Source organism: Echiichthys vipera (assembly GCF_963691815.1).
Source record: "Echiichthys vipera genome assembly, chromosome: X".
In the NCBI taxonomy this organism is placed as follows: domain Eukaryota; kingdom Metazoa; phylum Chordata; class Actinopteri; order Perciformes; family Trachinidae; genus Echiichthys; species Echiichthys vipera.
Genome location: NC_139825.1, coordinates 30932826 through 31045567, shown reverse-complemented (window position 1 = coordinate 31045567; position 112742 = coordinate 30932826). Strand labels below are relative to the sequence as shown.

The window sequence follows — 112742 nt, the reverse complement described above, 5'->3', positions numbered from 1 at the left end:
AACTGTTGGCTTTGTAAAGATAAAGTGACGTATTGAAGTCCCACTCCCTCTGTGTGTGTTGTAATCTGAGTTTCTCTGTTCTTTGTTTTGGTAGCTGGGCCCATGCAAGTCCCTTTGAAACTATCACAGTTACAGCTGATAACATCGTCCTGACCCACGGTGGCCAGACGCCATTGTTACAGAAGCTAACACACACCCTCTATTCTCCCTCCCATCCCCACCCTGGTGAGTATGAGCTAATCCCCTTTAGCACGAGCTCTGTCAGCACTGCTTCCAAACTCTGTAGCCATGTCCACAGATGAAAGATGGACAGTACTGTGTGTACGATTTACAATGAGACACAAACAAGACAGAAGTGTGAATAAACAGTGTATTCCAACATCTTTAACTACTGTTGATGCTGGGCGCAGCCATTTTGGATTTTGCGGTTGGGGCTCTGACTGGGGACTTGGAAATTACAACTTCTGAGATCAACTGTGTCTGTCAGTTTGTCCAGAACAGCTCTAGATGTCATTGTTTTCTCCTTTCTTTTCTTTATCCTTTTCCATGACAATCTGCTGTTACCTTCGTGAGTCTGCATGTTTCATTATTTCAGCTCCAAGCCACATCTGATGTATGTGTAGTAACTTCTCAGTAATATTTTTTAAGGGAAATTAAAACTGTATCAAAAGTGACAACAAAAACACAATTGACAAACGATTAAAAAAAACGATTGGTTTCCCAGCCTAGTGGACGCCATTAGAAGCATGGGACATGCAGTTCTCAACTGCAACAGAGAATCATTAGTATCATTATAATGGATACTTTACAAGTTGCATTAAAATCTATATATTTATAGTTTTGCTTTGGGTCTGTGAATAATTGTGTAGTAAAAAAGTAACATGCATAATCCACTTAGGTTTTTTTTTGTCACCTTGATATCAACCAGATGAGTATATAGATAAAATCATTCCAGCTGACAGAGAACAAGACTGATGTACAGTACACTGCTACTGTATAATGCTACTGTACAATGCTACTGTACAGTGAGGCTTATAATCTTCAATATTTTCCACTTTCTCAAGTGTTGATTTGACTTTGTGGTGCCTTTGAAGCAGTTTTAGCATCTGCAGTGGTGATGTCTTTTCGTATAACTGATAATGCAGTTCTGTTTGTCACTTTGTCGTCATTATTATCGAGACGCAGTCTAATTCCACAGTGTTTGTGACTGATGCGCTTGCAATTCAACAATTCAGGCGGTGACCCATTTGACCTCTCTTTAACTCTATTGGCTGCCGTTTGTTACCTAAAAGCTCCTCTCTTCCTCTCTTCTCTCTTTTTTAGATTCATTTTTTGGCAGTTTTCCAAACCTTTATTATACAGGACAGACAGGAAATGGGGTGAGAGAGGGGGGGGGGGGGGGCATGCAGCAAAGGGCTGCAGGTTGGAGTCGAACCCACGGCCGCTGCCTTGAGGACCTTTAGCCTCTTTACACGGGGCGACTGGTCTAACCAGTTAGCCACCGGCTACCCCTCTTTCAAAGTTTTGCTAAAGGTGATGCATGCTGATAAATGGTATTTGACTTACTACGAGTCACATGTGGAGCTGCCTTTGTAGTTGTGATTTACTATAGATGCTCAAGACATGGATGACTGGTGTATCTGTTGCAAGCACTGCAAAATGATGCAATGTAGTGAGAAGAAAAGTTGGAAAATAACAACAAATGCAACAAATGCACCACAAATAAGCATTTAAAGTGAATGGTTCCTGTTTTTATGATTTTCTGTAGTATGTTGCTTTAAGGGTTTTCACTGTGTGTGAATACTATCCTGACCTTTAAGACTGATGAGAGCCCAGCTCAGTCCGAGCAAATCAGCCTTCACTGCAACATTTTGGATGAAAGGATCCACCGCACAGAAAAATCATAGACCATTACTCCCTAAATGTAACATCCTCTCATTCTGTGCAAGGGGATAGGCTGTTACTGCAGTAGGCGCCATCTTCATGCTTGACTGCCGTCTTGGAAGATGGGACTATTTTGGCAGGATAATGCGGTCACGCCACTGAGTGAATAGGGGGTCTTGAGAGAAAAGGGCAGCGATAAGAGAATGGAGAACATTCCATTAAAGATAGCGATGGTATCAAGCCGAGGCTCAAGGAAGACTATTCTGCACCGAAACCCACCGCAGCACCCATCGAGTGCAAGGTGCATCCGTTACCATGGTACCCAGCCCAGGCAGCCCCTTTCAAGTCTGTCAAGACCAGGGAGGGAGAGAGTCTAGCAATACGTTAGTCTCGCCTGCAGTTGGAGCTGAAACAGACGTGTGTGTGTTTGTGTGTGTGTGTGTGTGTTCCCAGCACACATCCTGGCGTTCGGGGTTTAAGATGCCGTACACTGACAGAGGCTCATCACACAACATGAATCATTTAGTCACCACAGCAGAGTTGGAAATGTCACATCTCATCAGCGTCCCTCACGCCTCAGTGCCCCTGCACCATTTACATCTCTGCCATGAAGTTAAAGAGAGGACTTGATTAAAGGGAGAAGCTGAGATTCTTTTTTTAAATGCAAACAGACATTTATTGCATTAGGAAGCAGTGGTGTACATTTTTCCCCACAGAATCATTTGCAATACTGTACTTTTTGAGATCGTAGTCTGTTGCGCAGTCATCCAAGCCAAGTGTCCCACCTCTCCTCTGAAGAAATCAGGAGTGTGGATTTCAAATTCTTGATGGGATTGTTACCATCTTTCCTCCCATTTTCAGTCTCCTTCCACATTCTGATCTTTCCAAAGAATAGGATGCTACTTTTTCACAGTGGAAAATGCTGACTTGACCTCCCTTGGCAGTCAGATAGGCATCCAATAACTGGGGGAAACTGTACAAGGAGCATATGCAAAAGTCAGCTGAGCTATTTGTGAGTGCTTTCATCTTTCTGATACAAAACTATATTTTTGTGGGGTGTATTTTTTGCTACAGTTTAAAAAACAAAAAGCAACATCAAGTACATAATTATTTAAACCACAATCAACACTAAACAGTAAATAGTACTTTGTTATAATCTTTATTACAAGATATTAGGTCACTGTACAAATCAGTGTGAATCGTACAGTACAACGCAGAATTAAGACTGTTTCTCGAGGTTTGTCATTCAAAGCTGTATACGAAGTGCTTCAAGAATACACAAGAGTTTCAGAACTTCTGCCGTGCATGCATGATTTTATATTTGCCATGCATGAGTTGGTATCTCGGTGTTTTAAGAAAGAGCCCTAAAAGATGGCGATCCAACAAAACAACTGAATTGTATGAGTAAATGTATAAAGCACAAATAAAAGAACAAGTTGTCTGATACAGTATTATCCCTCATGAGATTTGGCACACACAATAATGCACAATGCAATATAAATAGTTTATCAATAGGGTGTGTACAGTCAAGTTACAGTATCAACCAATCCAGGTGAAAGCCTGGGAAGCTTACAAACAGGTGGAAGGTACACGGTATATAAATGACTCTTTAGCTGCAAAGTATGATAACAAAAAACACTCAGGCAACATCGAGAATTATTAAGTGAAAATAAATGTCACTCCCATTCACTCAAAGTTTGCTCGGCATACAAAAGAACACTCCCTCTGGCCTCAGGTCACTGCAAAAGACATATTCCAAAGGATCAATAAATAAAGTCTTCAACACAGAGAACAAACCAGTTTACCGCTTCCCACCTTGTGCAAGAAAATATGGGCTACCCTTTCCATATTTACAAACTCTGTAATTAATTTGCCCTCAATCAAAATGAAGAGCAGAAAGAACGGTACCATAGGTTTGATTGATAAGATATAGGAGAAGTGTGTGCTTTAGTTTTTATATTAGATTTATGTCTGTATCCTGTCCCTGATTTCTGTTTTTCGACAGCGTCGTCACCTTCCTCCACATCACCCCCCGCCCCCTCCTGTTGTCCACTCACGCTTTTGGATTTATGGCGAAACCCTGCAATCGAGGGTGTTTGTGCGAGTGAGTGTGTGTGTGTGTGTGTGTGTATGTGTGTGTGTGTGTGTGTGTCTGTCTGTCTGTCTGTCGGGGGGAGGGGGGTCCACCCCCACCAGGGGTCTCCTTTGCTGCCATCTCCCACCCCTGCCAGTGTGTGTGTCACCCGGACGGCCATGACTGACTGGGAGAGGAGGGCGTGGAAGTGCTGCTTGCTGCCACATGAGAGAAAGTGCTTATATACAGTGTCTTTGGATTAAATCTGGTAAATATCGCCATAAAAAATTTCAAGAGTGTCTTTTTTTAGGGGGGGGGGGGGGTGTTGAGCCAAGCGCTCTAAGCCTCTGCCGGGGTCTTCTCTGTTTCATTTTTCAGTGCTTCGTTGTCGCCATTCTCATCCTCAATCACAACTGTGGATGACAAGTGAGAGAGTTAATGAGGGAGGTTCATCTTAGTGCAGCGTCTCAAAAAAAATTCACCACAGACTGACAGGAGGGTGTTAAAGCCCTGAACCCTGAGCGCTGTGCTGTATGAGAAGAAGGGCTGTGTGCATGCATGAGAGAGTAAGAGTATGCAAAAAGTGCTATTGTGTGTGTGTGTGTGTGTGTGTGTGTGTGTGTGTGTGTGTGTGTGTGTGTGTGTGTGTGTGTGTGTGTCTGTGTGTGATGCACATATGTGAATGTGCACGTCTGAATTCATGCGTTATTGCCATGCACCTACAGATGCAATTCTTACATGTCTGTCTGTTTGCCATGTCAGTCCATGTTGTGTCTGTGCACTCCTGTACATGCAACTGTCTGCCTGTGCATGCATGTGCCACCACAAGTGAGCATCAAATGTCTTTTTTCAAGGACCATCTCATGCCTCTCATAAGGAATCCAGGACACACAAAAGCCAACACACAAACAGCCTGGATGTATCATGCATGTATCAACATAAACCATATAAATCTCAATCATTCCAAACATTCATTGGGGAGGGGACATTCAGCACAACTGTGTTGAGCTGCATTCAGAAGGCATTTAACAGCGCATCCAACTTGTGTTGCAATGCGAATATAATATTTTTAAAAAAAACATACTTCTCACATGCAAACATTAGACGATGTAAGTGATATTACGCTCTACTGAAGACCATGTCAAGGCAAAAGGTGTCGCCTCTCTGGCTTCACACGGTGCCATCCTTAATTATGGTCCACTGGTAACCTATGTGCGTATTGAACACATCACCATACAAACGAAAACGCCTTAATTATATAATTACCGCGTTTGCTCCTGCCTATTTGTCCGAGTTTCGGCGGACGTTTGTTCTGTGATCCATTGAAGAAGTTGTTCGTGTCTTGAAGACGACAGGTGAAGGAAAGGTGTCCCTCGTCGCCCTCATTTCCATAATGACTCATTTTCTCTTCGCTGAAAGGCAGCACTTCCGACATCTCAAAAAAATGCGTCTTTTTCTCACCAAGGCGCACAAACTGAAATGTAAAAAGCCCGTCGCCAAGCTTGAACTCGTCCGTCTGTAACAAACAAAAGGGGGGGAAAGAAAAACACTTCTATCTGCTGACACGATCTAGCCCTTTCTGTTTATCCCGAAGACACGTGTTTGTCTCCGTTAGGTATGCACCAGAGATAACGGTAAATCAAAAAAATGTCCTCAATTTCCCCGCTCGTGGAGCTTCGGCAACATTATACAGAATTTCCAGAAGGTTGTCTTTCTCTCTCTCTCTCTCTCTCTCTCTCTCTCTCTCTCTCTCTCTCTCTCTCTCTCTCTCTCTCTCTCTCTCTCTGCGCGTATTGCTTTGGAAATGGAGGCGCGCGTACAAAGAGCCGTGGGGCGCCCGCTGGTTTCTAGCGGCTGAACCCGTCGCACGGAAAATCTGAGGAAGAAATGCAAATCGAGGAGCGATGCAAAATACGGATTCCGGGGAGATCTGGCGAGGGAGCTGCAAGGGGGGTTTTCTGGTGCAGACGTAGAGAAGCTTCCAGTTTGGTAGTCGTATGTACCACGCTCCACTCTTCGGGATCTAGATGCAATCAAACCAATGGCGAATTTATGTTCAGAGATGGTACAGAAATGTGAACCAATACAGATGTTTTGGAAAACGACGTTTGGGCGCCACCACTCGACGAGTTAGAGATAGGAAATCTTCCAACCTGCTTAGGTTTTTTTTTCTTTATGTGATTTATATGGTCACGGTGTTTTAAGGATGATGATGATGACAGAGGTCCTTGTACGTCCACCGAGTCAGACCTCACCAGTGGATGGCAGTGTTTTCATAGGCTGATGTGACTTTTGGCCCCATGGCGCACCTCCCGTTTTTAATACAGAGGACTGTTTCCACCTGGTTTCACTACAATAACTATAATATCACTGTGAAGGGGTTGGGTGGAGGTTGAAGATGCCTCAGCCAAATCCATGTTCTTGGTGATGTTCCAGGTATCCAGATAACTTAGTAGACATCATATTGAAATGTTTCTTTTGTTTTTGATTTTTTTAAGCACATAAACATTCTATTATTCTTTAAAAAAGGACACCTCCCGTATATTTTCATTGATAATATGATGATTCATAATTGTTATAATGTCCACTAAACCTGATATGATCTACTTACAAGTTACAAGATCAGAGGGAGGTTTTAAAAGTGGCTTTGTTAGATGAGGCCCCCTGTCTTTAGGTAGAAACTACATTTCTCATTGTGTAACCCACTGATGTCTGCAGTGTTTACATAAATCTGTCTTCAAGGAACAGCAGCACAAAAAGATCTTATGAAAGAGATAGACAGTAAAGGGCATGGAGCAGTGGACAGGTACTAAGACCTGACTACCCTTTCTCAAGAGGAACTTAACCAAATATCCTTGCACAGACAATGAAATGAAAGGTGATATCCAAGCCTGCAGCATAACTAACTTTGATATGCCGACGACTATTCATTGAGGAGGTGCGGTCATGAAACACCTACTCCCTGTGGACTGACAGAAGCCTGATTTTTATCAGAGGCTCACTTTTCACATCATAACATTTCAACTCTTTCAGCTTTCACAAATAATATCACAACATGTGGCTATATTGTCATCAGAGCTGGCTTCTTGATTATTTTAAGTCATTAAGTAATTAGTAAGCTTTAACAGACATGTCCATATTTAACACCATAGTCTACATGCACAAGGAAATATTCACTTCATACATATATATATATGCAAAAATAGAAAATGAGAAGTGATATGGGGGAAAAAAAATAAAATAGATACATATCCAGACCCTAAACCCAACAACCCCCACAACAATGCCTTTATATCACAACATCTTGGTATGCTACATGCTTAAACCTGTTGGAAGATTACAAGCTGAGAAGAGTCACAGTCAGTGAACTGACTGAGTAATGTCAGTTACACACGTTTCTATCTAAAGTTTGCTAACATTTGCTTATGTTAGCCACCATCAGCTGTCGGTCATACTGAACCAAGTAAGAATGTAACAGCTAAACCGAGTATATTAAATTGAGAAAATGTGTGTTTTATCGCCTATGAATTCATCTGTAAGAGCAAGAATGTTTTTTTTTCAATAGTCTTGTTTTAAATAACTTGCTGCATTACTTGATATTGGGTGCACACGTATTTCAAGTATTTCAAGTATTTCATGTATTTAATGTATTTAATGTTTTCATGTATTTCATGTAATTCATGTAAGCATTTCTTTAAAACATGACAACACATATTCATGACTAAGAGTAGGCTATAGCAGTCAGATATCTCCACCAGACCTGCATGGCTCTGGTTTGATCTGGTTTGAGTGACAGTGGCCTGGAAAAATACACGTGACTCCATAACTGTCATCAGATTCTGATTCAAGCGTCAATTTGTGCATGGAAGTTTGTGAATCAGCTTTTTCTAACTGAGCCCTGCCCACTTCAAACCAGTGGGAAGATCAGAGACAAGAGAAATCTCTTGTGTTTGTTAAATAACCAAAGTGTTCTAACCTTGGCAGAAAATTGCATGACTTTGAAGTTTTCAGGGCCTTCAAGGTGCACTGATGTACATATTAAACAAACAAATAAAAATATAAACTAAAAATGGACTCCTACACAACTTCACACATTCTCTAAATTTTAATATTTATTTTCATGACTTATATAATTTTTTAACAAGTTATGAACTTGACATCACTGGCATACATATACAGAAGGCTTATAAAGTGCCCACTGTAGTAAATCCTATAATTACTGTGGCAGGCAGAGACTGGGCTCAGCTAGATCATTTGAATGAGATGCATCACATTACATTTCTATTGAAAACATCATCAGAATAATCCAAGCTCTGCATATTTTCCACAGACCCATCTTTGACCTATTTCAGGCATAAATGGCTACGATCATAATCTTGTTTTTTATCATTATCTTTATCAGTATTTGGTGCAACGTAGGTGTGACCCGTAGATGGTTTGGTCTATCCACCGGCGGAATTTGGACACGGCTGTGTAGACTCCTGGAAACTTAGGATCACCGCAGCCATTGCCCCAGGAGACCACGCCGTAGATACCCCCCCTACACGCCAGTGGTCCGCCAGAGTCTCCCTGCAAGGACAAGACAAAACCCTCCATCTAGATGTCACAATGTACCTTATGAAAAAGCAAATGACCTGAGTTTCTTGTAGTTTATAGTTATTTAGCTATTTTAAAGTCTTGATTGGTGTTACAGTAATTATACAAAGAGTCTGAGCAGTTAGAAGCAGTTCTACATCCCATGTCTCAAATGCCCCAGCCAAGTTAGATCACTTCTTTATTGTAGATCAAGCCAAAAACAGTGTGAAGAGTATGAATCACAAGATGTGACTCTAACAGCATAGAAACAGACAACTTTATATTTCACAAATGACATGTGCCTTCATAATGGGAAGTCTAAAACTCCACATGAGCAGACATGTGAATTTTGTAACGTGATTTGCTATGCTATTTCACATAAACCACATTGGCCTATATGTGGATTTGTCACATGTCTGACCCTTACAAACAGCCTTTATGTTTTTCTTGTGTAAGAGGAAAAGACCAACAAACATTGGAAACAAATCTGTCTTTTCACAGGACGGTTTGAATTGGATTCACCAAATCTTAATCTCTAGCTGCCACTTGGAAAAAGCCGACACACAAAGTTGCCTACTGCAGGGTTAAATATAGCACATTTTAATTAGTCATTCAGCTCTTTACCTAAAGCTAAATATAGCCTTCTGGTATATCACACATTGAGTTTCATGTAATTTTTTTTATCACATCAAAGGTTGTGGCAGCAGTTCTTGTATGCTACCAGGTAACTGCATCAGAGCCTGCTGTTGTCGGTGAAATGACTGTACTTTAAATTACAGCAAGGTTTTCAGTTCTGGCGCTATTTCAGAGGTGCTTTTCTCTCGCCCTGTAACTATCATAATACAATTCCTGAAGGTGTTCCTACCATGTCTGCTTTATAAAAAGCTTGTGGCTGAACCAACCACTGACATGATGAACTGTATCCTCATTTTCTGTCATGGGGATGAGCTTTGCAAAACTGTGTGATTGTTTGGCTCAGGTGTGAACTGATGAAAAGAGGACGACCCTGCCTGATATGCACTGGGAACCAAGGCCAATACCTTGGAAAATGTATTGCATTTCATTTCATTAGATTTTTTGTTGTTCTGTTCATGTTTGTGCAAATTGCAGATGTAATTTCTGTGATAGCATTTGTCCCCTGTACCTTGCATGCATCTTTTCCTCCAGTCCTGTAGCCAGCACAGATCATGTTTGCCGTGATGTTTCCGTTAAAGGACTCGCTGCCGTTGCACCTTGACGTTGAAACAATGGGCACTGCAACTGTCCTCAGGGTGACGAGGTCCTGGCCTCCTTCCTGATTGTTGTAGCCCCACCCGGACACCCGACACACCAAGCCTTCGACCACTCCTGTCCCCTGCCTGGGGAGAGGCGCCAGCGACACAAATTTGTTCAGCACCATGGGGGCCCGCAACTGGACAGAGGAAAGTTTCAGAGTGCATGTGAAGAAAAAATACAACTTTCTGGTCAAAGATTATCAAAAAAGTGAAAATTCTGCTCTCTTTAACCGCATTTAAATATTTCAGTAAAACATCTATAACTACACTACCAACAAACGGCAGGCAGGCAAAGTTAGCGAGTAGCTGGCGAGGAAAGTGAGAATAAATGCTAATTTTGCCATCTGCTGGGCGCTTAAAACTGTGGATGTATTATAAAAACTGGCTATTGCACCCATGCACCTGGTGCATATGGAAAAAAAGGTTTCTAGTTTCCAGTTGCAAAGCTCTCAGCTTCCGCCAGAGCTCGGACTGCAGTTTGAAGGTTGCAAATGCTTTCCTGTACTGTACGCTGGGACAGCAGGCTCTAGTGTGTGACCTCCTGTTGCCAGTCAATCAGGCAGTGTGAAAACAAAATGACAAGATTGCAAGTTGTCGCGTTAATAGTACAGCAAACAGACAACTTTGAAGGTCTTGTAGGTAATTAGCTTAAAGGAAGGGGTCTTGAGGAAAATCTTATAAATACAATAATGTTGGTCTATGCAGGGGGATTTTTTCACTGCAATAATGTAAGAGGCCATTGGGGAAACTTAGATGCAAGGCTCAGAAGTGCTGTCATATCCAGGTCTTCTTTTACATCCATGGCATTTAATACATAATAATGTTTGCTATCAACTTAATAGTATTAATAATACTATTGTGTCAGTGTTGTGTTTATGATTTGTTCCGGTTATCCCAAGTGGCAAATTTCATTTCATTAAAATATAGTATATATTTAACATGCATCTTAATACATTGCTTTTCCTACTGAGTCACAAAAAAGTACAATTTTCTTTTCATGGCCACTGTAAAATAAATACTGTTGCAGTTTATTTTTTATCACTGAGATATAGAGTTACATAAATAACCACCCCTCCCTGAGTATAAGCAGTAATAAAGAAGGTAATATTTCTCTTGATAGTAATAGTAGCTACTTAAATGTCACCCACAGGATCTTGCATGAAAGTGTAGACACCATCGGTAGTTTAGTATATAATCAGCAAGTGTTGTAAAACATTTGCACCATAAATGATAAGAGCTGAGAAATAAACTTTTGATTAATAAGAAGTTAAAAAAATATGTCCAAATTTGTATTACAACATGCATAAATTATTACGTTTTAAGTATTACACTGTGGATTTGATTAGTTATTGCTGTAAGGCTAAATGTCTGCACTGTGTACCTTAATGAGCATGATGTCAGCATTGTTGGTGCTCCTGTTGTAGAGGGGATGGGTGACCATCCTGCGGGGTTTAGCATACTGCTCGGTACCCTCAAAGGTATTTATGATGTAGTCTCCCGCCACTATCATCATGTGCTCTGGCCTAAAAGACAGAGTGTTTCCATTTTACATCATATTTATCAACACATATAGTCCTAAGTGCATCGCAGCTTTGATATTTTATCATTACCGAGACATAGCACAGAACATGTGCACAGGACTATTTTCACCATCACAAATTGGAGCCATCATGACGGCGATTTATTATTCTGTCATTTTATATTTCAACATTTTTAGTCTCAATAGAAATAAAGGATAGGATATCAATATGCCAGGAAGGTGGGGGTGATCTGATATGACACACATGACGAATCATGAGCAGGATTCAAAGTCACATGAAGCCAAAAGTGTTGAAGTTTTGGTCTGCCAGGGAACAATAGCTTATGTGTGCAAGCAGGGTCGGGTCAATACAACAGAAATACGGCCAATTTCCTGGATCCAGACAAGATCAAACACAGACACACACACACACACACACACACACACACACACACACACACACACACACACACACACACACACACACACACACACACACACACACACACACACACACACACACACGCACTCATGATCTGCCAAGGTCAGCTGACTCGACCGCATCTGAGCGCTGTTTGACTTCACAGTGGCCAGTATACCGGTTTACTTTGCCTCCAGCCTCATCATCACAGTTTTGCCGTTACCTTCCCGTATCAGAATGGATGTTTGCTTTAAGGCATCTGTTGGCACCATCTGCTCACAGTATTAAATCATGCCAAGTTAGCTGCTACACAGTGATTTCTACAGAGTCCACTGAGAGAACGCCACAAGAATGTAACTACCCGCGCAATCGTTTGAGAAAGATATTTAAACTGAGCAAAGTTCAAACAAAACTGTAACATTTTAAGGTTTATGAGGGATTTATATTTGGCAGTGCAGGTTTATTTTGTCCATCAGCTTAAGATGGCAGTATTTGTCATCAGAAACAAAAAGAAGAATTTAATCTTCCCAACAGGGAAACCTTGACAACGTGGTTTTGTGACTTTTTAACCCAACAGTTACAACAGAAAGGATCAACAGCTTACTGATGACAATCATTAAACAATCTTACCCGATGTTACAGTGCGCTGCTGTCAGCACCCAGTACCTGTGAACCAGTGATCCACCACAGAAGTGCTGGCCCCTGGTACTCTGAAGGGACACAATGTATTTGATGGAGTTTGGTGCAGCAGTGTGACCACCTACTATACGGCCCTGCATGACCACACGGCCTATAGGGAAACAAAGACATTTACAGGACAAGGTGTAAAAAGGAGCTCTGGCAGAAGGATTTAGGGTTTTAATGTTGTTTATTGCTTTAAATTCTTGAAAAAAATTTCCCCTGTCATCTGAAAAGCCTCTTCAGTTCTGACTGGGCTGGTGGGGACTGACCATTGAACCACAAAGCTGATGGAGAGCGGACACTCCCCCAAAACATATTTCCCCTACTTATATAAAAACATAACCTTTGTGCTTTCATCTAAACTGCTAAATACCCAAAACATCCATTGTAAGAACTCTCCAGGTATGTGTTTCAGTCAACCTTAAAACCTCCATCTTTTAAACATGGAGAGTCATCAGTAAACAAAGGAAAAAATTAAAGAGTGAGGCCAATCTTTCAAGCCCATTGACTCTGCTTAAAAATTAGTGGTTTTCTGTCACCAGGGAGTCCACAGCGTAATGAAGGTAATCCAATATAACCTGACCTGCTAATGTCACCACCCCAGTCTGGCTCAGAAACTAGAGTGGGGGCTCTCCCTGAATGCCTTATGCAATAGTTTAACTGCTGTACCTTGACTTCAGACTATACAGGAGACATAACAGTATTGGTAAAGACTATTTCCTGGAAAAATCTAAAGTTCCCTACTGAATTCCCTGAAGAATTTTTGAAGAACACTGTTGAGGAGCAAGACAAGATAGGATGAGATAAGATATAACTTTATTAGAGTGTCTTAGATTACTCAAAAATAACAATAACATGAGAACATCGAGTGTATGGAGAGTAATGCTAACACTAGTGTCTAATAGAGTAACAAAAAATAAGTAAAATCAGTAAACTAAAGTAACATTGAACGATATCGGAAGCTAATATTGTACATGATGTTGAAAAAGTAATATTGAACATTATGTTATAACAACAAACTGCTGACCCTGTAAAGAAAAGGAGTTTAAAGGTAACATTTTTTACTTATTTGCTTTCTTGCCACAATCTAATTTGTTGAATCTGTACAAACACTAATGTATACTACTATTTTCAAATATTTTTACTCGGTCTTTATGTACCAGACCAGTTGCCAACGTAGACTTCAGGAAGTTACAGCTCCCAGCAAAGAGGCTCCGCAAAATAACCCTCTGTAAAATGTAGAATTGTTGTTTAGAGGTGCTGGTGTCCAGTCGTTATGCTAAGCTAAGCTAAGCTAACTGGCTGCTGGCTTAGTTTCATACTTAGTCAAAACGTTTATTGTCATATGCACAGATGAACCAAGTTTTTTCTTTGCCTTCCACTTTGAATCCCGTTGGAAACGTTAGGTAAATTAAATAAATACAGAAGAATAGACAAAGAACAACAGGTTAAGAGAAATAAAAAGAGAATAGAAAAATAACTGTGTTACAAAGACATGAGAGAAGTATGTTCTCATCTACAGCTGCGTACAAATGATCAGCATAAAACCTGCATATGTTTTCTTCTGGGGAGAGCAGTGCGCTACCTTAGGTGGCTCAAAATTGCCACCAAGCACTGCACTCAAAGTTCAAATTATTTAAACTTTGACCTCATTGCCAGTAACCCTCCAGAAGAGGGGTCGCCAGAAGTGATGATGACTTATATTTATGCTTTGCTTCGGATATCTCTGTGCCCTACCTTGTGTTTTTACCACAGGGTGGCTTAACCCTCAGGAAGAAAGTGATTATACCTATTTCCCAAAATGTTATATCCATGTCATAAGTATTCCTTTAAAAACGGGTTGAAACATTAAAGTTGGCTGCCTCGTTCATATGAACTGAGTGAAAGGCTACGACCATTAAACTGCAACTGAATAGAGCATTAAAAATGGAAAAAATCATCACGTATTTTGCTTGCGAAACTGAAAAACATGTACTCACTGTGGACTGTCAGGAGGTCCAGTAGCACACAACATAAACACGTGAGCAGGGTCATCATATCTGCAGGAGGTTTTAGGCCGTTATCCTACACATACCAGCAGCCGAACCACTTCAGCTAGATGACCAGTGTCCTCTGCTCCTGTCTGCCGGCCCTCAGCACTGAGCATCCAATCCTTTCTGGAAACAGTAGGAGTCAGTCACATCAACCTTTATCCTTCAGCTTCACCCTTCACCATGAAACGCAGGACCAGGGTCCAACACTGAAGCATTGATTGAAAAAGAAAGAGTTCACCTTCAAAAATCTGCCCAAGCACCCCCCTCTGCCATCCCAGCAACTATCACAACTCTTTCCCCTGACCCTCCGGACTTGTCGAAAGGCCTTACATTGTTGTCATGGCAACACAGAGCACTGTGCCGAGCAGGTTCATCTATACTGTATCATTGCGCTCAGTCTGTGTCATCATCCAGGATTATCCGTGCTGAAATGTTTCAATAGCCCACTGTGTGTGTGTGTGTGTGTGTGTGTGTGTGTGTGTGTGTGTGTGTGTGTGTGTGTGTGTGTGTGTGTGTGTGTGTGTGTGTGTTGTGCGTGCATGGCTTTGTTTTTGTAGCTGTGTGGAGATCCATGTCTGAGTCAAGAAAACACAAAGGTATATTATGCAGCAGAGACACACAAGTGTTCCTCTGTATGAGTATGAATCATTACGTCTGCAGTGATAATAATTCAATATCATCATCATCATCATCATCATCATCATCATCATCATCATCATCATCATCATCATCATCATCATCATCATCATCATCATCATCATCATCAGCCTTCTGGCAAGTCAGCATCATCCACAGCATGGAAGGAGAATCGCCTGACGTCCTCTTGTCCCACATTTAGAGCGGGCTGAATAATTGATGCTTCCCCCAGTAGAACAGGAGAGACGGCTCTGTGCGGCCTCCCACTGTCAGGTGTTTCCTGGACCGACACTCGCCTGACTTCACAGGCAATTACCTTCAAACATCAGGCTATTCTTTCTGTTTCATACATACAGACTAAGCAAACACAACCTGTGGAAATATTATTTATTTAATATATTTTATAATTAATTATATAATTTGGTATTTATAATGTGGGGACATTTTAAAAGGGTCTGTTCCAAAGACCCCCCATTTTTTCTTCTCACTTACCCCCTGTGGTATTTAGCCTTCCAGACACATTTGGTAACATAGTGGACTTTTACCTCAGTTTTATTTTTTACTATTTATTGTGTCTCTGCTTTATGCCTTGGTTTTATCTTGTGAAGCACTCTTGAAACTCAGTATGTAAATAAACTGTATTGTGACATTTTTGTTAAAGGAATAGTTTGGCATTTTTTGGGAAATATTTGCTTTCTTGACAAGAGTAAGATGATAAATTTTATACCTATCTCATATTATTTCTATATTTATAGGAGGTCACTGCTCCAGGAATGGAAATAGTTACAGCAAGAAGACAATCAGTTTTAAAATGTTTTAGACAGATTAAACAAACAAGAAAAAGTAATCTTTAAAGGCACTGTGAGACAGATTTTCTTTTTTTTAAAACTATAAAAAGGGACCAGGCTAGCTTCCCCTTGCTCTCAGTCTATATGCTAAGCTAACCATTAGCTTCCCACATAGCAGACGGGTGTGTGAGTAGCATCAATCTTCTCATCAAGTCTAAGGTTTTTTAACGCTATGAGCTATGGTTGATATGAGGATATCTATGAATCCATCATCCATCAGAGAAATGTCATACCATCTAACGTTTATCTTTAATTATAGCATGTATTCAGTCATGTAGTGGTTCAGTGATGGAAATCTTATCAAACAAAATCCATAGCTTTACAATATTGGATATCTATATAATTTCCACATCAATTACCTTGATTTTCTTTTCAAAAACACACATTCATATGTGGTTGTTTTTTTTTAGTTTTTTTTAAATTGTTTTATTTATTTCAAACATTATAATGATAGTAAATAAAATATTGCCCATCCCTATTTTTGGTAGGCCTATCACAAATTATATTCTATTTACTTCAAATTTATTGGAGTAGAGGTATAAATTCAACAGATATCTAAAAGGAAAACTGAGACAACATGCATAAGTATAGGTGAAAATGATAAATGTTTTTTGCAATTTTGACAAGGTGACCCTTTAATACATTATCCCCAAAGCAATTTCAGTCAAAAGCAGGCTGGTCAGTTGCTGAAGTTGCTTTGGGGATAATGATGACCAGGACAAATGAGAACATTCACAGGCTTATTGTTTAATACATTACATTTATAGTTGGTTGAGCTCAAACTTTAAGTTAAGATTTTCAATGACCAGCTGTTTTATTTACATGCAACTAATGTGAAACAACCCAATATGAATATAGTGATTAAATCAGTGGACAAATGAGACATATTCAGTCTTTTTGTATTAACACAAACGTCTGGATGCGGCAAACACATCCAACACATCCATTTCTCTGCAAGGCAAACACACACGCACACACACACACCCACACCCACACACACACACACACACACACACACACACACACACACACACACACACACACACACACACACACACACACACACACACACACACACACACACACACACACACACACACACACACACACAAAGACATGCTGTTTGTCATCTTAGCTTAGCTCCTGGGGGAGAGCGGAGCACGCTATCACCTTTCACCCCAACTGTTTGAACAACACCTTTGTGAGTGTAGACAGTATGGAGGCTATGAGTTACAAACCAAACGCCCCTATGTGTGGGAACTAAGAAATAGGGGGGTGGGGGGATCCTGGGAAAACTAAATGAGAGTGACACCTGGGGAGATGGAAAATGCTGAGAAGAGAGGAAGGACACTGCAGACAGAAGTTACAAGACAGTGTACTGCTGGATCAGAATTATCAGTGTGAACACCAGGGCCAGGCTGTGGCAGTGATGTGGCACTATTTGCTTTTATTGTTCTGTTGTTACATGAGTCGACTTGAGGAAAAAACTGTACAAAAGACACATTCAGACATTCTAACTCTCAGTCCAATTAATCAGAATTTGTGAGAAGAGGTTATTCCTTGTTCAAGCGCAGAATACAGGCTGTTATGTCCTGGTACGTCTCAAGTTGATAGCGATAGGGGATAAATATATGATACTCAGCCATCGTCCTGCCCTCTGTAACATCATAGGACACACCAACATCATATTTGGCGAGTGTATTCTATTATTTCTCTGGCTTGTTAGGTTTCATGACCGTAAAGCCTTACTTTGTCTCGGCTACCAGACAATAGGCTGAATCTGCGAGAACAAAGGCCTTAGAAAGGTGTAATGAGAGAGAGAAAAAATCACATACTGGGTCGCACTCTTGGCTTTCTGTGTGTGGGCGACACTTAGATATATGACGGACAATGGCAGGGAACAATGAGAATGGGCAGACATGGTTACACTATAAAAAGGACTGAGAGCTTCTCAAGCTTTAGCGTATGTCCTGGTATGGGAGTAGTGTGTGAGAGTGTGTGTGCCGGTGCTTGTGTGGATTCTTGGACTGTTATAACTTGACTCTTGATCAGGTGAGACAGCTTTGTATCGCATGGATTAACTTGATTGCTGTGGATTAAGGGCAGAGTATTTCTAGGTCACTGTCAAGAAGTATCTCCCTGTTTATACTTAATTTCTGACAATGAGTTATAAAATGTAAACCACTGAACAAAGGTCATCTTAGCTGTAGAAGTTCAAAGGTTGTAAGTTCAGGAATAATTTCTGGATATTTGGTATTTGGTAAGACTTAAACCTATAGCATTGATTCATATGCACACATGTATGTCAATAAATTATCTTTTGACCTCTATTCTTTCTTTCTTTTTGCTAGCTACTAAGATGAACCTGGCTCCATCCTGGCGCCTCTCACTGCTCCTCCTGTTGGCTGTAAACCCAACAGGTGAGGCATCTAAGAAAACATTTACAGGATACTGTGTTCTTAGCATTTAAACCTTCAGTCGCGCAGGGCTGACTTCATGTATAAGCATAGTAAAAAAGCTAGAGGCTTATGTTATGTTATTGAATAGAGTCTCTCTGTCTCTGTGTCTAATTCACTTTCTCGGCCCCTAGGTGTTCACGGGCAGAGGATCATTGGGGGTGCAGCGGTGAAGCCCTACTCCATCAAATATCAAGCCTCCCTCCTGTTCCTAGACTACCACTTCTGTGGAGGCACCCTCATCCATCCCCAGTGGGTGGTGTCTGCCGCCCACTGCTGGAGACCGTAAGTTACTGCAGTTTTGAACCGGTGGCACTCAAAAGGCCAGATGAAGCACATGCCGCACCTTGCATTAGAATCTCGAAAGCTTTATACAACAAATATTAGAATGAAGAGTTGTATTGTCCGATCTGCAGTTGATGAACAGGCACCATAACCAAATTTTTGTTTGCCTTGTCTGTGCTCTTCAGGAGTCACATGCTCCAAGTGGTCCTGAGTGAGTACACACTCAACAAGGTGGACGGCTTTGAGCAGAGGTTCAGAGTGTCTTTAGTCGTCAGGCACTACCAGTACCAACACTGGACGTTTGACAATGACATCATGCTGATTAAGGTGAGGAAATAAAGTCACAGGGTTGTTTTTTGATACACATCTAGATTTTATATATAGATCATGTGATTTTGGGGTTTGAGTCCAAACCGGCTCCAGACTGTTTTGGTTACTGATTGACACAGATGAGTCAGTGACCTGCAACATGATTCCGAAGCTGGCTCTACAGAAAAATGTCACCATGAACATGCAAAATAAACCAAGCAGACTCTTTATTATATAGCTGTACAGATATTTCTAAATTATGTATGGTCTGTCATGTTCCACATTTGTGCTAATTCTCAAGGGACCCTTTTCACAAATGTGTCATATTTTGGTACGCACAGACAGAATTCACAACATTCTAAATGTTTCTAAATTACAATAGCCTTTTTTATTTGCAGTTCTTACTCATTGCCACCACTAAATTCAAAGTAAAGGGTCGAGTCGACACATTCTGACTTTCAATCCCTATGGGTCAAATTCCTATAACAAATTAATTTTACATTTCCCATAATGGACCTCAATAGTCCCATAACTCTGATTGAAACGTTTATAAATTTTAGTCTCTGACAGCCAGTTGTGCATTAAGTATTCAGATCCTATAAGTAAGTAAGATTGCCGATACCACAAGGTTAAAAATTTTTACTTTACTTATTAATCCTGTTCAGCCTTCTTCAACTTGTGTTTTATTAATTGTGTTCTTTTCAGTGATAGCAGAAACAGCAGAGTAGGTAATTTAGAAGAGCAGTAAACCTATTTACTTACATTTGTATTTGTATGTGCATCGGAAATGTACAATGCTACTGACTGAATGATATGTTCTCTGTGGCTCAGTTGGACCGTCCAGCTGTCATCAACGCCAGGGTCGGGCCAGCCTCTTTGCCAGACCCGAACTCGCCGCCTTTGGCTGACCTGACCCGTTGCACAGTCAGCGGCTGGGGTGTGACGGGGCTCAACAGCTACAGACTGTCATCTGTTCTGAATTCTGTGAATGTGGACATTTTTACAAACTGCTGGTACTACTACTACTTCAGGATCACAAAGAACATGGTCTGTGCCGGCTCTCTCCGTGGTGGGAAAGACTCCTGTCAGGTGAGTGTGTGTGTGTGTGTGTGGGGGTGTGTGAGGTACAGATTTATTTTGACTCTCATAGTTACTGATAATCAAATACCTCTAGGTAATGAAACATGTCTAAATAAAATACATATCTTGCAGTAAAGAGGGAAATATGTAAAAAAGTTTAAAACGTGAAGACCGATGATGTAATAATGTAATACTGAAAAATACTTCCAAGTCACATGTAACATTATTGGGCAATATTTTAAGGGTAATGTTGATCATGTATTGTTATAATGAGATGTCACATTAAGGTTGTTACAGTATGATTTACTATGATATTTTAAAGTCTCCCTCCAGCTCCCATGCCAAAATTCAATACACAGGACTGAAGCAGGAATTTCTCTCAATTGAGTGACAGCAAAAAACAATTCATCTTAAGTATTTCTATTTCTGATGCTGTTAAAGCTGCGATTTTTTTGGCTACTTGGGGGCAGTGGGAAAAGGTGGAAAACAACATTGACATATTATCACCTTAGAACGTTAGCAAATGTGTTAGCAACAGTGGCAATAGTGTATTTGAAGTCAAATTTCTGGCCCCCTGACAAATTGTCCAATATTCATTCTCCTTGTAGCTCTATTTTGGTCTTTGCCAACTCCTGAGAAGAATAATCTGGCTCTTTAGCTATTAAATGCTCCATTATGTTCACCAACTACTCGCATTTGTTTTTCTGCATGCTGTTGGTGTTGTTACCGAAGCTCTGAGAGGCAAGCAAGATTTTTTTTCTGGTGAAAAAAACAGAAATGCAAAAAAAATGCAACATTCCTGACAATAACAAAATAATCTTCTACAATCTGGTGTCACACAGACATATAAACACCTGGAAAAACACTGAACACTACCTCTGTGGTAGTTCCCCCTACCGTAGCTACAGTATCTCCAGGCAGTACCTGGAGTAGTTTTTACAGCTATTTTTGCTGACAACAGCTGCCACCTTTTACTGGACACAAGGGGAACTGCAGTGCAGAGTTGAGTAATTCTGTTTTGTTTCTTCAATTACAACCCCTTTCACATTATTCATAGTCCTTTAATTCATTCTTTGTATGTAGATATTGATTAAAGATTTTTAAAAGCTTTTTACACCAACCAACCATTTAGGAAGAAAACAAGCACACATTTTCGGCTGTGATCAGTCACAACATTTAGATGGGGGGTCATTTTACATTAAATCATGTCACACAACTTGAACAAAAACTATTAACTATTTCCTTTTACATCCTCAGGGTGACTCTGGAGGACCTCTTATGTGTAATGGTAAATTTGAGGGCATTGTATCTTGGGGCATCGGCTGTGCCTATGCTTACTACCCTGGCGTCTACACTAAGGTCAGAAACTACCTCGGATGGATCAACTGGGTCACCCAGAACAACTAATGACAGTCTTAATAACAGGCTCACCCAAGACTCTACAGGGATTAATATTTTGAACCGGTCCTAATGGGCCTTAATGGGTATTTGTTGTTGTCTTTTATGCAGTACTTTTACAATAAAAATGATTAGATTTGCTTAAAAACGGATCTGTAACATACACCCCATGAATGTGAACTCATTGAAACACACAGGTGAAGGCGAAGTTACTTTTTTTTTAGTGAATATTACCAGAGAGAGTGGACTTAAGATCTGACGTATACTACTATAACTTACTAAATGCATTGAAGTGTTTTCCAGAAGTGATGTAAAACCATGTCACAGATTTGAGTGATTTCAGAGATCATTTTAGACTTTGAAGCCTCCATTTCTCCACTGAGTCAGAGCTCAAATTGAAGCTGGATTTAACAATAAAGATACTTATTTTATCACACTGTCCCCTCTGTTATTGCTCATCTACCACACTCTAATCTAAATCAAAAAAGGAACAAAAGTAATTGGCATGATTCAAAGAGGCACAGCTTCCCGTCTGACGGCATGTCTGCATGACAACAAAAACACCTAACGTTGCCTCATAACATGTTGACATCCTAGCTGTGATTGGCTGTGACTGCTCCCTCTCCCCCTTTCCTCTGCCCCATTACCATTTAAAACTGAGCCGCAGTGGAGTCATTCACTGACTCAAAAAACAACCTTGCAAACCTTCAGAGCAATCATGGACCAAGTCAAGTTCAGCAGGGATGTGATGCATATTAAGGACCACAGCTCCGGACACTTGTCCCAGGAAACAGTCAAGAAGCTGCTAAGCCAGTCTCAGGAGGCGAAGGAGCAAGCTTACTGTCCTTACAGCAAGTTCAGAGTGGGAGCTGCTCTCCTGACCCTCGACAACCGTGTGATTACAGGTAAGATATACATGAAACTTTGACATTTCATAATTTAAGGGACTGATTCTTCTCTTCTCTGCTTAGTTTACTGTTTGACATCATTTGGGAGAAGTAACAGAATTAAAAGTACAAGGAAATGGATCATTTGCTGAACTATGTTAATGATTACCTAACAACAGACAGTTTAAAAATGACTGGACTCAGTGAGGAAAGGTTTCATTTGAACATGTCAGCAGCTCATCATTTAAATCCTCACCAGGATGAGTCTTTATCATTCCAGTTGGTGGAATAAAATCAGATTTCTCAGGATCAACTAATTGAAGAAGAAGAAGAAGAAGAAGAAGAAGAAGAAGAAGAATTACTTTATTTATCCCGCAACGGGGAAATTGAATTTAACTTTTTTAAATTTGAATTGTAACTTTCCCATGAGCTAAGGTGTGTGTCAACAGCACTGTATTCACACTAACAGGGATGTCAATCATTGTCAACAATAAGGTAAAGAACTTAACTTTCCCATTCATGTTACCGGACAGTACAAGGCTTAGCTGGTCACGTGTACTTCAGCAGAAATTTGGGGGGGCCAATAGTTGGTAAACAGCTGTGAGTGCAAAGACCCTTGAGTAAATGTTTGACCAGGAGAGAAGAATCTAAATAGACGGCCCCTTTGATGGTGGAAAGGCCTCCTTTTGTAACTCTAGTCCCGCCCTCAGTGTCCTCAGTTCGCCCTCAGTCTCCTTACCGTGACACAAATACTAAAAGTAATTGATGACTATTATGTGCGTCCCTGGCAGGTTGCAATGTGGAGAATGCATGTTACAACCTGGGTGTGTGCGCGGAAAGGAATGCTATCTCAAAGGCGGTGTCTGAAGGCTACAGACATTTTCAGGCAATTGCAATTGCCAGGTAATGTATTCATCAATAAGTTCTCTATAATTACTATGAAACGTCAGCATCCGTCCTGTAAGTCATCATTTGGGTGACACCCAACGATGACTCACTTTTTGTGTTAACTTTCTTATTGAACAACAAATTATCAAACTTCCCATATTACTTCACACAACATAAGTCTGTGTCATTTAAAACGTCAATAGTTGGACGTGAGGCAAGATAAAGCTGGTCCTTTAATGGCCATATATTTACCTTCTGAGAAAACTGTGAGTGACCTACGTAGAATTTCAAAGATTAATAGGAAAAAGTCATTAGGGGACAGGAGGGAACGTTTGAAAGAACTGGGGAACCTACAGTATAATTAGATCCATTATTAACACTTCATCTCTAGGGACAATTTGGGGTTTTCATTAAAACAGTTCCATTATTTTAACACATTTAAAGGCACATGGGAGATGTTGGCCTTCAGGGTTTTCTTCCAGAAAGCCTTTTCTCAAGGAAAAAGAAACTACTTGTATTGGTTAAAATAAACTACATCTGACAGAAGGCTAACTTCTCCTGTGTGCCATTAAGACTTAAAATTGAAAATGAATAGATATTGATCAGGACTCAAGTTGGTTAAAAGATTCAAAGTGGAGAATAATATTAATATAAAATGTGGTGTCAGTTTTTTTGTCGTTTTTGTTCTTTAAAGTGCAAATGTCTGTTCGATGTTCGTACCTGTTAAAAGGAAGATTTTTGTCGCCACTGTGTGCACAAGATTGCTGGATAAATCTAAATATTATTATCATTAAAGATAGTGCGACTTACTGCTGCTCATGGGGGAATTGTTGGGTCTCTGTAAATCATGAATAAGCCGTGCGGTCGAGACTTACTCTATACTGTATGTAAAGTGTTTTGAGATAACTTTTGTTTTGACTGGGCACTATAAATAAAATGTAATTGAAAAAAATGTAATTTAATTGAATTGATGGGTTAAAGCAACACTGTGATACACTGTCCTTAATCCAAAACATCAAGAAGACGGTCTTTGTGCATCTCTACATTTGTCCTCATGTGTTCCTTGCAGTGACCTGAATGACCAGTTCATCTCCCCGTGTGGTGGCTGCAGGCAGGTCATGAGAGAGGTACAGTCTCTGCTGGTCTACTGGAGCTTTTAGTTTCCACTCTGGGATAATATATTAACTTTTTGTTGTCAGGACCATACGCAAAAATTAACAACTGATGCTTGCGAGAAAATTTGACTACTTGCTATATTTTAATTTCCCTCACAGTTTGGATTAAACTGGGATGTGTATCTGACAAAGCCGGACGGCTCGTACCTGAAGATGACTGTGGACGAACTGATGCCTGTCTCATTTGGCCCTGAAGAACTATCCATGAAGAAAGTGCTTGGCATTCCTAACGAGTAATGAGCCTGTATATACGCACGCACACACACACACGCAAGCAAGCTTGAATGCACGCACGCAGGCACTGTTTAGCAGTAGTTCTATTTATTGTTAGTATTTGTTCTGGTATTATATACTGATTGTAAACAATATTTTACTTAATGTATACTGTAATAATAATATACACATCAAGCAAACTGAATATTAGCCTGAATATGCATTGTGCCTTTATTACTGATCCATTTAATAACATTAAAATGTTGAATTGTTGACACAAGAATTTGTTTAAAGAAGCATGACAAAAAATGATGCATCATATCCACATATTTTAATAAATAAACTGTTTTTAAAGGAGTTTCTTTTTAATAATTTACACAATTTCTCACAGTTGGATATACAGACGCAAATGACATCAGAGGACATAAAAAAAGAAAAATAATTACAAATTACAGTGTACTGCAAATATTATTTGTTGAGGAGCAAATTATTCAATTACAGAGTAAAAGGAGGGGGGCACAGGCTAAAGCATTTCAGTTGCAAGTGCAAATTCCCTAAACATATTAGTGATTTTAGGTCTATGTATTCCATGCATTTACATTTACAGTGGTTTATGGGCAAAGGCTTTAAAATGGCAAGTATAATGTGGTAGGATTGATCTTTTCTTTTCCCCCGGATTCAGTTAAGTGACAAGAACTTTAAAAAACATATGTGAAACCAGCCCCCAAATAAACAACAAGTGTAAAGACAAAAAGGCAGATTTTAACATTTTGGATACCACTTACCCAAAATAATATTTAACTTCATCAGAATTCAAACTTGGCTGGGAGCAGATTTAATGTGAAACAAACCGCAGCAAGACGTGGTAACTTGGTGTGAGCAGAAAAACATCCGTCAGTAAAAACACACTAACGTGAATGGCGTTAGGTGACTAAGTTGGTTATTGTTGCTTACAATATTTTAAAGTTCTCTATGTCTTAACACCTGAAACAACAAAGGTTGTATCAGAGCTATAACAACAAACAAAGGTCATTAATGAAACTCAGCTGATGGGCTCCTTAAACAAATAATTTATCTATAGGGTAATATATAAACTCAGTGCATCAGGCTCAGTTTTCAAGCCTTTATTTCATATTAACCTGCTTCCACATACCGCTAGAGAAGTAAAAACTCATGATTGAGGGCTGTCAAATGTAAAGTTATATTCAGGCTCATAGCTAATTTTAGAGGCTGTTAGTGCTTCAAAGGACCTAAAGATGTAGTCTGTAAGATTTTCAAGTAGTTAATTGTCTATTAAGTTTCCATCTATTAAAGGGTGAGTTAAAACAATGGTGATTGATATGACCCACTAATGAAAGCGCTTGTACTTGCCTCTTTGCCGAGAAATACGACCTGAGTGTTTGTGGTGACTTTCCCTCGCTAAAATCAAATGGGCCGCAAGGTTAGCTTTCACGTCAGTCAGCAGCGGTTGGTCTGCCCAGTAAAAGTGCAATGAAAGGGAACGTTCAAGTCTGAAATCCAAATCAGGCTCGCTCTTATGTGTCTGACCGGTGCAGTAACATTTCATTACTGCTGACTCACAATTGAGGATCAACAGACATATGGAGCATGTGAAGGCACCAAGCTGCATCGCGGAGGTTAGAGCTGCCAATCTACTGATGTCATACAGCGGGGACTGTTCGTTTTTCAAAGGAACTCTGAGAGATGAAGTCCCAGAGGCTCGCAGGTGCTAGAAACAATGTACCTCAATTCTTACGGATTACAACTTTAAGTTGAGCAAAACAATTGTGTTTATTCTGAGCTGTAGGATTTCATTTGATGGCTGTACAGAGACAATAGTTACACAGGCACACACAAAGCAAGCTGTAGCTAATGTCTGTACCGTGATGCTTATTGGCCGTTTGTTGGAAATAAACAGTGGTAGTACGCCACCTCCAACACCATGTGTGTGTGTGAAGATTAACTGTGTATGAATGCACTGCGGCTTTTGCGGTTTTATCCCTATGAAGTCTTTTTCCTCCTCCTGTCTCTGTACAGAGGACATGAAGCGGCATCATGCAGCAAAGACTTTACCCTTGCCTCAAAATGCTAATTTTAAAGGTTTGTGGCAGCACACTTCTCTAAGCCATTAATTTCCATCTGCTTTACACTTTCTAACAGGTAAAATAAGACATTCTGTAAACAGGTTGCAACCGTTCAGCGGCAACCTACATCTTAACCTTTAACTTAAATTATGATCTGTAAACTGCAACATTGTTCTGCAGATTACTTGTTAAAGACCTTAATCAGGGGGCAAGACCACAAAGTGTATCCACTACCATCCGACCTTTCTTACTTTGACCTCTCAGCTCTCTGAAGAGTTTTCACCAAGAGAGGGCCATGCAGGGACCTGTAATCTGGGTAGGGTGCCCTCCATTAGCCTCTCCATCCACAGCCCCAGCCTGTCAAGCTTGTGGTGGACTTCTATACTTGTGGCCCTACTGGAGCCCCTCCTCAGGCCGGCCCCATCCTCCCTGGAGTGGGACCTGGAACGTGAGTGGGAGCTGGACCTGGACCTGGACCTGGACTTTCTTCTGCTGTCGGAGGAGAACGAGGTCTCAGATGAGGAGTCGTTAGGGTCGTCCCCTGTGAAGACGGGTCTAAAGAGGCAAAAGTATTTTTTGTGGCCGTTGAGAGCCAGGACATGGCCAGTGTAGTCTGGAGACTCCTCGTCCTCGTCCGAATGGCCCTCGCTTCGCATAGCGTCGGAGGTTGAGCGAAGGAGCGATGGCATCCAGTGGTGGTGCTTATCGGCGTTGAGGAAGGAGAAGTGGAGGGTCTGAGTCCTGTAGTGGCGGAGGGGTTTAGCATTATTAAATGGACTAAGCATTGGTCAAAGACAAATATGCAATAAGAGCATCTCGTGGACAAGATACATACTGAAGTGCATCATGTTTATATTATTCAATAAAATATACTTAGTTCCACAATGTACAGGCAAGTTACTGCAAAAATCACTAAGGCAAGTAGACACAAAATTACTCTGCATTCACAAGGTCAATTTAGGCTCTCTCTCTTTTTTTTCATATATAAACTGAAGGACACAAATAATAATAGAAGCTTACAAGAGGCTGAGACCTACCCAGAGAAAGAAAAAACCTCCTTAGCAAACTTCCTGAGCAGGGCATTCTTGGAGGCGTTGGTGAGCACCAGTACAACGTTGATGTGGCCAGGCCTCAGCTTGACCAGGTTGCTGATGTACGTGATGTCTGTCAGCTCCGTCACTTCCACAAAGTCTTTTTTAGGAGGACGGCTGCATGGACCAAAGAAAAAGATACCGGGAGGTAAAAGAAAAACAGAATTACTTTCATATGGATTATGGATTTTGGCCCTTATTTCTTTACAGTGTAGTTGTGTTAGGAGGGGATCGCTTCATGGAGAGGAGGAATGATCACAGCTATAACTCTCAAAGTACATGTGGTTAGTGAGTATTTACAGACAGGCCCATGTTAGGTGTTTGCACACAGCTGCCACATTTGGTATGGTACGATTTTATCTTTAGCAGATAAAGTACAATTATTCAACCTCAACTGCATGAGTTTGAGATACTGCATAGTGGATACAACTGTGGTATAAACTCTAAACCTGAAAATCCCAGCAAAGCTATACACTATCCTGCTGAGTCATGTTTGATTATTAATGAGGACATTGCTTACGGGGCTACACTTTCACATCTCAAAGACGTGCCTAACTTAGAGCAAACTGCAAACCCCCCATGGTTCTGTCAGTTGGATGAAGAGCCATTCAACTGCAAAATAAGTTTTAAAAACCATCATTCAGGCATTAAACTACCCTAGGTGTCCTTATTTTTTAGTTTTCTGCATCCATCTTGTGTTCACTTCATTTCACTACATTACCTTGAAGTACTAGCTCTGCTTGATGCATCTTCCTCAGTTTGCGGTTGCTCCTTTGGCTTTGGTTTCCGGGGATTGCTCTCACCTGGTTCACTAATGTAACAAACAAACAAAAAGGAAATCATCAATGTGGACACAAATCGCTCTGACTCCTTTAGGCCACAATATCCAGCCAGTATTTTCATCACCTGGAGTCAAAACCAGAAATAATGTAGAATTAGAAGACAAATAGGACACAGACTTGCTGAATACATTTCTATTGTAGAGCTAGTCAGAATAATTAACTATAAGATTATGGTACGTTTTAATTAAAGTTATTGCAAGCGAAAGGGGATCTATGCCCATTTTCGTACATGTTATTCCTTGTCTGATAGAAAACAGTCCAAAAATATTTGTAAACCTGAACAACTCTCTCCCAAATCCCAAAACTAGAGTGCTAAAACTCAACATTCATTGTATATGGAGTCACTCCAGACTTTATACTTGACATCATTTTTGAGAATTACTTCTCTGGTTTCTGGCTTTAAGAGAGAGTCACTCGTGTTCACAATAATGATTGAACCTTAAAAACATTGCAAAATGAAAAAGTGGTCATGCGGCTCTCACCTGAAGGCCTGAATGATGACGGTGCCAAAAAGAATGAAGAGAGCAGAGAAGATCAACGACAGGATGGGCATCATCTCTCGCCTTAAGGACATAAAAATGTTATTATTAAAACATGCAGGAGAAAACAGACAGCAGCCCATATCGACCAATAACACTCCTCGCAGCCTCCCTGTAACCTCTACATGTAGTTGCATTGTTGAAAGGCTGCATCAAATGCGTACCTACAGAACCCCCACCATATATTTATAGCAACATTTTGATGCAGAAGCATGACTCAGCCTCTGATACATTTCAGGAAGTCATAATAGACAGACTGACTCTCTTGTTTGCACTTAATGCTGCAGACTCTCTGCGACTTGAGTGTTGTCTTACCAGTTTGAGTAGAGAAGGTCATCATATATTTGAAGGATGTAATCGTAGGCAGCGTTCATCCACTGAATAATAAAAATCTGGGAAGGTAAAACAGAAAACAATGACATCAGCCCAAAAAAATGTTTCATTCTCAACAAACTAAGGTGAGTGAGTGTCTGCAGTGTCTTACGGGGGCCATCTCGTTGTTGAGTTCTGGCAGTGTGGCGTCTGAACTCAGGTAGGTAGGGTCTTTCTGAAGGAGCTCCAGCTGTTCGTGGAGGCGGTACTTATCTTCTTCACTGCCGTTCCAGCCACCACTAACAGAGCGGTACATAACCTTACCGCCGTGGCTCCGCCTCTCAAGAATCACCACCTGTCAGTGGCATCAAAAAGCACAGTCACTGTAAATTGAGGCTCTGCAGAGTCTCCGGATACACATATCGGTAATCTGACACGGATCGAATTTTGGACATAAAATGTTGCACATTGTCTTTGATGTTAGTTTGTCCTTTTTTTGTTCCGATGGGTTCATTTGTGTCATACGTTTGATTTTAGGGGCATTTTAGTGAATTTGTGTACAGGACGAGCATTTGACTGATGCATTATCTGTACACTGTGGATGTGTTTCTGCCACTGACCTGAGGTGAGAGTGCAGCCTGATTATGGAGCAGTGCCTGACAGAGAGGCTGCTGTTGGCGCTGGTAGACATATGCAAACCGCAGCACGTCTTTTCTGTTAGCCGATGCGAAATCCAGGAAGGCCTTATTGCCTGGAAGAAAGGCTTGGTCCTCCCCTGTAATCAGCAGCACACAGTACCTGCAAAACCATTTACAGTAAATCAGCAGCAGCCATACTTCAAAACATTTCAGTTCACAGTGACAACCGCTGTAATGCCTGACTAACGATTCTAATTTCAGCTTCTTACAGTTGCAACATTGTTTAAAAGTCAAATTCGGGCTTAGCTTATTTTCCTTTTCCTTTCTTTCTCAGACTTATAACACAGGAGGTCAATTTAAGAGAGATATCAAGTACAGGACCAGAGGCTAAGGGCTTCGCTCATAAAATGTTTTACTTTCTCCGTCTGTGGAACTGCTTCACAGGGCACAGCTCATCAAAAAGCTGCTGGTTGACCAGCCGTGGCACCTGCAGGAACTTGTTGTTGGAGACAAACTCATCCATGATCTGTCGCTTCATCCCTCTGGCCTGAAAGAGAAAAAGCACAGTGTGTGCTACAAATGATTGATACTCATGTTTAATACCTTGGACGGATCACTTTTTTTATTTTTTCGCACCTGGATGATGTCAACAGGGTTTGCTGTATCCTCCTTAAACAGCAGCATGGTGGGGGCGTACGTGTTTATGTTGAACTGCCGCAGTAGCCGAGTGCTGTGCGTTTCGCCCTGGTCCACATAGCCAAAACGTACGTAGTCTCTGAAGGCAAAGGCTGTTAACTGGAGAGTGGAGTGGGAAGAATGAGAGCGTCAAAAATAAATACACTCAAATGAAAAGGAGAAGAAGGTGAAAGTTTGGGGCAGAGTGAAAGCTGCTTTTATATAAACATTAGTCTCTATCTCTTTCTCTAGCAAACACATTTGTTGACATTACCTTATATTGAATATTGCCAAGGAGGTTTGACTGTGAAGTTAAAAGGGTACAATTCTGTGTAACGAAGAACGAAATTCATTCCTTAGGATTCATTAGTGAACAGAAAAATTAGAAACAGCTGCTCTGCTCAGACGCCACTGCAGCGCTCTCGTGTATTGGTAGAAACCGCACCAGATCTCAGAATATTAACCAGGTTGAAGAGCCACACTGAACTGAAAGTGTGTGTGTGTGTGTGTGCGTGTGTGAATGTAAATACATTGCTTACTTTATAGAGAAGGGGAACAACAGGGACTTGGTCAAACAAGAGAACACTGGGCTTATTTTCCACATGCCAGCTATCCAGAAACTCCATGTAGTTGTTATCTGTGATCTGGAGAAACATTAAAAAAATATATTCTTGTTCGATTAAATCACATTGCACCGCTTCACCTTTTGTAGAAGGTTGATGATACACATGTAGCAGTAGTATATTTGCATCAGCTGCATTTACCTTTCCCACCAGTTTCTGGGGCAGCAGGTCTTCAATGAACTGTCGCAGATGCTCCCGTATCACAGCCTGATGGAAAAAGGTCACCCTGCCGTTCACCAGCCCGATGATGGAGGGAGCGCGGTGAGCTCCAAGCTGGTTGGCCAGGCGACGCTCATAACCCAGGTCCACAATGCCAATGCCGACACCTGGTGTAATAGTAAAGAAAATAGACAGCTTGTACCGGATAAGAGTAAAACACAAGTGCTCTCACAATGAAGGTGAAATACCACATAAATAATAAAATATTAAAAACCAATATATGCAAAAACAGAGAGTTGCTTTCCAACTGACGCTTCTGACATCATAATGGTGGCATAACTGTGGGCTCACACACTTTTAGTTATTTGAGGCAAATGTAGCAGAAAATGCACCTATGTTCCAGCAAAAATCCCAACATACGCAGTGCAAGTAGGGACTCGCATATTAAACTGAGCAGTAAAATAATAAACATGAGAAATGTGAAAAAAGTTAATTCTCTATTTTACAGATACACTAAATATCTCTAAGAAGAACCCCTCCAAGGAGAGGGAGTTTTACTTGAGTGTTTGAAATAAGTGAGGGACTGCCTAATGGATAGGCTTCATAAAAGATGCATACATCTGTTTCTAGTGTCTCACAGAATCCTGTGTGTGTATACCACAGCGACAAAGGAAACAGGGCAAATCAGACTATGACATGACCAGGAAAAGATGTCTTAACTTGATTTTCAACACTGTAAGGCCGTTTTAGCAGCATCGGGCAGCTTTTTGAAATGTATTTCAATGAGAGAGAAACATTTTTCTGCTCCATGCACCTCACGGTTTTGCAGGACACCCTCAACGCCGCATGTTGAAAAAGTTGGTGGAAAAGAGCCCAACGTCATTTAACTTCACAGCAAAAAAACTGTTAGACTTAGGACAGGTGATTTGGCGGTGGCCAAGCAAACCCAACAGCAAAACACTCTGAGTGTCTACAACAAAAAAGGCAGTGTGGTGCATTGCACCTCGCATTTTAAACCTGCTGTGTCTGAAAACTGCCAAAAGGGGCTTTTTTTAAGATGGCTTCACTTCTGAGATGGGCATGGGATGCATTCGTCAAAATTTTTATATGAACAATGGGAGAGACGGCTGTTTAACGTGAGAGGTATTGCTTATAACGACAAACCCACACAAAAAAACAATCAACAATACAGTCCTGTTCAGCTCTATGTAACTTTTAAGCATATTGCAGCTCATTGATTTTGCTTTTGCAGTTCGCAACTTTACTGTTTTGTTTGAGTCTCAGTCTACACACATTGTAAGCTATCTGTCCAGCATCAAAAGGCGGACAAAGTGAGTGACTACCTAAAAGTATAAAGCATTTAGAAGCTACAGACCCAAATATACACTCAATTTATAAGTTACATCTGAATAGTCTCAGATAAAAATAATGTAATCAACTGTCCAGCCATTAAGTCTACTTCTATGATACCTATAATTTTCGATTTTTTGACAGTCACAAAGATGTTGGTTAAATTAAATGTATTAGCATTAAGGTCATAGTTAGATAAGAGGTGACTGTTATGCTTGTCAAAACATTTAATTGTACAGAGCTAACTTTAGGCTACAGCTTATTAAAAACTGCAGACATCCATTCTCATCTATACTGAATAAAAATTCCATCCGTCATGACTGTTGACTTTAGCATAGTAAAGAGAATTGGGTACATAAATATGCAGAATATTTTTCAGGGCACTAGTTATTATAGACTAAGGGCGCACTCACACTGTCCTTTCGCACCGCGCCCAGGGCTTTAGGGAACTTGTCCCCCCCTCCCTCTCCCCCCGCTTGCCAGCCCGTTTGTACTCACACTACCTGGGCCTTGCGCAAATGCTTCTTTCTGTACATACGTCGTCACGTCGTAACACGTCACACGCATTGATGAAGTCATCGCAATGCGTCGCTTTGTTTACAAATCTTTCCATAGACCTCAGAGTTTTTGTGCGTCTTGTCGACTGTTTTTGAATATTTTCATCCGACCAAATCTGCAGTAAACACTCCACCTCCGCATCACACCAACGTGAACCTTTCGCCGCCATTGTTGTTGTTAAATGTCCGCGCATGGTCCGTCCTTCTATTGTCTATGTCCAAACAGACACACATAAATTACATCAGAACCGCCATAGGCCTCATGCTCGTACACGTGCGCACTCTCGTGCTCGTACATGTGCAAACGCGCACTACAAAAGCCCACCTCTCTCAGACGGGCTGTGGACGGCCAGCTGGCCGCAGCTATGCGCGGAGCGGTTGCACGTACACTGGTCAAACGCACTAGGCTTTAGCCGAAAAACCTGTTTTGGCCCGGGGCGGAAGGACAGTGTGAGTGCGCCCTAAGGTTGAGATTTAGTATGTAGGGTAGTGACTAATAAATAGAATGAACTTGAACTTAAAATTCACCCTCAGTGCCCGACAATTGTAATATTGGGTTGAATTTGCCCCTTGACTTTACTCTTTGTTTCAGGAAACCAACAAGAACAAATACACCCAAATTAATAAATAATGAAATGGCTGCCTCTCTGTAAACCATCTTAACACTTGGAAATACTTTGGCCTAATGACCTGCAACTGAGCAAATTACGTTAAGATGCTTTTAGGAAAACCGTCCTCGTCTTCAGAGTGTGGGGGTGTAGAGACTGATGGGAGTCTAGTTAATGAAGACTTACCCAGTGGCTCTAGCTCCTGCACTGTCTCCTTCCACACAGGCTCAATGTGGATGCATGCAAAGCACCACTCAGAGGTCACTTTGATTAGGTATGGCTTTTTGTAGCTGTCTGGAAGGACGTCACTGTTAAACTGTGCATGGTTCAGCAGGTACTTGCTGTCCGCAAAGTCCCTGGACCTGGAGGGAAATAAGAAAGTAAGCCTTTATTTAGAATTTAAAATGTCCTGAGAGTAAAATGCTGATTAGAGGAAAGAGTTCCTTCCCTCAAATACTCTACCAAGAGTGTCTACTTAAGCATGCAGCAATGGGACATGTTTAAGACAGTGTTTTCTGATTCCAAGCACTGCCTAACTAAATGACAACTACTACTTTAATGATAGAGATAACCAATCTGAACCTGTACCTGGGGAAATGGAAAAAAGACTCATCAAAGTAAAAGCTGTTGTGGAAGCCGCGAAAACCGTGATGCTGTGACTGGCCGAAGGGCTGGTTTTCATCCATCTGGCCATAGCGGTCAAAGTTGGACCTTCGCTCCTCGTTAGACAGAATCTTTGCGTGAGAGACAGGCACAAGTGAGAGGAATGTGATGTTAATGCTATAATAACTGCAGAAAGACCATGATACAGAAAGTGAAACAGACTGAGGGAGCCACATAGAACAATAATTGAATATTCTCAGCTGGAGCTTGTATTAAGTAGAGTTAGATGATATATTGTTGTGATGCATTTTTCAACCCACCTCGTATGACTTGGAAACCTTGATGAACATGTCCTCGGCTTTAGGGTCCTTGTTCTTGTCTGGATGCCTTAAAAAAAAGATCAGATCATTATTTATTAGTCCCAAAGTGGGGAAATGTGTAGTGTTACAGCAGCAGAAGAGGATAGTGCAAATAACAAACTACAATATATAAATTAGAGTTGTTCCGATTCCGATTCCGATACCAGTATCTGAAATGCCTCTGATACTGCCGAAAATACTGACATCGGTATCTGCGAGTACTAAAGTCCAGGCACCGATCCGATACCAAGTGATTATTCGAAACAGGGATCTAATCTAATCTAGCTCTGTTAGCTCTGACATGGTTCTTCTTAATCTTTAAGTTTAATAATTCTTAGAAGTTCATGTTAATATTTATTTCTATATCTATTTTGTCAAGCTGATGTTGCACTACTGTTTTATACTGTTCGATTTAAAAATAAATGTAAAAATAAATGGCTTCCATTTGCTGTTTTCATTCATGTTTTACAAAGGGTTACAAAGAGCCAGACCTTACCACAATGATAATCATAGTCATGCAGGCGTATTAAGATATGTTTCTTCTTCTTTTAAACACCCTGGTATCGGTATCTGTACTTGGTACGGGCCGATACACACAGCACGGGGGGGAGAAACAATGGTATTGGAACGTGTAAAATATAAATACAAAATATAATATTAATAATAGCCTATGTACACAGTACAAGACAAGTAAGGGTCTGAACAGATGAATGAAAAAACAACAACAAACAAAAGGTAAAGAGACAGTAAAACAAAAAAAGTGAGAAATAAACAGACTGGTGAATGGCGTGTGTATGTGTGTGTGTGTGTGTGTGTGTGTGTGTGTGTGTGTGTGTGTGTGTGTGTGGGATCGACCGATATGGATTTTTTAGGGCCGATGCAGATACTGTTTTTTTTTTCCATCAGCCTTAACCGATCATCGGTACGAACTGAACCAATATTTTGAGCCAATGCTACCTTTTCTCCATCAATTTACACAATGTTGATAACAAATGTTACGAGTCTCAATTTCTAAAAAAAAGGAACATTTATTGAACTTTAAAAAAGGTTTCTACAGCAACACGGAGCTGCCTGTGGATGCCTGTCTGTAAATAATGCAGGGAAAAAACCATCGGCGACCGCAGCATCGACCGATACCGCAAATATCGGCCAGCCGATGTATCGTCTAGTGTGTGTGTGTGTGTGTGTGTGTGTGTGTGTGTGTGTGTGTGTGTGTGTGTGTGTGTTTTCAGTGCTGATTGTAATGTCTGACTGCTGCAGGAAGAAAATAACTGCGGTCTGTGTCCATGGAGGACATTATAAATAAACCAATAAAAGCAGGGTTAGCTTGTACTGTGATGGGGTAAATAACACGCACTAGACCCGGGATCAAACATGAGTGGGGAGGGTCAGTCTGCTGCAGCCCAGGTGTGCTGGCCTCCTGGCAGGGTCTGTCAGTCACTCACCACTCTTTGGCCAGGTTCTTGTACGCCCTTTTGATCTCTGCTTGACTCGCGCTCCTGCTGACACCCAGGATTTTGTAGGGGTCATTTTCAGAGGCTGCTCTCGCCGACTGCACACTCAAAATTAGCATAAAGATGGCGAGCAACACTGGACTTGTCCGTGGATGTCGGAGGATCCTCTGGAGCGTCATCGCTGGTTCCTGTCCTCGAGCCGCCCGGTGAAGTAACGTGACAGAGGTGATCTGTTTGCGAGCTGACCGCTTACATGACACGGCCTGGTCACTTCTTCAACTTAACTGAAACACAGCGACATACTGGGGTTTTGCTACGATGAGGCCACTATTTTTCGAGCTAATGCAATCTGTTAGCGTCATGCCCGCAATGAAACAATACACTTCCGCTTACGTATTTCAAAATAAAATCTAACCCCATTAACCCTAACCCCCTGCAGAAACTCTGAGGACCCCCCCAGTAACTGAAAATTAATTATTTTTTGGCAATTAATTAAAAGCAAATTGTCTACATTTGGGCCTATGTAAAATACTATACACACAGCTGAAAAAAACAATATGGGGCTAATTTCACCATTTATGCGTGCGTTTTAATGCTGTTGAACTCCTTTATCTGAGTCCATCGAGTCAATGCTTTGCCTATATTGACTCTGGTTTTTGCCTGTCTCCGGTCACTCAGCTGCTGGGACAAATAAGCAGCTGCAGGATTGGCAAACTCCATTTCACCAGTGCCAGCCTACAGTAGCTGCACCCAACAACAGTCAATCCTGGCAACCAGCAGTGCCCAACACAATTAGCTTTACAATGTAAACAGAACGAGACAGAAAGTCATTGTCAAACCCATAAAAAATGTAAATATTAATTCAGACTAAATATATATATTTTTTATGGAAAAGCAATACTTTCATTCTGTTTCCCTCAAAACGCCCCGTGGGTGTATTTTTTTTTTAATATAGCGTTTAATGAAGATTCTACATATTCAACATTTAATGCATCCAAATTATTAAATTTGGTTGTGAATATAACTTTGCAAAGAAAAGGAAAACATATCAATCAACTTGGCATTATGGCTATGCCAACTCAATTTCGATGTATTGCGGTTACAGATTTCTAAAAGACTACGTCTGTGCTTTTATTTTGAAGCAAAGAAATATAACATCCGCCCTTTTTCTGTGCGCATGCTCCAGTCAGCAACTGTCCTCCAACTGCTTCCCCTTCTTTTCATTCTCCTTCATCAATTCTCTTTTTTTTTTACCTTTTATATTCTAAATATTATTATTATTATAAAGATGTAACTGTGATGTCATATCAATTGTTGGTTAAAAAACAAAAATATATATATATTCATATATACAAAGTTAGTCTTGGTGTTAGCCGATTTCCTCTGCTGTAAGTTGTATGCAATCTGTTCTAATATCAATTATATAAGAAAAAAAACCTCAATATAATGTTTATTCTGTGTTATTTTAATTCCCTTCTCTCGGGGGCTTCACTTCCGCTTCCTCTACGTCACTGCCACACGCAACCAACTCACCAAAAGACAAAAAATGAACTCGTAGGTCTCTGGCTCACCTCCCCCTGCGCACACTTTTGCCTGCTCATTGTAGCCTGCCTCCCCGAGCCGCTGCACTCGGTGTTTCCGTCTGATGCTCAGCCCAACATGAGCGGCCTGTGTGCGTGTGTCTGCAGAGGAGCGAGCTCACGAAGTGCGCACGGGGTCTTCTCTCGGTAGCTGCAGTAGCGTTAGCCCTGCAGAGCTGCAGCCGTCTGTGGCCCGCTCTAGCTCTATCACTCACGGGACAAGTACTTCTATATTGACCAAGGTAAATAACAAACCATCTTTACGTTATTTTATATATATGTGTGTGTGTGTGTGTGTGTGTGTGTGTGTGTGTGTGTGTGTGTGTGTGTGTGTGTGTGTGTGTGTGTGTGTGTGTGTGTGTGTGTGTGTGTGTGTGTGTGTGTGTGTGTGTGTGTGTGTGTGTGTGTGTGTGTGTGTGTGTGTGTGTGTGTGTGTGTGTGTATAGTGTACAGCTCAACTGCTAAGTTTGACAAGCAGCTGAGCTGAGGTTCTTGCTCACGTCACTATTAATCAAGGCACAGCCTGCGATTCAAACGCAGAAATGGTAACCTCACTACCATCCTTTAAAACACAAGAACTGAAGGTGCTAACACCTATTTAATGCCGTTTACTATAAACACATTGATATTAGATAACACACTAGTCATCTTTTCTGGTGCTCATAAATGTTTGTCTACATATTTGATTTAATTGTATTAAAGGGAAGAAGCAAGCTGCAGAGAATAGTAAACCTAGCCTCAGAAATCATAGGGATGAGACAGAAACAATGAAGTTGTATGTACGAGGAAGGGCTTAGGAAAAAAGCTGTCAAAATACTAAACCATCCCTCTCATCCACTCAAGAGGGAGTGTGAACTTCTTCCCTCTGGTAGACGATACAAAGTGCCTAGGGCAAATCGTAATATATTTTTTAAATTCCTTCATCCCTAATGCCATTGGAGCACTGAACACAATGTCCTGTTGATGCGCTTTTAGTGTAACTGCCACTGCTGTCCTGCTTTTTGCCCTGAAGCTGTTTGTGTGCAAGTGTTGTTGCCGTCCTGCTTGTTGTGTTTATGAGACCAAAGACAATTTTCCACATTGTGGACAATAAATGAAACTAACTAACTAACTTACTTATTGTGCCATGCATAATCAAAATGTCCAGCCCATAGGGGCTAACAAGACACCAGTTTTAACACAAAAAAGACCAGAAAACAAAAGTAGATGCTTGACAATACTAACGAAATAAACCATCCTGACGTTTGTTCCAGGCTTTTGTAACAAAAGAGGCTATAACCTAAACGTCAGTGCTCCAAAACAGTCCCAGAGTTTGAACAAATATTTCATTGAGAAAAGGTATTCTCAGCTTGACATAGGCAACAAAATGAAAGGAAATTAGTTGCATGTGTAATATACAGCCGTAACACAATCTATAGAAAATATGTGTTGTGTAATTACTAACTGCGCCTTCATTCAGGCATTTATGTCGTTTATTTTAGAATAAGAAACACACAAACTGCAGATTTGTCAGTTATAATCTACCTGATACACTTTTTCTGATAATGCTTGCAGAAAGAACGGCTGGATTCTAATTTGGGTTTTTCAATAACCTGATATTTTGAACAATGTTTTTGTGTTTTTTACCCCAGACTCAGCACCATGAATCTAGTACGTCTAGTGTGCCGCCACAAGACAGCCCTAGTCATCGGCACTGTCTGCAGCTTTGCTGTAGTTCTGGTCTTCTTGGCCAAATGTACCTCAGAAACCCTGAAACAGGGCCACCAGGATCCTCCAGGCCTCGCCCCTCTTGCCGATGCTTTGCAATCCCATCCCGAGCAGAATAATCCCCCTTCCACATCCAAAGACCTGTCAGCATTTGTCGTGGTCCTCATCACAACCGGACCGAAGTACACAGAGCGGAGGAGTATCATCCGCAGCACCTGGCTGGCCAAGCGGGACTCTGATGTTCTGGCTATGTTTGTGGTGGGAACTCAGGGGCTTTCCAGTGACGACCTTCAGAACCTTAACACAGAGCAAGGGCGACACAAGGACTTGCTCTTACTGCCTGACTTGCGAGATTCTTATGAGAATTTAACACTTAAGCTGCTGCACATGTACTCCTGGCTGGACCAGAATGTGGAGTTCAAGTTCGTCCTTAAAGCAGACGATGACACATTTGCTCGCTTGGACCTCCTTAAGGAGGAGCTGAAGGGGAAAGAGCCAAATCGGTTATACTGGGGCTTCTTCTCAGGTAGAGGGCGAGTGAAAACAGCTGGGAAGTGGCGGGAAAGCTCTTGGGAGCTTTGTGACTACTATCTGCCATATGCACTGGGTGGGGGCTACATCCTCTCCGCTGATCTGGTACGTTATGTGCATCTTAATGCCGGCTACTTCAAGACGTGGCAGAGTGAGGATGTGTCACTGGGCGCCTGGCTGGCACCAGTGGATGTTCGGCGGACGCATGACCCGCGCTTTGACACAGAGTATAAATCGCGTGGTTGCAACAACAAATACTTGGTGACACATAAGCAGAGCTTGGAGGACATGTTGGAAAAACACCAGACTCTACAGCGTGACGGCAGGCTCTGCAAGGAGGAAGTCAAGCTGCGACTGTCGTATGTGTATGACTGGGGGGTGCCACCTTCACAGTGCTGCCAAAGGAAGGATGGCATTCCTTAATTTGTGTCCTTTTTACAAGGCCATGAAGTTGGTTTCTGATTCTTAAGTTAAGGGAGAATGTTTTTTTGACTAATTCTTCAGTGTTACATCGTTTTAAAGTTACATAACAGGTTCCAGATAACATAGTTGATGCCTTGATATTGACAGAAACCTCATTTCACATTTGGACAAATTTTTTCTGGCTGCGACAAAAAAGCTAGCTTAAATTGGGTTTTAAACAGTCTTAAAAGTTTTCATGTTTATTTATAATAGGTGTTGTGTAGTGGCTTTTGAGCTACACCTGGGCTAAAGTGCTGGATGTAGGAAAACCGATGCTATTTCCTTCAGCCTCTGAAGTCTCCATGTTAGTCTGGTCCAAGTTTAATTAGACGTGTTTTGTTTTCACAAATCAAATTAAGGTTTCACAAATCTGAATAGGGGCCAGTCTCCATGTTAATCTAGTCCAGGGTCTGACAAGTCAAAATGCAGTCATGTGTTTTTTTTTATCTTAATTAAATTTTTATTTATTGTGCCAAATCATAATTTAATCATAATCATTTTTTTCCCGTTGTTGCAAATAGAATGACGTTTTATACTATGTTAAAGCTTTTACTGTGATGTCTTTTACCAGCTGAACAACTTAAAGTGGTGTAACAATGGGCTAAACATTATTACTCCTTAACTCTCGAACAGGAAGTTAACTCGTGTCCTTTTTCGACCAGTAAACTTTTTGGCCTTTTGTTTGGACCCATGCTCTTGTCAGTGCTTTCCTTACCGCCAGTTTACCATGCCGGTGGCCTATTTCTCTCCTCTGTTTGTGCTTCTTCTGCTGTACCTCTTGCTATATATTTTCCAACACTATTATGAGATATGTTTCAAGGTCATTTCAATGTAGTAGATAGTACAGGGAAACACAGATGGAAGAATCTTACCCTGCCATAATGATGTCGACGTTATTTTTTTTTTGTGAAAGTAATTTTTTATTTGTATTTTATTTATTGTTAATTTATTCTGAGGCAAACATAAAACACTGGTATTTCAGTTGGGACAGAAATACAGTGGCTGTGGTTGCTGCTGGTCAGTGTATTTGTATTTATAAACATATTCACAGAATTAATGGACAAGAAATGTTCACTTTTTAAATGTAAAAATTTTGTTCATGGGCAACGGTACGACAAGGTTTCATTTGCTTGAGGTACAAAGAATGTGTAAGAGAAAATGGTTGATTGTGTTTTATTCAGCAGGCCTTCTTATTACTATTACATACTGGAGCTGATGTGGTTATTGCTATGAGGATATTTATATTTCCAAGGCAACACTTAATGTTTAGGTCAGTACACTTGCTGTGCAGACATATCAAGTAATTTGTGAATGTTTGTTTCGCAGCACACCTCAGATTGAGAAACTTGATATAGACTACCAGCTGGCACTTGGTCACTTTTTAAAGAAAGGAACGTTTTAAAGTCCATCAAATTTTTTCTTTCCTTTCCTGATGTTAAACTCTCCAACCTGAACGTACCCTGTGATGTCAGTAGCTGTATCCCAAAACTTGTGAAATGCGTACAGCGTTGATTACTATGTTGGAGCACCAACAGTTAACGAATGCTGCAAAAAGAGCTACGTCCGAGCTTGTTTTTATGACCGCTGTTGTATCTTTGTGAACAATGACACAAATATTTCCTCACTGTTGTCACGAGCAGATTCAATACAACCTAAGTTTCAGTGTTTGTTTTTACGTACATGGTTAGCCTCCCTGGATGTTTTATTAAAAACATTTAAATGTATTATTGTCACTTCCATTCTTTTAAATTCATTGTTTTAAAGCATATGTAGCAGTCAAATGCATATATGTTAATAAAATGTTTTTTAAGCAATACTAAATAGAATAATCTAGCTTTCTATAGTCGTAATATTTAGGAATGATTCTTGTGTAGAAAAACAAAACACAATGGCTTAATATCTTTACACAAATCAGTTTGGGTTTTTTTTACAATTTTTCCAAACCAAGATTTTTCAAACTGAATTCAAATTATCCCTTATTCATAAATAATACAGATGCATTTTGATTATTCCAATCTGACATATATGCATTTGTAAATAAGGGGTCGGTAGCAGAACTTGTCTGGATTCCAGGTTAAAAGTCTATGCTTGTCCCTTTTGCTCTGGTGGTCACTGGGAAAAAAGTTGAATACTTTTCAGGGTTCCTCTCACATGAAGAAACTCTGGTACGTTCTGCAGGCCCTCACTCCTCTTCTTCTCCTCTAGTTCGTACTGCAAGACAGGAAACATCGGTTTTTGGACATCCTCCTTAATAAGATTGGCTAAGTATCTGCTATCGGCTTTGACACATGTCCCAAAAGTAATGTTTTCCCCCAGCTGTGTGGTTTTTCCATCTTTGTTCTGAACTAACATACTGTACTCACAGCTTGTATTCTCTGCTGCCTTGTGCGTAGCTTCACCTCCAAGTCGGAGGGAGTACGGAGGGCCAGCTCCCTCTGCTTGTGTTGCTCTCTCCTTCTGTGTTCCAGCACGCACTGCAGCTCTGGCTTTTTTCTGGGCAGTAGACCGCTGGGGACACATGGGGAAAAAAATACTGAAGATGGATCACATAATGAAGATGCAGACAGTTTAAAAAGGACACCACTTCACAAACCACTTCAAGAACTACAGAGAGAGTTCTGTTGGTTTTGTTGCAGTGGTATAGATTATCTTTTCTTTCATCAGATACAGCAGTGAGAGCACTGCACCCCCCCTGATGAGAGTTTAGCAGTGATCTCAATCAAAGCTGAACCTTTGACTTGTTAGACACTAACTAAACATGTTGCTTATCCCCCGTCAGAGGAAGCAAAAGAGGCGAGGTTTCTCTTATTGAGGTAAGAGACAAATAAAAATTCTGAACTACTGCTTTCGGAGAGAAGTTGCAACCTGTGTCTCTACTACAAGTCCTGAAAAATGCATTCTTCTCATCTGCTTCGATTGAAGGTATACAACACTCTGGGTTATGTTCCTTGACTACAGCTGCCTGATCATAAACAGCAGGTACAGAGCTCAGTGTTTTTCTCACCTTCTGTGGCAGAATAGCAGCTCTTGGTGAAGGGCTCTGTGCTGGTGAGAAACCAGGACGGGATTTGGCAGCTTCTCGGCTTGGATGAGGTCACCACCTTCTCGCTGTGGACTCTCAATCGCCTGGCGTGGCAGGACCATCCAACACTGATGTCTGTCTGACACACATTAACACACGCCAGCACACACAATCGCATATCCTCATGTGCTTCTGTTAGTTCATAAATGTAAAAAGACAATTAATGAAATGTCTTTATTTCCAACATGTTAAAAATATTTTTTCTCTTTCTCTCTCTCTCTTGATAGATAGAAAGATCTATTTATCTCTCTATATATATACAGATGGATAGATATATGAAGCACCGTAGGAAAACAAAAACCCAACATGAATATATTCAGTAAACAAGCAATATGCAGTATACAACATATTGCAACCCAATATACAAGCAACACAAATTTTGATATTTTATATTACATGTTCGAAAAGGAGCAGGAAGAAGTTTGCATTGTTTGTTCCTAACCCTTTATCCACTATTCATCATTATTCATAAACACTTATCCTTATTTTATATACAACCCAATATGCTATAAATATAAACACTTATCCCTATGCAACCCAATATGCTGCTGAATGATGCTGATTATATGTATTATCGTAAGAGTGACTTTTAAAGTGATGGCTAGAATTTCTGACCAAATGTAAAGATAATGTTTTTCTTTAAATTTAACAACTGATTGATTTTATCTTACCTCTTTTATCCCAGAGACCCATTTTTTGTGACGCCTGAATGAAGACCAGCAGACAAATTGGTACATTCATATTGCAAAATGCACTTTGAAAACTGAAATGATGTAAAGATATTTCATACATTTTAGTGCTCAAAGCATACACATACACTCTGACCATTCTGCCACCCATCAGCATATTGTAACCATCAAATCAAACAGGAATCAACACACTTCGACGCGCTCACATCCACAAGAAGCAATGTCATAGTATTTTGTCCCTGGAGGGAGTTGTGCATTACATTAAAAGATAAAAGTGATTTAAAAAAATGTCAAAAACAAGAAGTTATGTTGTTTATGTGTTTCATGGATAAAAAAGGACAAGATTAGTGACTCTTCTTCTCTTATCTATTGCCATGCCAGAGGCAAGAAGTTATGTAAAATCGAGTCAACATGGTTTGTGACTATTTTCAGCACGACATGCAAAGGATTTAATGTGAGCTTCCTGTTATGGAAATTATTTTAACGAACTTTATCATGTTTTTTTAACTCCTAATGTTCTTGAATTCTTTGAAAACCTGAGCCCAGAACAAACACTTCCCAACTCCATTAAATAGACAATGTTTTCAATTTCAAGATATGACGGAAACAAATACTACTTTACAACAGAAGTAATGATAAAAACAGTGACTTACCTGCGTGCTTTGGTAGAGACGCATTGCTGAAAAGAGAGGTGTGCAAACGTCTGTACTTGCAGAAGCAAATGCAGAAAAAGGAGCACAGGATGTTGTTCTCAGTGTGCACAGCAAGCTGCAGTCACATTGAGGCAGATCTGAACAGGTGTGCTACACACTGTCCTGTGATCAAATCTAATTAACTGTCTTACGACCCTTTGTTCCAGCCTTGTTCCCGTAGGGAGAGAAACTTCTGTTGTCTTGCAGGAACAACATATGGAGGGATTAGGATAATGTAATGTAATGATTAGGATAAAGCAACATGTAGAAACATGGCTTTTGCATCTCTACTTTGCGGATCCATCATCACACATTATATTCTACTTTAGTGTTAAATCTAACTCCAACCTGTTTTTTCCTTAAAAGTAAAGTTGCACACCACTCTCCTGCTCCCTTGCGGATATATTTAAGTACAAGTACCACTAAAACATAGGTCCATGAGGAAATGTTTATGGTCCTTAGGCTAAAATCAGGTCAGTGTAGCAACAATTGGACACAACAAATGTGGGTTACATGGGGTCGCTGACTATTTCAGCCCTGCAGCAACACTAAACAGAGATGTAGGGATAAAGAAAGTGCAGATGATAGTGGTAAGAGGATGTTCCAAATAGTGGCTGTGATGCAAACTATGTGCAGAAGCAAAAGTAAATTAGGACTAATCATATGTGACATATAACAGATATTGACATGCAATGTGAAAGTAAGTATGGATGCAGTTAACTTGAGCAGAAGGTAAGGGTTAGACATGTGTATATGCATTACACAACTCAATATGACAAAGTGTGAACAGATGCATTTGTACATGTCATGCAGTATCATACTGTTATAGAAACAGTATTTTTCTTACCTTCCGGTGGGAGTCTATCCGGTGGGTTTGAAACAATGGTGGTAGAAAGGAACGTATGGGCAGTATAACATGTAAACTGTTAGATATGTACTCAACCATAAGTAAAGTGTATAGACTGATGCTGTATTGGTTGGACTGCAGCAAATTGTAAAGTAACAAAAGGTGGGTTGAATGGATTTTAAATGCAGTTCAGGCACGCTGATTCAGAACCCTCTTGGATGGCTGAGACGGAATCGGCTGTCAAATTGGTCCGTGAAGGACCTCGGGGAACAAGGTGGAGGTGGCTGCATGGTGATGTCAGCTCAGTGTAGCGTGGGCGGAAGCTCAGTTTAATCCTCATCCGTCCCTCTGTACCGCACAAGGTGTGCACAGGTTCAGAGCTGCAGCAGGGCCAGAAATTTTCACCACTTTGATAATCCTGCCTTTGTCCTCCTTCTTCTGTAGATGCTCTCTCAGAGTTGAATGTGCCGGCCCCATCCTGTGAGAAGGATTCTGCCTTCTCATGGGCAGTATGTCTAGCCTATAAAACGAGTCCTGTCCATTTTTTGGCAAGATATACTCCAAATAATATAACAGCTGAATTTAAATGTCCTCATTATAGATGGTGATGTGGTCAGGATTACCTGGAGAAAAAGAATATACAAACAAATATTTAAATCTGTTTTTTCTTTTTCCAAATAAGTCTTTGTTTTGCTAACTCGGTTGTCTTCCTATCAAAAAATTAAATTCTGTGCACTGAAGCCTACTGAGATTAATTTTGTCCTGCGTTACCATGGTGAAGTAAATTCATGGGGTAGGGTTTCTTTTTTTCTTAAAAATGCTGGTATTGGGTTTTTGTTATGGCATGTTCTTTGTCATGCTTTACTTATATTGTACGACATAATGAACAACATGGAGAACAAAGTACATGCATGGAAAAAAAATAGCTAGCTATTTCATTGTGTAAAAGTACATATATGGTACAAGTGCACAAACTAAAAGTGTCAGATGCTTGAGACTTAAAATTATATTGTTAATCAATAAACTGATTTATGGATAGATTTCATTGTCAGGTGCAGGGAGCTGTTATATTATTCTTTTAGATTAGATTTTTTAAATTGCACAATGAAAAACAAACAAAAAACAGCATAAATAAAAAATACATACATGTGAAAATTAAAAAGAAGGATGTAAAAAATAATGAAAAATAATTTAATCAATAGAGGTGTCTTCATATATTCCAGTAGATGGCAGTAATGCCACATAGACAGAAACAAACATAAATCCTAAAGGAAGATTGTCTGCCAGCGAAACCGGAAATGTCAGCCGAGTGAGAGTGGACTGCGATATTTCTCCACTTTACATGATGGACTGCTAATTTCAAGAAGAAACAGTCATAATACATCGTTTAAAAGCAAACTGCGAATATGACAAATGGTAGGTTTACTGTGTTATCCAGCTTTCTAACAAGTGTCGGCAGCAGAACAGGACATATAAGTTACAAAGCTAACGTTGATGCTAACGACGAAGCTAACGTTGGGTTAGCTGTAGACGTGGCCCCGGGCTGCACCGCTAACGTTAGTCTACAAATTATAACCAGTGAAGTAGTTGTTCTTATTACAGGTTAGGTACACAGTTTTGCCCTCATTCGTGATGGCTCTTGTGTTTAAACCTCTGGTGTTGGTAACATCGTATTTTTTTTATCAGGCTACAAGGTGCTTGTTCCCTGTGACTGTCCGTGGCTAATGCTAAAACGTCTCTAGATAGCTAACCAAGACCACAACAACAGCACATCATGTTAGCATGTAAGCTTTCTGGGGTTAGTCCTTAAATATTAACCTTTTATTCTGTTTTTCTCCACTGCTCATGAGATTTTAAACGTTGCTGAAACTGCCACAAACTCTGGACTTTTCCAGTCAACAACACAGAATAAAAGGATAGCCCACCATATGATTTCGTTTATATGTTACTGTTTAATAACTTTAAATAGTGGAGACAATATCTGACATAACGCAGAAGACTATCAACACACTAAGCAGAGACACCTACTACAAATATTGTATTAAATCGAGTTGCATATTAAACTGGGCCTAACAGCTACAGGACGACCTAAAGCCTTTACAGACAGCTTTTACAATACTAAGATATTACAATGGTCATTATTAACATATTTATTAGACATCATATGTTAATGTTAAACATACATTTGGAAGGCACATTGAATCCTTCAGCTCAAATGTATCTGTGCATGGCCGTGTAAGTGCCTATAGGCCAGGAAGCCTATTATCAAGGTTTCGTAAATGTTTTTATTTATCTTCGCTAACAATATGTGCATTCATGTAAATGTATATTTTTTAGATGCATTTGTTGGAAAAAAAACAACGCTGGAGAGATCATTAAACAATTTGGCGGACCCCCCTGTTGAAGATCTCTTATTTAGTATATTAATAATAAAAGAATATGTGTACTTACAAATGTTTTTTTTTAGCAGTTGCTGCATTCTTTACTCTTTATGGAGCTGCAGCAATTGCTGTATGGAGTGGAGTTAATGTGCAGTACTGCAGCAAGAGATGCTTCTGTATGATGAAGTCACTGTAGACTGGCACATTTTCCATCCATTCATTCATCTTCAACCACTTGTCCCCATCGGGGTCGCGGGGGGGCTGGAGCCAATCCCAGCTGACACCGAGCGTGAGGCGGGGTACACCCTGGACAGGACGCCAGTCTATCGCAGGGCACATAGAGACAAACAGAGACAGACAACCATTCACACCTACGGCCAATTTAGAGTCATCAAGAGTATTCTATTTCTGTGGCTCTTCTGTTTAATTAAACTATATTTTCTCCCCCTTCTGCGACAGTGTACTCTTTCGATGGCATCCTGGTGTTCGGATTGCTGTTCATCTGCACTTGTGCATACCTTAAAAAGGTGCCTCGTATCAACAGTTGGCTGCTGTCAGAGAAGAAGGGAGTGTGGGGCGTCTTCTATAAAGGTATAATGAATTAACTATATGCTGATTTTAAAACACACCTGTGATTTTCTTCATAAAATGTCCCTTTGGAAATACCTAAAAGTTGAGAGCTCATTCTTTAAAAAATGGTTTCATCAAAATGAAAACCCTGAAAGGGTAGAAGATGTCAATAGCGTCTTTAAAGTCTTTTTTAAATCTTTTTGGGGAGAGCGGGTCCATGGCTTACTGTGAAACCTCAATGGACCTAAGCCATTGTTAATGTTAGTTTCACTTGTGCCCTTCTGCTGTAACAGGTAATGTCCACTGTGAATTTTTTTTTTATGTATTTATTAGGGCTGTGACTTTTGCCCCAAAATCATATTCGAAGTTTGTTTGTTTATTAATATTAATATTCCAATAAATTCCAATATTTAAATATTTTGACATTTACATTTCTCTAGTAAGACCTTACAACACGACTGTTTTTAATTAAAAGTCCAGGCCTCTTAAGTGGCATGCGTCGAGAGTGACTGCTGTTAAAGAATGTTGCCCGGATTATTAGCATCAGTTTTTCAATGCTGAGTGAAATACCCCCATTCCTGACTGACGCTAACGTCACCTACGGGAGCCCAGATGGACAATAACAGCCTTTCTAATAACCTCAAGATTCACAACTTCACCAGGCGTGAAAAATCCTTGGCATCTGTATTTAAAACGTTTACAAGCAAACACATTTACAGAATTGAATAATAAGGGCTGCCTAATATTCATTCAAATGTCATAATTTTTTTTAATCTTCAAATTATATATTTGAATACCAAAGTTTGGGAGTCAAAGCCCTAGTATTTATAGGTAAATGCAAGAGAAAAAGTTAATTTAATCTCGATCATCATTTCATTTCAGATTTAGTGTTGTGTCTTACATAATCAAAACAACAGAAAATGTGTCACTGCCCAAATATTTACAGTCTTCACTGTAATGTTAGACACTGGTGACACATCTGTTTACATGTTTGCTATATTCTCGTTGCTCTGTATATCTACAGATGATCTGTAATTTACTTCACTGATCCTCTTTATCCTCCATCTCTCTTCTCAGCTGCGATAATTGGGACACGGCTTCACATTGCTGTGGCGATGTCCTGTTTGACCATGGCTTTCTACGTTGTCTTCTTGAAATGATAGTCAGAATGGACTGGAAATGACGCTAGATGGGTGCAGGCTGGGGGGATGGACTCATCTCTGTGGTCATGTGCTAATCCTTGTTCGAGAACACCTCATGGATTACGTGACTGATGAAACCCCATTGGCCCTGTAGACCCATGTGAAAGACTAGCCGGTGCTGCCCCCTTCTGGTGACTGGGTACATAACTCCTCCCTTGAGGAGCATCTGGAATCTACTCCACAGTTATTACAGAGGAAAGGGTCGGTTGGGTCACTATGTATCATTCTATTGTATGGTAACACTGTTGGTTGTCTCCATCAACACCCCCTTAATATTTATATTGAAGGCTGCAGAAGATTGATGGGTAATTTGTGCATTATACGTATGCCTGTATACAACCTGAAATTAGCATAGCTGTATATATTTGGAGAAGATATGTATGACCAATAGAGATTTTCCAGAGGTTATGTGTAATCAAAATCACTTCTGCTTGCTCCCAGGTATGCTGTTTTTTTCTGTTTCACCTCTTATGTCAAGGGTGGAGGGAAAGTTAAACATAGCTAATATATAAAGATATTCTTGTGTACACTATATTTTACTTTTTTGGATCTCTTACTTTTTTCTCAACTGTGCTGTTTGGCATCTCTAAATCTTTGTTTAAGGTTTGAAATACACATTTTGCACAGGTGTATGTTCAAAATGTACCATGCCAACTAATAATAGATAACATGTTTTAAATGCCACAGATTGTTAAAAATTTAACTGTAAGAAATGTAGGAGTCAATGTTCTACCACAAATGAATTGCAGATAAAATAATATCTTTGAAAGAGGAATATCTCAATATACAGTTAAATCAGACTTGCCTGAAGATTTAAATGCAATGCCAAATGGGGATGGTGCTTCTCATTCCCATTAATTACATACTGTTATTTTGAGTATAATTGTGCTACATTATTTTATATGTTTAAAATAAACATGTTTTGAGAGGGGATACAATGCAGTTTTGAGCAAACATTAATCTGACCATTTTTGTGTTTTTTTGTCTTTAAAAAAAAGTCTCAGTGGACATTTATTTTTTATTCTCTTGTGGCACTAATCAACAGAAAAGAAAAAAAGGAAAATTCCCCAAATCAATTCAAATGAAGTACAAACCTGAAATAATTTAATGTATACATATTCACAGTGGTAGTTGACGAGGTGGGTGTATTACTCAGTAGATGGGTAGGTTACTGACGGGGAAGTGGGTATAAGCTCCTATGTATTCCTGTGGCTTTTAAGCGCGGGTATACAGTTAACTGCTAGAAAAAGAGGTAGTTATACCCTGTATGCCCACTCTGGCGGACCACATTAGGACTGAGTCATTCCTGGCAATTAATGTAGTTCTTTTTAAAGCCATCTTTTATTTACTTGTTTATTTCGGGCACGTCAGTTTCAGATCAATCATCAACACACATTACCTTGGTTTAAATCATACAATTCACATGTCCGAAAGGGAAAGCGGGAGAAGCAAAAGCTTATCTAGTCCCAGCCCCGTTACCCACAGAATACATTATCTTCATGATGTTATTTTTCTTATGACATTGATGTAACATGTTTCAACAACAGGTAGTAATCAGAGCTGCAGTCCAGCTTTAGCTTCTTAGTGTATCGATTCACAGGATTCAGCTGACATCTTCGGTAGTGACTTGTGATCTCTCACAATTGTACCAACAAAGACAAAAAAGGACAAAAACATATTGCTTACGCACAAGTTGACATTTTCCTCGTACTGTGCTTTTCAGTGTCAGCTATTGTCTGGGTACAAGTGTGCATCTATGTGCAGCATAGACCTCATTTGGGGTTTTCTTAAAAACAATAAATGATCTGATCTCGATTTCAAGTTTTTCTCCAAGAGACGGTATCTCTGTATTTCTGCTGCAGTGGAACCCCATAGACACCCCCACAGCATAAGGCTGTCCCATCATGCATCATGTTGGGCTTTACATGAGTCTGCTGACCTGCAGTGTTGGACTTCCTCTGAACACAGCATGTTGTAGAATAGTCAAACATATTTATTTGGTTAGGCTATAAAACTTTCTAACACATTTTCATTCTCATTGTGATTTAGTTGAAAAACTTATAGTCCAAGGGTGTTAATATATGTACATGCATTGTACATTATATTGTACTGTATATGTATCATTGTTATGCAGCATAGTTCAGTCGCAACCTCAGATTTCTTTCTCTAAAAAGTAAACATAGGTGTGATTGTACTGCATTACGTCAGTACATCTGAGGTACATATAAACTATGATTAAACACATGGGCAGATCCTGTGCCCCACATTTCTGAAAAGCATGAATTGCCCCCCCCCCCATTCAAATACCCTAAATTATTATAAATAATAATAAATGTATTTTCAGACTTCACATTCTTCACATTTTAGATTCACATCTAAAGATGGTTCAAATGGTGGAACAAATAATGTCTGACAAATGTATTTCTACCTCCACATCCATCTCTGCTCTCCTCCACTACAACACAAATGAACGGGTATTTTCTTACACAGACGCTGATGAATAGAGGCTTCATATTTTGATATTCATCCTTATCAGTGAATCATGCATAAAGTAGTCCCACACACTGGGAGAAAAGGAAGATGGTGAGAAGAACTGGGGTTGAGTAGACTTTACATGCCCCAGACCCTTAAAATTATTATTTACTACATAACAATTAAGTAAACAGTGATACTTTGTTGGCTGTTGAGGATAAAAAAGCATGACAGATAAGCACAGTCAATTATTCCACGAGAAGTACTTTTTGAATGATATAGTGAGTTGTGATTTATGGTGGCATGGTATGAGTTGCATACGGGGGAAAAAATCACTTTTGAGTCCCCCCTGGATGTAAATCCTTACATCCAGTGGCAGATTAAGGTGGTCATGGGCCCCTAGGCTACTGTTTATTTGCCCCCCCCCCCCCCACATTATTAATCAGCTTTATCAGGAAAAAAAACACTAGAACAGAAGACGAGAAAAATCCTGTTAATTTAGAAATTTTCTTCAGTAGACCTGGGTCCTGTTGTTCTTTCAGTCGTTTTCTTTTTCGTGCTCCTCCATCACATTTACTTTCTGATATGTTGCTGCTGTACTGTTTAGTCACAGTGAGTGACGTATCATTTGACAACAAAACTGACCTTATAAATGCTGATTGGGTAAATGTGTCCCACATCTTTCCAATCAGCGACTTAATCTGTTTAATAATCTAAGGGCCCCAATAGGAGGCAAGGTTTTTTCCTCCAGTGTAGTAAATATAGTCTGGCCAATCCTGGGCCCCTGCACACCTGGGGCCCCAAGGCTGCAGCCTAGGCCAGCCTGTGCATTAATCTAACATTGGATCTGCCCCCCTGATGAAACGGGTAAAACATATTCACTCTTCACTGACAAAGGGAGATTCCCAGTTATGTCCTCAGTGGGAGCAGGGTATCCCCATGGACATAGAAAAAAAGACTGGGTAAGACCTGGATATCCCCCTGGTGTCTACGCAACCCACAGATCTCGCGAGAAAAACAATTATTGCCGGGAGCGCGCAATGACGAAGGAACGTACGCGTTCACGTTTCCGCGCGCCCAGCAAGGCTAGACCACAGGACTGAGCGAAACATTCAGCGAAAGCTAGTCTCGTCTCCTCCAGACCCAGACCAGCTTCCTGACCCAGCGCGCTTCTGTAGAGGAAGTTGTCTCCAAAGCGCATCGACCCGCGCGGAGAGGAGTTTTTTTGCACTACTGCACCGAATCTGCACGACTGGGGCGGCTGAAGTTTTGTGTGATCGAGACTTGACTCGGTGCTTTTGGTTGTATTAGCAGCAGCAGCAGCAGCAGCAGCAGCGGCACACCACGTCGTGCCACACGGGGAGGAGAGGAGAGAGAGAGAAGGCAGAAGTTTCCGCTGGCTTGTTTCGTCGCTACGCGGCTGGTAAATCCGCAGGAATGTCGCAGAAGGAGCGACCCACTTTCTACCGACAGGAGCTCAACAAAACCGTGTGGGAGGTCCCGGAGCGGTACCAGCACTTATCTCCCGTCGGCTCCGGAGCTTACGGATCCGTATGGTAAGCAATTGTTGCAGAGTACACAGCACGATTGCACAACGGCCGAAAGCGGGTTCCCACCACCCACAGAGGCCCGTCAGAGGTGCCTCCCCACGGGGCTGCATCAACCTGTAAAAAAGCTGCCGGTGGAATAAAAAGGGGAAATGTCAGTTGTGCCGTTTGTTTACATTTTTCATACTTCGGCTGTTACGAACCGATGACACATCGTGCACGCTTGCACGCTTCAGGGTGGCTCGCATTTCTTCGGCGGGTGGGGATTTTGTTTTTGTGTACATATTTGCTTTGCAGTCGTTCTTCGCATTCGTCCTGTAAACACATGCGTGTACCGCTAATTTCTAGTAAGCATGCACAGCTCTGAAGTCAAGATATACCGAAACGCCAGTGTTAAACATGCAGTCTGGGTGCTTTTCTTTTTTAATCGTTCATCAGTCTCTCTTCTGAAGAAGGCCGAGCAGTGGCATGTCCACGCTTGCATCATCTGCTGAAGTGGTTCCTCCTCGTGAGATACGACCTGTGCTCATTTGCCTTGAAGGTTAACCAAAACACCTAGAGATCGCCTCCAATTACAATAGTATTGTTAGTCCTGCTGCACGTACAACCTGGTACTTTACACATCCGCACATTGCATGCATTATGCATTTAACAGTTGGGTGCAGCCTGCAGAGTACCAGAATGTCACGTGTTTGTTTTTTTTTTTGTTTTTTTTTCAGAAAGTAGGCCCCCTCGTGCACAGTGAGAGCTTTCTATAGGAACCCATCCGACGACTATGATGACTCTAGAATGATGTCACCCTTTCTCCCGTTTGTGGCACAAGCATGACTCACGGTCCCGAGGTTAGGTAGTGGTCTCAGCTGTGACGCCTGTTTAGTCATGGATGGCATCTTGCATTAATTTTGACTTTTACTGTTAATTTTGAGTTGACCCTACTCACACACTTTTAACTTAGTGGTGATATTAGTGATGAATGAAGGGCAAAGTGTATTTTGTACTTTTGTACCGGCAGTGCACATAAAGGCATACATGTGAGACTAAATACAGTGTGTGTTTTTGATAGCATGCACTTTTATCAGGACCAAAAGAGGGCTGACAAGTAAAACTGTTTTTCTTCCCTTAATTCGATTTCTAACCTTGTTGTGCCCCAGATCTGAATCCATGTTATTTAAAAGGCAAATAGTTCAAACCGATGCAACTATTAATAATAACATAACAACAGTTATAGGCTCTTGCTTCATTCATTTTCAGAATGGGTGTGGTGAAGATCTGATAGGCAGGTAAACTCTGTGACAGAACGAGGGTCAATTGGATCGCCAAAATTTGACTGAATTCTAATCTACAGTTTTCTCTTTCATCTTTTGTCGTCAATATACTTCTTTATCCTGCTCACTTTCTCACTTATACACACCGAATTCTGTTTTTGCAATGATGCTGGTAAATTGAATAACACTTTCACTACATCTCATCTCATCTCATCTTCAACTGCTTATCCGGGGTCGGGATGCGGGGGCAGCAGCTTTAGCAGGGGACCCCAAACTTCCCTTTCCCGGGCCACATTAACCAGCTCTAACTGGGGGATCCCGAGGCGTTCCCAGGCCAGTGTGGAGATATAATCTCTCCACCTGGTCCTGGGTGGACAACAACTGTAAACAACTGTAGCATTCTTTCAAATCAATGCAGTTAACTTTTTTTAAATGGGAAAGTGGACCTCATCATGACCAATTAGCTTAACTGCTTAACCAAATTGTAAGCCTTCCAAAGATTCCAGAAAAAAGCCAGATTCATCATTCATTCATCACCAGCAGCTATTATTTGCCTCAGAGGAAATTCCTCTGTTTTACTCTTTATCTGATCCTCATCAAGAGCAAGAAGCTGTCAGCCTGTCTCTTGAAAACATCATAGGACCACTAAGCCTTTTGAATACTATAACTTACAATCAATTCTGCAGGTCCAAACAGCAGGGCGTCATTATAACCCTTCTGAATGTATCTGAAATGTATAAATAACCTCACAGCAGCACCTACTCCAGCATGTCAGGCTGTTGGTCAGCTGGACAAGTCTTTGTTGTTGCTGCCATGACATTTCTCAGGCTCTCGGCTTGAATTCTTCTCAACTTCTAAATACCTATATGAAAGCATGTACTACGTTGGGGGGGGGGTAAATTATTTTCCACTCAACCTCACACTCGGATACAGGATACAAGGCGACTAAGATAAAATCAAAACACTACCACTTTCTCCTTATTTCCAACCTCTATTGTATTTTCTTTAAATGTCAGACCTGGAGGCGATCCAGGGTTAGTGTGGAAAGAAGGCGTTTACAGTGAGTGCCGCTGTCAGGGATTACAGTATGAACTGTGTGCTGAATGCTGTGTTCCGTCTGGGTTTCTCAGCTGAGAAGAAACAAGTATCAAACATACTGGCTCAGAGGGCATGTACCAAATGCAAACGTGTATTTCGGGCCTGTGTATATGTAACGTGAAAAAATTTAATTTCCCCTTGCGGATGAATGAAGGCTTTCTTTCTTTCTTAATTAAATCTGTCTTTCTTAGCTTAGTGCAGGAAAATCAATCATGGCTAACAAATGACATACGAGCAGACCAGTAAATCCATTGTTGCTGAACATCATTGACATTTAAAACTGTCTGTGATATTTTGCTTAGACAACAGCTTTTGTTAAATTTATAACACATAAAAATTGTCTGTGCACAGCCCCAGCTTAAGGCGCTGTGGTAAAAATGTGTCTCGCTGTTGCCTATGTGTCCTTAAATATCTTGTACACTAAATCCTTTTTAATGCCTCCATGACAGTCGTGGCCGTAGGCATTGTGTTTTTCACGTTGTCTGTCCGTGCATCCGTCTCGTTCTCGTGAACACAATGTCTCAGGAACACTTTGAGGAAATTTTCTTCAAATGTGGCACAAATGTCCACTTGGACTCAAGGATGAACTGATTAGATTTTGGTGGTCAAAGGTCACGTGACCTCACAGAACACGTTTCTGGCGATAACTCAAGTGTTCCTTCTCTAATTATGACATTTAACACAAATGTCTAATAAGATAAAATAATGACGTGATGACATGTTATATCCAAAAGGTCAACTTCACTGTGACATCATAAGGTTTCTGTCCATTATTCAACGCCATACCTCAGGAACACAAGGGTAGACGTTCGGATACTGACTTGGTGACACTAATCTTGAAACTGAGCTAACTGAATAGATCTTCTGTCCTGCCGGGTTGAAATGTGTTTGAAGCATCCACGTTTCTAAAAAAAGAAGTACACTAACACCTTGTTATTATATTGTTTCAAAGTCTTCACTCAATATATTATGCAAGTCTGGACAGTTTGGACGTAAACTGCAACTTGACTGTTTGGTGGAGGCATTCAACTGCAATGAGTTAATTCTAGTCTGTTACATTTATCTTGACAGCTTTAACAGGTGCGTTTATGGCCTTCATGTCCCGTAAAGTCTTTTTTTTACTTTTTTGCTCTCTCAGTCAATATGCAGCCTTCCATATTTACTGATACTGATGCTATACTACACTGTCACTTTATATCACCACTACATCACTTTATTTATTTATTAATGGTTTACTGTAACTATCTGCTGATATACTTACTGTGCTTTAGGAAATGCTGCTACATTTCACTGTGGTTTACTGTCACTTAGTTCTGTAGGACATGCTGCCACATTTTTAACATTTTTAACACTTGTAACTTATCGCTCCTTCTCACTTATTTAGTTTGTACTTATTTTATTTCAATCTGCTGCTAAACTGCACGCTGCGTATTGCTGTATATTGTATATACCTACGCTTAACCACGACGTCTGTTGCACTCTGTCACACTTGGTTCATTGCTTGATTTATCTGACGTTAGCTTTATTTTGATTTGATTTATGTTTATGCTTATTGTTACTCTGATCCTTAGTCCGCCTTTGTATCGAAACTGTTGCACAATAATTTCCCTCGGGATAAATAAAGCTTCTTGAATCTTGAATCTTGAATCTTGAATTCAGAAAGGATTCTATGATGAAGGTAATGTGGTGAGAAGGTGCAACATTGTGGCAAGTTCTGGCTGACGCACTTGGTTTTAACCTCAGAGAAAATGTGCACCGACATGTCGACCCTCCAAACAAACAGTAGGGCTTAAGTTTAAAACCAGCCATTTTACATGGCTTTACCTCCAACATTCAGTCATGTGAGGCGCATGACTAAATGAATCTGTGATGTCAGAAGAGTAAAACCATTGATTTTTTGGTAGAAGATTATGTTCAGCCTTTAGAACCCCCAAATGTCTTGCATTCAGACGTCACGGTTGCAGAGATACCCAATGATAGAACTTTTTGCATTAAAATATTGTAAATAACACAATTTCACCGCTTATAAACTGACCAAGATATCTAGGAGGCCTTGGGGAAGACCCAGGACCAGGTGGAGAGATTATATCTCCACACTGGCCTGGGAACGCCTCTGGATCCCCCAGTTAGAGCTGGTTAATGTGACCCTGGAAAGGGAAGTTTGGGGTCCCCGGCTAAAGCGTTGCCCCCGCGACCCGACCCCGGAAGAGCGGTTGAAGATGAGATGAGATTTAGTGCCCTTTTGATAATTGAAGTAAATATGGATGATGCCGTGTAAACATCTTCATCATCTTATCAAAGGTCATAATGTATTAAAACTGAGCCAGGTTAATAAATCATTAAGCTTGCCACGTGTACCTTAATAAAAACATCAACATTAAAACCCATTTACCTTTTATAATATTGTGTGAGTGGAAAAGCATCACTGTGCCATAGGTCATTGTGTGCATCACAAAACATTTACTGTTGTAGATGAAGGTTCATCATGATAGTGAAATCTGATGATGTGTCCCCTCGCTACAGGAAAGCCACTCCGGTAACGTTGAACTGATTACGGCTGAACATTAAAAACTCTCTTCCCCTTCTTCCCATTTATGTTGCTTTTGAGTCTGTGATGTTCTACCTGACGGTCGCTTGTTAGTTCCTGTCATAACCATAAAAAGATTAATAAAGCAAGTCTTAATACCCACAGGCCCATATAATTGCTGGTGTATTTTCCATGATGACTGGGTGCAGATTTGTATGGACAGATTGACTGTTTTTTTTTCTTAACACAATTTCTAATCAAGCTGGTGTTAAAAGCAAGCACAGCACAGATACCTGCATCTATGCTCTAAGAAATTTAAACCAGTCGATGGAAAAGTGCTGTATTTTGACTATTATGTCAACTAATGAGGTTAGACCATAAAAATAAAAGTATTCATTCAAGAACGCCTAACACATAGGAATATAATTAATCACAGCCACACTGACCAGGCTGCTGCAGAAGTGTCTGCATCGCTTTTTTGTTAATCGGCCTTGTGAGTGCAAGTCTCTGCCTATGCTGATTATCACATCCGAGGAAATCACAAAATAAAAGGATATTATTGTATTTATGTGGGTGGGATTCTTCTTTGACTCATGTATGGATGATGTGGCTAAGTAGTTTGGCCCTAGATGCTTTAAAAACCGATTGTAATCTTACTTTAATCATTTTAACATGCTCTGATGTTTTGGTTATATGTTCTCATGCAAGGCTGGTCTTCAGCATCCAATATGGTGCTGACTTTTACATCAGATTAAGCTGAAAGTACTGATCATTAGATGTAAAGGGGATTTGAAAAAAGTATTTCTTGAGTTTGTTTCTAAGATGACAGAGCAATACTACAGGTTAGTGTTAATGTATATGTATGTATATGAATGCTTCCAGTAGCCTAATGTAAATTATAATCACTCAAAATTAAGCAACAAGGCTCTTCATGTGTGTGCTAAGCTTTTATAGTGCTAGCTATGTTTGTCGCCATAAATGCAACCACATTTCAGACTCTGATAAGCAATCTTATTCATACATATGCATATGTGCAGATTGGACAAGGTCAAGAAAAACACAAATGCATCGGTCGATTTAAGCTGCACAAAAACGCATCACTGCTTTTGTGACTAGTGTTTATTTCTCCAAGAGTGGGCGATGGTGCAATTGCCTTTATCCTTTGTTGTTTCTTTAATTTCCTCATTTTGAAAGTAACCTGAGTCGATGGCAAGAGGGAAGAAATGACACTCACTACACAGACATTTCCACAAGCCATTTAAAGTGCACATTTGCCCGTATGCTCCATCTGTCTGTCTGTTAGTCAACATACTGCCGACCAACACTCACTTCCCTGCGATCCCTGGCTCATAACGCATGCTCCTTTTTTACAGCCCACATTTTTATGACCATTTGTTATTGCACTTCCATTTATTACAGACTAATTGGATGGTGTATGCTTAGACCCTTGTTGTTTGTCCTGCAGATTAGCATCAGTTTTTTAAAGGCAGTGTGCATGTTTTGTTTTGTCATTGAGCTTTGGTATACTCTGTGTTTACTGATGATGGATTTTCCCTCTCAAGTGACACAAGTTGTTCTGCAAGCCTGGAACACAGAGTACAGTTGGGTGTGGGAGATTATCTCCGACGTACTGGAAAAAAGCACACTGCTTATCTTAATGTTCTTATTATGGGTGCGTGGCACTCAGGACTATAACTTTGTGCATTTTTTTAATTCTAAACTGAGACTTGGGTATACTGAATTTCCAATCATAGGCGGTCGCAAGGTCGATATTTCATATCTCTCTCAGATTGTGTAATAAGTCCAGAGGAAATTACTCTCATCTCTTCCTGTAACACGTAGTGTTGACATGGCCTTGAACCAAACTTTGAGAGGCCACAGTGCAGCTGAGACTGGGTCAGTAGTTCAGATAGGGTTTTTTTCCCACCAATATATGAATGAGTTTCAATCAATCCCTGCAGGTCTTCTGGTGTATTCGGTAGTTTTTGGAAAAGCAGTTTGATGAAACACAAAGAAAGTCACATGTTTCTCCCCCACATGGTTAGACAACAAGAAGAGGAAACAATACTTTTCGGCATATTGTTTTTCCGACTGATTTTGCAATCATCCGTTTGTGATGCAGTTAAAGTGGTTGACCTAAAAGGAATGTGGTTTATTGTGAGTGGGTTTTGTTCCCTCTCAGACAGAGAAAATGAAGCAATGTCACAATACTTGGGAAAGCAAGGCCCATCTGCTTTTCTTTCCACCACCTTCACAATGTCTGTCTGTGGAAAAGCGTGTGTGATTTACAGGTTAAATCAATCCTATATCATAGTAAAAGGATGGTTACCGTCTATCTTCAGAATATATTCTACAGTTTATAGTTACAGTGCTTAGTAATTGCTTAATTTACAGCAATAGAACTAGAGGGCATTTCGCTCTCGGCTTTTGTTACACTGTCTTTGTCCATGTTCTTTTTTACCACACCTGTTTTTTGCCTTCTTCTTTCTATTACACTGCCTCCACAGTAAGGCTGGGCCATATTGAAACTCTCCTAATGAGGATTTTGCTTTTTTAAAAAAAAAAAAAAATCCAAAAACGTAGATTAAAAAAACAAAACATAAGAGATAGACACATAGATATCAATTTTCGTGGACCTGAGACGCATGTGCAGAGAGAGACTGAGCACAAAATTCATAATTGCCATTACATAATAAGACATCGTTCTGCTATCGTGGCTGCGAGAGGACGTTATCGTGGCGGAGCAATACCGCGTTGAACGATAATATCACCAAGCCTTCTCAACAGGGACAATGATGTATTGCGTTACATCCTTCGAATGAAATTAGTAAAATAAATGGATGAATGATGACTAAAGCAAACAGGCACACTCACATAGACGGCTCTAGCAGAAACATAGAACAGGTGCTGGTTTTGAGTTAACTTATTGTAGATATGCTAAAACCAGCTATTATTTAGTTTGTTCCTGTTTCATTAAACATTTCACAACTCAATTTTTTACATTCTTATTATTGAAATACATTTGTCTAATGATGTTTTGATGGATTGATTTGCAAATGGACATGTTGTAGCCAGCAGTTGATTTCATTAACAACGTTATCAAACGGAGCTGCAATAACAGATTTCCAAGTGTCAAGTGTCTTGGAAATGATGTCCTAAGCTCAAACAGTTGAGGTTACATTTATAGTACCAATTCCCTGCGTATCCCAGTGTAAACCACATTAATATGAAAACTGATTGTCTGAACACTGAGTTTTGTAAGCAAATGTTCACTGACCAAGTTTTTGTTGTTGTACACAATGCAGCTGATATTTGACAACATGTTCGCTCATGTTTGCCTGTACAGCCTTAGGCTGCAGAATATAATACATACCTGAAAACCTGTCGCTTTTCTGCTGATAGTGTTAAAATATCGCCTCATTCTCGTGGACTCAATATCATGTCTCGTGAGCTCAGGGTCCTGTCACACCCCTAATTCTGAATGTATGGTTTGTTAATATATTGTACAAATTAATTTATATATTATTTACTCTAAGGTGTTTGCATGTCTGATAATAAGAAGGGACACCAAACCAAGAGCTCGGTGTTATGCAGTTATTTGCTTCGTTTAGTCCACCTGCAGCCTGATTAAATGTATTTTATATCTGTGTACTTTTTACCAACAAGGTCTAACAAGTTTCAAACACTGTGTCTTTCAGTTCGGTGTATGACGTGAAGACAGGCCTGAAGATAGCAGTGAAGAAGTTGTCCAGACCCTTCCAGTCCATCATCCACGCAAAGAGAACCTACAGAGAGCTGCGGCTGCTCAAACACATGAAGCACGAGAATGTAAGTCACCTGCAACCATCTTGCCTCGATCACCCGGCCTTAAATCTCCGGTCATGGCCTTACTTTTGTGTGCGTGCGTGCGTGCGTGCATGCCTGCGTGCATGTGTGCATGCGAGTGAGTGAGTGAGTTTGTATGCATTGTTCTACAGATTAACTCTTGAGCAAGGATTGCATATGTGTGCACACAAAGCTGCGCATGAGGAACTTTGCACAGCGAGTGCTAACATGCTGAATCGCGCACTATTCACCACTGGTTACACGGTCACTGTCTGTATCCTTGTTGACCTGTAGCTCAGGACTGCAGCTATGTGTATGGAGACGCACGTGACACAAGACTTGGGGAGCTGAAGCTAGAAACTAAAACCAGGAAACACCTGTAATGGCAGAACTCAAGATTTCTGCAAATGAATGTCCAAATTCTAAATGTAGAATAGATCTTTGAGCTATCAGGAAAGTTCCAGTTTACATTCACATGGAGTCCTTTTGTGAAGGTAATGTCATATGCACATGGTAAACATAGAACGTAGTCACAACAATCTACGGTCGCCATTTAATCATCCACACAGACATGCATACACCAATAAACAGACATCTACTCTGTAAACTGTAAAGCCGACCTCACGCCTCACCCCCCTTCCATCTCACCGTGAAAGCCCTTCTAACCAACAGAAATTTGACAGTATAGGCAGATTTATGAAATAGCAAGGACTCATTAAGAAGTGTAAAGTGGTTTCCTTCTTGTGTTAGTTTCCTGTGCGACAGTGTAACACAAACATAAGCTGAGCAGTGAGTACACTGGCCCTTAAGCAAAAGGGAGGGGGCGTCTGTAGTCTGTGCGATGTCCTGTTAAAAGAGGCTCTCCCTGCGAGTGATCAAAGCATCTTGCGCTACACCGTTTTGTGAGCAGTGAGTCACCAAACAGGTTTACAACTGCAGCTAGATTCCGCGGGTTCCGTTCCTGTCAAACATTTTGACGCTGCAGCAATTTTGACTCGTGCCATTTTACTTAAGTACTTAAAGCTGACGGGTGTAGTTCCCCTCCTGCAATTTCTGCTTGTATTTTGTGTTTCTGTGTAGGTGGGTACTGCTCATGCAGACGCTCACCCACTAACACAGCTCCTGCTTCCTGTGTGATGTCGGTGCATTCAGCTAACACTTTGACCAAATAGTGTCGGATACTCTTGTGTCATGTAATAGAGGTGGTTACAATTTCTTTCAAGCTGAAGTGCAGGTAATGGGCTTCTGCGTGATGCGCGTGGAGCAAGTCCACTGGGGAACAGTGTGTATTAGTAAGACTAGAAGTTTCTGTTTGTGCTGCGGTCTTTGTAGGGTAAAAAGGGGGACTTTTACATTGTAAAGAGTTCACTCAGTAGTTTGAAGTTGGCCATTGTAATAGGTAGAAATAGCTTGTTTATGAGAGCACACTGAGGGACAGGGTGTACTGGTGTTTTCTCTAGTATCAACCTGCAGTGAAGCAGTTCTAGGTGACGCACGCACACAAAAAAAAGACCCTGTTTCTTGAAAAAAGTGTGGAAACCCACCAGCAGCAATTATTTTACATCACTTCCAAACAACATTTCTTCTGCTGGATCGTGTTTTATTTCCCTACTGGAACAGCTTGAGCTCTCTTGTGAAGCACTTTGGAAATAGTGTTGCATGGTGCACTGGTAAATACCTCAGTGCATTCATTTGGCTTTACATGGTTTTACTAGGATTATGATGATTATGCAGAATCAATGCCTATCTGACTGTGTTAAATAAATGTCAGTGTTGTATAAAAATGTAAGTAAAAAACTGACTTGTACAACAAAAGCATGTTTTAAAATCTGTGTGTTAGCCCGCACAGCTTATTTAAAAGGTTATATTGCTGTTTATGATCATTAATGAGCATGGTGTTGTTGCCAGGTTCTGTTTCATCATAACAGGAAAAATTGCATAAAGCTGTGCTTTTTGTTCTTAAATCATCAAAGCACTTAAATAACTACCTATGCTTCACACAGAGAGGGATTTTGTGTTGTGCTCACACTGTTGCCAGGAGACTCCCTGGGTTTTACGATTTTAGAAAGCCTGTGTGGACCAATCAGCTGTTTGTTGTGACTCCAGCCCACCAATCAGCTGTGGTTGTGTGCCCTGTGTGGGCAGGCCGCTTCTGTGTTATTACAATCACTATCCTGTCTCTCTCCAGGGGGCGGAGGCAGGGTTGGCACTCAGGGCTACTCTCTGCAGTATAGGTGTACATGTGTGAATGTGCGCATATACATGTACTGTAGATACACAGACACAAACCTATGATTATCCTTTAATATGATTCCTGTCTTTGTTGTCTTTCTCTTTTTTTTGCTCTGTTCAAACCTAAAACAAGTCTATTATGTGAACACAATTATTGTCCAAGTCTATCATACTTTGTCACTTTCTCACATTATTTCCTGTTAGACAGTTCACACTATATTGCAAATGGCATGTTCAGAAAATTAAAGCGACTTTAATCTCGAAAGCCATTGTAATATTAATAAAACACGGCCAAATTTAATAAAATAACTTGGCATTGTTGGAACAATCATGTGAAACCAGTTAAATGTAACCCTACATGAAACATTGTCCCCCCCCCCCCCCCCCCCCCCCAAGTGTCTTGATTTTTTTCCCCCTTTACACTTAGACACAACATATAACGCTGCTGGTGCCTGTCCTGTCAGTATGATGCATAAACTTTACCAGATAATATTCACTGCTTCCCCTGAAATCATATCTGTTGTGGTTGTTATCAGCCTCATTTATGCGACTCAGCCGCCTGGTAACCAAAACAGAGCATGAGGATAACGTAGTGTGCGTCACTATGCATAACAAATCAAAAACATACTTTTGCTTTTGCATGTATTAAATGGTTGTTTATCAAATGAGATGGCATTTTTGTTCATTTTTAATTTCTGTCATCGAAATACATTTTGTTAACATTTTCTGATCTTTGACTGCTCTTTTTGTCTTCAGGTGATTGGCCTATTAGACGTTTTCACACCGGCGACAAGCTTAGAGGAATTCAATGATGTGTAAGTCACCTCTTTCTTTCCCCTTTACTCCTATCTTTTAGTTTTTCCTCTGTCTACGTGGTGTTTTTCTGTCTTTCTCTGCCTCTCTTCTGTCTTATGCTCTCTTTAGTTTTCTTTATTCACACACGCTGAAACCTGTGTTGCACACTAGTAACTTCATGTGAGTCCAGCACGAGGCAGGTTTTTACCAAGGTGATTGTAGGGGGGAACTTGTGCACTATGCATAGCTTCTGTAGTCTCCATGGTAACAACCATGGAGCGAGCGAGCAAGCGTGCGTGTGTGTGTGTTCAATCAGTGTCCTTGAATTCTCAGGATGGTGTGGCGTCATCAGCACGTAGCACATTTGTGGTAATGTGAGATGAAGCTACTCAGACACAACGGCTTCCCTTTAATGTGATCAGTACTAAAGACAGAAACAATTGTGAAACCAATTTTTCTACTGCACTCTCTGCAAGAGAAACCGCTGCATACAGATGTTCACAGACCAGCCAGCAACTGGTCTCTTACTCTTACTGTACACTTCTATTAGATTTGGCCTTCTTCAGCTGATTGTTGGCTGTATAAACATTCCCCTTTCAAGAAAAAGATAAGTGAAAAAATCAGACATTTTCCTGTTCCCACCCTTTATATTAGTTTATACTCATTTAGATAAAGTTTATTAATTATGCATGAACCACTGGCTTTTTGTTTAAGGTCCTTTATTGTAAAAAGTGAGATTTCGATGTCTTTTCTTTTTTTAATAAAAAAAGCCAAGGTGTTTTATAAATACTGTGAAAGTTTCCAAACGCTCAGTCCACAGAGAGAATGCACACAGCCTGTATTCAGAAACTGGACCTTTTTAAATGAGCGGCGACTTCCCTGTGGTTGTGACGTCACAACTATACTATATATAGGTAGTAAGTGCCGTTACAGTCATTCCCCAGTTTGGACGCTGAAACGGAACATTTCAGACTGAGGGTGAATAAAGTTGTATTCAGACAGAAAGTACCAGAAAAATAAGTGTTCTTTGATGAAAATCAATTCAAGAAAGCTGCTGAAGACAAAGCTCTGCTGTATGATTTTTAGGTACTTGGTGACCCACCTCATGGGTGCAGACCTCAATAACATCGTCAAGTGTCAAAAGCTGACTGATGACCACGTCCAGTTCCTCATCTACCAGATTCTTAGAGGCTTAAAGGTAAGAGCTTAATGGCGCACTCACACTTACCCCAGATGATCCGTGGCGTGCTTCAGCGTGATAGTCCCCCCTCCCTCTTCCCATGCAGCCCAGGCCTGCCTGCACTCACATTACTTGAAATGCCTCGACATGACTGCTTTTTGTTTATAGACGTCATCAACCCTTGGAGTTATTTTTGTTGTCCAACTGATTTTGAATATTTTCATCTGACCAGATCTGCACTAAACATTCATCCTCAGTATTAAACCACCGCGAATCCTTCGACGGCATCTTTTTAAGTGTCCGTCGCGGGGAACAATATACTATTTTTGAGTATATAAATAGCCGCCAGACCGGCATCAATGCTCCTGCCTGTACATGTGCACCCGTGCTTTACTAACGCTCATGTCTCTCAACCGGGCTGCGGCTGGGAAGGAGTGGAACAGTGGTACACTGGTCAAATGAACTAGACTTTAGCCGTCATTGTGCTTGGGCAGGGTACAAATTGACAGTGTGAGTGCACCCTAATGCTGGTGCTTCAGTCTTTGTTGATCAATGGGTTGTTTTACTAAACTAATCTAAAACTGTCTGAAGTGAAGGGTTCAACCTCTCCTTTGTCAGTGTATTGAAAATACAAAAATATTATTTTTTGTCCAATTTGATTGAGTCACTGCAGAGAGATATTAGAGATTTTGGAAGAACCTGTCTGCTAGTCTGGAGCCCACTAAATGAGAACTGGGCGATTGAAAGACTTCAGTAATCTATTACTACTACCTATTACTGAGCCCTCTTTGTGATTGTAAAACTTGATTTCTGTGTCTGGTATAGGGCATTGTCAAGATACTGCCGGGTGGCAGAATGTGAGCAGCTTCCACTGACCTGAAGCTGACCAGTTGCTACTTTAAACAGTGTTACACAATTAAAAATTAGTTGTCGTATTGATCATTTGCTTTGACATATGCAGTGTTAGTCTTATTATTGAACTCTGCAATATGTGCATAAAAAACCCTGGGGAAATAGCATATACAACAAATTGTGCTGTTATTTAAGATAAATGTCCATATCCTGTTAGTTTTTCAGTGATCAACTAATGATGTAGGTAAAAATGTAGCTAAATAAATCATCATTATTTTGTTAATTTCCCCACAGTACATCCATTCTGCAGACATCATCCACAGAGTAAGTTATAACTGTTCAGTTCTTAAGTCTGATTGATTCTCTTATTCACAGAATAAATGTCTTAATCTCCTGAAATGGGGTCAGCTACAAATGCTTTGTTTCATTAAAATTGCTTCTGTATCCTGTCTTGACTTCTCCTTCTTCAGGACTTGAAGCCCAGTAATCTGGCTGTGAATGAAGACTGTGAGCTCAAGGTGAGAAATGGTCCACTTGAAACAAGGTTCACCATTTATTTTTTTCATGATGATACTGAGTGGAAGTTGTTCATCGAATCACTTTTGTCTTTCAGATCCTGGACTTTGGTTTGGCACGGCACACAGACGATGAGATGACGGGCTACGTAGCCACGCGGTGGTACCGAGCCCCGGAGATCATGCTCAACTGGATGCACTACAACATGACAGGTACACATAGATATTTAACTAAAGACCTAACTATGACTGTATCTTGCACAGTTGCAATGCTATCGAGGTGCAGACGACAAACGCATACTTGGCAAAATACTCAAAACCACCTCTGTGCTCTGTGGTAGTTCCCATTACAGTAGGTCTCTTAACTACCACATTAGTTTTTTTGTCAGTAGTATACATTGCTGATGTGTGTATAGTAAATATATATATATATATATACAATATATATATATGTGTGTGTGTGTGTGTGTGTGTGTGTGTGTGTGTGTGTTTGTGTGTTTATATTTATATATATATATATATGTATATGTATATGTATATGTATATATATATATACATATATATATAATTTCACCAGGTAAATGTAGCTTTTTCTTCAGTGGCATTGCTTGTTGTAGCGTACATTATTACACAAGAAATGCTGAGGGCAATTATAGAGAAACTAGGCCAGCTTTTCAATTTTTTAAGGTACAACAGCCAAAGCACCCAAAGCAGTTACATTGTGGTGTTGCTATAAATGGTATAATTATGAACAACACTGTATGTTTAAGGGGTTCTGACAAAATTGCATGCAAAATTGTTGAATTTGAAAACGAATATTAAAGAGCCTTGTATTGAACATTACAAATGATACAACTTATTGTTAAATCTGCTGTATCATGGTCCCATGAGACGCCTTATGGGTTTCCATTAGGCTTTTTTTTAAAAAGCTTGAGGAAATGAACATAACTGATACTGGATGTGAAACAGACAAGTTTGATCATATTCTACTCACTATCTTGCATGTTTTTTTTTTCATTACATGTGATAGTGGATATCTGGTCGGTGGGCTGCATCATGGCTGAACTACTTACTGGACAGACGCTCTTCCCTGGCACCGACCGTATCCTTCTACCGCTGGCAGTGCCATGCGAGTATAAAATGTCCTCTTAGAGTCAACTTGTACTGTAAGGTCTTTGGTAGATCTGGAAGAGGTAGTAGATGGATGCATACTCTTCTTTCGTGTTGATACTTGTAAGAGAGTTGTTGTTCAAGCTTCTCACAAGCTCTTGCTTTGTTGCTAACATCGCAGTGTTTCCAAACACACACTTACAGTCTTACCCACATGAAGCTCACTCAGAAACATAGCTGAGTATTGACTTTTGTGAGCTGCATGCCAGAACAGTCAAGAAAGCTTGTGTGAATATGTGCCTGCATGTGATGGGATTTGAAGAGGCCCCTGTGGTCTATGACTCAGCGCTGCCCACTGTCCACTGCTTCTTTCAGATCCAGAACACCTTCCTGTTTCCCTCCCACAAAGCCTCCAGTGCACAGTGGCAGAACATAACAATGTTTTATGAAAAAACAAAACAAAAACAACACAGGAAGACACTGTGTAATTAGGACACACACACGCACACGCACACGCACACCTATCTTCAAATACAGATGTCTGCTGTTGCATATTGTGATTCCTGCTCTGAATGATTGATGAAGCCATTCACTTGTTCACTGTCTGCTCTGCGGTCCTTAAACCATTACAAGACAAATGGACTCAAACCACTACAAGGCAAAAGCAAGAAAAAAAAATTCTGACCAGGAATTTTCAATTGTCAATTTAGTATCATTTTCAAGAAGTGCAATAGAAGTTACAGTGCAGTACAAGCAGTTAATGAATTGTTTTGTTTACTGAAAAGCAGCAGCAAACAGACAAGTCTTCAGTCTTCGTTTAAAAGAACGAAGAGTTGGAGCAGATTTGTAGTTTTCTGGGAGTTTGTTCCAGTAGTGAGATATATGTATGATGTATATGTATATATGTATATATAGGAGCTTGATCCAAAAACAATCAAGGGTGAACATCACACCTATTAATAACACATACAGCTATAGGTGCTTGATCTAGTTGTGTTTGGTCGAGTAGGTCACTCGCATCAAACTGTGAGCAGTTCAGTGACTCTAAAAATGCACTTTAGCCTGTTTGACTACATATCTGGTGCGTCTTGTGTAAGGTGAATCAGATTAAACTATTAAGCCATCATTACAGGTGTTTTTTCAAGCAAAACTTCTATACATTTAGATTCCAGCTTCTTTAAAGACTCCCTGACTAAATTCAATTTATATCCGTAATTAAAACAATCAGTACTTGCTTGCATTTTGCCTTTTTTTTCTTGCCTGGATACTTACAAATGACCAAATATTGCTTGGTATGCAGTCTAACCCTTGGTAATAAATGATAAAGTGGTTATGCATTATTCTTTTAATCTATATTCAACGTCCAAATGTCGGAATCAATATCTATCTATTACACATCACAGTGTGTGACGCACAGCACAGATTTGAGTTGTTGTTGACTTTTTATTTTAATTCTTTCTTTTACTTTTGAGTGAATAAGAGGATATTTTCTTCAGCGATGACAGCTTTGACTGTTGTACCTCTCACCCAATCTCTCCTTATCCAACACCCTCCATCCCTCCTGTTTTCCTTCATGCGAGTGTGGTAGACATTGATCAGTTGAAGCTTATAATGATGCTCGTCGGAACCCCAGAGCCTGAGCTCTTGATGAAAATTTCTTCGGAGTCTGTGAGTGTCCAGTACCATCCCACCCGGTCCTTTTGGGCTGCTCCTCCTGCCTGTGTTTGTGTTGCCTGGGAAAGAGTGACACAGTCTACTTTACTACTTTGTATTGCTGCTGCTACTACTACTACTACTTCTACTTCTAAGATGCTCCTGTTTTGCCCTGAAATTGGGCTTTTTTTTCTTAATGGCTTTATTTGCTCTTTACCACAAGGCTGTGATTCCCAATTTCTTTGTAGCATGTGCTATGAAGTCTTCCAATCTCTCCATACAACACAGTAGGAGGCCTCTATTGTAGCGCTTGGTTACAGCATCCATAAATCTCTTTGAATACGTTATTACAGGTTATACTGTAATTAGGCATGGGTTTCTGTATATCAAAGCTCAAAAACTGTCTTCCTCCTCTTAAATCTTCTTCATCTTCACCTTGCTGCTTGTGTGTGTGTGTCCATTTCCACCCCTCCATACACAACCTTTCATACAGTCTATGTACACAACCTACCCTAACCACCACCCACACTCTTTCCATGACTCTTTTCATAACCTCCATGTTATGATGCCCCTTGACTCGGAAGCTATAGATATAAACCAGCTGCAGCAGATAATGCGCCTGACTGGGACGCCACCCGCTTCCCTCATAAGCAGGATGCCCAGCCACGAGGTGAGACACGTGCCCTCCACCTGCCCTCAAGACCCCCCACCCCCTAGCTGAAATCAGGGCCGAGCCTCAGTCCTGTTTGCAGACAGACAGTTGGACTTGATGTGTAGTTTTTTTTGTTTGTTTGTTTTGTTTTCCTACTGCATTTGCGTGTTAGCCTCTGCTCTGACTCCACTTACACAATGTTTCCTCTCTGGCTCACCGTGCTTGTCTCAGCAAAGCTTCCCAGAGTGCTTTGCCAGTGTATTCTGACTGTGCCATTTGAATTGATTCTGAAAATTAGGGCACAATGTTTGTGTAATGAGTGTGGTTTTGGTGGTAGTTAAAGTGATTGAAGCATGTCTCACTGGAAGGATGTACATTATTAATTAGCAGATACATTTAGTACATCAATGTTTGGTATGTCTTCCATTTTAAGCTGTAGCACAAAGTGTAAGCTTATCTTTTATCATTTTGTTAATATTTTCTCACAGGCGAGGAACTACATTAACTCACTTCCCCACATGCCCAAGAGGAACTTTGCCGATGTGTTTATTGGTGCCAACCCTCTTGGTAAGTTCCTTTTTCAGCATCACACTAGGCTGACACTAATCCTGGCTCACTGAGTCCCTCTAGTGGTATCAATAAAGTCATTGTGGCTCTTTTGGGTAAGGGTTATCCTCGATTAATACACATGTTTGTCTGATTTAAATCATCCGCTGAAATAGAAAACAACCTCCGCAATGTAATAAATGTAATGTTATAACGTAGATAAAGGTTTGGATGGATTTGTTTTGCCTTTCCTCATGCTCATCATTTTTCTCTCCTTGCTGTGTTCTAGCGGTGGACTTGCTGGAGAAAATGCTGGTGCTGGACACAGACAAACGGATCACGGCATCTGAGGCTCTGGCCCACCCGTACTTCGCCCAGTACCATGATCCAGACGACGAGCCCGAAGCAGAGCCTTACGACCAGAGCTTTGAAAGTCGCGAGCTGGAAATCGAGGAATGGAAGAGTAAGATGGCACATTTTGGGGCCATAACCTGTACTGCTTGGAAGAAAATAGGTCGATGCAAGTTGTGTTTTTAATAGATTGTTTCAGAAATATACCTCACACGCTGTTTATTGTCTCTCAGGGTTAACCTATGAGGAGGTACTCAGCTTTGAGCCGCCGTCGTTCGACGGGGACGAGATGGAATCCTGAGGAGGAGGAGGAGGCAACTTTTCTTCCATCTTTTTGTTTTCCAAGAAACACTCTTTAAGGACTATCAGTCTCTTGTGACTATCCACCACTTTCCTCTCTCTCTCTCTCTCTCTAACACACACACACATACGCACACCCACGCACCCACACCCATGACATTTAAGTGCCTGCCGTCATTCATCTCGGGGGGGGACGTTGATTTATCAGGGATAAAACTCGACATCCTGTTCCTTCTGCCCCCCTCCCCCCACCTCTCGCTGTTTTTGTTATTCTGCATCCCAAGGCCCAGAGGCAGACTTTAAATTTGCTTTTTAATTTTAGTGAGTTTTTACCTCAGACATACATTGATCCCCTTTCATTCAGAAACCTAGAAACTACAGGAGTAGTGTCAGTATCTTGGAGGAATTAAACTCCTAATATGTATTTTATATATATATATATATATAAAAAAATTGAAAGTACCATTTAGCAGTAATTAATATTATAGGGAAAAAGTTTGATTTGAAATGTTTCAAACTGTGATGTGTCTAAATTTTATCTTCCTCCACACATTAAAATGAAACGTTAATGAGAACATTCACAGGCTTATTAAAATGAAATGTTATTTCTGTCATCGCACATAAAAGTGTAAATATGACAACAGTATTTGTACATAAGTACTTCAGTAAAACCAGTTATCCTATCTGTGTAATAGTCATAATTGCTGAGTCACACCTCGGCCGACCCCTTCGACAGTATGAATTTTACTACTAGAGTTTAGCCTGAATATAAAAATAGAATATAAAAGGATACACTGTGTAATTTAATACAAGTATGTATAGAATAGGCTGAAATATTGGCATGGCAAATTCAAGGCTTCATGTTTCTTATTGTTGGATTTGAAGTCTTAGTGTCCCTTCTTTTTTTTTTAACATAAATATAAGTTTAGAAAGTATGGAGACTTGTGTCCATTTTCCTGCTTAACATTTAGTTTCTACTCTTCTCTCCATATCAATTCTTCCTTAAGCGCTTCTGTTCTGTTGTTTCAGAAGAATGTTACAGTCCCCATTATCACAGCCTACACTTTCGCATGATAAAGCCGAATTTGGCTTCTTTGTTTATTGAATTGTGATGTCTCCACCCACAACACCAACTGACAATGTACTTTAATCATATTGCATTTATAAAACACAGTACTTTTAATGTTTATTGAATGTTGGGGGCATCAGTCTGCCCTGTATTTATGACCTTTTGTTATGTTGTATGTATCTCGATGTAAAAGATAATATTTGTCAGAATTGAAGGTTCTTTTTTATTATTTATGGAAAGCTTACTGTATCAGACACCAAATGTGTCGTCAATAATCTCAAGCGTCAGTTAAGCCACGGTGACTGCAGCTACAGCTTGTGTATCAGCCAGCAATATTATTGAGATGTTGCACGGCCAACCATATATATATAATCAGTTTGATGCTCATTTTTTAATTGTTTCATTCAATTTTACGTTACTTTAAAGAAGTTCTTGAACATTTATTTATCTTATTGTGTTCCCTGAGGTACTGCCCTCCAAAAGTATCCTATTTAGAAAAGGAATTCAATAAAAAAAAGCAAAATATGTATTACAACTATGTCAACATTTTGTATTAACATACAGACCACTAAACAGTAGACTCTCATTCTGAATTGTACTACTTCTATGTGAACTATTTGACATACAAGCTTTATCAACAGTTGCTCTGGCTAATATCAACCAAACAGTGTCTTCACAATTTCATTTGCAACAGCTCGTTTTCATGTAGTGCATTTTTCTAATGTGTTATTTTATTCTTTGTGTTAAATCAAGAGTTTATGTTGTTCTGTGATTCTTGTAATGATTGTTTTTGAGTAATTCTAGAACTATATTTGTCGTTCATTTGAATAATTTAGCAGGGCACATGTTTGTGGGAAAGAGTGTACGTTTACTCACTGGATGCTGAAGGGCAATGCTGAAGCCTCATTCTTTGTAGTTCAAAAACAACTGCACACATTAGATATGATATTTATCTTTTTCCAATACAAATGTCAATAGTTAATTTGGTTATTGGTTATACTTTTCTTTGCCTGAAATGTGTTCATATCTTTTTACTCAGTGCATTATCACATGTACCAAGACAGCACGCCACTCCACTTGTAAATACCAACATTAGACAATAAAAGCTACTATTTTTCAAACCTGTAACAGTGTACATGCAGTGTGTTGTGAGATCTAGCTATCAATATGCCACTGGGTGGCAGCACCGCGCAAGTAGAACAAAACCTGTAGGAAATGTAGGAATCCCAGTCCTCGGTGTTAACACCAAGACACGGAGATCTCCACTAATATGGCATGAGGCCTAATATGGCTGGGGCCCTTTTGTGTGGAGTTTGCATGTTCTCCACGCTGAATCAAAATAATATAAGATAGAACTTTATTTATCCCGAAGAAAATCCTTGTTCCAGATTGCTCCAAAGTTGCAGTAATATTACAAAAACAAGAACGATATAAGCATCAAAAAAGGTGAAATATAAAAAATAAAATGTCTAAAATTCAAAATAAATAATTGTAATGTTGGACTCCCAGTTAAAAATAAAACGTTATTAATTAATAGAACACTATAATAGAAATGATGGCTTAAAGCAGACTTTTGAAAGGAGAAATAACATTCTTCCTCTTACAAGTGCCTTATTTCTGATCTGGTGTGACCTATGTTAACATTTGCATTTAAAGGGTTTAAATCCTGGAAATGATTGAATGTTTGGTTTTGAGCAGGTTTGAGGTTGTTTAGGAGATTTATGAAATAACAGCAGAATAAATATTGATATGTGATGATTTAATAGAGTATGAAAGACATGTAAGAGTAAAAGACATTGAAATTCAAAAATGTGTCCAAAAAGAATTCCTGCCAAAATGTACAGTGCCTATAGAAAGGTATGATACCCTTTTAAAATAGTGACTTTTTTGTTTTGCAGCCTGAAATGATTATAAATTTTAAAAAAACATTAAATTGAAAAAATTCCTGAAAATTAATAAACAAAAATAAAAAACTAGAAAAGCAGTGTTGGAAAAGTGATGAGTCCCTTTAGAATAACCATTATAAACATTCTCAGGTTTAACAATCACCTTCTAGATCACACACAAGTTTTTGATTTAACTTCAGAATAAAATCACCTGTTTCTTGAGGATTCCTCTCCTAGTGCATGGTAACACAAATAATTCACCACGGTTGGAAAGATGCTTTCAAAAGAGCTCTGGGATAAAGTTGTGGATCGGCACAAGTTAGGAGAAGGATATAAAAGATTTCAGAGGCTTTATCTCTCCCTCTGAGGACCGTTCAGAGTATTGTCCAGAAGTGGAGGCCTACAGATCCACCCAGACCTTAACTAGATTGGGCCGTCCCTCCACACTGGAGACCGAGCCAGGAAGAGATCGATCAGGGAAGCTGCCAAGAGGCCCATGGTGATCTTGAAGGAGTTACAAGTCTGAACGGCAGAAGTTGGTCGATCTGTTGTGAATGTTTGGCAGGGCGAGGAGAAAGAAGCTTCTTCTGAACATATGTCACTGAGTCTCGTAAAAAAAAACATACTGAAGATTCTGATGCAATGTGAAAAAGGTTTCATGGTCAGATGAGACCAAAACTGAACTTTTTGGGCTGAACTCTGAACTGAAGAGCTATGTTTGGTGGAAACCAATCATAGCACACCACCCAAAACACACCATACCTACAATGAAGCATGGTGGTGGCAGCATTATGTTGTGCGCTTGTTTCTCCTCAGCAGGGACTGGGCAGTTGGTCAGGATTGAAGGGAAAATGGATGCTACCAAGTCCACCCAAATTCTTGAGGAAACCTGCTGCCCTCTGTTAGACACTTGAAGATGTGCAGGTGATTCACCTTCCTGTTAGCCAAAAGATGTGTGTGTGTGTGTGTGTGTGTGTGTGTGTGTGTGCGTGTGTGTGTATGTGTGTGTGTGTGTGTGTGTGTGTGTGTGTGTGTGTGTGTGTGAAACTCGCGGTGCAGACCGTGACATGACGACACCGCCCCACTGAGGAGGAACTATGAAAAACTCAGCTCAAATGTTTTGCTAGTTCTCAACAATGTCAAAGCCTGAGCTAACCAGTTTCCTGTCAACTCACCTGCATCACTAGTTGACACCTGGTTGTTTTGGAATAAATCTGTGATTTTTGACCGTTTTGATGCACTCTCCTCCAGCATCTGCTTCTTCTTCATTCTGGCCTTTTCACCCCCTCCTTTCTCCTTTCTCTTCTTGCCCTCCATCAGGTGTAACTGAGCAAATCAAACACACAAATCTGATTAATTTTCCACTGTAAGAAAATCATCTAGTCCAACCTTGCCCTCTTTCTCTATGTCTGACCAGTCTACATTAATACATTAATTTATGAACAAAAAAACTAATTAAATCGTTGGTCATTTTATATTTGTGGTCATGAAAGTTATGTAATGTCTGAATAAAAATAATTAGATCAAGACAGGAGGCTAAACAAAAATAGGTAGGCTGGATTAATGAGAGTCTGACACTTTTGCAGCCATTATGTACAGACACAACAAGTGTTAAATATAGTGGTTGGACTCTCTGTATGTTTGGTTTATAGAGATCTTAGGGATATTTACAGGAACTTGCTTGATTCTGAAGAGTTTAAACTCAATGTGCCGCAGTCTGTTGGCCGGTTCACTTGAGTTTATTGGCCGCCGGCCCGATAGCCACTCCTCCCCTGATGTGCCCATTATCGGTTGACAGTTCCCGCACCCCTACATCTCGACTCAGTTGGCTCGTTCCTTTTCGCGCACTTTAGAGTTCCGACATTTCCAACAGTCCGTGAACGCAGCTCATTCTCCTGACTGGTTGTCAGCATGGAAAGAAAAGGTAACGTCGCTATACTTTACTCCAAAAATGCCCTTTTTACACCTAGCACTTGTAACGCAAACACGCGTGTTTCTCCGGGACATTTCTCTTACATATTAATCACGATGATGCTTTTAGCAAGTGTAACAAGCCTCGTTAACAGCAGATGAAAAGTAAAAGTGGACCATGCGCTCTGCCGTGTGTGTGTATGCGTGAGTGAACGGTGTGCTAGCTCCAGCTATCGCATTAGCATCTCATCTGTGGACAGGCACGCGACACAACTTCCAGGTTAGAGTAAAAAACAAATAAGCCACAGTGTCCCCAAAACTATAAAGGGGATCGGGGTGTGATAATAGATAAGGCCCTTTGTGGTTTTCGCAGAGAAAAGCACCAAGTAACTGTTAGCAGCTAACTATAAATGTGTAGGAACACGCAGCCAAGGCCGGTTTAAGTTACCTAGCTTTAGAGAGGCGTCTACTCCAGTTAAGTAACCATAGCTACTAACATTTACTAATGTAACTCATAACTTAGAGTTTCTTTACACCTGCAGGCCCGGAACACACCTAGCTTTGAGAAACAACACAGTCATGTTCAGCAATCATAGCGAGGTAAAGAGATACGTATTTGTGTTATATCTGTATAACCATATGCCTGTTTTCGTATTACTTTTAGTAATCGCAATGCAGGCAAGGAAGAAGAGGGCAAAACCCAGGAAACCTGGCAAAAAGTAAGTTGAAAGCACTGCTTGTTTGTCTTCATACACAGTTGACTGCCCGGAAACACAAAACAGGTTCACTCTTTAAAACTGCGCATTTGCTTTTCCTCACTTGGCTGTAAACCTGTCAGCTTTTTATATAAATAATTGAGGGTTTTTCCACTTTAACATCATGAAGCTTTTTTGTTAAGACATCGCTATTGGTGGCTGCAACATCAATGTATCTGCAACATTGTGACTTGCAACCTCTTTGCATTTTAATTTAAAATTTGATGCACAAAAATACAGAAAGGACTTTGAAGTACTCAAATAGTTAATTGTGTCAGCAAATAGGCTATGTTCCACTGTCTCAAACTATGCAGTGTTGGGTCCTTGACTTTGAGGGAATTGGACCTGAAAAGTGCTTGAATTTTATGTTTAAAGTAACTGGGATCCCTGCTTAATCTTATTCGAAAGCATGTTAATAGCGTAAAGATAGTTTGAGTGCTTGTTTTGCAATATGAGCCATTTTGCAAATTGCTCACAACGACTCTTGAAAGTGGATTTGAATGAACATTAATAACTTTAAAGATATCATAAGATTTATTTTTATTTTTTTATTTTTTTACCAAGTCTGTAGAGGTACACATGGTGTGCCATGAAAATCATCTGAAGTGATCAAATCAAAATAGTTTATCCTGAGCTTTTGACAGAAGTCAGGGAGAGTAGAGGGCTTTCTGTGCAAATTGATCAAAAATCCTGTGTAAATAATTCAAATGACCTCAAGGCACCACATAACACAGTTTTGTGGTTGAAGTTGCTACGGCAATATGAATGTGAACCTAATCATTTCAACATTACAACAACCCAATAAGCAGCTCAAATGTGCTATATATTTAGTCTTTGTGTATAATTGAGGCAGAGTTAATTTAGTAAGTTCTGCCATTTAGTTAGAAATTATGTTTTCTTACATGAATACACTAAATGTAGTGTGAAATAACTTCCCATGTATGACAACACTTAATACTCTGAGGTCCTGTAAATTTACATATTAAACACACATAAAGGCCTGAAATAGACACATATGCAAACAGGACCTACTGTATACCCCCCCCCCCCCACACACACACACTTGGTTCATATGTGGGACATTACCTCTTAATTTCCTTCATTAATCCTCAACTACCAGTCCCTACTATCAGTCTTGTAAGTTTGCCTCTCAAATCTTTACAACCCTGTCTTGCCACTTCTCTCTACATCTCATGCGACTCCCCTTCACGTGTCTGTGCCTCAGTTAAGTTTTCGGTTAAAGACACATAAATATACCTCCATGCTTTGATCCCTCTCATCTGAATAATCGATAGCTGCAGAAATAAGGATCATATAATCGCCATAGTATCGGCTCAGCTTGATTGGAACCTCGACTTAGGTAAGACTAAAACAAGTACCCGGTACTATCCACAACTTTTGCCAATGGAAAACCAAAAAGGGTTGAGTCAAGTCCGTCATTATCTCCCACCCGTGAATGTACAGACGACTATCACTTGGTTACTGTGACCCTGACAACAACTTTAAAAACCTTAGTATTCTCACCTATCCTTGAGTCATGAGGAGCATCTTTTTTTTTCCCATGATTTATTTATTTATTCATTCATTCATTCCTGTTAGTTTTAGGACACCACCTTGCACCTGTCTCTTTTTCCTCGTGCAGTGTCTTTGCCCATCTCCCCTTCCAGTTTAAAATGCATGATTTCTGTCAGTTGCCATAAAGCAAGTGGCCAGCATCTAAGCATAAAACAACCCTCTATCTCTCTTTCCCTTACACCCATTACACTCCTTCCCTCCTTCTCTCTCGTGTCAGTCGCTCTGTTGTGGCTGCTGTGCCGAGAGGACGCGCCAGCCACTGTTTAGTCAAAAGAGCCAGGGGAAAGGAGAGCAGACCCGGGCCTAGACCTAGATTTAACTGCACCTTTGCCAAGTTTAGTTTTGTTTAGACTAGTATAAGTTAATAGCTTTAGCCAAGTGTCCTCTGGGTCATGTGGCTCCTGGACTGGATATTCTCCGTCAATACAGTTGTGATGAAGCTTGCCAGCGGCCTCACATGCAAGTGAGTAGTGCAGTAAGTCTCCTGTTCGTATTTGTGCATGAGAGAAAGGAAGCCAGATTGATGGAAAGATGTAGAACTCAGACTCTGCTTGTGTCTGCACTGCTTGTTCAACATAGTAGTGTGAGTTTGGCTGACTTATTGATGGGCTGATCCATTTTTCATTAAGGAGCAGATGCTGACTGTTGCTGCTCTGAGGTATCTTACCTGCATGTGTATTTTCTTTGTGTGTTCAAGCGAGCGGGCAGAGAACAGGACTGATGATGTCCCTGGTGGATTTGTGCTGCCAGCTTTTGAAAAAGCTCATCGCTCCCTTTCTGCATTGCGATATCGTTTTTTTTTTTTTTGCATGTTCACTAAGGACTCCATGTTCACTCGGGAGACTTAACAGGAATAGCCAGCATTGCAGAGTATCTACCCACACATCTCTACTCTATTGTATTTTGCTTTTATCCCTCCTCTTCTCTCCCTTCATAGCTGCAATTCATTACATAACCCATCATATCTTGTATCATCTGCAGCCCACTACAGCTCTGTCTCTCTCTGTTGCTCTATCTTGCTCTGTCTTCACCCTGCAGGTGAACCATTACCCTTCTTACAAATATATGTTGCGTGTGTGTGTTTATTGTGAAGGAGAGGTGTGTCACTCTAGGCCATGAAGATGCTGGGTTTCCAGATTGTTGTACAAAGATTTTTTTTGTGGACCTAGAAAGCCTGCAGTAGATAAACTGGTGCTGTAGTATACTTGGGTGCAGTGTCCTCTCTGTCTCATTAACTTGGTCAGTTTTGCACAAGTTTTCACATCCAGCAGTTGTTGGAGTTCTAAAGGGAAGGTGCTGCAGCACACTCATTAATACTTTGTATGCATTGCATCCTCAGTACCGTTACCTAGTGCTGCTGTTTCATTCTGCTGCCCAGGCACTTGTCATTGATTTTATCTGGAGGGAGGGAGGAGGACTAAACTTTTTGGCCACACTCCATTGCCAAGAGCCAGTTCGTACTTTGTGCCCATGTTTATTTTGCTCTAGAGATCTGATATGGCTGGATGAGCGGAAGCAATACAACAAGGAGAAACCAGGTGACACTGACACACCCTGTCATCATGTCAGATGTGTGCACAGCAGGAATGGAGATGTCAAGTGATTGTGGCTCTGTATTACATTCAGGAGTCAGTGAGACAATCACTGACTCATACGGAAATGCGAAATACTTTCTTTTATTATCTAGTTTGACAGTTAGGCATAACTAAAAAAGAACATAAATAAATCTATGAATGAATAACAAGTCCTTAAAAAACAGATTTAAGTAAAATAAAAGACAGACACAGACAAGAATTGATTTCTGGTTTGGTCCACTAGTCTAGCATACGAATCTAACATAGTCAGAGCTAATGTTAAAAAATAATGTTGCCTTTACCTGATTTGGCATTTTAGGCAGTATCAGAGGTATTTCCAATACTGGAATCAGTATCAGAACAACTCCAGGGCAAAGCAACAGTCCATTTATTAGGCTCTTTGTGTGTGATACAGTTTCAGCATCAGCTTATGAAAATGGTTAAAAGATGTGTAAAAGTACAACCAGTTTTGTAAAAGGAAAGCAGGGACTTAAACAGTGGGATCTTTGTTGTTGGACTTAATGAGGCTGCCGGTATTTTCTTGGTAGCTCTCTCCTAAACTTACCATTTTCATTAGTGTCTTTGTATTACTTTATCTAGTATTCTCCTTTGAGAGAAAGAGACACAGAGGGTCTCAGCGAGCTTGTTTTTCTAACGTGAAGTAAAATGTATTACTAAATCACTGTTTCCCCTACCATTATATTAGGGGGCGCCCCGTCCCCCTTGAAAGTCAAGTTCATTTTATGTAATTGTATTTTCTGAATAGCGTCAGATCACAACATGAGTCATTTAAGGGCGCACTCACACCGTCCGCCCGTACCGTGCCCCGGGCTTTAGGGCGGGCTTTAGGGTACTTGTCCCCCCCTCCCTCTCCCCCCGCTGGCCAGCCCGTTTGTACTCACACTGCCTGGGCCTCGTGCAAATGCTTCTTGCCTGCCTATACGTCATCACGCCATAACACATCACACACATTGATTGACGTCATTGCGATGCGTCGCTTTGTTTACAAATCTTTCCATAGACCTCTGAGTTTTTGTGCGTCTTGTCGACTGTTTTTGAATATTCTTATCCGACCAAATCTGCAGTAAACACTCCACCTCCGATTCACACCAACGTGAACCTCTCGCTGCCATTGTTGTTGTTAAATGTCTGCGCATGGTCCGTCTTTTTTTTTTCTTCTATGTCCGAACAGGCGCACATAAAATGACGTCAGAGCCACCGTAGGGCTCGTGCTCTTGCTCGTACACGTGCGCACGCTCGTGCTCGTACATGTGCAAACACGCTTTACAAAAGCCCACCTCTCTCAAATGGGCCGTGGACGGCCAGCTGGCCGCTGCTAGGCACAGTGCGGTTGCACTCACACTGGTCAAACGAACTAGGCTTTACCCGTAAAACCTGTTTGGGCACGGTACGGAAGGACAGTGTGAGTGCGCACTAAGGATATCTTTCATATAGAACAGCTTTACTTTGTCCTTTTAGTAAACAAACAAACAGCCATATGTTATTTATCTTATTTACACGACAGCATGTAAATACTGTCTCTTCATGGTTGCGTGTTTACAATTCTTAGAAAACTTGGACCGCTTTGGAGATTACTTACTTTTTCAAAGATGGTTTGTTAAATTGTTTGGGAAGAGGCTCCACTCCTAACGGGGGGGAATTAAACTTATCAGAGATCCTTTATTATTTAGTTCAAGAAGATGATTCACTCCTACAAAAACAACTAAAACAGAATTAAACAAACTGAAATTCTTTATTTTGTGAAACTAAAAAGTGATTTTTCATAAAACTTTGGACTGTTTCTGTTGGAGAATATTATTTGGACCTTTTGGACAATTATTTAAAATACATTTTCTGAAGCCGAGTGTAGCTCATTGTGTATTACACTGATGGAAACTCATGAAAACCTTGATTCCTTTAAGTTTTTTACGGTTGGCACGCAGTTAAGATGCCGTTTGAATTAATTATCAAGTCTACATGTTTTTAATATCCTGTTTAACTGAATATTATAACTGCATATGTCGGCAGGTGTGTTCATTTGGTTGAAGTTTTGAAAAAGTTTTGTGCAAAGTTATGGCCAACAATTATGAATTGAAAAGGTACATTTCGTTACACACTAATTTTTTTAATTTAGGAAATTATTACATTCCTCTCTTTTCAATAAAATTTGACCCTGCTGAGATAGAAAGTAGTTTGTGTGGATCTCATGTGTCGCAACTAATGCCCTCAAATATGATCCTCTATTTCTCACTTCATACATATAAACACATTAAAACCTTCCACTTATTCCCATTTTTCTAAACAGCCCTCCAATATTTTATATAGTATGAATATGCTAAACTTCCTTACAAATAATAACAGCCAAGCTTCCAAACAACACATTTTTGCGGTGCTCAACCTCCGTAACCTGCACCTCCATTTCTTTCTCGGAGAACCTTGCTTTTCCTCCTTCTTTTGTGTCAATCTAACATCCTTATTGAGATAGCGTCCATATTCATGAGCTACTTAGCATATGGTCTATAGTGGTAGGAAAAGTGGGATGACACTGGGTGGAGATCGTCCCAGCACAAGACTCAGCATGTGGGAATGTATCAGTATTTATAAAGGAAAGATTTATAAAGACCAGTTTTATAAAGCTCCTATTTTTTGCAGCACATTCATGGTTTTGTGGGAATGCAATGGTTTGGGAAGGATTCTACGCACAGTTTTATAAATGAGGCCCCAGGTCATTTTTTGCACCGGTGTTTTCTCATCTGCAGAAACTGAGGATGTTCAGAACACTCCATATTGGGTGTCTTTGGGTGTGTTGCAGGCAGAACTTGCAAATTGACTTTGCAGATAAAACTCGGATCAGTTGCCTTCAGAAATTATGTGCAAAAAATTAACCTGAGGAGGCTGCACTGTATTGATTTATTGATTTATTAGTCTTGTCTACTTTGCTATCTTAAATACTAAAATGTTGGTTGTAACTTACTGATCAGCAGAACATCATCATCAGGCTCCACTGCTAGCATGGCAAAACCCTCAGACATACTAATAATATTAATTTAATGATATATTACTGACAAAAGCCTGAATGACTAACATACTCATATTGGTACTTGATCAACATAATGAAGTACTTGGTGTTTTAAGTTGGCCCTGAATAAGGAGATGCCACTTTAACTCTGCAGCCCTCACCAACTCTTCAAAAGGCCAAAGTTACACAAGTATAAAATATTTAAAAAATAAATCACTATATAAACTAGAGGCCATGTTGCGAACTAGAGGCCATGTTGCGATGGGATCACACCAGCTGCGATGCCAAATCAGGTCAGGGGCATAAAGCGGTGAGGCCCCCCCCCCCCCCCCCCCCAACTTATTCATGGACACATATGAACACAAAGTCGAAAACTCCCATACTATGTCACAGCAGTCTATTGTAGGTCTGCAGTTTGTCAATGCCTCAATGCCTTTTTTACATCCCTACATCCGGCCCCCTGCTTGGGTTACACCTGTTATTAAACTGGGCCTTTCTTTTTGGTGGCACCTGTAAAGTTTTGTAACTGTATCTTGCACAGTTTTGACGCTACTGCGCTGACAAACTCTGTCTGCAGATAGACTGAAATATAAACCTCTATAGCAGTGCCGTACAGTAGGTGTCCCCAGGACCACGTTCTACTGTGATGACGCACATACACACACAGACTCAAAAACTGATACCAGCAGTGATTGAGAGGGTGATCAAACGTGGGCACATGCCTCTCTGGTGGAGGGGTGTACCGTAAAAAAACATAGCACAAGCCTTTTTACAGAGTTCGTCATTTTTAATTTCTTTAAGTTTTTAATGAATCCAGATAAATTTAATGCATTTTTTAATTTTCATGGGATGATACTGTTGTCGTTCCTTATTGATTCCTCTCATATCTTTCTAAGGGTTCAAATTTTCTTTGTTGTGAAGCAGAAATGCATAACCTGGGCCACCTCGCAATTAGGAGCAAATCCTGCCGATGCTGGAGCATAATGTGTTTACAACAAACAGAGTAGCATTGCAAAAAATAAAAATATAAGTGAAACATTGTTGGAATGGCAGCCTACGAGATGAAGCGGTTGATGATGATGAATAGACAGAGAGAGCGAGAGATAGGAAAGAGGAATGGTGTTGTTTTGGTCAGGCAAGGGGGAGGACTGGGGGCTGATGTCGTCCCTCACCTGCAATGCAGTGCTAAGCCACATCACCCAATCATCTCCCAGCTGTCAGTGAAGGGGCCGGGCCAGCGGCTGACGACAGCCAAGGAGAGTTCTCGGTCAGACAGAGAGAGAGAGAGAGAGAGAAAGAGAGAGAGAGACAGCGAGTGTGTGGGAGAAAAAGTGAGAGAGGGAGACAGCGTGCGTGCTCCAGGACTCAGCCTTAATGTTTAGCCTGCAACGGATCCTCCACATTTCTCCTCTTATTTCTCTTCTTCCTCCCCCCTGTGTTTGTTTTCCCACCACTTTTTCCATCCTCTTTCTCCCTCTTTCTCCTCTTCCCATTCTGTTAGCCACCCCCTTCCTCTAAAATCTCTGCTTTTCAGTTATCAGCTCCGATCGCTCTCTCCTCCACTCTACTTTTCTCTCTCCATCCTTCTCCCTTTCCTTCTTTTGGTCCTCTTTGTTTCTCCTTGCTGATGGAGTGGGCACGTTTTTTATAACACCTCCAGTCTCTCCTGTCCTCCTCCCTCCATTACGTCCCATGGGCATCCGTGCATCTTGCAGGTAAGGTGTGTGTGTATGTGTTGCAGAAAACCTTGAAATACCCTGCTCGTTGTTCATGTTCACATTGTCTGTCTGTCAGAGGACATTGAACTGTCTCTATCCAACTGCTGATGTACCGCACGATCATGTGCTGTCTTTTGGCATTACCTGTGAGAATGCTCATGTTGGGCTCATAATGTTTTGTAATTCAGATTTGCTAAATATTTTCTTTATTCCTTTCTTATGGATATTGTCCCTGTTACCTCCACCATTCTGTCCTTTTTTCTAAACTAAAAATAGCATTAATTTTGTCAGCTATAATAAGATCCTGTCCTGGGATCAAAGGTCCATGTGTCACTTTTTTTAGCTCAGTCCTTTATTTATTTAACGGATTTTAGCCGATAAAATGTCTGAACATTTTAGTCATAGTTAACATGAACCATGAACATTTTTTTTTGTCTGTTTTTAAGTCTAGGAAAACTCTTGAGAATTTTGTCTTTTTGTTTAGTTCTGTCCAGTGAAAACTTTGTGAACATTTGGTCTTGTTCAGTTCAAAAAAGTAATTGAACCTCTTCACATGTATCCCCCATCTCCGCTCACATTAGCCACAGAAATGTACAGTGGATTCAGTATCTACTCTGTCCGTGCGGCAGGTGCTGCAGAGAAGTCAGGTGCAAAGCACAATAGTAAAAAAAAAAAACATCCCACATTCAATTACATGGATGCATGAATGAAGAAGATTCCTTTTAAAATGCTTTTTAATACATATCAGTGGTCTCATCTTTTTCTTCAGCGATGTGAAGACATTTTTTTTTTGCTTTTGTCTCAACTTTTCATAACATGAAGAGATTCAGTTTCTAAGTTTTTTAATCATCTCGTGTTTGGGAAGAATATATTTGAAGAAATATGCTTGAAAAATGTTTTTCACATGTTTTGGTATCAAAGTTACCACTATACTAAATTCAAGCCAATTCAAGCCCACTTGTACTTTGCCGTTACCGTTTTTTTTGTGTTTTTTTGTGGGGAGTTGTCTTCCACTTCTCAACTCTTATTGACGAGTGTGTTTTGATGTATTTGTACACTGTGTGGATGCCAGCAAATGAATACATTAAGTGTTATTTTTCCTCCTTTACCACACAGTGACAAAGCTGACAAAGTTCTTGCTAGTAAGTGCTGAAATTGCTTAAGCGACAATCACAGTCAAGTCTAGAGAAATAATGAAGGCAGCACATTAATCTCTAAGTATAATGCTACAGTGAGAGTGAGTGAGAGCACCAAACCCTAAAAACACTAAAGCAGTTTTGATGTCTACTCTCCTTAATGCTGCTGTCAAACACAGGGAGACCCAAACATTATTTTTGATTGAAAACATGATTTGCAAAGTGTTACATTAGTGTTACTAATGTTAAAGCATAATCACAGAATGAATAATATTCAAAGAGTTTTTTGTATCAGTTTTTTCTCCAAGGAGGATGGCCAATATTATTGGTTGATATTTGGATTACCGTATTTTCCGCACTATAAGGCAGTAGATATGTTTAATTGGCTGCATATATATATAATTGGTAATATAATCCTTACTTTAATTTGACTTTCTTGAATTCCAAACTCTGTCTTGGAAAAATGGTAAAGGACCTAATTTAATAATTAATGCCTGCACTCCTGAGTTCAGCTCAGCATTGTTAATTGCCTTTTCCTCCCTCAGGAACAAAAGTTGAGTTCTGAAGGCGGCTGATCATGACACAGCTTTGTAACCATCCAAAGATGCATCCACATTTGTCCTCCTCCTTCTGTTGCTTAGTGTTAAGCCAATGAACTGATTAGCTAGGGATGCTAATCCTAATTAGTTCTAAGTAATTTTTGCAAGCAAGTCCCATAAAAAACCACAACCCAAGCAATCAATCTGACTTTTTGTATCCACAATCACATTTTAGAAGACATGGCAGTAAACACAGTTAGGAGTGTTTGCTCTTAACTGTGTTTACTGCCATTTCATTTTTTTTCACAGGGTGTGTGGCAAAGTCAGCTTCTTAGACCCGCTCATAGCTTTAGAGATAATATGTGACTTGCTTTAATTAGCTCCAAATCCTCCCCAGCACCATCCCGTGTTTACATTTTGACTTGGTAATTAAAACTGAAACACCAAGTCAAAATGCGTAGCACACAGGACTGATGTGCTTTGGAAATGAATCTGCTCAGAAAAACTAAAATGAGAGCTTTTGTATGTGAGGCCCCTGTGTGTTTATGTGGATGAGTGCAAAGAAAAACAATGTTGTTTGTGAAGTAAATACTTGTCTTCTGCACTGCATACAGATTTTTGCTGCAAGCTGTTAGCTGTTGTTAGCTGTTCCTCCCTCCACAGTGCACCACGATCAGCCCTCTGCAGTAATACAGCGAAGCATCATAAGGACTCCCGATCTTTGCTTCCTCAATAAAAAACAAAGATGGTGGAATCATAATCCTCTGAGTCTGAGCAAACATTCCTGCACTAACACAGTCTTGTGTACTCATTCTCTGATCTTTCTTGATTTTGTATTTTATGTAGGCTTCCTTTAGTTTTTGTACAGCTGTTGTGTTGTAACAACATTACAAAGCAAGCGACAAGCAGAAGAGATGGTGTATTTTGTTGAGAGATGAAAAAGAAAGGTGTCTGTTTTCAGCATAGCAAGGTAGTATAAATGGTATGTTTTTGGTATTTGGACAGACTATGATGAATACAAGATGCCCTGGTCCATCTGTCCAAGCAAAACATCACAATGCGTTGTGGTGTTCTTAAAATTGGATTGATTGGCCTACAGGGGGCGCAGGCTAGTTTCTTTAGCTGCTGCTGATGGTTTGAGGGGTGTAGACTTCGGTGATTGACAACATGTTTGTTACTGTGTGATATTGATTGCGGTCTCTTCTTTCAGCACCACGGACAGCACCAAGAGGGTAGTTGGTATAGCAAATTGAAAGCTTTTTAGTTTGTATTTACTAAATGCATAACAAAACAAGATGATGATGATGATCATCCACTGACATCAGGACCATCCACACGTCTGAAAATGTGGCTGAAAACTCACCTTTTCAGACTGGTGACCGGCATGTACATGAATCAGTACATGTAGCACTTGAGGCAGATTTACCAATTTGATCTTAATGGTTGAATGCACTTATTGCTTTGGATAAAAAGCACCTAAATTAATTTAATGTTTAATGCCTTGACAATATTTTGTTTATTTCTGTGTGTGCAATTTCCACATGGCATGCTTTTAATAACTGTCTCAGGTAGCGTATGTGGTGTTCCCAATTAATCGTTTGTGCAGCTGGATGCTCTCCGCTGGAGCGCTGGTTGTAGTTGCATGCTGCATGCTGCACTTTCACCATCTGCAGGGGCGTCTTGTTTTACTTGTTAGACTTCAAACTTGACTCCTGTGAGTGTGGTTCTTTTCATTGAACCTAACATGGTCTCTGTTACTCTCCAATGAGCTGTCCTATATCAGCAGCTTAATAATTAATTCTGCTTAGTTCAGATTCACACAACACAACAATTCAACAATAGAATAAATGTTTAATTGTATTACGTCTTGGTCGAACAAGTCCCATTGTTGAGGACCGTTTGGTTTAGTGCTGCTCAAGCTTTAGTAGATGGATTTGAAGAAAAATAAAACACACGTATCCCCTTCCTTCTTTAGTGATCTTTTTAAGTAAATAGTCTGGAAAAAGACTGACATCCGGCGTGTGGCCATCTATGGCCACACACAAGGGTACCGTCCGCTTAACTCAGCCCAAGACAATAGTTATTGGTTTAAAGTTTTCCCCATCCTAGAATGATAACCCAGTGTAGCCAGAACATAATCCAGCACAGTAGTATGATTTGGCAATGCAAGGCTTTTAGTAAATTACTTGAAATTTCTTTTTTTCTTTAAAAGATGTCTATTTGTTGCTGCTTTCTTCTATCCCTTTGTGCTTATATGTAGTTACAGAAATATTAAAGTGACTCCTGATCTTTGCTTGCTTATACTTTTGTTGAACTTGAAGTGCAATATGAACATAACCATTCAAGTGAAAATGACAGAATTTCACTTGAAATGAACACAAATGTATGCACTATTGTATTCTAGAGTAATGGAGTTTAGAGGTTGGAGGAGTCCTATTTGTTAATCGCATTAAACTGAGTAGCAATGTAAAATGTGATGTGAAACACAGCAGCAATCTTCAAATCATATTCCCTCAAAATATTTCACATCAGATTTTTGGGAGAAATTTGAGGTAATATGTGCTTATTATTATCGAAATAAAATAAATATTGAATTATATGCCATCCGAATGTTAACTCTTTCCTCAGTGTCACACATTTCTATTTCTCTCTGAGTCACTCTGAAGTCTTTCACCCCCTTTTCCATTGTTGCTCTCCCTCCCTTTGCTCTTCCTTTCTTCCTACCTGTCTTTTCAATTTCTTCTCTTCCTTAATGCCCCCCTCTCTCTGTTTGTCTTCCCCACTCAGACCAGAGCCTCATGGCCGTGGAGGCGGCTCTCAGCCAGGTCAGACAGACTCTCCACTCCCAGAGCAGGACGAGGAGATCCTGGGCTCTGATGACGATGAGCAGGAGGACCCCAACGACTACTGCAAGGGTATGTGTTGTATATCCAAGCCAATAAAACATAGTAATAGTACACTGACATAGTTACTTTGTTAGTGTTAACGTATATTTTGATAATAATAAACACATGAATTTGGATAAAAACAGGGTTTAATAACTAATTTGGAGTCGACCTAAATGTTTTTGTGTTTTAATGTGTGGAACCGTTTCTGTCTTGCACTCCAGCTTTTGATTCATGTGAATTCACACAGTGTCATTCACATACACTCTGTAAACAGTAATTCAGCGACATTGTTTAAGTTCATCTTTCTTTGGTCAGGTGGATATCACCATGTGAAGATCGGAGATCTGTTCCATGGCAGATACCATGTGATTCGTAAGCTAGGCTGGGGGCACTTCTCCACCGTGTGGCTGGCCTGGGACATCCAGTAAGTTTTGCTCCTAAACTTCACTGTCTGTAATTTATAGGGTGAAATTTGCAAAGGTCATTAGGTGGATATCACCAAGCCACAGCTGCTGCCACGTTGCAATGAAGTGTGCTTTCTTAATATTGTAGTAATAATATTGTAGTAATATAATTAATATTGTAGTACTTCCAAGAAAGAAAGGTCCATCATATGCTGTGTCCCAAATCCAGCACTTCCACCCTCAAACTGGCAACGCACTCAATTGCCGCCATTTTGTCTACGTAGTGGAACAAGCGGGACTAAATTCAAACTGGAAAATGGCAGAACAGCAGTGCAACAGAGATTAGATTACTAGATTTACTTTATAAATGTAAAAAAAGGATCACAGGGATTTTTGGCGGTGTGCTGAGCCAGAAGAATTGTTGGAAAAGCTCTTGGAAAAATAAACAGAAGAAGAAACACGATGTCGACGTCATTTCCTGTAACTGCGGGCGGCAGTGTGTGATTTGAGACAGCACTTACTGGGGAAAACTCACTGCAATGCGCTATTTGGGACACAGCAATAGTGTGTGGATTAATAGCAGCCATGGAGCGCTGTGTGCATGCATAAGTATGTAATGCTTCACGGTGAGAGCCAGGAATTTCAGCCACATTGCTGCCTATAGACGTGATATTTATAGATTATTTGCTTAGAAATTCTGTAACTCTAACCGGCACATATTGATTACCATGGACCTATAATAAATTATGGTTATAGGTTCTAGTAAAGACCTGATCCTTTTTTTGTTTTATGGGTATATGCACTGAGAAGTCTGATGTTCCTGTAATTGATATGAGTTGACACACGTGGTTGTGATGAGCTAAATCACTGATTTTGTGTGTGTGTTATCAGGGGGAAGCGCTTTGTGGCTATGAAGGTTGTAAAAAGTGCTGAACATTACACAGAGACTGCTCTGGATGAGATCAAGCTGCTCAAATCTGTAAGGTCCCCATAAAATTACATATTTTCAGTCTGGCTCCAGTGATTCAAGTGCCCACAGCTTTCACACCCTTGTGTTTTTTTTCCAGGTGAGAAACACAGATCCCAGTGACCCCAGCAGAGAGAAAGTGGTGCAGCTTCTAGATGACTTCAAAATTTCAGGCATGAATGGCACTCGTATCCTTTGTTGTTAAGAAGTTTTTGTGTTTCTAATACTCGCAATACACATAATACGATGTCCATTTTGATCACACATTTTGATATGGAAGTTGTAGGTTTTGCAAAGCAATATCTTGTTTATAAGCTAAAGTGTGCTCTTGCTTAAATGGTACATACTGCCCAGTTTTCTGACTGAACCAGCCAATAGTTAATATGGTAGAAGGTTTTCCAGTGCTGTCGAATGATGGAAGGGGACAGTGCAAAAGCAACAACTCAAATGCTCGCATCCTTCTATTTTCTCTTCCCTTCTGTTGCTGTCTCAATGTAATGCATTGAACATACTAGGGGTGACCCCGAATTGTCGAATAGATAGATAGATAGATAGATAAATAAATGAGGTCAGATGCTTGGGTTCTTCCAATAAACCGTGATAAATAGCCTATTTGGGTATAAATATAAGCCTATTAATAAATATTGTTGCTATGAAAATAACTTGTGCCTTTTACTTTGTACTATCCAAGATCCGCACCGTCAGAGCGCATCTTGGCTGGGCCTTAAACAGTCTGCTACTGTTTAATTATCAGCATCATTTAATTCGAATATTTGCCCATTTGTTGTTTTTCATTATAGACATTCAATCGGACAGTCTAAAACAGCGCTGTGAAAGTGAAACTACAGTTCTAAATATACCGTCAGCTATTGTCAAAGAAAGATACAAACGATACACATTTATTTTATAACAACAAATGCTTTTAATAAGATGCTACTATCAGAAATCCCATCACTCAGTAACCCTCTGCCTGACACATGTGACCGCGCAGCGCTGGACTCGCGTGCATCCGCCACTGTGCGCCATGTCCGTGGCTCGCCACCCTGAATTCAGAGGGTTTTTCGTGAGCAAAAAAAAAAAAAAAAAAGATTTGACGATCAGTCGACTATAGGCAAAAAGTGACAAATCAGATTAGACTGAAACATTTAGTCAGGGGACACCCCTAGGACATACTGATTATACTCATCTCAGGCCAAATAGCTACTTCAGTGTCAAACATCCAAAGGCAAGACTGCATCACCTCAGGCCAGACATTAATTTAGCTCATCCTTATTGTGCTTGAAGACTATTTGTCTGCATTACTTTTAAAGATTAACATATCTCAGTCAGTGTTCTACCCGAATTATTGAGTTTCAATGCAAATGTCAGTAACAAGATACAAGTTTACTGCCCAACATTTGGCAATTTAAAGCAATTTTATTACACCCCCAGATTCACACTGCCCTGCTGTCCGCGGTTGGCTGATGTTCATCTGACGATCGAATAGCTTCATGCTTTGGCACGTTTTTTTATGCGTCTCAATCCCAAACGCACCAAAACTCTCTCCATCCCCGTCCCTCCCACGCCATGAAGTATACAGCTGTGCACTCAGGCAACATGCCCAGACATTCTCTGGATGCTGAAATTAACTTTTGTAGTATATGCTGAAAGATTGTTCAGTCATGGAGAACCTTGAAAAGTCATTGAAGTATTTTTAAAATATAGTTATATTTCTCAAAAACAACTTTGTTTACTTTTTATAACTGCTGTCCCTCAGAAAATTGAAATAATCTGTCTTTTTGGTCAAATGTGTAGGTATGTATAGGTTATATGTGTGTTACTATGAACTTTATTGGCTTAGTGCCGCTGTAGATTGAGTAAACAAAGTCATTAGAGAAGTCGTGTTCTATTAGTCCTTGACCTTGTCTTTCGTCAGATGTGTGCATGGTATTTGAGGTGCTGGGTTACCACCTACTGAAGTGGATCATCAAGTCAAATTATCAAGGCCTGCCCCTACCCTGTGTTAAAAGCATCATACGACAGGTACTGTACAGCTACATAAAATATCACCTATTTGCATTATTATTATTAGGAGACATTATCATTTCATCTTTTGGTTTGAGTGCAGTGTCAGTAATGCCTGGCCCACACTAAAAGATTTTAAGAAACAGGTGATAAAAATGTGATGGAGCCCACATATACAGACGTGTAATGATACATTTAAGGGTTTTGGTCCTATAGTGTGTGGAGAGCGATTTGGCCAAAACAACACACCATACTCACTAACAGACTCCATTCATTAACAACCAGTCCGAACTGTCAAAACTGGAACTCTTGCGCAATCAAACGTGACTGAGTAAACAAATGTTTTTGCTTGCCTGGGCCCAGACCGTAGAATCTGCCCGCTCCACAGAGTTGACTGAAGATTTAAATGGATGTAAACTAATTTAATAAAATTCTGTCTGATATCGGGCAAAGTTTTTCCACTACTTGTACAAGAAATTCACAAACAAAAATATCTGGATAAAGTCATGAAGACTCTGTGAAAATAGACTGTACGTTTTACAGCGCGAATGGCACAATCGTTACAGGTGGCAAATATATAACGTCGTGCAAGCAAGATTCAAAGTCAATAACGGAAGACAAACTAAATAGAATTTGACAGTCTGTTACTAGTATGCTATTGTTCCCATGTGACTGCGTCCTCGGCGTTCACCACTCGCAACAGGATATCGAATCATAAACATTGTACATGTTTACTATTGAAAATCGATGCGCCAGGATGGACCTCAAAGCAGATTGGGGGACGTAAAAAGCACTCTTAAAGTACTTCACACAACAGGTAAATATGGCTAGATCATTTTTAGAACCATCAATGAATCAGGGCTTTGCTGACTAGTGTTGGGAGGGGCAAATCAAGCCCAAAATCGGGCTTATATATATATATATATATATATATATATATATATATATATATATATATATATATATATATATATATATATATATATATATATATATATATACTTTCCATACTCATTCTCATACATGTGCAATCGTGCCCTGCCGAAGTCCACCTCTCTCAACCGGACCATGCCTGGGCACTTTTAAATGCAAACACCGTTCATTTTGATTCTTTCTGCTTTCTGCAGGTTCTGCAGGGTTTAGACTACCTCCACACCAAGTGTAAGATCATCCACACAGACATCAAACCAGAGAACATTCTGCTGACTGTCAACGAGCCCTACATCAAGAAAATTGCTGCTGAAGCTACGCAGTGGCAGAAGAGTGGCGCAGCACCTCCCTCGGGTTCTGCAGGTCACAAGCTTTCTTTTCCTCAGCACTTAACTAAGCGACTTTTTGCAGTTTGATAGGCATGCTGCTGACAACAAAAAGGTTTGATATTTAGATCTATCATCAGGTCCACTGCCTTTCACTGTTTAACTGACATGTTACGGATTTGGTGCATTATCCTCAATTAATGCCATTAATACAAGTAACTGATACTACGTTAACAGGTAATTTTTGTTAGTTTTTTTTTGGGGGGGGGGCGTGCGTGCGTGTGTGCGTGCGCATGTGTGTGTGAGAAACTTGACATCATATGACGCGCGCTTACCCGTGTCTCAGTATGAGTCACCACTGGATTGGTTATGGAAATTACCGGCTTGCTCAGAGAAGTGTGACTCCTGCTAAGCTGGGTGCCGCTGCAGAGACAGACAATTAGTACACCTCGGAGTGAATCAACTCAACCACCAGAGCAGAATACTAATTTTAGAGAGGCTAAAGGATGTGTCACATTGTAATTGTCGTTCACTAATGTAATCCTTTGCTTTTTCCTGTTTCCCACAGTGAGTACAGCCCCACCACCCAAGCCAGTAAGTCATGTGTTGTTTGCCGCACCAGATCTAGTGATCTGAAAACTTGAAGAAAAAAAAAAAAAACGTTTCAAAGTCAAATTACAAATGTAGTTTTCCCTTGCTTGCGCTCTTTTTCCCAAGATGGCCAAAATGTCAAAGAACAAAAAAAAGAAGATGAAGAAGAAGCAGAAGAAGCAGGCAGAGATGCTGGAGAAGAGAATTCAGGAGATGGAGGGAGGAGCAGCTGAAGGAGGAGAAGAGGAGGAGGACGAGGAGACAACAACAACAGAGACGACCGAAGATACGACTTCCTCAGCCACCCTCTCTTTGTCTGCCACGCTGCAAGACATTGCTAACCATGCTATCACAGGTGAATGAGATTGACATGGAGGACAGTGGATAGTTTTTTTTAGTTGAGAGGTTTTTATTGATGAATTGTTTTTACAAATTCAAATGGCATGTGGCTCATCTGAAATGAGCACCAGCCTGTATAAAGAATTGAATAACCCACAGTGTATTTTTTACCACAGACTTGACTCCTGACGAGCAGCCACAGCAGACACCAGAGCTAAACGAGCGGAGAGAGAATGCAGCAGAGGAGTCAAACAAGATGGAGGTGAACTGCAACGGCCACGCTTCCACACCAGAGAGAGAGGCCAGTTCAGAGGTACAAGGGACCGAGCAGTTGACAGAGGAGCAGGAGGACCAAACGAACGCAAACCGACCAGAGGCTAACACAGAGACGCCGGACACATTAAGTAACAAAGAAGAGCATCAGACCTGTAACGGTTCACCTGAGGTCATCCACCTGCAGCAGCTCCCTGCCTCTCTCAGCCCAGACTCTGTCACAGTAGAGCTGAATGAGGGTGATGAGGAGGAGAAGGAAAAGAAGAAGAAGGGGCAGGAGGAGATGGAAACTCAAGGGGAGAGCAAAAAAGGGGATGAAGAAGAAGACGGCCAAGATGGTTAGTTAAATTATAGAAACGTAGATGCCTCATGGGCCGCCGTTTCTATATCTTTGGTCCGGCCGCCCTGGACACAGGTTTCCACTGGCAGTTAGGTTTTTGTGACGACGCACATTAACACACAAGTGATCCACGACTAGCTGACTGCATATAAAGCCCTAGTTCATGTGTTTACAGTTTTAAGAGAGCATGCATCAGAAAAAAGGTTGTGCTTGTGAGGCTAATAGAGTATACCCTGTAATGTAGCACATAATAAACCTTCTGTGCCAATCTGTACACTCTCATACCTGCTACAGCAGCAGCCTGCACTCTAGGGCTGAAGCAATTACTCGAGTGACTCAACTTGATTACAAAATTCATCGAAGCAAAATCTCTGCCTCCATGATTCGTTTAGCGTCCTGCTTAGCGTAGGTATCAGTGTTCCACACGGACCGTTTTTGTGGATGCACACCAGAAAAGGCGAAGAATAAGTTTGGGATTATTTCACACTTAAAAAAAAAAGCCAAAAAGGTGCAATGTGTCCACTGTTAACTAGAACCACAGCAGCACGGCATCGATGATTCAGTGCCTGAGCTAAAAACACCCCGTTGTTAACGCCACTTCACCGAGCACCGCTGTTCCGGTTTAAGGAGGACAGTTGCCTTAGTGACCAATGCGTAACGTTAGTTGTCCTTGTGAATGCCTCTTTGTTTAGTTTTTCATGAATGTTAAACAGAATGTCACCTACCGGATTAGTCTTTATAGTTTTGTTTGAGGAAATGTGTCGGTGGCATTTTGTATGTAGCTTGCTGTTACGGTAAACAGGAAGAGAGCGACCCGCTCTTCCTGATATGTGTATAGTCTTCAAAATGCAATGGCTGGATTGTAAAGGGTTTTAATATTCAGCATGATTTTTTTTCTTGTTCGGCTCCTATGTGCTTAAATATTTCTCCCTCCTGCTTCTCATCCTCGTCTGTCCTCGTCTCCCTCTCCTCATTAACAGGAGCATCAGGCAATATGTTAGTAAACCCCCTGGAGCCTCTCAACGCTGACAAGCTGCAGGTTAAGATCGCCGACCTCGGCAATGCCTGCTGGGTGGTGAGTGCAAATTTACCCTTTTTAAATTTCAGTGAAGGACTCTTATTGTGCCCTTGAAAGGTTTGTCAACAGTGCCATTTTCTTTCAATTTGACCTTTTTTAAGTCTTTGTAAACACCAACTCAAACTATTCCTCTCTTCTCGCAGAACAAACATTTCACAGATGACATCCAGACGCGGCAGTATCGTTCTCTCGAGGTGCTGACAGGAGCTGGCTACAGCACACCGGCAGACATCTGGAGCACAGCCTGCATGGTAAAACAGACATGCAGTCACACACACTGGGAACACCTGCAGAGCCGTAAAGAATTGCTGTCATTAACACTGGGAAGACAAACTGTAAAGTTATTTAAACTCTTGAAGCCTGTGGAGTTTTTATTGTTTTCATGCGCAGTTTTAAGATAGTTTATCATCAAAACAAATTGTGTACTGCGTGTCCTTCAGGCCTTACAAACATGTTGAAATAATTAGCATTTTTTAATGTTCATCTACCTTTTATTGAGTGCAGGTTTTTTTTTTTTCCTCAGGCTTTCGAGCTCGCTACTGGAGATTATCTGTTTGAACCCCATTCTGGAGAAGACTACTCCAGAGATGAAGGTCAGTGTCCGTCCAAAACCTAGACAAGATGACGTGCTGAAATAAGTGAATGCATGGTTCAATTGGGATTTTGTAGACTTTACAGCGTAAATTCAGTATTTCAGACATTCATTGAAATGGTTCTGTGTCCCCCTGTGCTTCATCAGCGGCGTTTGTGCATTTCTCCGCTTCTCTTGTAGATCACATAGCGCTGATCATCGAGCTGCTCGGTAAAGTTCCTCGGAAGCTGATCTTGGCAGGCAAATACTCCAAGGAGTTTTTCACCAAGAAAGGTAAACACGCCTCTCCTGACACCAGCTGTCTGCTGTAGCTAGATCCAGTTCATGCTTTTAAAATATGCCGAGGTTAACGGGTGCAAAAGTTACGATTTCAGACGGAGCACCTGGCGGCTCAAGGGAACAGCCATCTGCTCAGTTTGAGAACAGGATGTGCAAATTAAATTTAGTGCATCTATTTCCAGTACGTAGAGGTGGCGCAGTAGATCTATGCCAACCAAAAACGATATTTATATAAAACCACCAACTAATTTCGCACCTTATAATATTAATTCGGCACTGTAGTGATTTGAAATGTAATGTGTTCTCCCAGGTGACCTGCGTCACATCACCAAGCTGAAGCCGTGGGGTTTATTAGACGTGTTGGTAGAAAAGTACGAGTGGTCCAAAGACGAGGCGCACACCTTCAGCACCTTCCTGTTGCCCATGCTGGACCTGGTGCCTGAAAGGAGGGCTACAGCGGCCCAGTGCCTCTCCCATCCGTGGCTCACATCCTAGAGGCCACCCACACGCACACCTCCACCCTCATGTTGTGAAAGGATAAATTACGTTTTAAGATTCCTGGGCTTGAAAACATACAGTAAACAAACCCTGTAACTGCATTGTGCCTGCATCCTCCTGTCCTGGCTCTCAGAGGCTTCCCACACACACTTTCATGAATACAATATAAAAAAAGAGACTGCTGCTGAGTTTGGATTACACTGGTGCACTGGTGATAGACTCGTTGTCTTCGTCCTATATTTATGGCCCTTTTTTTTTTTTTTCTTCCACTGGCTATATAGGACTTGTCAAACCCCCCATACCACAAACCCCCCACTATCTCCCGCTCTTTCTTTGCAGATCACCGGCTCTGTATTTTTAGCTATAGATAATGGACTCTTTGGGATTTAAAAGGAGGTTGCACTTCCTGGCAGGGATGTTAACAGGAACATGAAGATCATCAAAACCACAAACTGTTATCATTTAAGTCCTTTAATAAGCCAAATCTGTCTTTGTTTGCCAGCCGTCGTGTAAGCAGTGCCAGCTTTTATGCCTTTGGCTGTGACTTGTGTGCAAAGTGATCAGAATTAATTAGTGCATAATGCTAACAGCCATGATGAGAGCCTAATAACGTTCGTAGCACTTAAAGGAGCAATAAGCGAAATTGTTTCACCGCTAGGTTTGCATTTGAGCGTTGCCTGTAGACCAATACAAAGTGTGCCATTAGCCAAACCTCATGCATGTAAACATGAGACTGGAGATCAGCACAGAGAGCGGGTGTGTGACGTCATCCTATACTCCAGTTGAAATTACATTTCTCATTTTTCATGTAGCGGTTTTTTAATTCCTTCAGTATTGCTCCTTTTAAGTTAACTTTATCCTGAACTACAGTGCCTTTAGAAAGCCATCATACCCTTTTGAAATGGTCACTTTTTTTGTTTTACAGCCTGAAATCATAATGCATTAAAAAAAATTCCAGCGTGATTTACACATTTTGCCTTACAGCATTCAAGTGAATACGTTTTTTTTCTAAATTTCTGAAAATTAATAAAAAAAATGAAAAACGAGATTAGCAGGGTTCGAAAAGTTATACCACCAATGTTGTAAGGCTGCAAAACAAAAAAAAGTGACTTTCAAAAGGGTATCATAACTTTCTATAGGCACTGTAGATGAGTAGAAAGTATAAACTTCAAGGTCTGGAGAGAGACTCATCGGAAATCACACTTTTTTTTCAAGAAAACCAAACTGTGTCAGTGTTGTTAGTTTCAGCATTATCTCAAGTTGTCTTAAAAAAAAACACTTGCATACACAAAATCAGTAAGATTAATTTCATACTTCATGCCCAAGAAGACAACTTTACGCTGTGTCATACCTGGATCGCTTTTTGACAGTTAAAGGTTTCATATAACGTTTCCCACATTAACAGTCAAATCAAACTATATGTGGTTCCATGTCAAGTGTGCGGTGCATCACAGAGTCGGCCTTTAGTCTCTCCATCTCTGCAGCAAAAGCTTTGCACAGATTCTGACTGTCAGCAATGTCAATTGAAGGCACGAGCTGAAAGGTTTGAGCATTTTTTTTTTTTTTTTGCTTTTTTACACTTTTTGGAAATGCCTCCAAGAATGTCCAGGCGATTTCCAGTTGTATGAAAACTAGAGTTTTGTTTCAGGTGTTTCCACTGCACATTGAGGTGTTGGATTTGAAAATATTAGATTGTACTAAAACCTAAATGCTGTAATAATGCTTTGAATACCCTCAAAAACCTTTGTGCTTGTTTTTATACAAAGTATCCTTCATGTCACTGCTCTTCATTTGATTATTTTTCTGTAGGTAATACAAAATAAACATTTTTCAAAATCCAACTAAACCGTATTTGCCTCATTAATCGACAATGCCGTTTTTACATTTTCTGCAAACACAAATATGCAGCTCCCCCAAGATTCAGTTTCAAAATGCATCATCATTAACCGAATGTATCATTAACCAAATGCATCATCAAGACATCCAGAGGGCAGATACAGATTTTATCTTCACTGAACACTAATACATCCATTTCGAGAACTGTTTGGAGTGTATGTCCAACCAAAACTAGGTATTTACTGATCCGATACCAGTGTTGAAGTAATAGCCTTTATGCCTCGCTGTGTGGAGGTGACTGGGATCATTCTTTTATGTGTAAGGCAGCATCAGGCTTGATTTCAGCATAATTGCTATTCTAACTTTGTTAAACAATATGTAACAAATACATAGATGTATATTTACTAAAATATATTACTAATATAAAGAATTGAATTTAATCGATCGTCACCATTGTCAGGATACCTGATCCATCCATTTGAGTCATTATCCAATATCAATGCATCGTTAACCACAGTCACTCCAAAAGCTCCTTAATACCCAAAGTTGTTAGTTTGAATGTCAAATGATAAATTTCTAATGATCAAATGTAACAAGTTTTAAATGAAAGCTTACTGAAAAAGACATGACATTTTTAATGGAGGCAGTAAGGGAAGTCTGCTTATCATTTATGACAATTCTCTCCAAACAACTTGTTCACTTGTTTGTTTTACTCCAAAACACTCTCAATCAACTAATCTAAGACTGTAAGATCTGAGCTGTAGCTAGACAGTGACTCTTTCCATGTTTCCAAATGCTGTTGATGAGCTGTCACAGCTGGACAGAATGAACTTCTTGTGGAAAGTTATTTTTAGATGATAATTAACTGTCCTTGGAATCCCTCAAGTTGGTCGTGCTCCTTATAAAAGCCTCGTCCATCTCTTTCCCTCCGACGTCCACATTGGGCCTAGGCATTATCTGTAGTTGAGAGAAGAAACATCAGTGAAAAGAGAAGATGTTATTTAATTATCAGTTCAGACACTGACATACAGTGCCTATCATAAGTATTCACCCCCTTGGATGTTTAACCCTTTTATTGCTTTCATAAATCAATCATGGTCAATAAAATTAGGCTTTTTTCACAAAAAAATCTATTGGAAAAAACTCTTAAATGTCAAAGTGAAAACAGATTTCTACAAAGTAATGCCAATGAAACAAAATTATATAAAGAAATATAATTGTTTGCATAATTATTCACCCCCCTTTAAATGTAATGGTCTAATTTAATAGAGGTCCATCCAATTGGTGCCAATAGTCTCACAAATAGTGTAATGAAGATCACTTGAGTGGTGTGGGTGTGTCTCAAGTGATTGTGGTATAAAACACCTGTGTCTGAAGGGTCCAGAGACTGGTTGATCAGTATTCCTGGCTACCATCACACCATGAAGACAGAAGAACACTCCAGGCAACTCAGGGAAAGGGTTATTAAAAGGTACAATTCAGGGGATGGATACAAAAAAATTTCCAAGGCATTGAACATCCCCCGGAGTTCAGTGAAATCAATCATCAAGAAATGGAAGGAATATAGCACGTGTGAATCTGCCTAGATCAGGCCGCCCTCGTAAACTGAGTGACCGTGCAAGCAGGAGACTAGTGAGAGAAGCCACCAAGACCCCTATGACCACTCTGAAGGAGTTACAAGCTTCAGCTGCTGAGATGGGAGAGACTGTGCATATAGCAACTGCTGCCTGAGTTCTTCCCCGGTCAAAGCTTTATGGGAGAGTGGCAATGAGAAAGCCACTGTTGAAGAAAATTCATATTAGATCTCGACTAGAGTTCGCCAAAAAGCATGTGGAAGACTCCATGGTCAAGTGGAAGAAGATTCTTTGGCCATCAGACAAGACGTTATGTTTGGCAAAAACCAAACACTGCACATCACCAAAAACACACCATCCCCACTGTGAAGCATGGTGGTGGCAGCATCATGCTGTGGGGATGTTTCTCAGCAGCCGGCCCTGGAAGGCCTTTAAAGATAGAGGGCAGAATGAATGCTGCAAAATACACCGAAATCCTGGGGGACAATCTTTTTCAGTCTGCAAGAGAACTATGGCTTGGGAGAAGATTTATTTTCCAGCAAGACAATGATCCAAAGCATACTGCAAAAGCTACACAGGAATGGTTTAAAAAGAACAAGGTAAATGTTCTGGAGTGGCCGAGTCAAAGCCCAGACCTCAATCCTATAGAGAATTTGTGGCTGGACTTGAAAACGGCTGTTCATGCCCGATACCTGCGCAACCTGAAATAGATTGAGCAGTTTTGCAAATAAGAATGGAGCAAAATTGCAGTGTGCCGATGTACAAGACTGATTGAGACTTATCCACACAGACTCAGTGCTGTGATTGCAGCCAAAGGTGCATCTACTAAATACTGACTTGAAGGGGGTGAACAACAATTATATTTCTTTATATAATTTTGTTTCATTAACATTACATCTGTTTTCACTTTGACATTAAAGAGTTTTCCGATAGACTTTTTTGTGAAAAAAGCCTATTTTTATTGACCATGATTGATTTATGAAAACAATAAAAGGGTTAAACATCCAAGGGGGTGAATACTTATGATAGGCACTGTGCATCTGTGTCAGTAGCGCATCAGGATTTTAACATTAACACTTACTGTATAACAAGAACAAGAGTCTATAGTCCCGTTGTACTCAAGCAGATTTGAGCTATCGTGCTAACATAAAACTGAATACAAAGCACAGCTAAAGATGAATGAAGGGCGTGTCATTGTTAATTTTAGACCTGGTGATGGCACTAAATAAAAGGTCGGGATCAAGCGTACAGTTCATCCTCTGGAGAACATGAATGGCAATCCGCTCGATAGTTGTTGAAATATTTCAATAACAAACCTCATGGTGGTGCTAGAAGAAAAGTCAAGGGATGGCCTAAGTCATTGCAATACATAACTAAAGGAAACGTGGAAATAGGTACAAAATGTAGTGCCATTCCATCAAGCAGAATTCAGGTGTGCCCAATTCTGTTCTTGGAGGGCCACTTTCCTGCATGGTTTAGGTTTCTCCCTGCTCTAACACACCTGATTCTAATCATGTGCTCGTTATGAAGCAGCTGAAACCTGTCACAGGTTTGTTAGAGCAGGGAGAAACCTAAACCATGCAGCGACCCTCCAGGAGCAGGATTGGGCACCCCTTAAGTGGATAATGAGATATTTCACTTAATAAATGAAAACTTTGACCTGCTGGTGTTGGTAAGTCATGTTCGGTGTGTACTAAATTTTATGGTCAAGATATTTATGTCTAGACAAGAGTGATGGCCCGGACAACATTGCCATCATCTAATTTTTATCCTCAGTGGTTTATCTTTTTCACAGAAGTCCTTAAGGTTGAAGGCTGCCCCGCCTCTGCTTTAACCTCTCTCCATTTTCTGTCCAGTACACCAAACCCTCTGAAACTTCCCTCTTGTAAAATCCCTGTCATGGCACCCTTTTCCTTCCTCTTGCATCTTTGCCTCTCAGTTGAAACCCTCGTCTTCTTCTCTCTCAAGCTATATCCTCATCCAGCCTGTGTCTCCCTCTCACATCCCACTGTCTTTTCCACCTTCCCTTCACTCTGGTACCTTTCTCCTCCACCTGGAAGTCCTCTGGCAGCAGCTTGTCCTGCCGGCTGCCCAGGCTGAAGGCCAGAAAGGAGAGGATAAGCGAGTCCATGATGCTGATGATGGCCAAGATGTAGGCCCAGCGCACCGTGCAGTTGCCCAGTGTGTATTTGTCAGTCCGCTGGCCACACATGCGCTTCACCTCCTCCGAGTCCCAGCCGTCAGGATAGATCATACAGCCAATCACCATGCATGTGCCTGAAAGGGAGGCAAAGGATCAGGGATTTGGGTTTAAAATCAGGTACTTCAACATCAACAGTCACTCTCAAACGTGAATTAATACAAAAGGGTTTTAATGTGGGAAACCTGTGGAATGTTACATTTGCAAAGAGTACATTTACCCGAGTAGTCTACTATATTTAAATATACATTCAAGATACTTTCTTTTCACTTTATATCTCTACTTCACTGTATTTCTACTTACTTATAAAGAACTTAAAAAAACAACAACAAAAACCCAACAGTACATAGAAGTAGAGTTGAAACAATGGTTCAACTGATCATTTTGCCATTTTTCATGTAGAAACACAAAACATTTCATGGTTCCAGCTTCTCAGATGTGAGGTTTTGCTACTTATTTTGCAGTTTGTATTACTGGTCTGATAATTTATGTTGTATATAAGAATTTGCATAGTGCTAGTTTGTTGTATGTTTACTGTTCATTTAATTTATCCTTGTTTTTTTATTAATTTTTGTGTTATTGTTTTATGTGTATTATTGTATCGAGCAATTGAGAAAGTAATAATTTATTATTATTATAAGTTGCTAAATAGTTAAAAGTTAAATAGTTAGAAATTAGCTTCACCTCAATCAACTAGAGTAATAAAGTACTGCTCACACATTAGTGCATGAGGACTAATAATCTAATGATTGTCATTTTTCTACATTAAGCCCTTTTACTTTTACATTTACATTTCCCTGATTACTCTTTTGTACCTTTATTTGTGTAACAATTTCAGTACAGGGCATGCAATGGAGTATTTTCACCGTGTGATATTTGTCCCTTTACTTAAGTAATCTGATTACTTCCTCCACAACTAAATGTGTTAGATGTTTTTATATAATAACACGTTGGCTGGTAAAAGTGCATCTTGCTGTTGTTAATGATCGATATCACAAACCACCTTTTCCACCTCCAACACTGAAACAACCAACAACAAAGAAGAGAAATAAAATATACTCCACTCATTCAGGCACACACGCACACACACACACACACACGCACACACACACTAGTTGCCTAGCAATCCAGAGTATCTCATCTCCCGAAAGATTAACTTCATCCATTATTGACTCTGCAGGAAGACGGCCGTCCTCAGCATGTAGAGCCGCGTGAACTATCAGGTAACAAGGTCAAACATTAACACACAGACACACACTTTCACTTTCTGAGCCTCACACACTCGTTCACCTTCTTACACTCTTTTAAGAGGGACGATCATTAAACTGCAACTTCTAATCAGCTTAAAACACACCACGAAGTTCAATGTTGACACCACCTGAAATAATGACTCAGTTATTCATGCATAAATGCATTATCAAACCTTTAATACTTTTTTTTCCTAAAATTTCCTCATTACTTCTATTGTTTTCATTGTTTCTCCAGTGACCCCTTCCCATATTCATTTAGCCCTGATTAACTCTAATAATCATAATATCCTTTCACTTAACTAGGGGAATAACTTATTCTATACAACGCATACCTCAATATTTATTCATAATTTTAAATTAACCTTCAAAGCCAACATGAGACCTTATGAAGAGAGATGCTCTTTCATTTGTAAAATATTAAAAAAAAACATGGAAAATGTCGATTTTGTTGCCTGAGCAATCTTTAAAAACAAAATCATTTACAAAACCTCTGCGATCTGACCCCAAAGTATATACAGACATGAAAAGCCTAGCTGACATTCATTAGAGAGCACACACACACACACACACACACACACACACACACACACACACACACACACACACACACACACACACACACACACACACACACACACACACACACACACACACACACACACACACACACACACACACACACACACACACACACACACACACACACACACACACACACACACACACACACACACACACACACACACACACACACACACACACACACACACACACAGGTGTGTAAGGGGTATGAAGAGGAGAAAGTGTAACAGCACACCTCCAGGGTAATCTCATTATTTGTTTCATTACAGGCTCATCCTTTCACTTGCAGCTACATCTGTTCACAGGCTGCTTCGTGTTTCAGAAACAGAATCATGTTTCACTTCTGTCTGTGCAGCTGTGAAAGGTAACAACTGAAATGTTGCTCGATGTTGCATGACTTTTAGTTTTCTTGTATTTCTGTATGAGGCCCGGACATACTCATCTTTTCTTTCTGTATAACCAAAGTTAGTGGTGTCAGGGGTAAAGGTAAGAGCTATGGTTGCTTTTTACTTGCCTGATGGGAATTTTAAGCGTATGCATTAGAAAATGTTACATTGCACAATGATTACAATGATACAGTGTTTCCAGTATATTCATTTCCAAATAATATTGTGCCACTGCTTACTTATTAGTTAGACCAAGTAAGGTTCTCCTCCCTATTTATTTATGTGTCTGTAAAGCAATTCAAGACTTTACATTGTAATTGTAAGACGTTTAAATGGTAAAGAGCTGAGTAAATCACTCATTCAAGTCAGAAATTGAATTTTGTTTGGGTTCCTGCTTTGGAAGTAAAATTAGATGCAGTGGCAAAGGCCAAGTGTTAAGTAAACTAATGTTGTATGAGAAGGTCCCCACTATGGAAGCCCATAGGGACTTTATTACAATAATAATGTAAACTTGAAAATGAAACTGTAATTCCACGATAACATTCTGATTCAATTTCCTTGCGGGATCAATAAAGAGAAGTAAAAATTCAAATTAAAAAAACAACGCATTTTCATTTCCACATACTCATATGGGCCATATTAAAATGAAAATGGAAAAGTTGAAAACGTGAAACCCTGGTGCTCACTGGAGGCCAGCTGCATCCAGGCGCATATCTTATAGACACTCCCCGCGTTGCAGAAGAAGAAGAGGCTGAAGCAGACGATGGTGCCCACCACCAGCAGCATGGAGATCCCCACGAAGAACATGGCCGTCTTAAAGGCGCCGGACGGGATGGAGCCAAAGTCAAGTGCGCTCCCTTTGCAGGTGAGCTCCGAGGTCAGCGCGTTCCCGATGCAATAGTGGAAGAGGCCGAAGTATCCGGCCTGTGGCGTGTTGACGCTGTCCCCGATCCAGTAGGGCTGGATGAACACCACCACAGTGATGATGGCAAAGGTGATGGTGAAGACTGTCCACAGCACCCCCATGGCCCGGGCGTTACGCACGTAGTTGGTGTGGTAGATTTTGGCAGCCTCCTGAGCTGGGAGCATGGCGACAGGGCGGGCTTCTCAAAAGTCTCTTAGATGGTCTAAAAAAGGGGGAAAATCCTTCTCCTGGATTAAGAAGATCAAGTTTCCTGGATCAAATCTGACCGTAGACAATGGTTTTCTGTTAACATTCAAATGTCAACGCAGAAGTCATTAGTCTCCATAAACTAACCTACTGGGTACCATAGCAGCAGTACAGGGTATCTCCAGGGTGTTAATGTGTGGATGGTTGTTTCTCCCCTCTGTATCAGCTGGCAGAGTGTTTCCTCTTCAGGGAAGGCTGCGCTCCTCAGGTCCCCTAATGAATGATTAAGGGTTAAAGGATCCACAGAATAGATTAACACATGCAGCTAGCGTGGCTCTTCTCCTTTCACTTTTAAAGGCATATGGTGGAATAACTTTCCTTTTTTTTTTTTATTTGCCATAAAATAGCCATTTGTTTAAGAAACAATTATGCAGATGCACACTGCACAGTAACTCATTGGGGTCAGAGTTACTTCTAGTTTCATGTTTAAATGTCTGTCAAGTCTTAAAGGAGACATAAATCAATATTCTAACGAGCCTGCATTTGACACAGAAACATCTGAATGGCTTGTTGAATCCCATGTTTTCTGATTTAAGCAACTTATAAAAAAAAGTGACTTCTTCATTATACGTCCCCTTTAAAGCAATGCTCAGATATATGCATATATAATTGTTCATCCTGTTAATAATCATATCAATCATATCAATCAATAAACAGCATGAGTGATGAGTTAATAAATGTGAACCTATTCTTTAAGCCAAAAGTAAAGACTGACTCAGTGAGGGCCTGATTAACTTGTATGTAGACAGTCTAACCCTAGATGGAGCTACAGAGCTTCAGTCTTTAGACAAGAATTTTAACCATGTACCTCTACCTAACAGCCCTAAGTAAGCTTTCTATTACAAGTCAAAGTCCTCGATGAAAATGTTTTAAGGGAAAGTACAGAAGTATTATCAGTGAAAACTACTTAAGTGTCAAAAGTAGAAGTACTTATGTTACACAAACTGCCCCCTTTCAGAGTGTTTCATAATTACATACAATACATTATTGGATTAACATTATTTCTAATGCATTTGTAAACACATATGCTAGCTTGTTGAGCTAATTGTAACCCAGTTGTATAGGCTTTGGTAGTTAATATAACAAGGAATTTTATTTTTTAAATTGATGACATGTTTTGTATGCAATCTGAATCTGCTGAGTGACTATTAACTACATAGTACTCAAATAAATATAGTGGAGTCAACAGTACACTATTTAGGATGTTCCATTTTCTTCCTTTTTCTCTGTGTATTCACCTATTTGTATAAAATATGTCCCTTTCAAAATTAAGATCCACATCATCAGTCATGAAAAAAGCTTCATATCTCACATCTTCCGCATTTCTTTGGCCCATGCAACAATACATGTACCTTTCACACGCCTGATGCTGACATATTTCAGATACTATCATTCATACTTAGGTGCACAAAGCCCCTTACTAACTGAATTATGTAGAAACCTTAGAGCCTGATTTTTTACCTGGAATCCATCATTTACCCTGAGACTGTAGTCTTAGCAATTGTAGTTTAGGCCCACTTATGTATTTGTTTTCCGGTGAGCTGGTACATGTAGTAAGTTGATATATAGAGCTGTGTGCACATGTCTTTGCGGTCGCTGGCGTGTCAATGCACTTAGCTTTATTAAGTGATACCGCCCCAGAGTGAGAGGGAGGTTGTTTATAATCAAGTTATTGCAGAGAAGCAATCCAATTTTCCGATACAAAATGGAGTGAGAGTGTGTGTGTGTGTGTGTGTGTGTGTGTGTGTGTGTGTGTGTGTGTGTGTGTGTGTGTGTGTGTGTGTGTGTGTGTGTGTGTGTGTGTGTGTGTGTGTGTGTGTGTGTGTGTGTGTGTGTGTGTGTGTGTGTGTGTGTGTGTGTGTGTGTGTGTGTGTGTGTGTGTGTGTGTGTGTGTGTGTGTGGTGCTGGGATTTAATGCTTTCCTTGTGCATGTTTTTATGTTGTGTGTGTGCATTCCTGGGTGTCTTATGAATGCATAATGTGATCAAACATTAGTCACATCTCACTGGTTACATTAAATATAATATTCTACAACAGTGAAAAGGAAGCAAATCATGAGACCCTATACTGATACTGGTCTGTTTTCATACAGTACATGTTGTAAATACAGATACACTGTTTGTAACAGAAGCAGCACACAGAAAGTGTTGAAATAAAAAAAGATCTTTCAAAAAGCTGTTTTGTATTCCACGTTATCAATAGAGCTCTGGTTCATATGGCTTCAGGGGGAAATCAGAAGTCTGGTGATGCTCCTTACAATATCTTCCATGTTGCCCGAGGTGGAAGTTGTGTGTATGTGTGTGATTAACTCTTGACACCCTCTTTAGGCTGATTCCATCTGAGAGCCTCTGAGAGCACAAAGAGGCTTTTCTGCCGTTTCAGCATCTCTTCCTGTCTCTTTCTGCCTGCCTTCTTTAGAGGCTGTTTCCATAGAAACAAAGTGCCGGATGCCTCCAGAGAGACAAGAGTTGATGTGACGGGGTAAGATGACAGAGCAGTTGAACACATTAAATCTTTTGCTAATTTTATGACGGATGCTAATTTACTGAGTGAGGGCCCCATGGACAATTAAAATCACAGTTAGATTCTGTTTAATTTCTGGTTTCCGTAAGTTAGTTTTGTTTCCTGAATTCCAAGATTTGGAAGACTATGAAGATATGTGTATTGTTATAAACTTTCTCAGCTAGATATTATGGGTAATGTAGAGAGAAGCCAGCTGTCACAGATTGATTCTGTTAGTCTTTTATGAATTTGTGAGTAACAGCATGCATGTAGGCCAGGGGACCAAAGAACAACCGCTCCTTGTTGCCCCCCCCCCCCATCTCTCTTTCTCTCTCTCACACACACACACACACACATACACACACACACACACACACACACACACACACACACACACACACACACACACACACACACACACACTGGCCTCATGTCCTGTGATGCAGCAGTAAATCAGTCAATGGAGTGTCACTACCTCTCCCCAGCACCCTGAGGCTGCAGCACCCTACAGCCTCCACCCCAGCCGCTGCCTGGCCACAGCCCAGCAGGAAGCAACAGAGCCTGGGCAAGAAGTGGAGCAAAGTTTGGGTCAGTGTGTGCCCTGGGGAAGGAAGCTGGAATGTAGGTCTCTACAGGGGATCATGTTCATGAATCATTACTGATCTCGCACCACTGCTGTATCCCTCTGCGACTGGGAAACTGTGTGTGAATCCACACGCAGGCACTTCTGGGCTCTTGTACATGCATCCTTAAAGTACAGTCTGCAGCACAAAATTGCCATGAAAAGGCGGTAAACCTGGAAGATACATCAATATAATATCAGAGAATCAGAGACACCTAGTGTTGAGGGAACAAACACAGAGGCGGTTTTGAGTACTTTGTACGGTGTTAATATTTCTCACAACCGTGCAAGATCATGAAACTTTACAGGTGTGTAGTTGAGATCAAAATGAAGGCCAAGTGGTCGAAGCAAGGGAGCAAGTAGGGGATGTGTGGGGAAGGGTACATCCTCCCTCCCCTTTACATCCCTGGCCGTATTTGGAATCAAGACTGGTGGTCTCTATGTTTTTTTGCAGGTGATTCAATTTGTCATGCTATATGTTGATTGTGTGTGTCATGAGAGCTGTTTCTTTTGTCTTTATGTAGTGCAGGCTGTTTGTATCTGCTTATTTTTCACTACTTTTTTTCGTTGATTGTTTTTCAATGCTTTTGACTACAGAAGGTGAAAATTTGCCTTTCTGGCTAAGTCATATATTAGTATATTAGTATGTTAGTTTATAAGATTTGTTCTTCATATGCATTGTACCTGTCAAATAAAGTAAGTAACCTAACTAAAAGCATTAGTTGTGAAATGCAG

At 40.4% G+C, this 112742-nt stretch overlaps 11 protein-coding genes across 12 annotated transcripts; 6 read left to right on the top strand and 5 right to left on the bottom strand.

Annotated features, from left to right (window-relative positions):
• Window positions 1-4081: 4081 nt before the first annotated feature.
• camk2n1a (calcium/calmodulin dependent protein kinase II inhibitor 1a) lies at window positions 4082-5604 on the bottom strand. The gene is made up of 2 exons (XM_083939333.1): window positions 5225-5604; window positions 4082-4371 (listed from the first exon to the last, which is right to left on the bottom strand). The coding sequence occupies exons 1-2, from the start codon at window positions 5391-5393 to the stop codon at window positions 4298-4300; spliced, it is 243 nt and encodes an 80-aa protein (XP_083795459.1). The 5' UTR covers window positions 5394-5604; the 3' UTR covers window positions 4082-4297.
• Window positions 5605-8356: 2752 nt separating this feature from the next.
• Window positions 8357-14465, bottom strand: LOC310965319 (trypsin; the record flags this gene model as incomplete). The annotated part of the gene is made up of 5 exons (XM_083938842.1): window positions 8357-8527; window positions 9678-9944; window positions 11189-11330; window positions 12378-12537; window positions 14408-14465. The coding sequence occupies 5 exons, from the start codon at window positions 14463-14465 to the stop codon at window positions 8357-8359; spliced, it is 798 nt and encodes a 265-aa protein (XP_083794968.1).
• Window positions 14466-18304: 3839 nt separating this feature from the next.
• LOC310965848 (serine protease 1-like) lies at window positions 18305-21482 on the top strand (the record flags this gene model as incomplete). The annotated part of the gene is made up of 5 exons (XM_083939601.1): window positions 18305-18365; window positions 18536-18686; window positions 18872-19013; window positions 19827-20084; window positions 21333-21482. The coding sequence occupies 5 exons, from the start codon at window positions 18305-18307 to the stop codon at window positions 21480-21482; spliced, it is 762 nt and encodes a 253-aa protein (XP_083795727.1).
• A 685-nt stretch (window positions 21483-22167) lies between these two features.
• cdab (cytidine deaminase b) lies at window positions 22168-24939 on the top strand. Its single transcript, XM_083939728.1, has 4 exons — window positions 22168-22378; window positions 23152-23263; window positions 24318-24375; window positions 24523-24939. The coding sequence occupies exons 1-4, from the start codon at window positions 22192-22194 to the stop codon at window positions 24658-24660; spliced, it is 495 nt and encodes a 164-aa protein (XP_083795854.1). The 5' UTR covers window positions 22168-22191; the 3' UTR covers window positions 24661-24939.
• Window positions 24940-25031: 92 nt separating this feature from the next.
• Window positions 25032-36864, bottom strand: dnajc16l (DnaJ (Hsp40) homolog, subfamily C, member 16 like). The gene is made up of 15 exons (XM_083939727.1): window positions 36522-36864; window positions 35038-35104; window positions 34703-34848; window positions 34301-34476; window positions 31582-31766; window positions 31357-31461; window positions 30779-30937; window positions 30559-30689; window positions 30125-30302; window positions 29677-29859; window positions 29508-29584; window positions 29136-29216; window positions 28533-28622; window positions 27758-27928; window positions 25032-27461 (listed from the first exon to the last, which is right to left on the bottom strand). Exons 1-15 carry the CDS (start codon window positions 36707-36709, stop codon window positions 26981-26983), a joined length of 2418 nt encoding a protein of 805 aa, XP_083795853.1. The 5' UTR covers window positions 36710-36864; the 3' UTR covers window positions 25032-26980.
• A 1219-nt stretch (window positions 36865-38083) lies between these two features.
• b3galt6 (UDP-Gal:betaGal beta 1,3-galactosyltransferase polypeptide 6) lies at window positions 38084-42441 on the top strand. Its single transcript, XM_083939485.1, has 2 exons — window positions 38084-38352; window positions 39742-42441. Exon 2 carries the CDS (start codon window positions 39752-39754, stop codon window positions 40769-40771), a length of 1020 nt encoding a protein of 339 aa, XP_083795611.1. The 5' UTR covers window positions 38084-38352; window positions 39742-39751; the 3' UTR covers window positions 40772-42441.
• Window positions 42442-42900: 459 nt separating this feature from the next.
• Window positions 42901-46597, bottom strand: LOC310965847 (uncharacterized protein; the record flags this gene model as incomplete). The annotated part of the gene is made up of 5 exons (XM_083939600.1): window positions 42901-43021; window positions 43174-43318; window positions 43815-43971; window positions 45235-45349; window positions 46475-46597. The coding sequence occupies 5 exons, from the start codon at window positions 46595-46597 to the stop codon at window positions 42920-42922; spliced, it is 642 nt and encodes a 213-aa protein (XP_083795726.1). The 3' UTR covers window positions 42901-42919.
• An 805-nt stretch (window positions 46598-47402) lies between these two features.
• Window positions 47403-51972, top strand: tmem167b (transmembrane protein 167B). Its single transcript, XM_083939964.1, has 3 exons — window positions 47403-47536; window positions 48961-49092; window positions 50149-51972. Exons 1-3 carry the CDS (start codon window positions 47527-47529, stop codon window positions 50229-50231), a joined length of 225 nt encoding a protein of 74 aa, XP_083796090.1. The 5' UTR covers window positions 47403-47526; the 3' UTR covers window positions 50232-51972.
• A 1924-nt stretch (window positions 51973-53896) lies between these two features.
• On the top strand, window positions 53897-75384 carry mapk14b (mitogen-activated protein kinase 14b). Of its 2 annotated transcripts, none has more exons than XM_083939962.1 (12): window positions 53897-54301; window positions 62881-63010; window positions 65996-66054; window positions 67121-67232; window positions 68361-68390; window positions 68537-68584; window positions 68680-68794; window positions 69612-69683; window positions 71935-72014; window positions 72485-72563; window positions 72832-73005; window positions 73127-75384. In XM_083939962.1, exons 1-12 carry the CDS (start codon window positions 54183-54185, stop codon window positions 73192-73194), a joined length of 1086 nt encoding a protein of 361 aa, XP_083796088.1. In that variant the 5' UTR covers window positions 53897-54182; the 3' UTR covers window positions 73195-75384. The 2 variants fall into 2 exon arrangements, with proteins under 2 accessions (XP_083796088.1, XP_083796089.1); XM_083939963.1 differs by lacking the exon at window positions 71935-72014 and adding an exon at window positions 71280-71359.
• Window positions 75385-78029: 2645 nt separating this feature from the next.
• On the top strand, window positions 78030-101662 carry srpk1b (SRSF protein kinase 1b). Its single transcript, XM_083939814.1, has 16 exons — window positions 78030-78072; window positions 78724-78778; window positions 91163-91290; window positions 91579-91687; window positions 92559-92646; window positions 92735-92822; window positions 94550-94656; window positions 95766-95931; window positions 96463-96488; window positions 96612-96840; window positions 97001-97435; window positions 98418-98512; window positions 98659-98766; window positions 99039-99108; window positions 99288-99380; window positions 99697-101662. The coding sequence occupies exons 1-16, from the start codon at window positions 78060-78062 to the stop codon at window positions 99879-99881; spliced, it is 1995 nt and encodes a 664-aa protein (XP_083795940.1). The 5' UTR covers window positions 78030-78059; the 3' UTR covers window positions 99882-101662.
• A 3595-nt stretch (window positions 101663-105257) lies between these two features.
• Window positions 105258-108804, bottom strand: lhfpl5a (LHFPL tetraspan subfamily member 5a; the record flags this gene model as incomplete). The annotated part of the gene is made up of 2 exons (XM_083939599.1): window positions 108399-108804; window positions 105258-105571 (listed from the first exon to the last, which is right to left on the bottom strand). The coding sequence occupies exons 1-2, from the start codon at window positions 108799-108801 to the stop codon at window positions 105258-105260; spliced, it is 717 nt and encodes a 238-aa protein (XP_083795725.1). The 5' UTR covers window positions 108802-108804.
• Window positions 108805-112742: the final 3938 nt, after the last annotated feature.

Excerpts from the sequence above, each read along its gene's own strand:
- srpk1b (XM_083939814.1), top strand. Across the intron at positions 94,657-95,765 it reads TTAAAAGCATCATACGACAG|GTTCTGCAGGGTTTAGACTA; the intron begins GTACTGTACAGC and ends TGCTTTCTGCAG. Across the intron at positions 96,841-97,000 it reads TGCTAACCATGCTATCACAG|ACTTGACTCCTGACGAGCAG; the intron begins GTGAATGAGATT and ends TTTTTACCACAG.
- camk2n1a (XM_083939333.1), bottom strand. The coding sequence starts at position 5,393 with ATGTCGGAAGTGCTGCCTTTCAGCGAAGAGAAAATGAGTCATTATGGA. Across the intron at positions 4,372-5,224 it reads AATAGGCAGGAGCAAACGCG|TTGTGATTGAGGATGAGAAT; the intron begins GTAATTATATAA and ends TGTCATCCACAG.
- cdab (XM_083939728.1), top strand. The coding sequence starts at position 22,192 with ATGGACCAAGTCAAGTTCAGCAGGGATGTGATGCATATTAAGGACCAC. Across the intron at positions 23,264-24,317 it reads CAGGCAATTGCAATTGCCAG|TGACCTGAATGACCAGTTCA; the intron begins GTAATGTATTCA and ends TGTTCCTTGCAG. Across the intron at positions 24,376-24,522 it reads GCAGGCAGGTCATGAGAGAG|TTTGGATTAAACTGGGATGT; the intron begins GTACAGTCTCTG and ends TTTCCCTCACAG.
- tmem167b (XM_083939964.1), top strand. Across the intron at positions 49,093-50,148 it reads GTGGGGCGTCTTCTATAAAG|CTGCGATAATTGGGACACGG; the intron begins GTATAATGAATT and ends CTCTCTTCTCAG.
- b3galt6 (XM_083939485.1), top strand. The coding sequence starts at position 39,752 with ATGAATCTAGTACGTCTAGTGTGCCGCCACAAGACAGCCCTAGTCATC.
- dnajc16l (XM_083939727.1), bottom strand. The coding sequence starts at position 36,709 with ATGACGCTCCAGAGGATCCTCCGACATCCACGGACAAGTCCAGTGTTG. Across the intron at positions 34,849-35,037 it reads AGGTTTCCAAGTCATACGAG|ATTCTGTCTAACGAGGAGCG; the intron begins GTGGGTTGAAAA and ends TCTCACGCAAAG. Across the intron at positions 29,217-29,507 it reads GACCTTCTCTACTCAAACTG|GCGAGAGATGATGCCCATCC; the intron begins GTAAGACAACAC and ends TATGTCCTTAAG.
- mapk14b (XM_083939962.1), top strand. The coding sequence starts at position 54,183 with ATGTCGCAGAAGGAGCGACCCACTTTCTACCGACAGGAGCTCAACAAA. Across the intron at positions 72,015-72,484 it reads GCAGGATGCCCAGCCACGAG|GCGAGGAACTACATTAACTC; the intron begins GTGAGACACGTG and ends ATTTTCTCACAG. Across the intron at positions 72,564-72,831 it reads TATTGGTGCCAACCCTCTTG|CGGTGGACTTGCTGGAGAAA; the intron begins GTAAGTTCCTTT and ends GCTGTGTTCTAG.